General features: G+C 40.4%; 7 protein-coding genes across 12 annotated transcripts; 2 read left to right on the top strand and 5 right to left on the bottom strand.

Moving 5' to 3' along the window:
• Positions 1 to 246: 246 nt before the first annotated feature.
• Positions 247 to 817, bottom strand: LOC120236864 (histone H4). The gene is given in 2 exon segments (XM_039239906.1): positions 247 to 613; positions 616 to 817. Coding segments are annotated over 2 exon segments (300 nt in total). The 5' UTR covers positions 701 to 817; the 3' UTR covers positions 247 to 398.
• Positions 818 to 4,482: 3,665 nt separating this feature from the next.
• Positions 4,483 to 5,118, top strand: LOC120236866 (histone H2A.J). The gene has a single exon (XM_039239908.1). The coding sequence runs from the start codon at positions 4,559 to 4,561 to the stop codon at positions 4,946 to 4,948; it is 390 nt and encodes a 129-aa protein (XP_039095839.1). The 5' UTR covers positions 4,483 to 4,558; the 3' UTR covers positions 4,949 to 5,118.
• Positions 5,119 to 20,613: 15,495 nt separating this feature from the next.
• WBP11 (WW domain binding protein 11) lies at positions 20,614 to 37,001 on the bottom strand. 2 transcript variants are annotated; one of them, XM_039239941.1, is made up of 12 exons: positions 36,872 to 36,945; positions 35,219 to 35,331; positions 34,238 to 34,269; positions 33,291 to 33,384; positions 29,957 to 30,153; positions 28,554 to 28,687; positions 28,148 to 28,347; positions 27,295 to 27,486; positions 24,632 to 24,733; positions 23,927 to 24,217; positions 22,789 to 22,971; positions 20,614 to 21,634 (listed from the first exon to the last, which is right to left on the bottom strand). In XM_039239941.1, the coding sequence occupies exons 2-12, from the start codon at positions 35,280 to 35,282 to the stop codon at positions 21,201 to 21,203; spliced, it is 1,923 nt and encodes a 640-aa protein (XP_039095872.1). In that variant the 5' UTR covers positions 35,283 to 35,331; positions 36,872 to 36,945; the 3' UTR covers positions 20,614 to 21,200. The 2 variants fall into 2 exon arrangements, with proteins under 2 accessions (XP_039095872.1, XP_039095873.1); XM_039239942.1 differs by having other exon boundaries at positions 21,201 to 21,634; positions 36,934 to 37,001.
• A 77-nt stretch (positions 37,002 to 37,078) lies between these two features.
• On the top strand, positions 37,079 to 56,928 carry CUNH12orf60 (chromosome unknown C12orf60 homolog). Of its 4 annotated transcripts, none has more exons than XM_039239943.1 (4): positions 37,079 to 37,143; positions 50,228 to 50,320; positions 51,723 to 52,705; positions 56,673 to 56,928. In XM_039239943.1, the coding sequence occupies exon 3, from the start codon at positions 51,747 to 51,749 to the stop codon at positions 52,479 to 52,481; it is 735 nt and encodes a 244-aa protein (XP_039095874.1). In that variant the 5' UTR covers positions 37,079 to 37,143; positions 50,228 to 50,320; positions 51,723 to 51,746; the 3' UTR covers positions 52,482 to 52,705; positions 56,673 to 56,928. The 4 variants fall into 4 exon arrangements, with proteins under 4 accessions (XP_039095874.1, XP_039095876.1, XP_039095875.1 ...); XM_039239945.1 differs by lacking the exon at positions 37,079 to 37,143 and adding an exon at positions 37,180 to 37,347; XM_039239944.1 differs by lacking the exon at positions 37,079 to 37,143 and adding an exon at positions 37,379 to 37,831.
• SMCO3 (single-pass membrane protein with coiled-coil domains 3) lies at positions 38,252 to 49,038 on the bottom strand. Of its 2 annotated transcripts, XM_039239949.1 has the most exons (3): positions 48,700 to 48,729; positions 43,840 to 43,936; positions 38,252 to 40,040 (listed from the first exon to the last, which is right to left on the bottom strand). In XM_039239949.1, exon 3 carries the CDS (start codon positions 40,022 to 40,024, stop codon positions 39,347 to 39,349), a length of 678 nt encoding a protein of 225 aa, XP_039095880.1. In that variant the 5' UTR covers positions 40,025 to 40,040; positions 43,840 to 43,936; positions 48,700 to 48,729; the 3' UTR covers positions 38,252 to 39,346. The 2 variants fall into 2 exon arrangements, with proteins under 2 accessions (XP_039095880.1, XP_039095878.1); XM_039239947.1 differs by lacking the exon at positions 43,840 to 43,936 and having other exon boundaries at positions 48,700 to 49,038.
• An 843-nt stretch (positions 56,929 to 57,771) lies between the features above and the next one.
• Positions 57,772 to 69,951, bottom strand: ART4 (ADP-ribosyltransferase 4 (inactive) (Dombrock blood group)). Its single transcript, XM_039239922.1, has 3 exons — positions 69,523 to 69,951; positions 66,876 to 67,584; positions 57,772 to 58,511 (listed from the first exon to the last, which is right to left on the bottom strand). The coding sequence occupies exons 1-3, from the start codon at positions 69,700 to 69,702 to the stop codon at positions 58,420 to 58,422; spliced, it is 981 nt and encodes a 326-aa protein (XP_039095853.1). The 5' UTR covers positions 69,703 to 69,951; the 3' UTR covers positions 57,772 to 58,419.
• A 40,502-nt stretch (positions 69,952 to 110,453) lies between these two features.
• LOC120236870 (matrix Gla protein) lies at positions 110,454 to 113,769 on the bottom strand. The gene is made up of 4 exons (XM_039239919.1): positions 113,627 to 113,769; positions 112,184 to 112,216; positions 111,269 to 111,344; positions 110,454 to 110,833 (listed from the first exon to the last, which is right to left on the bottom strand). Exons 1-4 carry the CDS (start codon positions 113,685 to 113,687, stop codon positions 110,692 to 110,694), a joined length of 312 nt encoding a protein of 103 aa, XP_039095850.1. The 5' UTR covers positions 113,688 to 113,769; the 3' UTR covers positions 110,454 to 110,691.
• Between the last annotated feature and the right edge of the window lie 30,116 nt (positions 113,770 to 143,885).

The raw sequence follows: 143,885 nt of genomic DNA on the forward strand, positions 1-143,885 counted from the left end.
TGGCCCTCCGGCCCAATCGGAGACAGCGGCAACTAGCCCTAATTTGCATAGGAGCCTGTATATAGGCTCAGGGACAGAGAGCGCCCCCCCCCCCGGCTGCTTAGAAGCCAACCACCGCGTCTAAAACGTGCTTCTTCTGCGGTGAAGACGCCTCCTTCCCCCACGCGCTGTGCAGACCGTCCGCGGCGAGCGGAGCGGGCCCCCCGCCCAAGCGCTGCCGCGCACAGCCCTCCCCGGACGCCCGAAGCCCGCCGCTAGCCACCCGCCGGGACAGGCAGCTCCACGGCGCAGGGCTGGGCGTCGCTAACGCGCCGACCCGCGTCTACACGCCACATGCGCACAGTGAACGCCGAGCGTTCGCTCTTTCCTTGACGTCCTGGGGGCCCTTAGAAGGGCCGTTAGGGACCCGCAGACAAGCCGCCGAAGCCGTACAAGGTGCGGCCCTGGCGCTTCAGCGCGTACACCACGTCCATGGCCGTGACGGCCTTCCGCTTGGCGTGCTCCGTGTACGTCACGGCGTCGCGGATCACGTTCTCCAGGAACACCTCGAGCACCCCGCGCGTCTCCTCGTAGGTGAGCCCAGAAAGGCGCTTGACGCCCCCGCGGCGGGCCAGCCCTGGATGTTGTCCCGCAAGACCTCCCGGTGGCGCTTGGCGCCTCCCTTCCCCAGCCCTTTGCCGCCTTTCCCGCGACCGGACATCCTCCCGGCGTAGAAAGCACTCAACTCCGAAGAGCGAGAGGCTAGTGGCTACCGGAGCGTAGACCAATCCTTATGTTGCCTGGCGGCGGACCTGTTTGAAAACCTCGAGCAAGTGGGCGGAGCCACTTGCTGCGAAGGGACCCCCCCCCCCGCCCCCCACCTTCCCGTGATACGGGAGGGAGCTGTAAGCAGAACGAGACTGACTTTCTTTCTTGGGAAAACTTTTTGTTATTTGTACTATAAACTCGAGGAAAGACTCGGTGGTGTTTCGTTTTCTCAACGCTTGAATAAAAATAGGCCGGATCTCATGCGCGCTGGTTCCTCTCCCCTCCTCCTTCCCCACTACCCCCAGTCTCGCGCGCGGTTTCTATTTATTTTTCGAAAGGAATACTTCCTTTAATAATACAATTCCCAGACTAATACGAAAAATAAATAGTAGCTGGGAATGCATTATGTCTTGTTAGATTTCAAAGCAATTGGCTTTACACCTCTTCATCTGTGGATCTTTTTAAGTCACTAGTAGGAGGCAGAGGAGGTGTTTTAATACTTCTTTTTTTCTTTTATGACCCCTGCAAAGAAAGAATTAAAATTCTTTTTTAATTAAAATTAAAATTCTTTCCAAATCGGTTAAGCGTCCGACTTTCGCTCGGGTCATGATCTCGCGGTTCGTGGGTTCGAGCCCCGCGTCGGGCTCTGTGCTGACTGCCGGCTCAGAGCCTGGAGCCTGTTTCAGTCTGTGACTCCCTCTCTCTCTGACCCACCCCTGCTCACGCTGTCTCTCTCTCTCTCTCTCTCTCCTAGAAATAAATAAAACATTTAAAAAAATTAAAATTCTTTCAAAAAAATCTAATCTTACCCCCTCTAGCCCCTTCCCCGGACTTTTCCTTACCACTGCTTGTGTGCCCTTTGCAGATTATGCTGCCTCTCCTGCCCCCTTCCCGAACCCGGCGCACTTTTGCTTTTCAGCCAAATAACGATTCCTGGGAACATCGTACATTTCTTCTTATTTCATTCAAATTCGAGTTCTCACATCTTGTACTTAAAAATTCCAAGTTCTAAAAATAATAGAGGCCTGGATCTTAGCTTGAAAGAGTGATTTGTACTGCAAATCGCTCATCAGGAGGTTCTCAATCTTTTTCTTAAGAGAATCCCTGAACAAAATAAAACTTCCAGTAGTGTCACTGCTCTAAGATACAGGACTCTGTCCTCCCAAAAGGTTTCATTGCAATAAAAGGCAGCAGTATTCTGAGGATGATTCATAACTGTTTCCCAGGCACTTAACACCTGGAAAAGGAATGTTGTAGTAAATTATACTCCCTCTCCCAAGTCTTTCAAGATAAGCCTTTCTAGAAAAAGCTTTATAGTAAATATTTCTGTATGTCTAAATGCTTAAAGTTTATCCTTACCCATCTGCATAACACAGAAAAATACTTTTACTGTTAATGATAAATTTAAAAAGCTCTCAGAATACTGTTAGTAGGGTTGCAAAAAATCCTGAATAGTCATATTGTACCGCATGATTTTAATCCTTGACAGAGAGAAAGAAAAGTCTATCCATCTTGAAGAGATCGAGATTCTTATAATGGTAAATTAGTTGATTAACTTGTATTAAGACTAAAAAGTCAAGGTTAGAATATTTTCAAGTTAGAAATCCACCTGCTGACAAGAGGAAAAAACAATTGTTAAAAATTTCCCTTGATATAGGCAAAAATTTAAGTAAAATTTGTAAAACTCATATCAAAAACATGTTAATAATGCATCAGAGATTTCTATGTTGATTTATTCGGTTTATCTGTTACTGGATGCTTACTAACATATTTAACCTTCAAACACTTTGGGATAACTACAGGATTTGGACCAAGACAGTCTGGCTCCAGGATGACTGACTTACTTGTAACAGTATACTGCTTCTCAACTTCAAAGATATTTATTGAATGCCTGCTATGTATATAGAAGTTAATCATTGTTCTAGGCACTAAAGACACATACAGAAATAAATAAAAAGGTGATTTCACTGAAATCAAATCTTTAGGATGGTGGGAGGAAATTTGTTTTATTTTTAAATGGATACTATAATCCACATAAAATGTTGCTTATCTTAATGTATTTAAAACAAATAGCAGTATAATTGTATGATTGTTAAATTACATCAGTGAATTATTAAAAGATAGTTTCTTATTTTAAAAAAAAAGTTATTTTGTTCCAAATGCAATGGCTCTGCAATTTAGGTAAGGACAGTTGCTACCGTTCTTCCTTTAGTCTTTACAAGACTTGAGCACCGCATGGGCAGCAGAGGGCTGGGAAAAGGAACTACCAAGTGCCACCAGAATGTGTTATGCGACCAGAGTCTCCGTGGAGAGCGTGATCAGCAGTGCAGTGATGAATAAGGAGCAAGCCAGGGCCAAGATTTTGTGCTTAGGAAACTGAGCTGCTCCTGCGGCCTCTCCATGGAATCCAGAGACTCTTTTCAGGCTCATAACCAGAAAGGCAAGAGATGTTAGATTTTGGCTACGCGAGCTTGTTACCGAAGAAAGCATTCGCGTCTAGTCTAGCACTCTAGTTTCCCAGCCCCTAGAAGCGAAGGTTGGCAGCCTGTGAACAGCAGAATTGTGCAGGGAGTCCAGCGTCATCTGGTCTGATTAAGAAATTTCAGATGGCTGGGGAGCCCGGGTGGCTTCGTCGGTTGAGCGTCCGACTTTCGCTTGGGTCATGATCTCGCGGTTCGTGGGTTCGAGCCCCGCGTCGGGCTCTGTGCTGACTGCCAGCTCAGAGCCCGAAGCCTGTTTCAGTCTGTGACTCCCTCTCTCTCTGACCCTCCCCTGCTCACGCTGTCTCTCTCTCTCTCCTAGAAATAAATAAAACGTTAAAAAAAAAAAAAAAAAGAAAAGAAAAGAAATTTCAGATGGCCCCGGCGCCTGGGCGGCTCAGTTGGTTAAGCATCCAACTTCAGCTCAGGTCATGATCTCACGGGTTGTGGGTTCCAGCCCCCTCCTGGGGCCCTGTGCTGACACATAAGCCTAGAGCCTGCTTTAATTCTGTGACTCCCTCTCTCCGCCCCTCCTCTGCTCTCACACACACACTCTCTCTCCCTCTCAAAAATAAAATAAACATTAAAAATTAAAAAAAAACAAAACAAAACCCGAAACCTAATTTCTGATGGCCAGTTCAGTCCGAGGCATCTTTTGGAGCCAGCTCCCCACACTGCAGACACATCTGGATCTGCAGGAGACAAGGTGCTTGTTTTTAAAAAAAAAATGGCAGGCAGGGGGGCACTGTTGCCCACAGCCGCGGGTTTTGGAGTCAGACAACTAGCTGGCTGGGATGCTGTAAAGGGAGAGAAAATCCACCTACGGGGCACAGCAAAGTTGGGTTCACCACGCGTCCTCGCTGGCTTTAAGCATTTCTTGCTGCAGCGCTTCGTACTTGTAGACAGAGTAGCTCTTCCCAGATTTTTCAGTTCCTAATCACGGTTCCTTAATTCTTAAGACGTTCTTGGCCCTGGAGCGAACTTGGACGTTGAAACCTCAGGACCCAATGAATTCAACGGAGGCCCCAAACGCAGAGCCGTCGGGTCCTGCGCGCTCGGAAGAGGGGTTATGTAAATGAGGACTAGGAGCTTGCGCTTTGGATTGGAGAGAGCCGATGAAGGCGGCGTCCCTGCTGGGAGCTCTGGTTGGAAGCGGAGCCTGCCTGTCATTGGTCAACAGAGCCGAGGATGTCGCCGCGCCCAATGAGAAGCCGTCGCCGAGGGCCGGGACGAAGCCTTAGCGGCACTTCCGGTGTGGCGCTTCGCGTTTACTTACCGGGAGCCGGGTGGCTGCGTGCGCCGCTCGCAGGAGTTTTCAGCGAGAGGGAAACATGTCTGGTCGCGGAAAGCAGGGCGGCAAAGTGCGGGCAAAGGCCAAATCTCGGTCCTCCCGCGCGGGCCTCCAGTTCCCGGTCGGCCGAGTGCACCGCCTGCTGCGCAAAGGGAACTACGCGGAGCGAGTAGGCGCCGGCGCGCCCGTCTACCTGGCGGCGGTGTTGGAGTACCTGACGGCCGAGATCCTGGAGCTGGCGGGCAACGCCGCCCGCGACAACAAGAAGACGCGCATCATCCCGCGCCACCTGCAGCTCGCCATCCGCAACGACGAGGAGCTCAACAAGCTGCTGGGGAAGGTCACCATTGCTCAGGGCGGCGTCCTGCCCAACATCCAGGCCGTGCTGCTGCCCAAGAAGACGGAGAGTCAGAAGGCGAAGAGCAAGTGATCCTGAGGCCGCCCCGGGGGAGCTGGCTTCCCCGGCAGAGGCTCTTTTCATAGCCGCCCGCATTATTTTTCAATACACTCGGTGTCCCGGAAGGCTGGCGCGATTTAGTGGGGAGGTGGGTGGCAAGGGGCCCGCCAAGTCCAGGGCCAATAAAGTCGATGGAAATCGTGTGGTGGAGAGAGATATGTCGTCTGGGGGAACCTTCCAGATGACCCGGGGGGGCAACCGGGAGGCCTCTGGAGCAGGTACTGGTGGGTTGGCTTCTGCCGCTTCGTGGGCTGCTTTGGTCCGCACCCTCAAGGCGTTTTGTGGGCGGAGAAAGGAGTCCAGGAGGGACCCACTGGCTTGGAAAGGGCGCAGAGTTGGGCTCTGTCCCTACTCGCCTTTAATGCAAAAGAGGCAGAGTAGGGTGCGTTTGGATTATTTTAAATCTTTCCCAGGGCCTTCGCTCTTCTGTCTTGTCTGGGCTGTTCAGGCGGACACAATTCTGTAGACGCGGTCGGGGCTAGCTGGTGTGTCTAGCAGGAAGTTGGCTCCCTGGCTATACTTTTCGAAAGAGGGAGTAACTTTCAGTCTTGGAAGAGTGGTTCTGATGACACCGTGTCAACAAGATTTTTCTTGGCCTAATAGCTGTTGTGTTTTCACGTTTTGGATATCAGGTATTTTTATATACGCACTTATGTTCACATTTCTTCAAAATGAAGGAAACATCCAGTAAGATGTGTAATACAGAAGCATGAGTCATGAGTAAATTTGTTCCCCTGACACTCCTCTTGCATAACTGTGCAGTGTCTTTAGTCATGAGTTACTTATGCTTAAAATGATTTTCTCATGACGGCCTTGTCTCCGCCAATTTACACTCCTTTGGAAATGTAATCCGTTTGCTTTTGCTTCCTAACACCAAATAACCTGCTTGAAGTCTTTTAGGTTCCCCCACTGGCCTGGAGTCATGCCCGTATTCCCACAGTCTTCTAGGGGTTGCATTGCTTAATTGTACAGCAGTGCTTTAAATAAACATGAGATGTGTGAGAATGTAAGGGTAAATGACTTCCGTGCAGGAAGAAGCACATTTCAGATCAGGAATCCACGTTTAAAAGTTTAAACCCTAGCCCTCCCCTTCCGCCCTCACCTGACCTTTCCATCCCACCCTTTTCTGCAAGCTTCTAACTGGCCCACAGGGCCCGCAAGTAGGATCCCAGTTCAGATTTTACGTCTTTGGAGTTCTCTTTGCTATGAGCCAGAGTTGCCGTCTTCCTTTAAAAAAAAAAAAAAAAAAGTACTTCATTCTTGATAGTGGGTGGCCCATTATCCCAGTGGACTTTATTTTTTTCCCAACACTTATTGAGCTTTTCAGTAGGTCATGCTCAATACCAGGTGTTGGGAGTACAGCTATGAATGAGGACACCTAGATTTCCACTCTCTCTGGGAGCTTCCTTCGTGTTCTTCGTAACTGAACACAGAACAGTGAACAGATAAGTTAATACCGGAAAAAGCGTTCCCCTTCAGCTTCCATTAATATTCGTGTCTCTCTGCTGCTTGTGGAGTGAAAGTTGGGATTACTTCTCCGACATGGTCATCTCTGAGGTGCACAAAGATCAGGCTACACACGCCTCTGTCAGGAGGCAGATTATTGCCCTCTGATTCTCCAGAATAGACCCCAAAGTTACCATGGGCAGGTGCTAACATGTCCACAGCTATTTACTCCACTCCCACCTTCCATCCAGAAGGCTTCTTCATGTGTAAAACAGTCATAATACCAATTTTAAGGACTGGGATAGTTCATTTACAATACGTATGAGGCACTTATTAGGTGCTGAATAAATTAAAAGACGTACGCTTTCCTACAAGATCTGGGCTTACCCTTAGAGGTTAGGGTATAACCATAACAGGATTGGTTTGGTTTGGTTTGAATTGGTTTTTTAGCACACAATTGTTAGGATAGCTCTCAGTGTTACCACTTTGGGGACATGGTAAGCAGTGGAGGACTATATAAAGTGTGTATATACCCCATGCCGGTTTTGGCATTTAAGTCTAAATTTCATAGAAGATTTGAGGCATCTGAAAGGTTATTACCAAAATGGTGACAGAACAAGAACATGGGCCACCAGGACATTTATTAGAAAAAAGTTGTTTTTCCTGTCTCCCTGAAGATTCATAGGAATCTGTCTAACCCTGTTACATGAAGAGCAAAATGGGCAAGCTAGAAAGTACAATGACTACCCCCCTTCCCCGCACCCCTCCACTGCCCCACGGATTCTGTTTCCCTCAAATACTTCCCTTGCTGCAAGGTTCAATCGGTCTCTCACCAATTGTCATTCATCTGAGTATCTATCTATCTATCTATCTATCTATCATCTATCTATCCATCGATCGATCCATCCATCGATCTATCTGTCTATCTATGAGAGAGAGCACACATACCTGCGCTTCAGCAGGGAAGGGGCAGAAGGAGAGGGAGAGAGAAACTTGAGTAGGCTCCACACCCAGTGTGAGATATGACCTGAGCCGAAATCAAGGGTCCGATGCTTAACAGTCTGAGCCACCCAGGTGCCCCTCACCATTTCTGTTTTCGGGGTTTTTAAAAATCTGAATAATTTATTGGCTGTTAAAAATACATAGTTCCTGCAAAACCAATTCAGCCTGTGATCTTCAATGAACAAATAGTTCTTGCCAATATAAAATTGTTAGTTGCAAAGGCCAATATTTCTTCAATCACTAGACTGCATAGACGATGACTTAGGACAGAACAGGTGGGACCAGAATTCTGATTTTTTAGTACATTTATAATCCATAGTTGTATTTATAGACACACACACTCTTTCCTGCCTAGATAAGTCATTCATGTGGCAGGCTGTGACTTAGGTAGGATTTGTGCTTTGTTTTTCCTGTGGGACTAGTCTTGTTTTTGTTTCTCTCAGAACTGGTCTGTTTAGTTTTGTCTGCCTGGAATTAAAAGGTTTAGTCTGTCCTTGTAATTGGTAGTGACTGGCCTACTGTATGTACTCTCCACAAATGCCCTTGAAAGGTCATATACCAAGGTGCTCAAGGACTCCAGCTGTGTGAAACAAGACTTAAGTTCAAATCTACTCTGCTCCGTACTAGTTAGGTGATTTTGGAAATGTTACCCAATTTCTTTAAACCTCAGTTTTATTTATTAAGTGGGCATAATAGTTGAGTTTATATTAGTGGATTTTGCAGAGGAGTCATTGAGTTAATGTGAATGAGAGCGCAGAATTTTCCCATGTAGAAACAAGCTCAGCGAATAGTAATTATTCCGTCTATGTGCAACTGGATTTAGAGTGATTGCAATAATTGTGGGAGCTACGGAAATAGAAAAACCGCATTTTAGCAATCCTGTGACTTTCCTGATAACAAGCCATAAAAACAAGTTTAGTGGCTGTTTTACTAATTACAAGACATCCACAACTCAACCTGTAACAGGAAAGAGAGTAAGAAATGGTTAAAGCTTGTTAGCCATTCAGATTAAAATCTTAATTTGCATTCTCCCCCCCCTCCCAAAGACAACTTATTTAGGAATTAATGGCTTAAGTACACCCACGCAGATTAAAAATGGAACCTGTTTGTTCAACAACTTATTGCATATATATTATGTCTTAAACCCATGATTGATAACCAGCTGTTCAGAAAAATGACTATAAGGTAATAAAGATGATTACAGTATAACAGGCTACATGCAAAAAAAGGGAGATGCCCAGGGTATTTCAGTAACAGGGAACAGAGGTACCTGTATCACTCAGCCTGGGTGTCTAGGTGTGTGAGTTAACCTGACATGATTGGGTGTTCCAGGCAGAGAGGAAGCACACACCAAGACAGGGGAGTCAAAAGACAATTGGATGTGAGTCTAGGGAAGAAGATCTGGCCTGGAGATGAGAATTTAGAAATCATACCTAAAAATGGTCAGTGGCTACAATCATCCAGAGGGAATATACATGCACAGAATATATGTGTAGATGCATAAGTGGCTGTACAGAAAACAGCCACAGCTGAACGGCATGTGGGGATCTATGAGATCTAATCGCCTGGCAGAAGGAGAGGAGATACCGAGAAGGAAGGACATGGCCCAATGAGACAGGCTGTCGAAGGATGGAGATTTCACACAGCTTGCATCCCTGAACTCCGGGACACCTCTAATTTGCTTAGACCTTGCCATATAATTAGAAAATGTTCTTTAAAAGTTATTACGTTCTCCCACACAGGACATGTGGACAGGCTGACTCAGCTTACTAATGGCGTTGGAATGGATATGCATTTTTACCCTATGCATTCTCACTTTGCACAGACAGAAATTCAGGGTGTATCTGGTGACAGCAAGAGCATTTGTTTAAAAACATTTTTTAATGGTTATTTGTTTCCGAGAGAGAGAGACAGATCATGAGCAAGAGAGGGGCAGAGAGAGACAGAGACACAGAATCTGAAGCAGGCTCCAGGCTCTGTGCGGACAGCACAGGCTTGTCGATGCGGGGCTCGAACCCACAAGCTGTGAGATCGTGACCTGAGCTGAAGTTGGACAGAGAGCATTTGTTTAAAAATCTGGGAAGAATGTTGGGAAAGAACCCTTTAATAATATGTCCTTTATTATCATTCCATTTAGTTGAATTGGTTTTTTTTTTATATGTTTTCATTTTAACTGAAGTTTTAAGTTTTAATCTTAAAGAAGGTACAGAAACTGTGGTAACTTATCAATTCATCAAACTACTTATTTAATTTATTTACTTTCTTAAGGAAATATATAATGCTTATAAATATCAGTTGTAGAAAGTTATAGTTATTCTTATAATTGCCATATAATTTTCAGGTGTATAATGATTCAATATTTATATCTAGTTAACAACTGTCACCACACAAGGTTACAATTTTTTTCTTGTGATAAGAACCTTTGAGATTTACTCTTAGCAACTTTCAACATATGCAATACAGTATTCTGAACTCTAATCATCATGCTATATATTACATCTTGATGACTTAATTATGTTATAACTGGAAGTTTTTACCTTTTGACTCTCTTTCTGCATTTGGCCCAACCCCCACAACCCCCACGCTGCCTCTGCCAACCAGCAATCTATGGTCTGTATTTATGAGCTGGGTGGTTTTATTTTTATTCTCTATATATGTGAGATCGTACGGTATTTGACTTTCTGTCTGATATAGTTCACTTAGATGATACCCTCTAGGTTCATTCATGTTGTTGCAAATGACAAATTTTCATTCTTTTTTATAGCCGAATAATATTCCTGTGCGTGTGTGTGTGCGTGCGCGCGCGCGCGTGTGTGTGTGTGTGTGTGTGTGTACCACGTTTTCTTTATCCCTTTATCTGTCCAGGGGCAGTTGAGTTTTTTCCATATCTCAGCTATTGTAAAAATACTGCACTGACCGTAGGAGGGCATATATCTTTTTGAGTTAGTGTAACACAGGTATTTGCAAGTGTTTGAAATGAGAAATTTGACCTGGACAAATTAAATTTTCTTTAATCAGCTAATGTTTTGTTCCCCAAGGGAGGGAAATGGAGATAAGAGGAACAAAAACAAAAACAAAAAAGAGAAAAGAAAGGAAGCCAACTGGCTTCAGGCAGATAAGAAATTACTATTGTAAAGCTTTATTTTGTTTTCTGGACAAGGAGACAGGAGAGAAAGTTTAGGTACTGAAAAACAGATTTTAAGGTATACATACATAAAAGAGAATGACCTCACGTTTAGATAGAAACTCAGGTCCTTGATAATTTTATCAAGCCATGCAGTTAAAAAGCCAGTACTGCTTAACTCCAATTGACAAGGAAGGAGGGATAAGTCCTATATGAAGTTACCTTCTTTTTTTAAAAGACAAATCAGACCAACCAATTTCCTCATGTGGGTTTATTTGTTTTCTGTTTTAAAGTACTTCTCAAATGAACTCTCTCGTTCATTTCCAAAGCCCAAGTGGCAACTGCAACTCTAAAATATCCCTGGTGAAATTGTGTTTATTAGAGACAGAGGCGTACAAATTCCTGTTAAAATGAGAAAACCTGAAGGAAGCAAGTGGTTGGCTTGGAAGAGGTGCAGTTTTAGATTGTGACAACTAGGAAAAATAACATGGTTCATAAAAATGGGGTAACTTCTGGGGTGCCTGGGTGGCTCACTTGGCTAAGGGTTCAATTTCAGCTCAGGTCAGGATCTCACGGTTTACAAGTTCGAACCCCGACTTGGGCTCTCTGCTCTCAGTGCAGAGCCAACTTCGGATCCTGTCCCCAACACCCCCTCCTCCCGCACACACACACCTCTGCCCCTCTCCCCCTCGATCTCTCTCCTCTAAAATAAGTAAACATTTGAAAAAAGGGGTGGGCGTAACTTCTGATTCCCACAACTTGGCCACTGGCCAGGCATCACTGATCACAGATCCAGACAGACAAAACTAAATGGACCAGTCCTCGGGGACACAAAGACAGAGCTCTTTATCTGATTTAGGAATGGTGACTGAAAGCAAAGCCTGTCCTAGGGTCGCTGGTCTGAAGAGACCTGAACACCTCAGCCCTTGGGGGAAGAGCTCAGAAACAGACTCGTCAGGCCAAAGTCCACTCTTGCTCTGTGGGCTTTGCCTCTTAGCACAACTCAAAATATCAAAGCAAACCCACAGACAATGAAATAAAAGCAAGGAACAAAGGACCAAAAATAATTTTATCAAACGATACTAACGTGATAGGGAAATCCAAAAAAATTCCAAGAGCTCTTCTTCCAAGGGACACAAAATTAACTCGACACGGAAGCTTCAACAAAATATGAGAGCTCACTTCTGCATGCACGTGCTTCCCAGCCCTGAGCAAGTGCCACTCATCCAGAGAGTCTCACAAGGGGTCTTGGAGGTCTGTGGTGTTACCGAGTCAAGAGTCTTGTCCAAGCAATGGGAGCGTTAGCTGAATCTGTGTTTTGGTCTCTGCCCTCAAGCCAAACACCGCTAGGAGCACGCCTGTCGTTGAACCAGTTGGGTTTTTGTGCTCTGCGCGGCTTGAGGGACACACGCTATGGGGAAATGTGGGGTGTCTCGCCAAAGAGGATGTCACAAAGGATTTATTACAAGTTTTCGGTGTGCGTTCACTGATGCAGGGGCTCTCCCCCGGATGGCATGCTGTTGCGGGTAGAGTTAAGTCTATGATCTGGTAGCTTCGTCTATGTATCTAATAAGGTGCGAGGAATAAAGTGAGGCTACGGCTGTAATTGGTGAATCTGACAAATGCACATCAGCCTGTTTGGTCATTTTTGTGGTTTGGCCGACACGTGTGGTTTTGTGGTCAGACACAATTAACAGAAGAGTCTTGTTTTTGTTTTGATTTTTCGCGGGCTCGGAATGGCCTGGTCTGCCGTTAGTGTTCCATGCTGTGGTTTAGGGCCCACAGAACGCTATGGTGTGGCTCTCAGGCCAACCCCTCGGCCAGCATCAAGGCCTGGCTGACAGTCCAGACCCATGATGAAGCTGTCATGCACTGCCTTTCCCTTTCTCAGCGGCTAAGGAAAAAACGTGACCCCCAGAAGAGGGCTTGCTGAGCCGTGGAAGTGGTCAAGGGCATTTCCAGACAAATGTTGGCAGTGTCCAAGCACCATGCAAAAGAAGCAGCTACTGTCTATGGGTATTTCTGTCCCACATCTGTATACTTCAAACATCCAGATCCGCTAACAATAGCCTCTTGTCATGTTCATCAAGGCGCTGTTTATCTTGAATATTTGTGTGTGTGTCTTCGGATAGGGCGAGAATGTTCTGGTTTCTTTAATGTGATAACCCAAGTAATGCTTATAATGATATTTTAAATTTATATTGTCTTTATATATACTTATATAACTTTTATATGTTTAAATGTAAATATTAAGTATATGCCATGATCTCACTTTCCTCCTGTCTTCCAACATCCTGCTCCTGTGCAGCCCAAATAGAAATCACTGTTATTCTTTTTTTAAATTTTTTTCATGTTTCTTTAATTTTGAGAGACAGAGAGAGACACAGTGTGAGCGGGGGAGGGGCAGAGAGAGAAGGAGACACAGAATTGGAAGCAGGCTCCAGGCTCTGAGCTGTCAGCACAGAGCCCGAAGCAGGGCTCGAATTCAGGAACTGCGAGATCGTGACGGGAGCCGAAATTGGGTCACTTAACCGACTGAGTCACCCAGGCGCCCCATAACTATGTTATTCTTATTTGAACTCATGTCAGAAAAAAAACCACAACCCAATGAAAATATAGGCATTTATTTATAAGCTTGCTCAGCCTCCATTTCTCATGCATAAGAATAAGGTAGTCATATCTATCCCTTGTCATACATAACACAGTGAATAGTGTGTGTGGTAAGGGCTCAGTAAATTACTGCTATTGTTATGATCATTACCTTATATTTTCCTTATCTTTTTTTTTTTTTTTTTAAAGCGTTTTGTTTTTGGGTGCATCTGAGTGGCTCAGCCGGTTGATCATTTGACTTTGGCTCAGGTCGTAATCTCACGGTCCGTGGGTTCGAGCCCCACATCGGGCTCTGTGCTGACAGCTCAGAACCTGGAGTCTGTTTCCAATTCTGTGTTTCCCTCTCTCTCTTCCAGTCCCCCCGCCCCCACCTTGTGCTCTCTCTTGCTCCCAAAAATAAATAAAACATAAATTTTTTTTAAAAAAAAAGCACTTTTATTTTACTTTTGGAGAGAGAGAGAGAGGAGGAGACAAAGAGGAGACTGTCAGTGCAGAGCTGGATGCGGGGCTCAAACTCACAAACCATGAGATCGTTACCTGAAGCGAAGGTGGATGCTTCACTGACTGAGCCACCCCGGTGCCCCCATGTTCTGTTTTCTATGTGGCTTTTCTCTTTCCCTTTTGTACTGCCCTGTCTCTCCGTCAGTGGTTATAATCTCTATCCCCCACCTGCCCCCTAAACTTCATACTTCCTCCACGCATTTCAGGTGTCCATGGGGCTTTCTCTCAGAGGTCTCAACCGGAGCCTGTTCCAAACTAGACCAGTCGCCTTCATTCTACTACCCCTTCCCTGGGTCTGAATTTTGATTCCCTTCACTGTGTATCCTGGGCAGGTTATCTAGCCATTCTGGGCATCCTCAGTGGACACGTCTGTAAAATGAAAGCAATGACAGCAGCTCCATCACTGGGGTGTAGTAAGGACTGAATACACTGCTGCACACAAGGCAGAGGGACTGCTGCTGCTGCGAATGTTCTGCAAGTGTCAGCCGCTCGCTCTGCTCGTATCGTCCGTTTCCTCCTCTTCAGCGTCCATTACGCCTAATAAAGCAGCGCCACCCCCTTTGCAAGTCCTCGGAATAATGTCACTGCCGTTCAACCAAAGCTCTCAGCTAGAGACGGTGCTCTCGTTTCTCCTTCTGTCTCGTCCCCTGGGTCACCTGGACTATCGAGTCCTGTGCTTTCTGCCTCTGAACTAGACCTTCAGCCCCTCTCCTCCGCACTTCTGTGATAGTCTGGGTGCTCTTCACCTTCTGCCCGCGGTGGTCTCCGCCTGTGTCTCCCAGCTCCGGTGTTCCGCCCTGCAGCCGGCCTGTCCCCTGGGTCACAGCCATGGCCTGTCCTGAAATGCAAATGCACACTGTAGCTACCAGGTGCCCAACGCTACTCTGAGAGTTTTATGTTATTAACTCATTGGTTATCTGTGTTCCAAGACTTCTCCCTCTTTCATATATTATTTATTCAATACGTCTTATATTTATTCAATAAATCAGGAGCTAAATCAACCCGGATCCTGCCAGGAAAGGGATGGCATGGCCCAAATACGGTGATTTGAGAAAATTATAATAACGGGATTATTTACAGTGTTGTGAACAGCGCGCAGGGAAGCCACAGGGAAGGGGGTTAGTGAAGGTGGGGCTCCACTGCCACCCGTAGGGTTGATGGAGTGCAAGGAAGGTGTGCTCCCCAGACCTGGTGGAAGGTTGTGTGGAGGGGCCTGCATGACAGGAAGAGCCAAGAGAATGGAATCCAAGACAGCCATGCAGGGAGGCGCCCAGGGAATCGTTCCCATGACCTCCCTTTCCTCCCTTCCTCCAATATCTTGCTTCTCATTGGCCAGCCCAAATGAAGGCCGAAAGACCAAAAAGCCCATTGATGCAGTCTCCACAGTTCGGTCTCCTGGGGCCATAGAACAGAGTGGAGACATGGAAAGAGGGGCTCCGGAGGGCCAGCCCTCTTAGTAATCCAAGTGCGAAGTGAGCAGGCACCCACTGCCAAAGGGGAAGAATGTAACTGGGCTTCCCTTGGCATGACAGAGGTCACCCCCTCACAAAACCCTCGTTACACAGAGTGTGCTAGCAAGAGCAAACGGAATAGATGAAATCCCTGTGTTCCTGAAGCTCCCCCAAGAGTAGACCTTAAATGAAGTCTATAAAACTTACAGATTCTAGCCTGTTCTGCCATTTGTAAAAAATATATATACCACTACTTCCGGTCTCTTCCAGTAGTAGAGGTAGAAGCATGGGGGATCTCACACCTATTCTCTGCTTCAGTCCCTTGAGCAGAACTAGCCCCATGTTTATTTTTAAAAAAAATTTTTAGCGTTTATTTATTATTGAAAGACAGAGAGAGACAGAGTGTGAGAGGAGGAGAGGCAGAGAGAGAGGGAGACACAGAATCTGAAGGCTCCAGGCTCCGAGCTGTCAGCGCAGAGCCTGATGTGGGGCTCGGACTCATGAACGGCAAGATCATGACCGGAGCTGAAGGTGGACGCTTAACCGACTGAGCCACCCGGGCGCCCCGAACTAGCCCCATGTTTAATCTTCCTGTAAAGGTTGGAATTTGTAGAATAGCCGTTGGAAGATTTTAGTGAACGCCACTCTCTCTGCCTGAGTTTCTCAGAGCATTTTTTGCTTACCGTAACCCTAGTTCGTAGCTTTGTTTGATAAATATCAAACCTCTAACATGGACTCTGCCAGTCAACCAGGGTTCTCTTGAGATTTTTTTTTTTTTAATATTTTTATTTATTTCTAGGAGAGAGAGAGAGAGAGAGACAGCGTGAGCAGGGGAGGGTCAGAGAGAGAGAGGGAGGTACAGACTCCGAAACAGGCTCCAGGCTCCGAGCTGGCAGTCAGCACAGAGCCCGACGCGGGGCTCGAACCCACGAACCGCGAGCTCATGCTCTAAGCGAAAGTCGGACGCTTAACCGACTAAGCCACCCAGGCGCCCCTCTCTTGAGATTTTTCGAAGAGCAAAAATGACGAAACGAGACTTTTATCATGAGCAAGCACACACAAGCTAACGGTCCCTGATGACCTGCCAGGAGGAGCTTGAGAAAGACTCCCTGTTTTTGTCAAAGGAATTGGTGCCGATAATTCTGTAACTGGGCCGTGACAGTGGACACAGAGAAGACCGGGGTTTCTTCACACTCACAGGTGCCAGTTGTGAATTGATTGCCTCTGGGCTTCACATCCGGACTTCAGCACCAGCTCTGAGAAAAGATAATTCAGTGATGTTTCCCTTTCGGCAAGCATGTGAGTCTCTCTCAGTAGAGGGCACGGGGATGGCTCTGCAAGAGGAAGGGACAGATCTTGCTGGCTCCGTGCTGGTGGTTGTGTGAGGTCGGGAGTGTGACAGGCCAGCCACCTGCCTGCGGTGCGGGGTTCACACTACTATTAAGTCGTTGTGACAGAGACTGCACGGCTCTTACAAAGCCCAAAACACCTACCATCTGGCCCTTTACAGAAAGTTTGCCGATCCCTGTTCTAGTCTAACAGTGAAAACGAATAAAAATACAAAATAAAAAAAAAAAAGCAAAGTGTCAATTTGAATAACTGAGTTGTTCTAGTTTTTTTTCTCCATAAATGTGGTATGTTATGTTATTCTTTACTTTTTTTTATGTTAACCATAAGCTTTTTCAGGAACGTGTAGTCTATGAATAAACTCAGTACAAATTACGGATTTTGAAACAGCTCCTCCTATGATCTGGGCTACGCAGCAATAAGAATGCTCGTAGATGTTGGGTTCGTACTCTGCCTGTATTTTGATTCTCTTATCACTCAAAAAAGCCAACAAATATTATTTGAAGGTATGGAGCTTTTTGTTCGTTTTGGTTTCTGTTTTGCAGTTAAGTCCCTAGCTACGGCAACCTTTATCAGCTCCCAGAAAAATGTCTGGCTTTCGTAGAGATAGAATGGCCTTTTCATTCGTGGGTAGTGTATTTTTTAAAATCAGACAAGATTTCAGAGCTATATTAATATCTGTTTTTTCCCTCTCCCTGCCTGAACTTTGGCTGTTATCTTCTTTCTTACCTTCATTCCCCATTTTAGTGGAGTCGAGGTTGTTGGGTGAAATGATAATAATGGAGTTGTTTTTCCTTGGATTCTAATTTTTCTTGAGATTCTATGGATATAAACTCTTTTGCATTCTAAGTTTTCTCCCAAAACATTGCTATACAAATCTTTAAAACACTTTCTTTTTTGCATCTCACAGCATTCTTAAAGTGTTAATTCTCCTAGTTATCAGTCATTTATCTCCTGTAAATGTGATACAATTCTTACTAAGTAGGGATTCATTATGGTAAATTGTAATACAAGACAACCTACTTTTGGCCTACAGAAGCCTAACAGGGGAAATAATGTTTGAATACAATAACAGATCAAGGAAAGACATGTATATGGGAATCCATGGTCTTTTCTTTGCATTTACTTTTTTTTAAAAAAACAAAATGTTTTTTCTATTTGGTCGCAGCACTATTAAGGTAATCAGTTGATATGTGTAGTATTTTTAAACTGTCAGAGAACACATTTCCACTTTTAAAAAACACCTTTTAAAAGGGTAACATAAAAAGATTATAAAAATATGATGAATAGGTCTTTCACTGCTACGTGGCATGTCACAGCTGTCGGGTAATTTTCTTTCAAAAGAAAGATTGTGTTGATTAGCACAGGTTAAATAAAATAAATTCTCTTAAAAATTAGCATTGGTTAATACTGTATTCAAGGTATGGGACACAAGTGATACAGACACTGACGTTTAGCTCTTGAAATTTCCCTAAGGACCGAGAAGGTAGGAGCCTCATCTGATTTTGCTCTTCTCCCTGCATCTAGCTCATAGGGCGCGCTCTGTAACCAGCCACAGAATAAATAGTCTAGGATTCTCGCACCTCCCCAAGCCTTCCGATACCTCATTCCATCAATTACCCTTTCATTCTCCAACCTCTCCCAATGCTGTCTGTTGACCCTCAGCAAAACGAAGCATGCTGATTAACCAAAAGCCCTCTGCTCAGCCCATCCTCACCCGCCTGCACTCGGTCCTCCCTACTTTCCTTCACAGCCAAACAAGAAGGCATTCTTAGAACTAAGAGAACTGTGGTAGGGAGAGTTATTCTGGTCTCACGCAAGTCCCAGCTCCGGCCTTTGCTAAAGTCCTTCATCCCAGGGATGGAAAGAACAGAAAAATTTCCCCACAGCTCATTTATCCCTTCTTGAACCCAGGACTGGGTGTGTAGACATGATCTACAGCTCTGCTCAGTGACAGCTTTGAACTTCACACGTGCTGCTGTAAAGGCCTGTCCTCCAAATGGATTCTGACGGATGAACATTTTCATAGATTAGACCTGCTGCAGTCGGAATGGAGGCCAAAACCTGAGCGTGCAGTTCTGTAGGAGGTGGTGATTGTGGCATCTTCTGTGGCCCGAAGAATTACTTGATGAAGTAAAAGAAAGCTGAGGAAATATTTGAGAGATGCCTCCCAACTGTATGTCCAGTGGAATTTTATAAAGAGCACAAATTGGAACATACAAAATGAGAATTGAAACTAAACAGTACCTTGGGTGTCGTCTAGGGCTTTACGTTGATCCTAGGCCACAGCTGAGTATTGTGATCCTTCACATTTTAAAGCCCAGGAAAAAGAGCAAAGGGAATTTCAAAATGACTTTAAAGGGCAATTCATGTGTGAAGTGACACTTTGAGAAGGAAACAGTTATATTTATCCATATTATCTGCTTAAAGCTTTGTATCAAGCTTAGCAGTGATCGAACCAGTGTTTTGGAAACATGATATAAATTAGGAACCTGACGGTAAATGCCTACTCAGAACATACCCCAATTTTGAACTGCTAATTCCGTTTTCCTGCAGATACGGCTAACTTACAAAATGTGTCACTGTGCAACCGACTTTTCAGAAAATTAAACTAGCGCGATATTAGGAAATGACTTTAAGATCCGCTGTTGACAGCTCCCTTAGTAAATGTGAAAGAGAAACCGTTCAGACAAAAAAGCATAAAAAGAACATTAAAAATATTGCAGACCAAATATTGAAGAATTGTTTACACTTAGATAATAATGTTGACTTGATGATGGTGTGATGATGATGTAACTGTGTTCTAATCTTGTACCTCAGTGATAAAAGATTCCATTCACTTACTGGTCTGCACTGATTACACCAAAAACAAAATCCTCCCAATGATCCATACACTGCCTTGACAGGATTTGCTTTAATCTGAAAGAGTAACTTCCAAGAAAAGTCACATACACAAAAGATCTCAGAATAGAAACCTAAAAATCCATCAAAGAAATCACCCTCAAGAGAATGACAGCCTTATTGTGTTATTGTACTATCTTTTAAGGACACCACCAACTTTTGGTGACTCACATGAAAGGTATTTAAGATCTAATGGAAAGAACAGGGATGCTCAGCCTAAACTCAACCCATGTGTTGTCTCACTGCACTTGTACATGTGTCTTTGTTCATAGAATATTCACACTTCGGGCCACTGGTTAAGTCACACAAACCCTTTAGCTTCAATATTCTCATTTGTAAAATGGGGAAAATATCTGTGAACACCATTTCCCAGGATACTGGCTAGATGAATTAATTAGAAAATGGTCTTGATGTAAATTAATTAAATTAAGCATTCTTATTCATTTTATGTATTTTTTAAAAAATGTTTATTAAATTTTAAGAGTGAGCACACACACGAACAGGGGAGGGGCAGAGAGGGGGACAGAGGATCTGAAGTGGGCTCTGCACGGACAATAGAGAGCCTGATGCAGGGCTGGAACTTATGAACCACAAGATCACGCATGACCTGAGCTTAACGACTGACCACCTGGGCGCCCCTCACTTTATGTGCCTTTTTCAAATATTATTTTTGAGCGAGAGACAGTGCAAGCAGGGGAGGGGCAGAGAGAGAGGGACACAATCTGAAGTAGACTCTAGGCTACAAGCTGTCAGCACGGAGACGGATGCCCATGGGCTTGAAATCCCGAACCGCGAGATCATGACCCGAGCTGAAGTTGGATGCTTAACTGACGGAGTCACCCAAGCGCCCCTTATGTGCTTTTAATGAGAAAAGCTTATACAACTGACAAATTCAATAAAGTAGAAGAAGCAACCTTACCTGGCTATCTAATGGTTTAGAAATGGTTTAAAAGAAACTTTTACCATCAATTACCGTCAGCGCACAAAGCTCTGGAAAAGTAAATAATCTTTGAGAAGATTCATCTTCCACCCAATTAATTACCTTTCAATTTCTCCAAAGCCAATATGATAATTCTGAAAGTCAGTCTCTTTTCTTTATCCCTTAAAATTGAAAACTTAGTTTTAACCGTATTTTCAATAAGATTTTCATTGTGTACCAGCTACGGGAGTTCCTTAAAACCCAAGCTTTAACTACTTGTTTCTTTTCTGTGCGTAACACAGGTATCATCTTTACATATTATCAGTAACACAGAGGATGTCTTGGTGTAGAACATTTATTTATTTATTCCATGAAACACTCAAAGTTTAGGTCAGTGGGAAATAATTTTAATCAAAGAATTGTACAATTTCTTCCCACATATCTTGCTTTGTATTAGGAAATGACACTGCGATCCATTTCACTAAAATATTACAAAATATTTACAAGAAAATATTAAAATAACTCAAACACAAAAGGCAAGACGGGGTAAAATAAACTTTTTTTCCCCCCAGAAATCTCTACTCCAGTGCCCACAGCACACAAGAAGAGAATCAAAACAAATGAGTAACAAGGATCCTGCGATCACGTTTCCAAAGAACGGAGAAGGGCACAGACGGGATGACAACGGTGGCATGAAGGGAATGGATGTTAGCAGCACGGCTTCAATAACGAATCTATTCTGAATGAAATAATTCTCTCTTATATGCAATAAATTCTGAACAAGGCTAAATTTTAGGATATTCCTTGAACTGAAATTTAAAAATACCCTGACAGTGAAAGCAGCTCTTTCACTAAGTTTAATAAGAGCCTCTTTCCCCACGAACCACTCAAGTGAACAGAAACCTGTTCTGGCATTAAAAGCTGTCACAGGAGCCCTTCCATCTCTTTCATGAAAGCTTCATAAACATCATCCTTAGTCTGCACGGAGACGGGGACAGATGGACCAGACTTGGGGGCTGCTTTGGCAAGAGGCACAGCAGACTCATCCTCTGACTTTCTTTGGGGAGCAGCAGTGGCCCCTTTATTCTCCCGACGTACTCTCAACGCCGTGGGCACGAATCGAGTAATCTCTGCCTTGGGATTGGTGATCTGTGGCTTGGCACTGATGGTTGCTGTGGCTTTCTTCTCGATGGTGGCTGCGCTGGTATCATCCGCCTTGGGCCGCTGAATCAAGTTGGGGGGAGCACTTAAAACGCCCGGGTTCGGCAAGGGAGCTGGTGGGAAAAGCCCAGGTGGGGCAGGTCCAAGTGGAGGCACCAGAGGGGGGCGCATCATGCCAGGACGGGGTGGAGGGATACCTAGACGAAGGAGGAAGCGGGCACGTGAATACTATGTGAAGACATTTTAACCACTAAGGATGTTAAAAACACAGGTTGACAATTTTTTACAAAATGGACAATTTAGAGAAAATAAGCTAAAATGATGCTGCTCGCTATTTGAAAGTAAGGAATATGTTCTGACAGGGAGAAATATTTTATCATGAAACACTATTTACTTACAGTCTGTATCCCTGTACTTGTTCTCTTCCTCTCAGAGTGACGTACTGTTTTAACATATAAAGTTGACAACACCAACTGGTTTCAAGTAGGATTTCAAATTTGTCAAATTTCAAATCTGACAGCCCAAGACATTTTACTAGCTGTATAAGGCAGATGCTAGCGGAGGTTTGATTCTCATGCATTATTTATTGATTTCCACACCATCCCTCCCCTGAGAAAGGTAACCTAATGGGCAGGAAAATATAATTTTAACCTTGGAATAAGAGAACGTAACTAATCACACACAGTGTGTCACCACCACTGAAAAAGAATTCATTCCTTTTGATGTTTCTGACACACCAATGTCATTCACCCAGAACCTCCAGATTTAGTTTTCTTCAAGCACCACTTTTAAGATTGAATATAAGGGACACAATTTCATAGAACCTAAGATGCTACTGCTTTTACAGACTCATAATTATACCAGATATCAATGAGAGTCTGGGGAGCTTAAGAGGAGGCTTTCACATTAAACTGGGAGTAATGTAATAAACAAGAAATACACATACCACATAAACTAACAGTGCAAAGAAATTTGCATATTTAACAATGATATTGGGTAGAAGGGAGGCAGGAATCTGCCTTATAGTTTTAAACTTTTAAGTTCACACTCATGTAAATAAATGGAATGACTTCATAATTAGAAGCCTGCTCCCGTCTCTGCAAAATACCCTACTCAAATGGGAGAGCTTAATCCAAAGTGGTCTTTGGCTGGGAAAAGTCCCTCACATGACAGACAGAATCCAATGCAAATACCCTTTGGAAAAATTCAACTTCAACCTAGGCCAAAAGTAATTTGAAAACATCATTTTAGGATAGCCCTTGATTTCAGAATACTGAAATGTGAAAATAGGTCTTAGAGCAGATGAAATATGTGGAAGTCAAATTTTTATAGTATAAACCAAAAGCTTCACCTGGAGGTGCAGGGGGAGGTAGCCTTGGTGGGGGTCCCCGAGGAGGAGGGCCAGGAGGCAGACCTGGAGGTGGACCTGGGGGAGGGCCAGGGGGCCGGCCTGGTGGTGGGCCTGGAGGTAAAAGTCGGGGTAAAGGCCCTCGGAGTCCTGGCATTCCAGGTGGTCTCAGGAATGGAGGAGCTCCTGTAAAGAGAAGAGTGACAAATTAATTTCAGACAAATACATATGAAATAGTAAATGTGGTATAAAGATGTGGTCTGGCTTATCATTTTAATTTGAAGTCACCGAACTTCAAAAACTGATCAAAACATATGTGGAAACTGAATTCATTCAACAAATATCTGAGCACCAGATAGGATAGTAATTTTGTTATGGATCATTTCTCTTTATATGCCAGCACTGACAAAAAAACATAACCACAGCTCTGCTGGGCTAGAAGTTGTACAAAGATGAGAAGAATGCTAAAATTCCAAAATAAAGCTGAAAATGGAATACAGAGTAGGTGCTTTAAGAATTCCCCTGAAACACAGTAAGATCGTGACAAGGACCTCTGAAAATGACATAAGTTGGTCATTTGCTTTTGCACCACCAATCAGAAAAGGATAAACTCCAGTGAAAAAAACTTAACTGGCCAACTGCAGGATGAAGGACTATAAAATCATAAATAGCCAACAAGTTAAAATTTTAAATAAACTTCTTATACTTGTATGTCAAACTATATTAACAGTGGTCACTTCTGTCTCTAAAGACTGACACCCAACAATTCCCAACCAAAGGATACCTGATAGTATTTACTGAGCCCTAGTCCCACTGGCTACCAATTTACAATGGGGCCAACTTATCATATTAAAACGCAGTACTAAAGAAACCCCCATATTCCATAGTCCAGTTTCTGTTTGCTACCATCAGAAGTACAGAACCCCAAGAAAAGAAGAGCTCTGGAGAGAAAGGCGGCTGCCGCAGGTACCATGAATTGCAAGCAGTGCTGTAGGACAAACTGCACTTATCTGTTCTGTCTCAGGGTATTAGGAGGGAGAAAATAAAACATCAACAGCCACGGTGCATACTTTTAGAATGACGTCCTCAGGCCACCACAGGGAGATGTGGTCACTCCTCGCGACACGGAAGCGCAGCTTACCGGGAGGTGGCCCGGGAGGGAGGCCAGTAGGTGGCCCAGGTGGCCGCAAAGGTGGAGCAGGCGGTGGTCCCAGAGGCGGTGGCCCTGGCATGGGAGGTGCCTGTATCTGAGAAGGAGCAACAGACTGCGGCGGCGCCTGCTGCTGTGAAGAGGCAGACGTGCCATCAGAAAGAGATTCCTCCTTATGCTGTTTTTGTGATTGCTTTTCCGCTTCAGAATCATCAGAATCGTCCTCATCATCATCCTCTGAAAATTCTTCTACTTCTCGTCCCTCCTCTGGGATTTCCTGACCTACAAGAAACGTTAAACCAGGTAAATGGAGCGGATTCATTTTTGACAGCCCGTAAAAAAGTGATGCCTGAAGACACAGGCTCAGAAAGTTAAGCGCTTTCTTAAAATTAACTCAATAGTCTTCTTCAATAAAAGCCTTAGATGTGGAAGACTCAAACAGTACTCCACTCATCTAGGCTAGTGGAGCAGAGTGAAATAAGTCCGGGCTTTTGAACAAGACAGATCTGGATCTAAAAGCCAGTGTAACAACTTACTAGATGGGCAACTTTGGGCAGCTAACCTTAATGTCTCCAAACCTTAACTTGTAAAACAAAACTTTAGGGTTGCTGAGACACTAACTGGGAAACTATATGTAAAGGACCGAGCAGGAGGAAACACCCACAAGGTGATTTCCCGACTCTTTCCCAGTTTTACCTGCCATTCGAAGCATCATGGCTTGAAGAGGAGTCAGCTCCTTCATGTTCTTCTTTTTCTTCCTTGATTTTCCAGGCATATCTGCAAATCTTACACTCAGACCTAAGGGGCCAGGGGAAGGAGAGAATGGGGTGGGTTAGGAACAAAAAAATTCAGTAAATGCTTACTATCTAATACTATAAAGCACCAGATAGGACTGCTGCCCACAATATTTGGCAAAAGTTAAGTGCTGAAAGAGATAGCCGTATAAAAGGTAGTAAAAGAAGTGCCAACTGGTAGTAAACATATGCAATTGTGATTTCAACCTATAAATTTTAGAAACTTAAAGAATATTACCGATATCTTTATGCCAGTAAAACTGAACACCCTGATAAGAGACAGTTCTCTATAAAAATATAAAATACAAAAATTGGCCACAGCAATGGTAAGACCAGAACTTTTAAAATTGAAATGGTACTTAAAAATCTTTTTTTAACCTGGCCCAAATAATTTTACAAGGAAATTCAGCCAAACATGCAATTAAAGAAATTTCTTGTAAAAGAGCACAGGAAAAGATGGAATGCAATCCAGAACTCATGAAGCCAGCACAACCCTGATACCAAAACTACCGTACTATTAAATACAGTTGACCCTCGAATAACATGGGTTTGAACTGAGTGGGTTCACTTACATATGGATTTTTTGTGATATATACGGTACAGTACTGAAACTGCACTTTCCTTATGAATTGTTAACACTATTTTCTTTTCTCTAACATACTTTATTGCAAGACTGTAGTATATAGTACATGCAAGAGACAAAACGTATGTTCATCAATGGTTTATGTTATAGGTAAAACTTCTGGTCAACAACAGACTATTCAGTTTTGGGGGAACCAAAAGGTATGCACGGATGTTCTGATTGCACACAGGGTCGGTGTTCCTAACCACCACGTTGTTCAAGGGCCAACTATATAGCCAAATTGAGTCCAACAGTGTTTTAAAAAAAAAATACATCATAAACATGCAGGGTTGTCCCAGAAATGCAAGGTGAGGTTTAACATTAGAAAGGCCATGAATATAATTCATTACGTTAAACAACACAAAGAAAAACCATAACAATATCCCATTAGATGCTTAAAAATATAATAAAAACTCTTAACCAAAGTAGGATTAGAAGAGACCTTTTCAACCTTATAAACTGAGCTATCCACTAGACGCTATTAAACCTCTCGCTAAAAGGGTACAATATTAGAAGCAGTCTTTGTTGGTAAACATTTACAAAGTTCCATGTGGGCAGGGCTTTAGTTTTGTTCACTTTGTATCCTTTGTCTAGGAAAATTCCTTGCATACAGTACAAAATGAACAAATATTAGATGAATGTCATCATAGGATAGCCACTTGCAGCACATGTACACTGATGGGTATGTATTAAGTAAAAAAAGGTGGCAGAAAAAGAGGAAAATGAGGCAAAGGATCACACAATGCCAGACAAAAGTGGAGCTGCTGTGGCTCTAAGGACATTTTATTTTCCAGTGCTACCCCCTCTGTCCGCTGCCACCCCCTCTGTCCACTGCCACCCCCTGTCTACCGCCACCCTCTGTCCACTGCTAGCTCCTCTATAATTTTTCATGATCAGTTCTATCCACCCCTGTAAACAACCTTCTTGGTTTGCAACCATGATTCTTAAGAAATTATCAGAGGAGGGGCGCCTGGGTGGCTTAGTCGGTTAAGCGTCCGACTTTCGCTTAGGTCATGATCTCGCGGTTCGTGGGTTCGAGCCCCGCGTCGGGCTCTGTGCTGACTGCCGGCTCGGAGCCTGGAGCCTGTTTCAGTCTGTGACTCCCTCTCTCTCTGACCCTCCCCTGCTCACACTGTCTTTCTCTCTCTCTCCTAGAAATAAATAAAACATTAAAAAAAAAAAATTAAAAAAAAAAAAAGAAATTATCAGAGGAAAGATTTGTTACTGTTATAAATGCATCAGTAGTATTACTAATACATAAATATGGTATTGTCGGTTAGCAAAACAATTTTAAAATACACTCCAAGACTACAAAGGTATGAGAGATTATTATACACTTTGCACTACTCAGTTTCTATCATGATGCTTAACATTTTCTTGATGAATGTCAGAACTACTTTTTAAAAGTACACATAATGCAGACTGATTTTATAATAATCAAATGGACATGTAACCTACATTTTGGATGTTGCCACTATATGACCCCACTTGCAAGTGTACCTGAATTATAATTATGGTCTGGTTCGTGTTAAGATACAACACAGAAAACGTAAAATATTTAAACGGGCTTATTAAAAAACAACAATGCGAATACGGCTTTCTCAGTATGGTTATGTGCTTATCCTCCTTTCTCCCTCCACACGCCCACAAGAGTACATCCTCACGCTGTTGAAACAGTTCTTACCTTTTTCTCCCAAAGTGGACTTTATTACATAGATTTCACTATTACACACGCTGCTTAATTTATTTTTCTGTCACAAACACCCACGGAGTAGGTAGCGTGTGTCGAGAACTTTTGAGACGGACAAATGGCGACGAAGAGAGGGCTACGATCCCTTCTTTCAAGACGCTCACAATCACGTTTACAGGTGTGTTAATAAATCAGGACCTTTGTCTCGTGTGCTAGTTTTGATCAATACCATGGACCTCTCATCAGCACATACCTGACTTTTTCTCCTCATTGTTCTCTCTTTCATTATCATCACGGTGCACAAACTCATCCCCTTCACTTTCTCCATCTGATCTGTCAGTGTCGCTGTCATCAGTGCTGTCATCATGCTTATCTTGATCCATGTCCTCAGGATACCCGTCATCTTCACTGGTGCTGGAAACATCATCATCATGGCCCCGTTGAGCTGACCAAGTAGGAGGGAGCAGGAAACAAGCATTATGATTGGACCCTCCACGACACAGGGTGTGCTGAAGCACAGAAAACTGCTATTTAACGCAGAATAACTTAACTGTTTAAAAGATTCTGTATATGATATGAGCTCTTTATACAGTCCAACAACATTCCCATATGGTAACAGTTTTAAAATTTTTTTGATAACAGAAGGTATTTCTTATAAGGTTTAAATCTGAAATCAAATTCTATGTGGAAACTTGTGTACACACACACATATACCATCACTGGCTGTATAAAACTATGCTCTAGTCTGATGACAATAAAACTGAAAAGGAAACAAGTATCTGAGTCTTAAGAAATTGTAAATTGCTTTTTAAATTTTATTTAAATAAAAATTTAAATTTAAAATTTTTTTTTAAAATAGGCTCTGCACAGAGCCTATTTTAAGACGCAAAAACATTTCTATACTTCTTTACGTATAATGCTTTTACTTAGTAAATTCTGGGAGTTATCCATCTGCTAGTAGCACAGCATATTAATTTACATTAATAAGTGTAAACCTCATTTATTTCCCGAGTTCTGAAAATAGCAAACAAGATGTTAAACAGAGCCAACTTAAAATGAGGACAGTGGAAAGGCTGTTAAAAGCAAAAGGAACAGTCACTCCTTACCAAGTTCAGGACTATATAACATGTCTTCATCCCGCCTACGAGGCGGAAGATCTAGGGCGAAGCCCACTTTACGGCCATACATTTGTAAGACTTGAGGAGGTGGTGGACCAGGGGGGGGACCAGGAGGTTTTCTGCCAGGGGGCAAACGTGGAACACCGTGTCCGAGAAGAGGAATTATAGAAACTGCCCGCGTTGGAGGTCTGTGAAGAAAAATTTAGTTATCACATTAATAATGAGGAGATACGTATTTCCTCTTTTCAAATATTTTTAAGGGATTTCTTCACATTTAATCAAGTGAGGCGCCACTTACATTCACGTTACCTTTTATTTCCCATTACAATAATTTTGGCACTGGTCAAAAGGTCCTTTCAATAAATGCTATCTGATTATGCCACCACTTCCTTACCCATAGGCTGAGGTCTTTTTAAGGATGGAGGGGGGCTGGGCACCAGGAAGTGGAATGTCCTGGATCAGAATGTTGGAAGGAGCATGCGGCATATCTGGCAAGGGAATACTCTCCACTTCCACATGCTGAGCATTCTGAAACAGAAAATTTTTCAATAGTATGATAAGAGCAATCCACAAACTAAACACTAAAAATTCACTATCTGCTGTTTCATAAAGTGGATTTGCTTTCCACGTATCAGGAAAAAAAAAAAAAATCAATATTTGTCAGTATTTCCAAAATCTGTCAACGAATGGAAAAAAAACCCTTAGCACCTCTAAAAGACAAAACTGTTGTTTTCTTCTCCCCTATTATCAATGTATCCTTTCGGGTTATGGTTTGAAATAGCTGCTATTTATAGAAATCCAACTGTTAAAAGTATCTAGCAACAAAGCCACCCTTTTAAATATTCTGGATGATCAACAGCACTTACCAATTAACTTAGAAATAGCATATAATCCATGGAAGAGCTCGGGTTTCTAAAATTAGTCTGTCTGCCTTTGTTGAATTTCTGCCACATACTAGCTGTGTGACTAAGTTGTCTTAGTTTCCTTATCTATAAAATGGGACCTATACTACCTACTTTATAATAACTATACCATCTTTTCCCACATTTTTGAAACAAAATTCACAGTGAAATGTATACATTCTGTGTTCTGACAAATGCATACAGTTCATACTTCTCTGTCAATCCCTAACAATATCCCAAAGCAACCACGGTTATGTTTCCACCCACAGATTAGTTTTGCCTGTTCTAGGATGTCATACAAACGTGATAATTATGAAAGAAGTTCAACATATCCTTTAAAAAACTTTTTTTATCTCATGCAGTTTTGATGATCAGTAGATCATTCTTCTTTATTGTTGAGTACATTCAATTTTATAAATATAGTAGTTTGTTTATCCATTATCCTATTAACGGACATCTGGGCTATTCTCAGTTTTTAGCTATTAATATGTTGGCAGATGGATTAATTTCTCTTGCGTACATATGTAGCATTAGATTTGCTGGCTCATGGGGCAGGTGTATGTTTAGTTTGATAAGTAACTGTCAAGAAGGGGCACCTGGGTGGCTCAGTCGGTTAAGTATCCGACTTCAGCTCAGGTCATGATCTTACGGTTCATGAGTTTGAGTCCCACGTTGGGCTCTGTGCTGACAGCTCAGAACCTGGAGCCTGCTTTGGATTCTGTGCCTCCCTCCCTCTCTCTCTCTCTGCCCCTCCCTGGCTTGTGCTCTCTCAAGAATAAATAAACATTCAAAAAAAATTGTCAAGAGGAAGTTTAATATGACCAATTCTTACACTGACAACTTTAAGAGCAAATCTAAACACATTTTAGTTTTTCTCTCTAAAGAAACTGATTACCTTGACAGCATCAAAATATTGGCTAAGTTGAGCCCTCTTCTGTTCATATTCTACTTCTAGCTTTCTCAATTCTTTGTAAATATCTGGATTCTCTTTTTCATAGAGTCGTAGAATACGTTCAAAGGTTTCACGCAGCTTTTTACGCTTGTCTTTCAGCACCTTCTCATTTAGCTGTGGTTGCTGCACTGGGTTAAACTCTAAGAGAAAAGAGTAGATACTCAAATTAAACACAGTAAGTCATTTCATTTAGGTATCAACTAGCTATATCATTTAATACAATCTCCCTATATGCTAAAACTTTTAAAAGGGGTCTAGACCAGGTATACACTTCTAAATTAAAAGTGCAATAAACATTTGTTGAAATTCAACATTTCTAAGACAGCCATTAATTTTACTTTCTTTTGTAAAAACATCACCTAATTAATTGATTTTCATCATCACTGTAATAAAAATCAAGTTTCATTCCCATATGCTAACAACTTGCTATAGTAAGGCTTCAGTCAGACCTGAACTCTGTCATTTAATTCTGAGACCCTGGGCACTTTACTTGAATTCTATGATCTTTAGCTTCTTCGTCGGGAAAATGGGGACATCAACTACTTTACAACAAAGCTCTGATGACTAAACGGGGTCACAGATAAAATATCCAGTGGTGTCTAGCTCACCGCTTAATTATTTTTATAGTGGACTGGTGTCTACCTATCATACAATCCTTTCTCTTTCCATGTGTTCAACACAGGGCTTCATTTCAGGTCGTCTGCCCCAAGAGGGATTATCAGCACAAGACTCTTGGGCTTGCCTGGTCAATTATACCTGACTCTCTCCACTACCCTGTCGGTGATAAGACTCAGAAAGCAAATGCACATGATCCAAACTGAAACCAGATCTTCCTCTGAGATTTTAAATGTGGATGTGAGAGAGTGAAGCTTTTTACAGGAGGGATAAAATATACCTAAAGCTATAACCTTGTGTCCCACGAATTCCACACACATATTTCACCTTCCATCCCAAGAAGTTCAATGGCAATTTACTCAATGAGGCTAACGAGAGAGTAGACCAGACAGACGGTCTCAATATTTGTGTTTTCTAGGAGAGCTTCCCTCTGGGATTTACCAGAGGGAATCCTAAACTAGGCTGTACTATGTTTTATAAACTGAGTAAGTTTTATAAATTGTAATTAGAACCCTGATCAACAGTGTTCTTTTTTACAGACAGGAAGTTTAATTATCTCCTTCCCTAAATCCTATTAACCTTGGTGATTTATTCAGGAGACAGAGTCTTACATCACACACTATTCTTAGTGTGATTAATACAAGTGTTGAATGCCTGTGCTTTAATCCGAGCTTGCCACATCCTAACAGCAGGACCTCGAGGAAAGTATGTGCCTGAGTTTCCTCACCCATAAAATACGTGTAAAATCCTACCCAAAAGCTGTTGTAAGGATTAAATAACATCTGGCAAAAAACTGATACATAGCAAGAGCTCAATAAACCTCAATTATGGGGCGCCTGGGTGGCTCAGTCGGTTAAGCATCCGGCTTCAGCTCAGGTCATGATCTCATGGTTCGCGGGTTAGAGCCCTGTGTCGGGCTCTGTGCTGACAGCTAGTTCAGAGCCTGGAGCCTGTCTTCGGATTCTGTGTCTCCCTCTCTCTCTGATTCTCCCCTGCTCATGCTGTCTCTATCTTTCTCTCAAAAATAAATAAAACATTAAAAAAAAAAAAAAAACCTCAATTATGACTATTATCTTCTTTTAAAACCACATAAATTATTGAAGTCATTTTAATAGGTAACGTCTTGACATCTTACGGACAGCAATTGTCCACAGAAATATTTAAAGCAGAGGCAACAAACGGATCAGTTACAGCTGAACTGGGGAAGATGTGAGATCACGCAATCTGACCCAGAACTCTTGCCCAGGCTAAACGTACAAGCTTTGCCACATTATTTAACAAAGCTTCTAATACCATAACCCCACATCACTGGGTTTTTTAAGCCCATTTAATGTATTGTTGAGATCCACTGTACGTCTTTCACTCACTATCTGATTTTTGGCAAACCACTTAAATTGGGAACTTTTGCTAAAAAAACGTAGAAAAATAATTTTATTATGCAATTAAAAAAGGTAGAAATTACGCAATTAATAAAAGGTCCATCAATAGATAAATGGATAAAGATGTGGTATATACATACAATGGAGTACTACTCAGCAATCCAAAAGAACGAATCTTGCCATATGCAACAACGTGGATGGAACTAGAGTGTATTATGCAAGTGAAATTAGAGAAAGACAAACATCCTAGGACTTCACTCATATGTGGAATTTAAGATACAAAACAGATGAACCTAAGGGAAAGGAAGCAAAAATAATACAAAAATAGGGAGGAAGACAAAACATAAGAGACAAATACAGAGAACAAACTGAGGGTTGCTGAGAGGGTGGTCTGAGGTAGGGGGATGGGCTAAATGGGCAAGAGGCAGTAAAGGAAGACACTTGCTGGGGTGAGCAGTGGGTGTTATATGTGCGGGATGAATCCCTGGAATCTCCTCCTGAAATCATTAATGCACTCTATGCTAACTAACTTGGATATAAATTTAAAAACTAAAAATTAAATTCAATGAAAAAACGGTAGAGGAGCCAGAAAAATAAATCCCATGTTCTGATATTTAAAAAATGGGTCTTTGTGGGCTGGGATAAAATTTCCAACAGCAGCATCACACAGACAATTCTCATGCAACTTTGACACAAGGAAAGATAAGTTATTTGTGTGATTCCAGTTACAAAGAAAAAGAAACTGAGTGAAATTACTCAAAAAAATGTGAAAATAGGGAGAAATCTTAATACGATATTCTATAAAATTAGATTTTAAGCATTCGATGACTTCTGCCACCTTGCTAAGTGGGTCAAGTGTCTCTGATCTCATTGGGAAAAATGGGAAACTGATAAATTCATGGTGATGTAATATTTAGATTTACATGGTAGTTGCCAACATTAAAAACCAAAACACACAAAAACCTCCAGATTTCAAAAACCAGAATTCAGTCTTCTCTAGAAAAATGCACTGGTCAAAATAGGCTTTCATTACTTTGGTAACAATTAGTTCAAGCTAAATAATGGCATTCATCTTACTCTAGATAAGATCTTCAGTGTGCATATCGCTCCCCACCCCTCCATTTTGTCTTCCTGACACTAAAACTAAGCCTGTCAAATGCAATTATGCTTTTGTTTTTCTCTTGGCTGTGCTGCTTTACTCATTACCATCTGCTTATCTGCCTCTATGTAGAAGACTGTTTGTTATCCCTGCTATGAAATCTAGCCTTTTTATAAATTCTTACCCATTTCATCCAATTTCTCCATGTCCCGGATAATCTGTTTGGGATCCTTCATCTTTAAAACTGCAGCTCGTACCATCATGCGCTGTTTTTTGTTCTTAGAGACACAAATGAGCACTATGTCAAGAAACTGGACACTCATAGGAGTTTTTATTTCAATTTGCATCAAGAATCTATTCATTTCATATTTAAAATGAAGCTGAACTTCTCCTTCGTTTCTGATCTCATTTCAACCACCATAACCAAAGCTATGTAATTTTTTGCTCTCAAAAATGTTTCAACTTCAGACAAAGAGAGATAAACATTATTTACTATGTGTGCTTTCTTAGGCAAGTATTTCCTTGAATTTTGTGAGGTTTTTAGCAATTACTTAAAAATTCTTAGTTTTTTAAGCTTAATTCTAGAATTATATATTAGAGAAAAAACTTGCAGATTTGATACTAAACAATGAAATAAGAAAACCTAATTAAAAACGGTTAAAAATCTGCATTCTCTCAATGTGTTAAGGCATGATACTAAAAAGTAAGTACTTTCTTATTCTGGGAAAACACTTTACCACAAAGCCAACAGCTACCAAATGACAAAAAGGAACCCACAAAACAATTTAGAATCATATTTATTTCCATTCACTAATTCAGTAGCTTTTCACAGAGCAGTATGCTTTAAGAGCAAAAAGAAATTCCTTTCAAAGATATTTACTTAACTCAGTGGGAAAGATAATCACACAGACAATGTTACGATAACTCATCGTGAGCTTATCTGCAAAGTTTTTTCAGTTCAGTTTCCAAATACGGTATTTTGGCTTAGTAAATTTTATGGTTTGTTATAAGCAACGTAAAGTATCTTTTCTGACAAATAATTGTGAATGTTGTTTTGAAATCCACTAAACCCAAACAGTAAGATGTGCCAAACACCACTTATTGGCTCATAGGATGCTTCTGAAATCATACCTTCTTTAATTCTCTCTTCCGGGCTTCTTTTCCTTTAGAGAGAGAGAAAATATAAAACTTTCAAATCTTGAACACTAACATTCTCTCCGACTTAATACCGATTCCTATTGTGGGAGGCTGTCCTGTGCATGCAGAATATTTAGCAGCATCTGTGACCTCCACCCACTAGATGCCAACAGCACTCTTCAATTATGTCAACCAAAAACGTCCCAAGAAGTTTTTGTTTTAAGCTTCTTAAAAAATAACTATGAATCTTGGGGCGCCTGGGTGGCTTAGTCGGTTAAACGTCCGACTTTCGCTTAGGTCACGATCTCGCGGTTCGTGGGTTCGAGCCCCGCATCGGGCTCTGTGCTGACTGCCAGCTCAGCGCCTGGAGCCTGTTTCAGAGTCTGTGTCTCCCTCTCTCTCTGACCCTCCCCTGCTCACGCTGTCTCTCTCTCTCTCCTAGAAATAAATAAAACATTAAAAAAAAAAACTATGAATCCAAAAGAAAAAGATGTCATAAAATATTAAACAAATTTACAAAACTAATTTGTTCAAAATTTCGCATACCTGAAGAAAATTTTAAGCCAATTTCGCTTTGCAAGTCAATCAAGTTAAAAATGTGGGTACTGGGTGGCTCTGTAGGTTAAGCCTCTGACTCTTGGTTTCGGTTCAGACCGTGGTCTCGTGGTTCCTGGGTTTAAGCCCCATGTCAGGCTCTGCGCTGACAGTGCAGAGCCTGTCTGGGATTCTCTCTCTCTCTGCCCCTCCCCCTGATCACGCACACACTCTCTCAAAATAAATAAATAAACTTAAAAAAATATAGGCACTAATTTTTTTGCATGTTTAATTTTCATCATGTGCCCACAAGAACACTGGATAACTTTATACAACTGACTCCTAGCACAGCTGATTTTATAATTGAGGCATAATAGACTCTCTAATGTCTGCAATTTTATTACTCCTCTTCTTTATCATTCCATACTAAAGGACACTTACGGGCTTGGTCTGTAGGGTTCATAAATTTTCCACTCTTGGTGGATGATGTAGATCTCCGTCCCATGTTGACAACTTGTGTGATTTACTTATTCATAAAAAACTAAAAAACAAAACTGCAAAGACAAAGAAATAGCTTATTTTTCCTCTATTTACAAAATGTCTACCAACCTCTTGAAAAGAAACATTCCTTTGATTATTAACCTTTTAAAATGGATCACAGACCGACCCTGTCAAGTGAAGAAAATCAGAATATGCCTCAAAAATATGGGACAAATCATGCATATGAAAAACCTTTAGTCCTTTCCCCACACCCTCCCTTTGTTTATATTTAGGGTGAAAGAGAATGGAGGTAATGATGTGGGTTGGAAACAACAAAGCTCCGCCTTGCCTCTCTCCGTGGTTTTTCTTGGCCATTTATTCCCAACATCTTTAAGACAGTAAAAACTCATTAATTTAGGGCTATTTAATTCAGCTTTCCTTCTATAATTCAGATAGAATTCTTGACTCTCAAGAGCTTAAGACATAAAGGTGCAAATATTAAAAACGAAAGGATTATATAAAGGAGTGTCCAAAAATGTCAAGACACACATTTTCCTACTGTACCCACTTGACTCTTGATTTGTGCGTTTAAAGGTAAACTGAAAGGGATGGTCGTGTTTGAGGGAAAATATTTTGCAAGTCAAGACTTTTACTAATCTGAGACACATTACTTCGTTTTCTTGTTCCAATCAAGGTTTAACTTTTTAATGTTTACCTTTCCCAATGATAAAGTTGCCAAATTTACTTCCTTTTGAAAGGAGATTTTTAAGGGTGGGAAAGGAAGATCATGAAGCAGAATTTTTAGTAGCCTGTACAATCAACTGTACCTCCCCTTCTTCCTCGTAGGAAGATTTTGTCAGAAAAGTTCGTTAGTGCCCTTTCAGCAAGGGTTCAAATGCCATAATTTCGGCTAAATGGTTCAGAGCTGTTCGAATGGCAACTAATTTACCCTGCGCAGGATTTCCTTCACAGGAAACACTGGGAGTTGGGGAGAAGGGAGGTGGAAACAAGCAAAATTAGTAGAAACATAGGCTCTCCTATCTTTGATGCTTTGTATCTCTTTTGCTGTTCTCTCTCAATTACCCTCAAGCTCATGTTCTGACCCTCCTCTCTCACAACTGTAACAAAGAACAGATACAAATTACACAGAATTTCTACGGAAGACAATGGAGCCTTAGTGTGCACAAACGACTTTTCGTTTAAACGCAGAAACGACCGGCAAACTGGGCCACAAAACGGCGGGGAAACGAAATTTAACCGCAGAGGCTGCAGGGGGACGGAGCCCAGTTCACCAAGAGAAGCAACAGCAGCAGCAACTGCCGAAACCATAGCGACGGTTGACCCTGACTCGAGGGACAAGACGTCAAAGCTAAAGCAGCCGGTCAACGCGCACAGGCGGGAGGCGGCGCCAACGGACTCGGGTGAACGGCTGCTTAGACGCTGGAAGCCACACCGCCCTTGGCTCCAAGATCCCCCGGCCCCCGACCCGGGGGACCCCGACCGCGGAGAGGAAGAGCGGGGCCGAGGGGCCTGGTGTCCCCGAGGCAACCGCGCGGGTGCGGAGAAGGGTCGGGAAAGAGGGAGGAACGGAGTGGAACAATCCTGCACACTCACACTTCTGCTGGGCTCCTGGGGCTGCAGGAGGCGGGGATGGGACGATTCTCGGCCTCTTTTACCTCGTAGGGGCCTTCACCTCTGCCTCCCGGTCAGCAACCCAGCCACCGCCATCTTGAAACCTCGCGCCCCTCCGCCATCCTTACGTCACTTCCTATCCTTAAGGCCGAAGGTCTTAGCGGTTCTCGGCCCTGGTACCATAGAGAGGAACCAAGAACTTCGGGACCAGAGTCTCTTCCGCTCCAAGTTAATGCCGATTGGTTGACTTTCTGGTAAGAGCCCACCCCCATCGCGCAGAACCACGTTAACTGACACCTCTTTAAACCAACAGAAATAAGAAAAACGAAGCAAGTGGGATAGGTGATTGGCTGATGAGAAGACTACTTTCCCTCTCGGACCGAGACATTCTGACTTCATTTCCTGGATCCCGGTTACGCTGCGTGAGCCTGGCTGGTTCCAGTTAGAGGGCTGTTCTGGTCTGTTTCTGTTGGCAGGAATTGTATTCGTTTTTGGGTTTTGGATTTTTTTCGTGATGTAAGCGCGTGTGATCGCTTTTGATTGTGTCTGTTTGAAAACAGATCCCCAAGTAACACTTGGTACTGTGTTTATTGCTCTTTGCTAGCGTCCGTCTGGAAATGGATAGGCACACACAACATTGTGTAGACCTGAACACGTTAGTGCCCGTGTTAGAGTTCCAGGTTGTTCATCGACGATAAATTAATCTACAGTAATCTACAATAAGTATTTTGAGGAGGAAATGTGGAGATACATGTGAAGTCAGTTTTAAATCTACAAGTGACGAGGTTGATTTACATTGGCTCCTTTCCCTTTTGGTCTCACCAACTAGAAGTCCTTTTATGATGTCACTATACCTATATACGGATTATCACAGGTCTAGGCTTTCGTCCTTCACGGTCTATCTGCTGTTTGTCTAAGACTCCTCCCCCTTTCCCTTTAAAGGTAACCTTAAAAACTTAAATATTCTAAAATTTTACTTTTAAAAGACCCTCTTGGTTATTTCTGATCTTAGTATTTCTTACAGGAAAATGTTAGCTATAGTTAGCTCTTACTATCAATTAGTGTAAATACACCAAAATATTGAAGGAGATATATAACTAATTTTAGCAGCAGAATATTTAAATGTGCACTTAAACCATTTAAGATCGGTTCCTTACCTTTGTCTCAGAAAATTTCCCGGTTTGGTTTTCCATCCAATTTTGAATCCCAGAAAGAGCATTAACAAGGTCTTGTAGTTTAAAACTTGTAAGTTAGGTAATAAAAAAAATAAGATTTAATTTTGAATATGAAGAAATTTAGTTTGCAACTAAGCTTAGGAAGCAGTGACAGAAGAGAAAGAAAATGAAGAGTACATTTGAAAAATTAAAGTGTTTGATCTAGCTTTTTAATTTTGGGGATATGTTGAGCTTTTAAAATCTCAAGATCTTAAAAAATAAACGATAGCAAACACATTCTTGCATCAATAACTTAATGATTTTGTAAGTAGAGCCTAAGAGTCTCAGTGGGTAGTTATTAGTTGGCAAAAGACACTTGTGTCTGCAGAAATGAACTGAACCATAGTCCTCCTTAGCTTCTGGATTTTTCTGAAATCAGGTAATTAGTGAAATTAGCCACCTAAAGTTTTATGTAGCAGAGAGAGCTTCCATTCTGATGGTATTGAAAATGAAATTTCATCTTTCTGAAAACTCATTAGGGTAATAAAAATTATAACTCTCCTTTAAATAACAAAGTGACAAATTCTTGAAAGAGTAACAGCTTCCTCCCCTGCATCCTAAATGCATGTTTCTTTTTAAATGTTCCGGAGTGTTCATTCACATGAGGGATATTTAATCATCACACCACAGTTGCTTAGGGTTGGTTTTAATTATAGAAACAGAGCCTTTATCTTTTTAGTTTTAACTTTTATCTTTTAAAAAAGCCATCCAGGTTATAGTGTGTAATTAGTAGAAGTTACAGAACCATTGTGTTCTTTCATGATTGAATTGTTGCGAGCTGTATTTCTGTCTCTTCCAGTTTATGGATGTAAACTGATGGTCAAAACTATTTCATTCAGAGGTCACAGTTTGAGTCTAGGCAGCAGTTACTAAGTACATCGCCTTAGAACTAAATGATGTTTGAAGCTAGTATTAGAAATAAAAGTCAGCCCGTTCCGTGTAAATTTTAAGGATTCAGGGAATTGGAAAAGGTAACCCTTACACCTGCTCTTCCACAATAGCCTTAAACCTAATGTTGTAAGAAAGTATCCTAGGATATAATTTTACTTCACAGGGTCTAGCACCGGCTGATTAGGCTTTCATTGTTGACTCAAAACTCTAGAGTCCTCTCGTTTCAGCATCTCTAAACCATCTTTCCAAGTTGTTAACTGTATTTATGTCCATGTTGGAAACTTACAGAAAATAAACCTAATCAAAGAAGCAAAACACTGATATTGAGAAGCAGAAGTGGCACAGGGGCTGTTTATTTCATTTGGTGTTTCACTGTGTTGGTGACTTCAATAATGGCATGATGGTATTTTTCTGAAGCTGACTTGAATTCCACCAGATGCTTCTCATAACTTTTAATGGCTGCTTGAAGCTGTGTTTTCTCCACTGCTCCCAGGATAGCACGGAAGATCATATCTATGCCAAGGCCAAGAACAGCAACTCCTATACTACCAAGGAGAGAAGCTCCAATTTGAGCTAATACGGTGACCAACTTGTTAATTATGCCGGTTGTGACGTTTGAGCCCACAAGTTTAACAGCCACTGCACTGGCTGCAGAAGTAGCTTCTCCCAGGATGACTGAAATAACCTTTTGTACTATTGCAATTTTCTCGGTTTCCCTTTCTTTAATATCCTGGAGTTTTCTGTAAAGGGTTGGCTCTAGTTTGTCTTTTAGCGCTTCATCAACTTTTTGCAATTCTTCTTGGATTTTCATCATGGCTTGGATGATGATATCACAGTTTTCCTTGATGGTCCCACCTCGTTGCATCTCAATAGAGGCCAGGCTGCACCCCAAGTGCATGTTTAAAACCCCGATCAGCTTATTGGTGGCATGGAAGCTGTCAGATAAGCAGTCGAGAAGCTGCTGGTGAAGACGGTTGACTTCTTGCCTTCTCCTTGGGTTATCGGGGTAGAGGAAGTCAGTCTGAGCCATATTTCAAATATAATCTCTGAAAAATAAAGTAGTAAATCTTCACTAAAACTTTTGAAAAGTATCTGTTGTCTGCATACATTTGCCCAGGAAATCTTTTACTTTATGAATAGAAAAAAAGCTAAGGAATTCCTCTGAAAATGCAACAGGTTCTTTGAAACAGTTACACTTATGAAACTTTGAGTCACTGTACGGAAATGTGGGTAACAGAATGCAACCTATTGATGCATTAATTGAGGCGCTAGCTCTTTGTGGTGGAGAGAAATCCTAGATGGGGAACATTTGTGTTTTTCAAGATCTGATTATTAACAAATAACTGTGACTATTTCTAAGTAATATTTAATAATGTTTGACATAGGCTGTAGTTAGCTCTTGATTCCCAGGGCTCCTTAATTTTCCCAAACCCTCGTCACCACATTGACTAGACCTACCAGACTGATTTCCTTAATATTTGGAGTTAAGTTAGTAAGGCCAGAAGAATATTAAGATCTCTGAGTTTACAGGGCTAATAATATCCAATTTTGTTTGTATACTGTTACCTTAATTTATACTATTCAAGTCACTCTGTATGTCCTTACAGGCAATTATTTGTTCTCTAAACCTAGGGGACATCCAAAGGCAACATAGATATAACATTAGAATCTTTACACAAAATTTTCATGATAAGAGCATATATTCAAAAATCTTTAAAACTGTTTTTTAATCTTTATTTTTGAGAAGGAGGAGAGAGACAGAGTGCAAGTAGGGGAGGAACGGACAAAGAGGGAGACACAGAATCTAAAGCAGGCTCCACGCTCTGAGCTGTCAGAGCAGAGCCCAACACGGGCCTTGAACTTACGTACTGCGAGTTCGTGACCTGAGCTGAAGTCGGAGGCTTAACCGACTGAGCCACCCAGGCGCCCCTATTCAAAATTCTTTAGATTAAAATCTCCCTTGGAGAGAAAGTGGGCATGGTGCAGGGGACAGTGCAGTTGTGACTACCTCTGTAGTGTCCATTTGCAAAGCTTCTAAGTTAAATTATTTAGACTTGTCCATAATGCACTTGGGCACTATTCGGATTAGCTAGAGGGGCGCGTGGGTGGCTCCGTCAGTTAAGCGTCTTATTCTCCATTTCGGCTGAGGTCATGATCTTACAATTTGTGATATTGAGCCCCTTGTAGGGCTCCACGCTGACAGCATGGGGCTTGCTTGGGATTCTCTCTCTCGCTCTCTCTGCCCCTTTCCTGCTCTCTTTCTCTCTCTCTCTCTCTCTCAAAAAAAAAAAAAAAAAAAAGCTAGAGTTAGCCTCAGAAAGAAGATAATGCCATTTCATGAAAGTGGTAAGGAATAAGTAGCAAGAGCCCACCATCAAATGAATAAAATATGTCTGGTAGGAGCCTCCTTGTGTTTGTACTTCTGGCTCATAGTACTATGTAGAGAAAAATGGAACAAGCATGTTCTGAGTTTATTTGGGCGAAAAAGTTTGAGCCCTGTAAGAACAATGTTACTCCATAGGCATACCTTGAATAGGCTTATGAGGTGCTTGGCAGTTCTATTTTTAGTTTAAAATTCTCTTGGGAGAAAAGAGAAAATGAAATCTGTGTGGGGTCTGGCACATTCTGTCTTGAGTAAACAACATCCTGAGGAATTCAGGCCCTGTCTATTCTGGGACCATGGCTCTTGGCCAAGATATGAGGAACCTCACAAGCATGGAATGAAGGAACGGAGATACTTTTTTCTCAAGAAAATTAACATGAAAACAACCTACTCTCCAAGTCGTAAAGATATAATTTGGAAATGCAAAGCGGTACACTTTTTACAAATGGACTGGGAACATAATCATTTATGCTGTTAAGTTTAGAAAAAATGCTTTGGTACCCCTGATAGCATAAACTTGATGATGGTAGGAAATTCATTTTTTTAAAAAGTCTTGATTTGAGAGAGGAAGAGTGCAAGCAGGGAGGAGCAGAGAGAAAGGAAGACAGAGGATCCCAAGCAGACTCCATGCTGTCAGCACAGAGCTGGACGCAGGGCTCGAACCCACGAACTCTGAGATCATGACCTGAGCCTAAATCAAGAGCTGGACGTTCCACCAATGGAGTCATCCGGGTGCCCCTGTCAGAAATTCATTTTTATATTTGATGCAGATCCAGCGCGCACGCGCGCACACACACACACGCACACACACAAACACATTACACAAGTTGCCACAAAACTGTACTTAGAAAATAACTCAAGTTCATTTAAAGAAATTGCTGAGGGTTTATTAAATATTCCCAAACTCACCATAGGGTTGCAAACTGCACTTCAATAACCATGAATCTGGACTTTAATTTCTCTTTTCTAGAAATTTTCCATTAAATTTGGTTTTGGGTTTTTTTTTTTTTTTGGCTCCTAGTTTTCAGATATTATCATGAAGTGAAAACTCCAGTTTCTGACTTTGAATTTAGAAGATCATCAACTATATTCCTATTCAGATATTTAGGTGAGAGGAGTCTTTCTTACCCTGAAGAAGCATAAAAAATATCTTCGGGCGTGGGTGGCTCAGTCAGTTAAGCATCCGAATTTGGCTCAGGTCATGATCTCATGGTTCGTGGGTTCGAGCCCTGCGTCGGGCTCTGTGCTGACAGCTCAGAGCATGGAGCCTGTTTCAGATTCTGCATCTCCCCCTCTCTCTGCCCCTCCCCTGCTCATGCTTTCTCTCTCATTCTCTCAGAAATAAAGAAAACATTTAAAAATTTAAAAAAAAAGAGAAGCATAGGATATCTCTAGCAGTTATCATACACCATTATCTGAAAGCATAGCTTCCAGAAAAGGTGGAAGGTGGAGAGATGAGCCTTCCTTCTGAGCGGGAGGGTGAATGCTTCCAAATGGTCAGTTTCTTCCCAGCCAATTCCCAGTGTTAACACAACTTGATGAATTAATCATAAAATAACAATCAGGATATTGTTTACCTAAAGAGAATATGTACCAGATCCCACACAGATATACAGGACACCATTTTCTCTTTCTTTTCTCCCAAGAGTTTAAATAAAATTAAACAAAACTAAATAGGTGGGGTTTCCTATTTTTTTCAGGAAAAGTAATGATGGGAATTTTTCCTCCCCCAGTATTAAAACATTACAAAAACAATCAGTATTGTGCAGGTATAAGAATAAATGGACTCATGGAACAGAATAGTTCTGAAAACAGACCCTTCTTTACATTTAATATATAATAAACGTAGAATCTCAAATTGAGAGTAATTGAAATTATTATTCTATAAATGTTCCTGGCATAATGGACTAGTTTGGGGGGATTAAAAATTAATTTAAGAAAGTTAATGTAATATATGTAAAAAATGATAAAATACCTAGAAGAAAATGGATAATTTTCAGATGTCTATGTGGAGGAGGTCACACAAAGGAAAAAGGTCACAAAACATTTTGACTAACAAGGATGACCATGTAAAAACAAAACTAAAAGCAAACTGGGAAAAATGCAAGAAAAATGAAGTATGAATTTCCAAAGAGTGTTGTCATCAATAAGGAAAACAGTGGTAATCTAATAGCTAAATGAGCAAACAACTTTGAACAGGACAGTAAAAGAATAGTAGCTAATTAATTGATGAAAAAACTTAAGTCTTACCTGAAAGACATCGTACTTTTTCAATTATATTTTCTTTCTTTTATATACCCAAGCCCTTACACATGCATGTTTATAGCCGCCTTCCTGTTTTCTAGATATCAGGGTATAATTTTGTGCCAGTTACAAGTTTGAATAAGAGACATCATGACGTGCTCAGAATTGTTTTTCAAGTCTAATGAAAAAGGACTTTTATTTTTCTGAGTTGGGCTTACCTTTCTAGCTCCTTTTCTCTTGGGAAGGGCGTTGAAAAGTTTCCTCCAGTACTGAATACAGTTCAAGATTATTTTCATCCCAAGAGTGAGATAAACACTAGAGAATTAGGTGGAGAAGAGGTAGGGTTTTAAGGTGCAACTAATGAATTATTTTTGGACAGGTGAAATTTGAAGAGGCTGGTGAAGGAAGCAGTTTAATAATTCAGTAACAATTTATCTGATGGACTAGTACTTTACTACGTATAAGGAAGCATGCTAGGCTTTAGAAAGCACACAAAAATGAAAACTACGTGGTCCTTACTTTTATGGCATTTCTAATCTAGTTAAGTAGTTAAGATGTTTAAAGTACATGTTGACCTGAAAGTAATGTGTCATTTGAAATCATAGGGTTGGTGCTTGACTTGTGCACATTCTAATTTAATTTCTTAATTTTATTATTTTCTTTTAATCTTTTACTAATCTCTACAAATTATTTAATTTTTTTTTTTTACCTTTTTTTGTTCTAAATATAATTCATTGTCAAGTTGGCCAACATACAGTGTATACAGTGTGCTCTTGTTTCGGGAGTAGATTCCCATGATTCATGGCTTACATGCAACACCCAGTGCTCGTCCGCACACGTGCCCTCCTCCATGCCCATCACCTATTTTCCCCCCTGCCCCCCATCAACCCTCAGTTTGTTCTCTTTATTTAAGCGTCTCTTAGTTTGCCTCCCTCTCTGTTTGAAACTATTTTTTCCCCTTCCCTCCCCCCATGGTCTTCTGTTAAGTTTCTCAAATTCCACATATGAGTGAAAACATATGGGATCTGTCTTTCTCTGCCTGACTTATTTCACTTAGCATAACGCCCTCAAGGTCCATCCATGTTGCTACAAATGGCAGGATTTCATTCTTTCGCATTGCCAAGTGGTATTCTATTGTATACATAAGCCACATCTTCTTTATCACATTCAAATTTTTAAAATATAATTTATTGTCCGATTGGTTTCCACACAACACTCAATGTGCATCCCAACAAGTGCTGTCCTCAATGCCCATTGCCCACTTTCCCCCTCCCCCGCCTCCATCAACCCTCAGTTTGTTCTGTGCATTTGAGTCTCTTATGGTTTGCTTCCATCACATTCAAATTTAAACAACCCACTGGTTAATATGTATTAACAGTAGGGCCACATGGAAACATTCAGTCATCTAGGGAAGGTTAACAAGCTGTACACTTTCGAACTGTTACTCTTAAATAAGTGCTTGATACTTAGAGGAGAAGTTATACACCACATGGAAAAATAGGTGGCAACGTGCGGCATTTCTACTATTGCCCGTGACAATTTAACCTCAGCCCTCAAATTGCTTGCTTCACTCAGCAAAACAAGAGCCTTGCAATTAGTTGGAGCCAATGTTCTTGAAGATCGTACGTGTTACTTACGCATGCCTCACGTGATGTCTTACCAACAGTATACTGTACTTACCTAAGAAGAGTCTGGGCCATATATTTCCCCCATCTTTATTGCAATTTCAGGGATAACCTTTTATTTATTTATGTATTTATTTATTATTTTTTAGTGTTTATTTTTGAGACAGAGAGAGAGCACACAAGCAGGCTAGAGGCCAAGAGAGAGGGAGACAGGATTTGAAGTGGCTCTGCACTGACAGCACAGAGCCCAATGTGGGGCTTGAACTCACGAATCATGAAATCATGACCTAAGCCGAAGTGGGACACTCAACCGACTGAGCCACCCGGGCACCCCGGGGATGACCTTTTAAACACTGACTTCAAAATTCAATCTTTTAAAAATCATTTCAAAGTCATTTATAAAAGATGTTTAAAGATTAGCACCTACAGGTAGCTAAGTGGTATACCTCATCCAGGTCATACTACCTGCACCTTTTGTGTGGTAAATGTGATTTTTACATGATTTGTTATCACATGATAGTCCTTCGCTGGCAGTGAAAAAAAGTTCCCCTTATGTGATTACCATCTACTGCTGAACAGCAGGGTTTGTACTGTTATTTGAGTTATTTTATTGCTCTAGTTTGTGAAATAGGTTCTCAAGATTCCTGGGGCAGCCTGATGGAGAATTGCTGGCCAGCAGGCGGAGCTCTCGAGCTCTGGCATGCCTATTTTTCCAGAGCCTTTGCCGAAGCAGCTGTGATTTCTTGCCGTATTTGGACTGTGGGTGCATTAAATTTTATTTGATGACAGAGTTCTGTTGCTAAAAGGAAGTTAGGAAATCACAGGTGTTTTTGTCTTGGGAAACTGGAATGTAAACAAAGATTAGTTTCGATGGATTCTTACTGAAATTGACCTTGTCAATTTTGTTGAAATGAGAAGTCAACAGTCGAAACTGAAGAGCATACAAATGGTAGAAATATACTGATGGTTGTATCTAAAAGTTAAGATTTATTTAGTGATGCCATACAATTGCTTTAGGTTTTTTCAGGGAAGGAACCACCTCACAAAGTGAAAATGTGTTGATTATCACATGTTCGAATAAAAAATTCTCAGGATACTTTTGTGAAATAACAGTAGTTAAATGTCAAGTGTCACAAAAATTTAAAGAGGAAAATTATATTGCAGTGATTAGAGGAAGCTTCATGGAGAAATACATGTGATAATGTGTTTTGAAAGATGCTAGAATTATAACATGAAGAAATTAAAAGTAAAAGATTGGATAAAGAAGTATTTCAAAATATAAAGTCAATAGCACTGATATATGAACGCTTTAAGATAGTGGAAGAAAAACATCCATAAACCTATCATCTTAATTTTTTTTTTTGGTTATTCCTTTCTAAAGTTTGTTTAAAGCTGCAAGTAGTTTTACAAAGTTGCAGTAACAGTATAAGTAAAAATTTAATCTTATATTAATTTACTTAAACACTTTACTTCTAGTTTTATAATAATTATATAAAATATTCCATATCTATCATAATTTAACAAATATCCAATTATTTCCCTATCATAATATTCTAATGGACATTTTAATGCATAGGTTTTTTTTTTTTTCCCTATTCAATTATCTGGATTAGTTCCTCAGGATAAATTTCCAGAAGAAGTCTGTAATCCATGGGGAATAAAGTTTTTATTGCTTTTGGTAAGTATTGCCAATTGCATTACAAAAACTTTTATACTACCATCAAAAAATAAATTTTTACAACAGGACTCTGTGTATGTTTCAAAGTCAAAGATGGTTCTGTTAAATATTGTTAATTTGGGGAGCACACAATTAAATTTCAAAAAGTTTTTGCTTTTGTAGAAATACATAGTGAATATGTTATTGATAAAATGATATGCTTGACCTCTGAGATTTGCTTCCAGATAATCTGGAAGGGAGAGTGGAGTAGGGTTACAGAAGATATAAAATCAACCTTGTTTTGATTATTTTTGAAGCTGAGTGATGAGTAAATCGGATTTTTTTTTTACTATCTCCTCTTCTGTGTATGTTTGAACTTTCCCATAATAACAATTAAAGAAAGAAAGAAAAAGATCACTTCTCAGCCTCTAGTGTTTAGTCATTAGTGCTCTTGAGGTTTTACAGCTCTCCAGTTGTTACTTTTCTTCATTATCTATATTGGGTCACACAAGGTTCACCTCTTTGGGAACGTGGGAAGAGGGTATGGGTGACGCCCGAAGCTTTTCAGGAGAAAATAACAGCTACTAACTAGTTCTGACCTTCCTTCTATAAATCAAAACTTTGGCCTTTAATTAAAAAAACAAAATCAGGAGTGCCTGGGTGGTTCTGTCGGTTAAGCGCTGTCCAATTTTGGCTCGGGTCATGATCTTGCAGTTAGTGAGTTTGAGCCCCTCATCAGGCTCTATGCTGACAGCTCAGAGCCTAGAGCCTGCTTCAGATTCTGTCTCTCTCTCTTTCTCTCTGCCTCTCCGTAGCTCATGCTCTGTCTCTCTCTCAAAAATAAATAAACATTAAAAAAAAATAAAAAAAAAAAAACAAATAAGAAGCTGATCATGGTGTGATGACACTCTTTTGGATGTGAGTTCTTCCAAAAAAATATTTCTTTTTTTTTTCAAGTATCAATTGTACGGTGTCTGAGTATTATCTCTTTTTTTTTTTCTTTTATAGTTTATTGTCAAGTTGGTTTCCATATAACACCCAGTGCTCATCCCAACAAGTGCCCTCCTCCATGCGCATCACCCATTTTCCCCTTTCCCCCACCCCCATCAGCCCTCAGTTTGTTCTCAGTATTTAAGAGTCTCTTATGGTTTGCCTCCTCCCTCTCCTTAACTATTTCTACCCCCCCCCCAAAAAAAATTTCTGACTAGGGAGCAGAATATCAAGGATGTATCAAATACTCAAGTGAGAATCCTCTACCTGTATGCTTTAAGGAATTTAAAAAAATTAGTAGGCAATGTTTCTTGCCCTCAAGAGGATAACAGTCAATTTGGAGACACACAGCAAATGCCAATGATATTTGAATGTGATATAACTTATGAAGGAACAGAAGCAATATAAATTAATTAGTAGGAGATTGTACATTTCTTCTTTCACAGATACTGAGTGCTTATATTGATGTTAAAGACATAAAAGAAAATGTTACAGTCCAAGAAGCAGTGCACATTCACATAGGTATCATTTCTTCTTTAATCCTTTCTAATAGTGATGTCTTTACTGCTTTATCTCCCCCTCTGGTTTAATCAGTCATATGAGCTGTTCTCATTATTTTTTTAATCTGGTGTCTTCAGAGAAATAAATAATCACAAGGAAGCTGCCATCAGATCCTCTTAAAACAAAGTTGTTTTGTGACTATATTTATGGCTAAGATTCAAGACTGACATGTTATTTCAGGCACGCTTTAATCTGGAGAAACAGAATATCATATCAATACTAGTAGAAATATGTATATTGCTTACCTTACTGTGTGTCTGAGTTTAGTAGCCCCAGCAGTTGTTTAGGAGTATTGCTGAAGGGCTTTTTCATCTGGTTTCATCTGGATGTTTCCATGGAATGTGATGACTTATAGCCTTTGCTGGTCTCTGCTGGGTCCCTCTGCCTGTCTGGTTTATAGACTATTTCTGCATTCTTAGTCCTCCGAATTCTATTTCCTATATTAATATAAAATTAGTGTATGTTAAGTAGTATAATTAGAAAGACTAATAAAGCAGTGAAACATTTAATTTTCTGTTCTTGAATGGACTTCGTTGTTGAAGTGCTGTACAACTGAGCTAATTCCATTCAGCAGAGAAGTTGGCTCTTTGATTGCAGCTCTCAGATTCTGGGATCCTGTCTTGTGAGCTGTTCCAGACATTAAGTTTCCTTTAGCTTCTGTTGCATTTATACCTCCATCTGTTGCTGGTGGCTTTGGGTTCTCAAGAGGTGTAAATCCAGATACCTGCAGCCAAATGTGATTTGTGTGTGTGCTCTTCTTCCCTGGGTAGAAGTTCTGCTCTTTCGCACTGTCTCCCGTTGTGTTGGTGAATGTCTTGACAATAGAAAAGCCTGAAAGAGCAACTTGACTCCTTTTGTTAAAGCTTAAATCATGGGGTGCCTGGGTGGCTCCATCTGTTAAGCACCTGACTCTTTAAAAAAATTTATTACTGTTTATTTATATTTAAGAGAGAGAGAGAGCACGTGAGCAGGGGAGGGGCAAAGAGAGACAGAGACAGACTCTGAAGCAGGCTCTAGGCTCTGAGCTGTCAGCACAAAGCCTGATGCAGGCGCGAACTCACAAGCCGCGGTGAAATCACGATCTGAGCTGAAACCGGACGCCTAACCAATTGACATGGTCATGATCTCACTGTGAGGAGAGCTTGAGCTCTGCATAGGGCTCTTAGCTAACCTCAGAGTCTGCTTAAGATTCTCTCTCTCCCTCTCCCTGTGCCCCTCCCCCACGTGTGTGTGTGTGTGTGTGTGTGTGTGCGCGCGCGCGCACGTGCCTGTCTTCTCTCATTAAAAAATAAATAAAAGCTTAGAGTCTTTTATGCTTCTTCCTCTAGATTCTGCCCTACTACCCATTGGTTCCTCTACAGCAGTCAGGGACACCTCAGAAGCAGGAAAATCACTCAATCCCCATACAACTTAATGGAAAAATTACAGGCTTAGAGTTGGACAGTCCTGATTTGGTGTACCCAAAGTATCACTTACTAGCTGTGTAGCCCTGGGAAAGCGACTGAATCTAATTTTTTTCATTAGTGTGATCTGAATATTAGTTTGTAATTTATGGATTGTCGTATATATTAAGTGAGAAAATGCATGTATAATATGGCAAAAACTCACTAAATGGTAGCTATTCTTCTTATATTAACAACACTAATTTCTGTTATTATTGAGTGGGTAGAGAATATAGAATCAAGTCCAACTAGAAGATGTGTAAAATGTAGAGGTGCTACTTTATAGTTTTAAAAAAGGATTAAGTGAGCTGTAATTTTACTTTTGTTCCAGTGGGTCATTTTGCACTTGACATACCCTAGGACTTACCATGTACAGGCATATGGGAAAAAAAGAGAAGAAAGCTGTGTAGACCGTGTATCGGAAGTAAGTATGGATGGATAAGTACAATTTCAATAGGTGTGGAGGGGGAAGGTGTGGGAGGAGATAATGCAGGTGGAGGGAGCTAACAAAATATTGTAGAGCATTTTTAGAGCATTTTCAGAGCATTGCATAGAGCATAATCCACTAGGCTGGTGGCACAGGATCTATATGAGAGCAGTGGAGGGAAGGCAAGTAGTGGAAAATTGAAAACAGTTTGTAGATGACCTTAAATGCTGTGCCAGGAAACTGTATTTTATTCTCTAGGCAATACTGAATTGTTGAAGATTTTTTATTATGAGATAATATAAGGATGTTTGGATTTTAAGAAGGTTACTTTATACAAAGTACATTAGTGGGTATAGCCAATAACGCGACTCCAATGCCTACAGTAAATGTACAAAACGTATGTAGCTGAAATACTGTGTAAGACAGTAGGGTGTAGGCAGTAGATGTCTAGTTTCAGAAGGACAGCCATAGCTCGAGACAATTTTTCTAACTCATAACCTGGGCTTAGTGCTGCCAGTTAACCTCATGTTTTTCAATCAATAGAAATCCTGATTTCTCTCTTTCAGTTTCTAAATTTAGCAGTCGATACGTGTTTTGAAAATACGTTATGGTGGATCAAAGAAACCACACCTGCTGGTTGGAGTTTGCCTGTGGATGGCTAGTTTGTGACTCCTGGGCCAGTGTTCACAATCCTGTCTTTTTATAGGACAGGATTTTAATCCTGCTCTGGAATTCTACTTGTGAACGTTAGTTAGAGACACCAACACTCCTCTCTGTAGCAGAAGAGGAGGAATTGTAATGAAGCTACAGAAACATTCTGAGGCAAGACAGACTCTGATGGAGTTTGCATCAGATGGCCTTGATCTTCTTTGGAGTGAGGCACTCTGCCTCCTTGGTCTGCTGTTCTCCACCTCTCAGAGCTGTCGGCTAGTTACTTTATGTATTCTGTCCAGGAGTTTTAGCTGTGATCAATAAGAAAGATTGGATGGAGTGTGCTTGCTCTATCTTAAATGGGACCAGAGGCCCTCTATGTAATTTGTAAGCTTTATACCATCTTCTCCACTAGATTGAATAGTTATTGAGGGTAATATCTGAGGATAATGTTACTCCATATACCAGCACATCCAGTTGTGGATCCAGCACCTTCTATCCAATGTGCGATTTAAGTTCATTAAAACACCCCTACCTTATAAATTTATATATAAAATAAATACATATATATTTTAAATTATCTTTGCTGTTATTTTTATTAAAACACAGGATCATTTCTGCTTTATAGCTTGGGTAGCTTTTCTACCGTTGACAGGAGTTACCTTCACATTTATATTATACTTTCAGTCTCTCCATGGTTGACAAATATAATTTTAGTTTTCATTCAGATTACTGCTTTGTTTTGCAGTGCTGAAACATCTTTGTTGGAGAAATGTCTTCAGAATCAGAAAAGGATAGAGAGAGGCTGGTTCAAGCTGCCCAAATGTTGTTCTTTCATATGCAAGATCTTGCCTCCTTCACTAACATACTTGTTGAATTGTTTAACTGCAGTATGAATACTCAGATCAACCACATGACTGTGAAAGAGGATGGTGATATTAAGGATGTCTTTGAACAAATGTTCAAAATTTTTAAGGAGATGCAATCTGTACTGGAGGCAAAGTATGACCAAATGCAAAAGGAACCTTTGTGTGCCCAGATTGCAACAGCTGTTTGTTCCATGGTTGAGAAGAGCACCAATGTAAAGGAGTTGCATCAGTCAGCTAAAGAAGTGTTCAAAAATGTCCACACTCCGATCCTTATCTCTGTGCTGAATAGTAGTAACATCCTGGGTGGTTTAGAATCTTCTGCCTTGCTCTTGACAAAATATCCCATCATAAATCTTCGGGTAAGTGACCTCTATAGAAAAGACACCAAAGAGCAAGCAGGTGCCATCACATCTGAGAAAAACACAAGTCCAGGGCCACCCCAAATCAGTACAGTAGACACCTTGAAGAAGTTGCAGGATGTGCTAAAAACTGAGCCAGCCAAGAATACCATCAAGTCTGCTGCAGATCAGCTGGAGCAAGTTGTCAAAACGTTGCTACCAATCTTAGAGGTCCTCCAAAAAGTCGTGAGCACCATGAAAACCAAGACGTCTGCGCCTAAGAAGGCCAATGGCCAGTAGGCGTGCTCATTTCAGTCAGCGAATCGGTTCAAATCCTGTGAAATTTTCGAGTATGTTCTAAGACCTTCGGTGCCAGAAATGTGTTACATTCGGACATAAGTGCAAAGAGTAGTCGCCCAGCAGACCATTTACCTGAAATTTTGCTTTAGTCAAATAAAAATAATCAGAGAAGGCCTGCTTGAAGTGGCAGTTACTAAAAAGAACATTTTGTTCAGAAAATCAAGGTAATGTATTCTGTTTGAGGATGTTTCTAAATGTTACATGTCATCTTAAAACATAGTTAAAATAACTACAAACTAATTTATACCCTTAGTAATTCTATTTCTAGATTCTGCAGTGTGAAATCCGGGTAAATGTCAACATTACCATTAGATAATCTGGCAGAAACTACTGTTCAGGCATGAGACACATATAAAATCAACTTCTGCATTTCTGTCTGTTTTATATCAGTCTGAAACATCAGTGCCTTAACTCTTCTTAGCCATCACTAAATACTTTTGGTATGATTTACCTAGAAGTGAATTATTTATTTATTTTTAATGTTTATTTTTTACTTTTGAGGAAGATAGAGAGAGAGCATGAGCGGGGCAGGGACAGAAAGAAAGGAAGACACAGAATCCAAAGCAGGCTTCAGGCTCTGAGCTGTCAGCACAGACCCCGATGCAGGGTTTGAACCCATGAAACTATGAGATCATGACCTCAGCCGAAGATCATGGCCTGATTATGATTCCTAACCTACTGACCCACGCAGGCGTCCCCAGAATTAAATAAGAACAATGAAGGATGAGTAGTAGTTTTCTTGCTTACTTGTATAAGACCAGAGCAAATGATTTATTCTTGTCTTGTTTCCTACTGAGGTTTTGTGATTAGGAGCTACTCGAGGTTGAAAAGTAGAGGTGCTCTAACCTTTCACAGAGACTTAAACACTTGTAGAAGTGGGATTTCTGAGATGTGCTTGTATGAGGAAAGAAAGTTTAGACAAGTCCCTTTGCCTACCAGAAAGTCTTCGGCGTTCATTCGATGAGAATGAGTGTATGCCTTCAACATTGCCCTATTCTTTTTTTTTTTTTTTTTTAAGTTTTTACTATTGAGAGGCAGAGAAACAGAGCATGAGCATGGGAGAGGCAGAGAGAGGGGGAGACAGAATCTGAAGGGGGCTCCTGGCTCTGAGCTGTTAGCACAGAGCCCGATGTGGGCCTCGAACTCACAGACCGCAAGATCATGACCTGAGCTGAAGTTGCAGGCTTAACCAACTGAACCACCCAGGCTCTCCAGTAACTTTAGTTCTTTACTGGAATTTTTCTTCTGAGAATACCTAAGTTTTTCCTCCTGTAAACATTTTCTCATGTAAAGCTTTAAGTCCCATCTTCTTTAAAGAGAAAACATATTTCCCTACACTTAAAAATAAGTCTGCAGGGTAAGAAACTAAACTGGAAAGAAATGGTGAGCGTTTGATGGAGAGGGGGAAGATGGCACTCTAGGTACATTTTAGTGTGTGACGCAATCACTTCCACCAAGGTTCCCAGGTCACCTCCTCGGTCGTGGCTACTTTGAAGTTGCACTTCTGATCGCCCGAGTCAGGAACTCAGCTCCAAAGCCAAGGCTGTCACTGGAATCACCACTATAATTTTAAATTAGGAATCTCTTCCTTGTTCCCTAATGTCCTTGCACCTTCAGAAGGTCCTGTGGCAAGGGCCACGGGGATTTCGACCATTTCCAGGGTTTAGAGGGCTTGAAAAAAGGAGGAGTTTCAATACACTGGAGTCTGCATTTTCTCTCAGCTCTAAAGCTGAAACCTTGTTTGTTTGCGATAGGCATCTCTTAATAGCTGTCTTGTTTTGAGGACATTCTTGAGCTGATCCACTTGCTACCCTGTGTTCAGAAATACACACATATAGGGGCGCCTGGGTGGCTTAGTCGGTTAAGCGTCCGACTTTCGCTTAGGTCATGATCTCGCGGTTCGTGGGTTCGAGCCCCGCGTCGGGCTCTGTGCTGACTGCCGGCTCGGAGCCTGGAGCCTGTTTCAGTCTGTGACTCCCTCTCTCTCTGACCCTCCCCTGCTCACACTGTCTCTCTCTCTCTCTCTCCTAGAAATAAATAAAACATTAAAAAAAAAATTAAAAAAAAAAAAGAAATACACACATATATATATGGGAGGAGGGAGGCATGGCTCTCACTTTGTTACTTTTTCTGAAACTGCGTGTATTCTGGTTTTCACCTGCTTTCTCTTGGGCTTAAGGCTATATTCCAGGATATTACAAGGTGGGGGGGCGGCGGGGGTCCCACCAGGAAGAGTGGTTTTCAGAAGCTGGTGGCCCCTGTGAGGCTGGCCATCACTGGCAGTGCCTCTCACAGACATTTCCCCACCACCCAGGACCACTAATCTACCCACTCTGATGACTTCTTCTCAGCGGCCGCTTCCCGGCCTGTGGGGATATTGGGGGAGGGGGCCAAAGCCTCACTCTTCTCAAACCTACTACTCTTGTTTAATGTTTCTCTCAAAGTCTTTGTTTTGGGTTCCTCTCATTTTCTATCAATACCTCCAAGTTTTGAAAAGCAACATGGGGAAGACTCACTAGTTTCTACCTCGTATCTAGTTTCAGCCTTCCTCAGAGGCCATGAGCACAGTGTGACCTAACTGAATGAAGCCCAAGTGGGGAAGAAAAAGTGAACTGCCATCAAGCAAAACAAAATAAAACACATAGACATTTTAAATTATTTTTTGTTAATATTTATTTCTGAAAGAATCAGAGACAGAGACAGAGACAGAGAGACAGAGTGTGAGCCAGGTGGGGCAGAGAGACAGGGAGACACAGAATCTGAAGCAGGCTCCAGGCTCTGATCTGTCAGCAGAGCCTGATGTGGGGCTCGAACACACAAACTGTGAGACCACGACCTGAGCTGAAGTGAGACGCTTAACCAACTGAGCCACCCAGGTGGCATATTAAAACACTAAATTATAAAGATAAAAATCATAAATGAGGCCAGAGTATTTTTTATGTACACAAAAGGAGAGAAGCATGTTTTATTTTAATAAAAATTACTATAGGAGTTAAATACTATGCAACTTTATAACACGCGCTCTTTTAACAATCCACGTGAATTTGTGCACAATCGAGCGTCCATGTTATCGTCAAAGATATCCCAGAATAAAAAAGGAGCAGAAATTACAGTGACATTTTTGAAAGTAGTCTCCTAAAATTTCATGAACTTAGACTTCGAATTGACTTAAATCAACGGTCCACTGCACAGTTTTCTTGCACAAAAACTGTGGACCATAGGGAGAGATGGAGGGAGGGCAAACTAGGGGCATTCATCCATACCCCACAAATCTACATAATTCAAGGGAATAACTTCTGTCTCTAGAGATTTGTTCTATAAAACAGCAGCAGGAGGCTATTCCCTTATGGCTCATAATCCCATAAGTCACAAGCCTGGAGGGCTTCTTAAACAGGCTCCCGGTTTCTGATTCCGTGGATTGGGATCAGGCCTTAGAGCTCATTTCCAACAAATCCGTAAGAGGCACTTAGTGTATTTCCGGACCCTTACATACACTGCTCATTCCTATATCCTCCGTCTCTTTTCTTTTTCTTTCTTTTTTTTTTTTTTAAATGTTTTATTTATTTCTAGGAGAGAGAGAGACAGCGTGAGCAGGGGAGGGTCAGAGAGAGAGGGAGTCACAGACTGAAACAGGCTCCAGGCTCTGAGCTGGCAGTCAGCACAGAGCCCGACGCGGGGCTCGAACCCATGAACCACGAGATCATGACCTAAGCGAAAGTCGGACGCTCAACCAACTAAGCCACCCAGGCGCCCCTCCTCCGTCTCTTTTCTACTCAGGTCTCTCCACCCATCTGAACCCCTCTCTCAAGCCTCACCTCTGATAGAAAGCTGTATCCAACCATAGGCCAGAGGGACTCACTTTTCTCTAAACACCAAGCACTTATGTGTATGTGTGATGACACTAAGCACTCGACACATACCTACACTACTATCTTCTTCCTCTAACCCCTTGCTCCAATCCCAGTGTCCCAAGACCTTGCTCAAATGCTGGCCCCTCCCTGCAGCCTTCCTGGCTTCTCCTCTTGACTTAGAAGGAGTTTCTCTTTTGAACTGTCATGAGCAGAAGGTTTGATTTCTCCCTTTCTTTTGGTATTTCCTCTGACTTGTGTTCTTTTCTCAATTTCTCCCTAGGGACTGTGAACTCATGGAGGATCTGGCCTACGATATTCAACTTTTAATCCCCAAAAGGCTTTGTACATAGTATGGCAATAAGTGCAGTTATGTGGCACAGAAAAAAAAATATGCAAGATGTTGGAAGGCTTTTCTACTGCTTCGCTAAGGCTCACAGCAAAGCTTGTTCCCAGTTAGGCCTGCGGAACTCTACTCAGTAGCCACTAACATGCCAAGGTCCCTGGGCAATAAATCAGGAGAATTGTGTTTATGGAAATTGTATTGCTTTATTAGGCATAGGGGCCAATGTAGGCTAGGTGACAGAGATGCACTTGGCCCTTTTCTCAAAATTCCATGTAACGAATGATAGTATGAGATGCCTGAATTCTCTACCACGTGGTTTTATGCAACGAATTCCCCAACGAGTCTCGTCTCTCATGGCACAGTCCTCCTGGAGTCAACTGAGCTGACCTCACTTTTGTTGTTTCTTACCCAAATCTCAGAGGGGCTAAGTAGCATGGACTTGCAGAATCCAAAGGTATAGAGCTAACCCTCCCCTTCACTCCATGTAGCCCAATGCAAGGTCTTCGGAAATCAGCTAAAACAAGCCCATTGTCCCATTCATATTGTATACTACTGAGGTAGGTTGGAGAACATTCCCATCTGTGAAGTTCAATGATTAATACTGGCTTTTACTTAATTATTGTCACATAGTGGGGACTCAATATATCTTTGATATGTACTCGGTTATCATCCGACTTTTTTCTCCTACATCTTTATCTCCACACACATCTACACACATTCTTAATAAATGTACTTAAATTTTTGATGCTGGCTTAACATTCAATTTGCCATAAAGTCCTCTGGAAATTAATATATGAATTTAAATTCTACCTTCTGTCATATTTTAGAAACACGTGTAGCACCCCATTACTGGCAGTGAATGAGATTTCACTAGCATCTTTTATTAACTTTCCCTTTTATTTCTCAAGTTCTCATATTTCCTCCTATCTGAGACTACACTGGTTTGGTCCTGAATGCTGATAAAAATCTCACACTTTAGTTCTGTCTCTGGGCTTCAAAGCTTTTCCATCTAATGAAGAATTTGTTCCCTGCTCTCGAACTCAAGCTTCTCTGGTTTGTTTCTATTTAGGATTGCTAAATAAAAATCACGGAGAATCCTTGTATTCATAGCTCCTTTAATTGCTTAAGGTAGGTTATTCAATCCAAATTATTTATGCAAACATACTATTTATTGATTTATGTAATAAAAAAAGCCCAGGAGTCAGTCCAGTTTCAGGCACAGTTGGATCTAGGGCCTCATCAAAACGGTGTCTTTTCGTTTCTCAATTCTTCCTTCATTGTGTTCGCTTCATACTCAAGGAGATAGAGTCTCCCCTACTGGTAGGTAGAAAGATTGCTGCTTAGTAGCTCCAGGCTCATACTCACTCTGCTTTCTTTGATCTCCACTAAAAAAAGAAAAAAAGGAAAAAAAAAAAAAAAGCCCCCACACCACTCCCGATCCCAATGTCAAAAAAGTACCATGATTGTATCTCACTCGCTCTGATTGGGCCCTTTTCTATTTCAGTATGAATCTCTGTGTCCATGGAGAAGAAATATATGGAGTTACAGGTCCTCTCACAGGCAGTGGGCTGTGTCAGCTCTGTGTCAGTAGAGGGCTGGACGGAGTGATTCCCCAAGGGTATTCAGGGTGCCCTGGCCGGCATCGAGCAAAAGGGCACAGAGAAAGCAAAATCACAAGGTTCCTTTATACTCTACTTTTGGAAGAGATGACGACACTGGTCAAGAAGGAGAGAGAAGCAATAACCATGGGAGCCGGGTTGTACTTTTTGCTGGAAGCTGTAAAAACAAACACAAAATAAGAGATGTTTTAGGTGGCAGAGATTTTTTTTTTTAACTACCCCACTTCTCCTTTGATTCCCCCCTTTTTTAAACTTAGAAGATTCCTAATAAAAATATTTGAAGTTGGCTACTTACAAAAATATTCTCTTAGATATTTTCTAACAGAGGTCAGCTTGTTTGCATCAGGCTCTGTGCTGACAGCTCAGAGCCTGGAGCCTGCTTCAGATTCTCTGTCCCCCTCTCTCTCCCACTTCTCTGTCTCTCTGTCTATCTCTCAAATAAATAAACAAATAAATAAATACATAAATAAATGAAATGTCTCTCTTTCTGTCTCTATCTCTCAAATAAATAAATAAATAAATAAATAAATAAATAAATAAGGCACCAAGAAGTTCAAGAGATTTACTCCGGGTTCCCCAGCTCTCGGCGTCTGAGATCTCCTGATTTGCCATCGTTATTACCATCAGCACCTCTCTCACCATCACCGTTACCCCCACCTAATTACCATCGGCTTCATCATTATGAAAGCTCACGTTGATTAAGCAACTCATTCTGTGCTATGATCTATTTTAAGCACTTTGCTATAGACGAACTCATTTAATCCTCACAGGGAATCTATGAAGCATTTATTCTCATTATCCCCATTTTTCTGTTGATAAAATGGAGACACAAAACGTGGAGAACTCTACCAAGCATCACACATCTAGTGTGCGGTGTAGGCAAGCATTCAAATTCGGGGAGTCTGGCTCAAATTTTTTTTTAACCACTTATATTGTTTCTCCATATGATGCATGTCCATGTTTTAATGACAAAGTGGGCCAAAAGTATTCACACAGTCTTGCTTGGTGGTGGTGGTGGTGGTGGTGGGTGTGTGTGTGTGTGTGTGTGTGTGTGTGTACTGCCGACAACTGCATGCTTTCCACAGGAAGTATGGGGAAGGTTAGCCAGTTAGGTGTGGCTCCTGGTAGCAAGACTGGAATACAAGAAACAATGTCAGGTATCACTACAAATTGGGAATTTAATGGGGTGAGGATATAGAATGAGATGGAAGATGGAAACCTTTAAAAATGCTCTAAATAAAGAGTGGCGTCTCCTTTTTAATCAGCCTTCACTGATTATTTAGGGTAGAAAAGATGTTTGGGGTAGGAAGACATTTGGCTCTGTGATTGTCTTTTTTTAAAATGATTTATCTATTTCTGAGAGAGAGAGAGAGAGAGAGAGAGAGAGCAGGGGAGGGTCAGAGAGAGAGGGAGATACAGAAACTGAAATAAGCTCCAGGCTCTGAGCTAGCCCCCTTCCCGATGCGGGGCTCGAACCCACAAACCGTGAGATCATGACCTGAGCCAAAGTCAGACGCTTAACCGAATGAGCCACCCAGGTGCCCCTCTGTGATTGTCTTAATATTTGAACATCTCATTTGATCGGATGACCCGATGATGGAGACATATTTTTCCACTACTTTCACATAATAATGCATAAAATTCTTTGAGTTTCCTGGAATTTCTTGGAATTCTATGTATGCAATGTTTAAAACCCCAGTTTTCACCGATAAGAGTAGATAAGGAAAGTTAGTAGTGTGTGCAGAGTTCTCAGCTTTTGCCAAACTTTGTGTTAAAATTGTATTATCTGAATTCTCACAGGGACCTTGGAAGTATTAATACCACTGTAGCAGGTTATTCATTATAGTAGTACTTTTTATTTTGTTTTCTCCTCACTGAGGCTGAGATTACAAGCACCTCTGACCCTGCCCTTTCTCACTTTTTAATGGGGTAAGATTCTACTGCAGAGTTATCAGAAAATATTGATGGACAGTGAACCAATAGAGCAGGTAGAAATTACAGTTATTGGAAGGGATTAGCTTTTGTGTTGAAGCTTTGCCCTTAGCTGACCTTTACCATGGTGGTCGCTTTCATTGGGCCTCAATTTTCTCATCTGTAAAATGAGAGCATCTTGAGGTTTTTTGGAAATACTCAGATCACTACCACTCCACTTTGCTTCATGGCTATTATAATGATGCTCCAAGAAGAAACAGACATGCAGATATCACTATTTTGTAAGCATACTCATCCTTCAAGCCCCCTTTTCCTGTTAAGCCCCCTTCATAATAGCCAGGATATTTAAAAAAACTTGCTTTAATTTTATTTTGTCAGCTTAAAGTAACTTTTCTTTCCTCTCTTGTTCTTTTTTCTCTGCCTTTCTTACAGTCATTAAATTTCTACCTCACACTTTATTATTCTTTTACACAGACAATATATTTATTTAGGAGAATAAATGAAAAACATATGTGAATTAAATTCTCTGCAATCTACAAACTCTTTCATTTAAGGATAATTCACATTAAATTGACATTTGTATTTGTTTTTACTTTTCTTCTAGAGTATCTACTCATGCTTTGTATTCCCTCTGTACCCTAGTGGGGTATTTTTCAAACTGGAGTTTGCGATCCATTAATGCCCTGTCGTGACCATCACTCTTTAATAATGTGATAAAATGGGTTGTGATAAAAGACACTCGAGTTAAACAGCATGCACAGTGGTGAGTGATTGTCTTTTTATATGTGTGTGTGTATATATTTGTAATTTATGTGTATGCAAAGTGAGTTATATAATCCAGTCACAGTCAGAGAGGATTGAGACTAATGGTAGGTTCTTAGTAATATTAAAAAAAAAAAAAACATTTTTAATGTTTATTTATTATTGAGTGGCAGAGAGAGACAGAGTGCGAGCATGGGAGAATCAGAGGGAGGGTGAGACACAGAATCCAAAGCGGGCTCCAGGTTCTGAGCTGTCAGCGCAGAGCCAGACGTGGGGCTTGAACCCAGGAGCTGCGAGATCATGACCTGAGCCAATGATGGACACTTAACTGAATAAACCACCCAGGCGCCCCAATTCTCAGTAATATTTTTGAACGGACAAATAAATCTCCTGAGAACACTCTATAGAGAACACTGTCATGGGCTTTTTGTCATTAAACATGGGAAAGGGTCCTACTTTTGTCATTTATAAGCCGATTGATCTCACGCAAGCCATTGAACCTCTGTAACCCTCAGTATTCACATCAGTACAGTGCGGTCAGTAACCCAATGTACAGGGTAGTTGTAAGAATTCAACAGATAATGTGTGTGAAAACCTTTTGTCAACGAAATTGCTACATAAATATCATTTTACCAGTGTCTTATAACCTAAATTTGGTCATCTCTACCTTAAGGTGTACAGCCTGTGGAGAAACAAATGATTTTTATACCTTTTATTTCATGAACTCTGAATCTGTGAGTTATATCAGATTGTTCAGAAGGAAAGCGTCAATCCCTTGAAAAAACCCAGAAAGAGCCAAAACTGACATGCAGTGTGTCTAGGTGATCTGGTATTTGGAATCGATGCTATCTATAGCTCGTCTCTGTCAAAATGCAGAGATTAATGAGTGTCACCATTTTAGAGAGTTCTCTAGGAAAAAGTTGGCACTCAAACAATGGTAAGCATTGTTTCTTCCGCCTCTGCCTTCGTTTTAGTTTTCACTGTCAGTGTCACTGAAGCACACATTTGCGCCATGAAACTATTATTCCACTTTCATGTGCAAAGTACTTTGCAGAGCTTTTCAATTGTGTTTGAGAGTGTGGATACCAACTACTACCACACATCCCCTTTCGCCCCCATTTTATGAGTAAAGAAACAGGCTTATAGGGTGTCATGGACAAAAGGCCACGAAGCTACGAACACATGTCCAGCCCTTCCTGGCTCCAAAGTCGCTTCTCTTTCCACCATGCTGTGGTCTCTTAGAGTCATTCGGTCACTCATTGTTTCATGCATTCGGGTGAGATAGACACTCTCCTTCAAGCTGTGATACCACAAATAGGGAAAACTAGTTTGAGATAAAGCCCAGAGTAAAAGAACACAGGAAACAGGAAGTTAATAAGATAAATAATATCTAACAGTAACAGTAGCTGAAAGTTTGGAGTACTTACACGTGTCCCGTATTGTTCTAAGAGCTTTTACAGGCATAAGTCATTTTATACTCACTAGAATCGTGTAAGGTAGGCTTTTATTAAAATTTCCCCCTGAAATTAAAATTTCTTTATATTTCTACATGTAAATGTATGGAAGCACAGAGGAACTAAGCCATTTGCCTATGTCCTCACTGCTAGTAACTGGCAAAGCTACCATGTAAAAATGAGGCTTACTACAAACAATTGACTGTATTTTTTTTTTCTAGAAACGTGCTTAAGAATTTTGATTATGTGAAACATTTTAACAAATAAATCCTTCCTTGTGAATCCAACCATATAAACAGAGCATGCATTTGTGTGTGTACAGATTTTTGGCAAGGATTATTCTCTTAAACAAAGCAACATTTAAGGACAAATAACTAACACAACATATTTCGAGTGTTTCAGTGAGCATGAAAACATCTGTTTCTATGGTAACCAGTATAGGTCATGTGAGGGGTGAGAGAGGTATCAGAATGGAGAGCTGTTAGTTTAGAATGCCTTAAACAATTTTTCCTTTTCAAATGGACTCGCTTAAATATATTATGTTACCAATTTGACCTTTTGATGCCCCAAAGGCGACAGATTCCTGGGTACTCTTTGAACTTGGGAACTATAGTTACAAGTCAACAGAGCCAATTTTGAAATAAATTGAAGGACTGAAGAAGCTATGCTCTCTGATCTACTGCCTTTCATTGGGAGAATTACAGTGTCCTGGCTGACCAATTTTAAAGGTCTTCGTGTTGTCTTTCAGATATGGTGTCTGTCAGGTTAAGGGGGAACAGGAGATGAAACAAGTCACTAGGTGAGAGGGACTTGTTGAGACATAGAATATCTTGTGGCTTCTGCTTAGGAAAAAAATGGAAGGAATAAGAAACAGTCACCTGAGAGGATTCCAGTTTCATGAGGAATCTGATATCAGTAGAGTACCATCTGTGAATCCCTAGACGGCAGAGATTGATGGTGAACAATAGCAGTTATCTAGAAAAACAGGTCTGGAGCGAGTCCACAGATCTGACTCCCTTCCAGCGAAGGACTCCCGGAAAAGAAAAACACACCACCGCCTTCCCCCTCCTGTTGGTCATGTATGGATCAATCCAATACTGCTCCAAGAAGTCGGGATAAGTAGAGTGTTACTTGATAGTTAACAGAAATGACTTAAGGAAGGTTTCAGAAATAGATCGCTCATTGAGAAAACAAATCCCACTGCAGCGAATGGCTGCAAGCATTGTGAAATTCATCAAACTTTTTTGTAGTCAGTAGAGATAGGTGGATATCGGTTGTGTTTGTCTCAAGATTATGTAGTCTTTTTGTACTCAACTAAAATGTCTGTGCTAACAACCAGCCAAGGGCAGCCTTGAGGCTTCCCTCAGTTGGCTTCCCTAAGGGATTCAGGGAAGGCAGGACCGGAGGCAGAGAAGAGGCAGCCTTCTCTGCAACTTTCAGTCAGAGCCAAAGAAGTCAAAGGAAGAGCGGCATCACAGCAGCTTGGGCTTGTTCCTTGCCCTCTTTCAATCTCCTAAGCATTTTTGTAGTCGTGCTGGCTGGGAAGAGGCTCCAACTCCTCTTGGCCTACCAAGCAAAACATCACCCTCTATGACCAGTGGTCATCTCATTCCGCCATTTACAAACTCTTCCCAAGACTGCCAGTTGGCAACTTTCTAGGAAAAATTTGGATATAATAACTCACATTGCAAGCGACCACATTCCAGATCACTTATATTGTGGCTACAGCTCCTTATTTTTTGACTAGGGATTGAGACTAAGGGTTCTAGAATATTCTCTTGTCCTAGTAAGTATTGAAACTGTTTTTAGTCGATTGAGTTATCTGGTCATCTGACCCAAAAAGCCCAGGTCACGTAGAAGCACTGAAAGAGAATGCTTCATTTATTCACTTACTTATTCAACAAATACAGATTGAGCACCTCTATGTGCCAGGAGACTAAAATTAACATTGGCTAATGCTTATTTACCATTTACTATACACTAGGGAGTGTAGAAACACTTTAGTATTTTATTTTATTTTCACACGAGCCCTGTGGGAGTCGGTTATGATGCTCCTTCCATCGCTGAAGAAACAAAGGGAGTTTAAGCAACTGGATTGAGAACACAGCTAAAACATGGTACCAGTCGGATGGGAATTTAGACAGAGTGGATCTGGGGTCAAAGTGCCTGGATTCCATGCCAAGCTCTTAAATACTATGTAGTCACATCCCTGCCCACAAACAGCTTACAGAGCAATACAAGACTATTGATTCCCTTAAGTATGATTTGTGATCTCAGATATCCAGCAAGACCAACCAAGCTTCCAGAATCTAGTGATATGCATGGCTACCCCAGCTCAACCTTAACCCAAAGTTGTGCTTGAGTAGCTTCCTGGCAGGAAAGCAGAGATCATTAATTTGATGTGGAGGGTCTCGAAATACCTTTTCTTTGAGACTCACAGAGAAAGGAATATGGGTAATACTTTCTATTATATACTCCTATATCTGTTTCCTGAGAGCTACAAACGTCATGAAATTAATATAATTTTTTGGTAATAAGTAGAGATAGGTGGATATGGGTTGTGTCAATGCCCTACAATGTTTTACTTAATATATTGCATTGTGCTCATCGACCTACTAGAAAAATTTTTCTCTCTCAACTTCATCATGATGAGGATGAAACAATAGTGTTATGGTCAAGTGTAGTTCCAAAGAATCCTGGAAACTGGCTGTGAATGTTCTCATTTATTACCAAAATCTCACTGTCTTCTTCATACTCTATTGTTTCATACTCTCCTCTGCAAAACAGGGGTTCTGTGGAACGGATACTCATTTCACACGTATTGCTGCCTGCCACACTTCCAAGGAGAAGAAGGAGGAGATAAAAGTACTGATAGGTCACCTCTCCCCTGGTCTGTGTTTGCAGACTGCCCACAGTGAGCAGGCCCCAGACCTCAGCGTGGATGATGGTTTCAGGCTTTTTGTGACACTGCAGCCCCAAAATGTTGAGAAATGCTGACAGCCGGAATTACTAACAATAGCAATAATGATGGAGTAGAGAAAGACTCAGGAGTATTTCAAAGGTAGACACGGCAGTTGTGTGAGTGGCAAGGAGTGCACATGTGGGTAAGGGCGGTCCTCCTTCTGGATCAGACAGGGCACAGCACTTGCCACAGCACCACCCTTTTGTGCACTGACCGTGGCCGGCAACATACAGGGATGGAAAGGAGTCAACCACATATTTTTCTAAAAAGGGTCTTAACAATATATGTACAATATATCTATATTTTGTTAACAATATATCTATGTATTTGTTTTGTGATGTCTCCAATTGCTTCTGCCTCAGTGCATTTTTTTCATGGTATCATCAGAGCTCTAGCTAAAATACTGTTCTAATCGATATTCCACTCCTTAGAAAATTCCAATGACTCCGCATTACCTGTTGCGTGAGGTTTGAAAAGTCCTTAGCATAGAATACAAGAGTTTTAATGGCCTGGCTCATTTGAATCTTCGCAGCCCAATCAATCCCATGTTCCCTTTCTACTGTTCCTATGTCCTACCTCTCCTCCATTCCAACCATCCCGAATCGTGAAGACTCCCTAAAGACACTGGCTATGTGAAATCTCTGTGATTCAACATATGCTGCTTTCTGCTTGAAATGACTTTTCCTCTCTTCTTTCACCGACAAACCCCCCCCCCCCCATTCCTACTTCAAGTCCCGTGTGGTCCTCTATGGCAAAGCCTTTCTCACTTTCTCCAGAGATAATGAGTAGCTTCCTACACTGGGACGCCACAGCAATTGCTTAAACATCTGGTGGGTTGCTTAGGGTTTCCGAGTGTGGGCAGTTGTTCATATTTCCCTTTCTCATTCGACTACAAATCTCCCTAGCATAGCGATCTTGCTTTATTCATTTCGTATCGCCTGGGGACTCCCATCCCTGTTCCTGGAACATAGAAGATGGTTAATAGTTAAGAGTGAATGAATAAATCAGGCTTCCTGCTTTACTTTTAGCACTGCTTATTCCTGTGATGACCACGACAAAAAAAAAAAAAACAAAAAAAAACAAAAAAAAAACCGAGTTTGAGGGAGAAGGTAAAAATGCTGTGTTTTATGTGCTAGGTTTTTCAGTAGAGCTTTACTCTCTGCGGCTAGAATGCCCCATTGCAGAAACACATTTCCCCCCCTAGAGGTAGCTGAGGAAAAAGGAGAGGAGGGAAACCAAGAAAGAAGGCAGGTTATCTCTAATTTGTCAGTTCCACCGTTCCTGAAGGCCAGTTTCCATGGTTCTGGTCTTTCCCTCAACAAGCCTACCCAGAAAAAATACCTTTTTATAAAAGAACAGTGGTCTGTGATCCCGATTAGAGTGGAGTCAGTGTAGATCAATAATATAATACCTTTCAGCAGCTGACAGTTAAATGTGCTCCGGTTCCCAGCTGACTGCAATTGCAACCAATTTCCTCCTGGGTGGTAGCTCATATTTACAACTTTGAACAACTCATAGGGAGGGACCAAGACCTTCTTCTTGAAGGAGACTTTTTCTATAGGTGCACCCAGACAGGTGGATATGGTAAATAGAGTTTGTTTTTCAGACTTCTGTGCCTCTTTTTTTAGGAGGGAGGTGGAGAGGAATTGGCCAAATCGGATGGTGGCACCTCTGTAGGCTTCCAAATTGATAGCCTCCATCTCATGATGTACCTCATAACACAATGAGTTATTCTTCCCGACTCTCTCTTTCCTTAGCAGCTGGATTGCTGAGGTCAGGTAATAGTGTAGGTATTTGAAATGGAATGAATGTTGGTACTGCTGTGGAGTCCTGGCAGTGCTGGTCATGGCTCTGATGAAGTCTGTGCGAATGCTGTTGTTGGATGTATAAACCAAGATGGCCACAGCATGTATCATATTAATGTTCTTGGGGAGATCTTTTGCTTGGTTCAACCATGTTAGGTGGGCATTATTCCAGACCCTGGAGTAATTTCTATGTGAGTCTAGTTCTTTTCTGAAATAATCCCCTTGTCTTAGCTTCTCCATGACCTGCTGGCTGCAGCCTTGGTACTGGTCATCAAAGGAATTTGGTGCCAAGTCAAAGCTGATGTTAATGGCAACCTATAAGAAAAGAAAAATCTTGATTTTAACTGTTCATTTCAGATGGCAGATGTGATGGCTGACTTGCTATACTCCAAAAAAGCAAGTCTTTGCCTCAAAACTTATTTGCTGAAGTAAGTTTCACTCATGATCATTACACACTACCCCAGCACTTCCTGTATCAGTGACCTGTGCTAGAGATTGAATTTGGTTTGATGAATATTACTAAAAGCTCCAAAAGACCTCCTCTCCTTAGGGAGGAAGTGACCCTTCTTGTATAACCGGAAACAGTACTTTTGCGTAGGGAGTACTTTGAAAAAAACCTGTAATCTTAAAGTTTATGTATACCTTCTTATTGACTCCTTCACATTCTCTCATGGGTGTTAAGAAACATCTCTCTCTGTGAATACCTAAAACCTATAGTGAGTCTTTGAATTTTATTTAAGAAAAACCTTCAGTGATGAGTAATGTTGGGTTCTCCCAAGGGGGCCACAGTATATAACGGCCCTCTCTTCGGACCAGTTGAAAAACTTGAGGGGGGAAAAAAAGCATATGTGAAGGTTAAAGTAGATTTGTTAAGAGTAAACCTCAGAATGAGGCAGACTTGCCCACTTTGGTGCAGACTATGGCCCTGCCCAAACTAAGATTCTGGTCATGGAGGAACACAGAGCTCATGCCTGTTGCCGTCAGACTAACTGCCAGGAAGAAGAGGAGAGTCAGGCTCAGAATACTCCGTTATTAATCCTGATGTTACCAGTCAACTAAATTTGCCCAGCTCTCGGGGGTTAGGACAGTGGTCAGGAGTGTGCCTCGCACAATTCCTCCTCTTAGAAGACAGGGGTATGAAAAAGACATTTTCTCATGGGTAGTCCATTGAATGTTACTTATTAATATCTAGTCTGTATTAAAGTGTTAGAGATTTGAATACAAATTCTTTAAGCATCATCAGTCCATTTTTTTAGAGCCTCGTTTTCAATTATCCACATTCTAAGATGTTTTCTTCTTGGCAAAGAAACTATGCTTTTCTAATAGCCAGAACTCATTATATTAGGAGATAAGATTTCATCCAGTCAATGTCAAGGATGTTGCAGCTAACACTCAAAAACATACCATTTGGTGTTTTAACTGTTATTTATGATGCGAAGTTGTCTAGTGGTGTGTAAAATGGAAGAGTCTTAAGGCTGTTTAATGATTTTAACCAATAATTCTTTATGGAAGGTTTACAGATAGTTCTACAGAATCTCTTTAAGCCAAACGAATCCAAAATCAATAATACCATGCTCTGTTCAATCTTGTAAGCTCTAAAAACCTTAATATAGTACTCTATCTCAAATATGTACTCTGTTATCTCTTAACATTAGGTGATTTTTCCTTATGCAGAACTCTAACATTTTTTTAATGTTTTATTTATTTCTGAGAGAGAGAGAGACTGTGAGCAGGGGAGGGTCAGAGAGAGAGGGAGATACAGAATCCGAAACAGGCTCCAGGCTCTGAGCTAGCTGTCAGCACAGAGCCCGACGCGGGGCTCGAACCCATGAACCGTGAGGTCATGACCTGAGTCAAAGTCGGACACTTAACTGCCTGAGTCACTCAGACTCCCCACTTATGCAGAACTTTAAATCATAATACTTCTTTTGACTTGATCCATATGACACAGTCTAAAGTCAAATAGGCTATTTTGCATCACTTATCCTACAGAAGCAGTGTTTTACTTACATTTTATGGAGAATCATGCGAGTAACTCTACTCCCCCAGCTTCCCTAATGCCAAATTTATAAACTCTAACGAATTCCGCCAATTTTGATCACTGTTTTCAACCCCCTTCACTAGCATTATTTGTTAAAATGTCTGAGAGAAACTAGATCCCAAGCAACCAAAGGCCATTTAAAGGCTGTCACCAGGGAAGTATCCCGTTGGGGCACTGACCATAAAGAAGTCTCCTCTTTGGGTGTGCCCTACCTCTGAACTCCGGGTGGGTGTCTGCAGGGCAGAGAACAGCATCAGGAGAGGAAGCCGCCTGGGAAGGAGCCAGATTCGCATCACAGGGGCCGTCGTCGTAGTTGGGCAAAGAACCCTCTTGCATCTGTTAGTCAGTGGATGGCACTGGTTTGGTACCATCCTTTGCTCTTGCAGCTTCATCCTGAAATGAGTGCTCTGTGTTTTCCCTCAGGATTCTCTCTGCATGAGTCTCCGCAAGAACCTTCCCTGATCGCGTCTTGTTGATGACTACCAACCAGCAGCTTTTCCGAGGGGGGAGATCAACTCCAACTTATTTGCAGAGCCGGTATTTCTGTGAAATAGCCAGATCTGTGCACCAAATAAGGGATTCTAAAGTGAACTTGTTAAGTTTCCAGTGGGGGAAAAAAAATCTCTTATCTAGTCTGTGTGGGGGGAATTCCTAAGGCCTGTTAAAGGTCAGGCTCAGCAGTTCAACCTTAGCTTTTTCAGGAAGACAGGAAAAGGCACCAGCTGCACAGTGTCTGGGGCCCGGCGACATTATCTTGAGCTGCAGGGTTTCACTGTGCGAGACATGATTGGCTCACACAAGTCGCTGGAAAGGTACCGCCTCAAGGTGGGCCTGTGTCAGGCACATTTGGTGCTACTGATAGGCTGGCCCTGCCCAGAAGGGGCTGACGAGGAGCAGCTCACCTTTTAGGGTTACTGTCAAAAAGAAGGCTCTCATTGCCGCTTTTGCATGGTACCCTTGAAACTCTCCAGTCCAGAAATTATACCTGTTGGGGTCACAGCTCTTCTCTGTTTTCTCTTCTGAGGGCATCAGATCCCCTATCCACACTCTTTCAGGCTATAGTGAATCCTTATGACCAAGGTCAGAAGACAGCCTCTGAACAGCTGCCCTCAATCAAAAGGAGGGTCCAGTGTGCTAAGTTCATGCAGCTCAGGTGTTCTGTTAGACACTCTTTCTCGGGTACTTCCCTTTCTAGTTTGAACATGTTTCCTCTATTCCCAATCATTGGGGTAATTGTTTTTCTTGCAGATCTTTCCCATTAATGCTTCCTATTTTATTATTTAACTGTGAAGAGAGACTAAGTCTTGTTCTTAGAAATTCTGGTATTTTTGGGGGGTGGCCTGTGTGGCTCAGTCGGTTAAGTGTCTGACTTTGGGTCAGGTTATGATCTCACAGTTCATGAGTTCGAGCCCCAAGTCAGACTCGGGCTCTGTGCTGATAGCTCAGAGCCTGGAGCCTGCTTCAGATTCGGTGACTCCCCCTCTCTCTGCCCTTCTCCTACTCACACTCTGTCTCTCTCTCTCTCTCTCTCTCAAAAATAAATAAACATTTAAAAAACATGAAATTATGGTATTTTTTTCAGCACCCTAAAATAGTTTGTAATCTAAATTTTCTGATGATCACAGCAATTCTGTCTCATGAGGAAAATTCAAAGTATTCAGACAAATATAAAAGAGGATAGAAAATTACCTATAACCTATTACCTGGACAAGGGTACTATTGAGATTTAGATTTTGTGTCACACACAGACTCAGACACACACACTTAGGACTGAATTTTTCATCCTGTTTATTTCCCTTAACATTTTTAATGTAAGCACATCTCCATATAGTTTAATAATTATTGAAAATATGACTTTTTTTCCATAGCTGCACAGTCTTCCACCATAGGTGCTACCATGTGATGAAATATGGAGTGGACCCAGGGATCTGTCTCAGAAACAGACAGATCAGTGAAGGGAACATAATGGTACCTACCTCATTGAACGCTTTAATCTGTTTTTAATTCTTAAAACAGCTTCTGGCCCTGAGAAATCAATCAAATGAATGAATGAATGAATGAATGAATGAACGAACGAACGAACGAATGAATAATTAAATAAATAAATAAAATTATCATTATTTGTACCAAGGCTCATTGAATAAATATCTTATATTTAGCTTGCTTTCAACTTTGTGCTATTGCAAGTAATGATTTGTGAGCCTGTTTCAGACACACATCTTTGTGTGCTTCTCTTCTTGTAACTTTAAGTGCAATTCTGGAGATGTGCCCGCAGATCACTGAAATGCATATTTTATGGACTTAGTGGAAAACACGGTAAAATAGATATCCCTTTAAGACTCTTAAAATCTTTGTTTCCTCATTGTCAACTATTAATTTGGGAGATGGAAGTGTGATGAACAACCCTAGAGTCTGAAAACTTGGACTATGGGCTTAATTCTACAGCTTGCTGGCTGGCTCAAGAATAAGGAAGCTGGCTTTAGTGGGTTAAGCGTCGGACTCTTGATTTCGGCTCAGGTTATGATCTCCAGGTTCATGAGATCAAGCCCCGCATAGGGTTCTGCGCTGACAGAGTCTGTACTGACAGCATAGAGCCTGCTTGGGATTCTCTTTCTCCATCTCTCTCTGTCCCTGCTCCACCCCCCACCCAATAAATAAACAATTGAAAAAAGACGAAGAGCAAGTTGTGCTGAGCTTCAGTTTCCTACCTTATAGAGCCGTCAAAACTAAATAATTGTTACCTTTTATTGGGAGTGTACTGTGTTTCAAGACCCTTTTTTTAGTATATTATCTCAACCCACAAGACAACTGTGAGGAGACAGTTTAATTTCCACATCACACGTGCATTTCCGGAGGCTGTGTGAGGTTAAATAGAGTGTCCGTGATCGCAGGTTCTTTCCGCTCATCCAATTGGCTCCCTGTCTCCACACACTTTAAGGGAGTCTAAGTGTCCTTTTATTTCTATTTTCTGTAAAGATTAGCTGTTTTTCCCAATGCGACTTCCACTTCCAGAATAATACCACTAGGGGGAAGCAGGAAACTTTGTAACCTTTTTATACAACTCCTTTGTCCAGAATTTAAAGGAGGAAGAAGAGAGAAAGAAAGGGAAAGAAGGGAGGGAAGGAGAGACAGAGACAGAGCACAGAGACAGAGCCGGACAGAGAGAGGGAGGGAGGGATGGAGGAAAGGAAGAGAGAATTCTGATTATAAAATGGAATAGGGAAAGACAAGTCTGATGTGCGCGTGTACATTTTGGATTAAAATAAAAACAATATTTTCTGATAATTTTTAAAAATATTTATTTTGAGAGAAAAAGAGAGAGAATGAGTGAGCGAGGGAAGGACAGAGAAAGAGGGCAAGCAGGCTTTGTGATGTTAATTCGGAGTCCAATGAGGGGCTTGATCTGAGGGACCAGTTTTGCAGGATTCTTTACCTCAATCCCCAGGGTTTGTTGTCTCCCCGGTTTGAAGAACAAAAAAGTGGGATGTGAAAATGTGAGAAGTGAAAATGTGCAGCTGGCAATTTTTATTAGAGTATAAGATTAGAAAGTTAAGAATAGTATGGCAGCTCTCTTTGCAGAGAGGAGACATTTGAAAGTGAATGCCCTTGACCATAGGCAAGGGTCTTTGATTTAGAAGGTTCCAGTTGGTCCCCCACATCATTTCCCCCTTCTTTCTCCTCAGGTTCCATCCCTATTGGCTTGCTAACTCTAGGTGCTGGGCTGTCCATTCCTGATTGGCTTGATTCCATTGTGTGAGGAGTCAGACTGTGGTCATACTGTCCCTCGTATAACATAAGTTTTATGGTTTACTTCTGTTAGTTAGGTATTTTGACTGTCAATTCCTGAGGGGAACCTGAGGAGGAGGAGGTCGTTGTCTGTTACATTCTTTTTTTTTTTTTTTAATGTTTTTATTTATTTCTAGGAGAGAGAGAGAGACAGCGTGAGCAGGGGAGGGTCAGAGAGAGAGGGTGTCACAGACTGAAACAGGCTCCAGGCTCTGAGCTGGCAGTCAGCCCAGAGCCCGACGCGGGGCTCGAACCCACGAACCGCGAGATCATGACCCAAGCGAAAGTCGGACGCTCAACCGACTAAGCCACCCAGGCGCCCCTGTCTGTTACATTCTTAACAGAAGCCTTAGACCTGAGGGAGTTTGCTGGGGTCAGACGCTCCCAGCACTGTTCCAAAATATGTGGTTTTTTCCACCCAGGAACCTCAGGTCCTAACCTTTCCCTCCCTGCCTATTTTATCCTATATTTTCCCTATCATGCCATGAGATCATGACCCGAGCTGAAACCATGAGTCAGATGCTTAGCCAACTGAGCCACCTAGGCACCCCTTTCTGACAATGTGTAGAGTCATTAAAAATCCCCTGTAGCCTCGGGGGCTAGTTTATGAAAGTTCGCATGTGATCATTTAATATGTTCATTTAGAGCTGGGGTTCACTCAGTTACCATTTCCTTGATACCTTGTTCTTCTAAATACAACCTATTTCTGCTCTCTTGGTGGGATATGGGCTTTGAGATTGCACCGAACTGTTGATCTTTCTCCTTTATGTCTTCCTGGTTTTTGTGAATTTGAACAAGCTATGTTAGTTCACAGTCTCATTTTCTTCACATGTAAAAACGGAGATGATATTGTTACAGAATCTGGTCCGCATCACCTGGCAGAGGAACCAAGAGGCACTCGGAGATCTTGGGAGGCAGGAGGTTTATGTTTTTTACACCGGGGGGCTCAGAGGAGACCACTCTCCAGAGGGGCGGGCGCTGAGGATCAGCACAGGCCACAGGGGACAATTTATAGTCTGTCCCCCCCCCCCCCCAAGCGGGGCGGGAAGGAAAACCCGGAATGGAAGTCCTTGGGCAGGGACTAGAATCCCCCCATCAGTCCTGTTAGCCGTCTGATAACAGGTTTTTCCCTGTCAATATGGCTCGTATAGGGCTGTGATGACAGTGAAATTGGGATACTCTATAAAATATCACGGAATAGAAACGTGAATCATATTGGCTTGGAAGCAGATTGATTAGTGAAGAGAGAGGCACTTTGGTTCAATTCCTAGTTCTATTATGTCCTTCATGGTTGACCTCGGGCAAAGTATTTTATGTCTCTGTTCCTCAGTTTCCTGTTTCCTGGTGCCACTGGCAGCAGCTGCTCAAGGCCTGTTGGCTCTGCTTAGGCCCGACTCAGATTTTCGAAGGCCGACAACAACTCCTAGGGTATCCAACAAAGTGAAAGTTAATTTTTACTAATTTTTTCCAAATAAACAGCTGTTCTAAAAAAAGGTTTTGCCGATTTTCTAGAATAAATTCTAAACATTCTAGACTAGTTTTCTAAAGCTACTAAAGCTACCTTTGGGGCATAGGTTCAAGTAGTCCCTGCAAGGTCTTGTCCAGGGGGAACTATATTGGTTGTCACCAACCTAAAGGTTTTGAAATGACCCTTAGTACTTCCTGTTTGGATCTTATTAAACTCCTGTGGACCTGTGTCAATTTAATGGGGGTATTTTACTGCCAGAAATCCTTGTTATCCAAAGGAAGGTAGTTTTGCTTTTTAATGTTTATTTATTTTTGAGAGAGAGAGACAGAGGGTGAGTGGGGGCAGAGAGAGGGGGAAGACACAGAATCCGAAGCAGGCTCTGAGCTGTCAGCACAGAGCCCGATGCGGGGCTCCAACCCATGAACCATGAGACCCTGAACTGAGCTGAAGTCGGAGCTTAACAACTGAGCCACCCAGGTGCCCCAAAGGAAGGTAGTTTAATAGAGACCCCAAAATTTGGTAACTCGGGATGGTTTTAACATCTTGTTAGTTCTCTTTTACCCTCAATACCCTTACAGAACTGAGTAAAACTTCCTTAATTGTTTCATATTTTTAATAACTGTCATTTAGTTGAAAAGTTTAACTTACAGAAACATTTCAAGCCTGTACAAGGAACACGCATATGTCAAGTCTGTACAAGGAACATGCACGTGTCCAAGGAATTCCCACATACCCTATCACATTAGATAGCACACGTGCTGGGGCGCCTGGGTGGCTTAGTCGGTTGAGCGTCCGACTTTCGCTTAGGTCATGGTCTCGCGGTTCGTGGGTTCGAGCCCCGCGTCGGGCTCTGTGCTGACTGCCGGCTCAGAGCCTGGAGCCTGTTTCAGAGTCTGTGACTCCCTCTCTCTCTGACCCTCCCCTGCTCATGCTGTCTCTCTCTCCCTCTCTCCTAGAAATAAATAAAAATATTTTTTAAAAAAAGCACACATGCTTAGATTTCTAGATTTTCCTCGGCTTGACCCATCATTCTCTTACTTTTTTCTAAACCACCTGAGAATTAGTTGTACATATCGTCCCCTTGTGGAAAGATAAACTGAGGCATATTAAAAAATTTTAAGAACGTATATGAGCAAAACCAGATTCAAATGGGGCAGCACCAGGCCGGAAGTGATCAGGAGAGCTCCACCAATAGGATCCAGGGGCAAGATTGTTACGGAGAAAGGTGGAAGCGAAGCAAGGACGTTATTTGATTGGCTGTCGTGTGAGCATTTGCCTCATTTGGGAAAGACTCCTTGGCTGTTTGTGATTGGTTGTCTTTAGGTTCTGATTTCTTAACCTTGAGGCCTTTACGTGCTTAGGTTTTGGTTTGCTTACATAGGCTATTAAGGTATTAGAACCTACGTCTCCTCTCAGTCAAATGACCTCGTTGTTTAATTAATGTAACACACGTTACGCTTAAATACCTCAGCATTTATTTCCTAAAGACAAGGACTTTTTTTTTTTTTTTTTTTACATAACCACAATACAATTACCAACGATGAGGTTTTCTAGGGTGATAGTGGGGTTCTTTGGGTCCACAGCCAATGACCATTAAAGATGTCTTTGGTGCAAAAAGCTGATTTTATTGAAGCTCCAGGATGGGGCCTGTGGGCAGGAAGAGCTGTCCTGGATATACACTATGGGGTTGAGAGAGGTAAAGTCCAGGGGAAGTTTCCAGTGAGATTTTCATAGGCTAAAGAAGACTCACAGGATACTGGAGGCCTAGCTGTTGTCTGGCTAAGGTTGTTTTTCCCTCTAGCAAAGCATTAGCATTAAGACAGCAGGGAGTTCCTGGAGAAACCTTTTACTCTGCTGCCTCAAGTATTTGTCAATGGGCTGCAAGTCATAAGGAAATTTAGTTCTATCTGCCGGTTCCTTCTGCCTTTGTTTCCCCAATCACTATGGGGAGCTGATGGAAACTTAGGTCTTGCAGGACTATGAGCTCTATCAGTTAACCCTTTGTTTTTCTCCTTTCCTTTGTTCTTGGGCAGCCTGAATAAAACACACATCCCACCTGGTTGGGTGTGGGGTGGGGGTGTTTGCGGTCTGTCAGCTTGCCTTATGTTCCCTCATCAACCAATATCAAGAAATTTAACGTTTATATAATACTATTATCTAACACATAGTCCAGAAACAATTAACCACCTCTTCCTATAATTTCCATTCTGGCCATTCTCTGGGATCACCCTTTACATCTAGTTGCCGAGTTTCTTTAGTCTCTTTAAACTGAAACATTTTCCCCAGTGTTGACATTGCTTTTTGACCTTGACGTTTTTGAACATTAGAGGCCAGTTATTCTGTAGATGTCTCTCCATGGGGGCTTCTCTCTTATTTCCTGATGATTAGCTTCAGGTCATGCAGTTTTGGCAGGGAAATCGCAGAAGAGATGTGATATCTCAGGAGGCATTGGCATCCATTATTTCAATATGTTTGTAACAATAGTTGTGAGATCAATTGCTTCATTATGAAACATGTTATCTAACCTTTCTCATTTCCACTTTTTTTTTTCAAGTATAGGACCTTAGTGTTAGGAAGCTTAGTTTTCATCAACTTCTACCCACTCTGAATTTCCCCCTCAACATTCTTACAGAACAACTTCGTTGTGTGTGTTCTTGTAATGATGAGATTTATAGTAAATATATATTTGCTCTTGTCCATGGTTTGTGGTACACGCCACCTGGAGTTGTGGTAATTTCTTAAGCGCTAAGAGCTCTAGGGGCATCTTTTTATTATTTTTTGTTTTTTTATGTTTCATTTATTTCTGAGAGAGAGAGAGACGTGAACAGGAGGAGGGTCAGAGAGAGATGGGGACACAGAATCCAAAACAGGCTCCAGGCTCTGAGCTAGCTGTCAGCACACAGCCTGATGCGGGGCTCGAACCCAACCGTGAGATCATGAGCTTAACCGACTGAGCCACCCAGGCGCCCCAAGGGGCATCTTTTCTAGTTCCTGAAATAGCTCCACAGCCAAAACCATGAAATGGGTATCTTTTGTTATTCCAAACAAGCCCTTTTACCACACCCGAGGTAATGTAATGAAGTGGTGTTTTTAAGGCCCTTAAGGAGGTTCTGGTTCAGGATGGCCACCAGGAAGACTCTGAACTCACCTCTTTCAGGGAACACACCAAATTACACTTATTAATAGAACAATTCCTCCTGAAGACCTGCGAGCTGACTAAACAGCTCCTGAGCAACCCAAGAGAAAGAGAATGGCAATGGAACTGCAAGAGAGACAGACACAGTAACAAAGGGAACACCCGCCCTTGAGGCTGCAAACACGTGGGGAGGGACAGTGCTGAAGGTCTGGGAATGGATTCCTCTGTCCTTGGGCACAGGGGAAACGCATGGTTTAAAAAAAGGGCAACTAGCATATAAGAGAGACAACGTTAGAGCCCCGCCAAGTGGCGGAGGAGCTTTGGGAAAACTTTCCGGGTCAGAGGGACACAGTTTACCTTCTCATGCACCTAGACCAGGCAGGGTTTGGAAACTGATATAGACAGGGGCAGTTGTCTCAGTGAGACTGGGACTTAAGTGAGCCCAAGACTCACACGCCCCCATCAGCACTAGTCATGCTGAGGCACAGAAAAAGTGTAAGGCCACAAGTCTAAACGTCTAAACCAAACTGACTCCATGACAGGCTTTAAGTTTCCCCTCTGAACTAGAAGGCCTGGGTTTCAGCTTTCCTGGAACTATCAGGCAGTTACACATTGCCCAAGGCAGGAGAAACCACCCTTGCAACACCCCATCAGGAAAGGCCAGCGACCACCCTCCCCATTGTTAAGGGAGAGGCCTGGAGATAGAAACTAGAGATAGGACCCTGTTACCTAATGTTAAAGTTAACCCGTTAGTCGCTGAATAAGATCCTAGGCTCCCTCTGTGATTGGTTAAATTTAAAGGTACTCTAAGCGTTGTAATTGGATCCCGCCAAAAGTAACGAATACTCTAGACAATGTGTATGGTCAAACCCGCTGTCAATGATGTTGTATGATTATGATTGGATCACTGTTCCCCCGTCACAAACCCCATAAAAACCCTACTCTGCCCTTGTTTGGGGCTCTCAGCATGGATCCGTTGCGTTGGTGAGGTCTGGGAGTCAGAGCTTAAGCCCGTAATAAGGCCCTTGGCCTTTGCATACGTGACTCGGACTCCTTGGTGGTCTTGGGATTTTGGGGAGATCGCGATCTGGGCATAACAAAAGGAGCTGAGTTGCGAAAGGGCCCTGGAGAGGGCACCTAGGTGCCTCAGTCAGTAGACATCCGACTCTTGATCCCAGCTCAGGTCTTGATCTCAGGTCATAAATACACACCTCACATAAGGCTCCATGCTGGGTGTGAAGTCTATTTAAAAAAAAAAAGAGGGGAGGGGCCCCTGGGAGACCCCGTAGGTTGGGCAACTGACTTCACTCGGGTCGTGATCTGACTGATCGTGAGTTTGAGCCCCATGTCTGGCTCTGTGCTGACAGCTCAGAGCCTGGAGCCTGCTTTGGATTCTGTGTCTCCCTCTCTCTCTGCCCCTCCCCCACTCACCCCACTCACATTCTGTCTCTCTCCTTCAAAAATAAGTAAACATTAAAAAAAAAAGGGGGCAAGGAGATGTGGGAATGCTCTCCCCGTGACTGGAGCAGGGTCTGGACATCATAAGGCATGGGTTAGGATGCCGTAACTGGTGGGTTGGATTGGCACAGAAAGCTTACGGCCTCTGCAAGCCCAGGGTCCGCAAGGCCACACCAGCCCTCGCTATGCTGGGACACAGAACTGTGGGAACATTCTCTCCCCCTCCACTTTAAAAGCACAGACTGTAGGAAGGTCTGAATACCATAAGGTGAAGGTTTGGTTGCCATAAAGCGTAGGTTCAGAATCCATAGTTGGAGGGTCCTGATGCCCTAATGAGCAGGTCCAGACACCATAACTGGTGGGTCCCGTCATCACAAGGAGCATGTAACCTCAGCACGCCCAGGGTCCTAAAACCCACACTACCTCCGGTCACAATGAGGAACAGAAAACAAACAAACAAAAAAAAAGCGGAGGTTTAAAAAGCTGAGAAACTATGGGAAAATTCCCTCCCCATCCACCTAAAAAGCCCAGATTAGAGAAGGGCCCAGCTCACAGGGGGTGCTTGTGACTTCAGTGAGACCAGGGTCCATAAGCCCATACCGGTCACCCTGTGGTGCTGGGACACAGAAAACAAGTCATGGTTTTGTGGGCTTTTAAATTTTTTTTTAAAGTTTTATTTTTTAACTTAACACATACATATTTTACTTTAAAAATTTGTCTTGTTGTGTTTTTACTTTTGTTTTTTTGATTTTGTTATTTTCTTTCTTTTTTTCTATAATTTTTTTCTTTTCTTCTTTTTTCTTTTATTATTAATTATTATTTTTATTATTTGCTTTATTCTCTCTGTAAAAAGTCATGGTTTAAAGGAGTCTGCACACTGAAAACCATAAAATATTGATGAAAGAAATTAAAGATGATATAAGCAAATGGAAAGATATTCCATGCTTATGAATTTGTCAAAACATCCATATTATTTAAAGCAATCTACAGATTCAATGCAATTCCCATCAGAATATCAACAGCATCTTCCACAAAACTAGAACAAATAATACTTAAATTTGTATAAATCACAGAAGACCCCAAATAGCCAAAGCAATCCTGAGAAAGAAGAACAAAGCTGGAGATATCACAATTAGATTTCAAGATATACTACAAAGCTGTAGTAGTCAACATACAACCATAGGTACCAGCAAAAAACAAAAACAAAAACAAAACAAAAACAAAAAAAAAAAAACCAGACACATAGGTCAATGGAACAGAATAGACACCCCAGAAAGAAACCCACATTCATATGGTCGATTAGCCTATGACAAGTGGTACAACAATATACAGTGGGGAAAAGACAATCTTTTCAAAAATGGTGCTGGGAAAACCTGGTAGCTACATGTGAAAGAATAAAACTAAACTACTTTCTAACTTCATACACAAAAATCAGCTCAAAATGGATTAAAGACCTAACTATGATACCTTGAAAACATAAAATTCCTAGAAGAAAACACAGACAACAATTTCTCTGACATCAGCCATCACAATATTTTTCTAGCTACATCTCCTAAGGGAAACAAAAGCAAAAATAAACTATTGAGACTACATTAAAAAAAAAAAATGCTTTTGCCCAGTAAAGGAAACAAAAGTACAGACTACTAAATAAGGGAAGATATTTAAAAATGATGTATCTGATAAGGGGCAAGAGGCTGATATCCAAAATATATAGAGAATTATATAGCTCAATATCAAAACAAAACAAAACAAAATAAATAATTCAAATAAAAACGGCCAGAGAACCTAAATAGACACTTTTCCACAGGAGACATCCAGATGTCCAATAGATACATGAAAAGATGCTCAACATCACTGATCATCAGGGAAGTACAAATCAAAACGACAATGAGATATCACCTCACGCCTGTCAGAATAGCTAAAATCAAGAAGACAAGAAACAAGTGTTGGCAAGGATGTGGAGAACAAAGAACTCTTATGCACTATGGGTCAGAATATAAATTTTTACAGACACTGTGGAAAATAGTATGAATTTTCCTCAAAAAATTAAAACTAGAAATTCCATATGACCCAATAATTCCACCACTGGGCATTTCCCCAGGAAAAATGAAAACACTAACTTGAAAAGATATATGCACCCCTATGTTTGTTGCAGTATTGTTTACAATAGCCAAGACATGGAAGCAACCCAAGTGTTCATCAATAGATGAATGGATAAGGAAAATGTTTTTTATATATAAGGGAATATTATACAGCCATAAATGGATGAGCTTGTGCCAATTGAAGCAACATGGATGAACCTAGAAAGTATTACGCTAAGTGAAATAAACCAGACTGAGAAGGACATATATTATATGATCCCACTCATAAATGGGATCTTAAAAAAATAAGTAAACAAAAACAGAATAATCAGAACTATAAATACAGAGAATAAGCTGATGGTTGCCAGAAGGGAGGAGCTAGGGAGGTGGGCAAAATGGATGAAGGACAGAGAGAGATACATGCCTCTAGTTATGGAATGAGTAAGTCGCAGGAATAAAAAACTATAAGGAATATAGTTAATGATATTGTAATAGTGTAATAGGACAGATGATAGCTATATTTGGGATGAACATAATATAATGTATAGACTTGTCAAATCATTAAGTTGTACATTTGAAACTAATGTGACATTGTGTGTCTATACTCAAATAAAAAAATAAATACAAGGAGCGCCTGGGTGGCTCAATCGGTTAAACATGCGACTTCGGCTCAGGTCACGAACTCATGATTCATAAGTTCGAGTCCTGCGTCAGGCTCTGTGCTGGGAGCCTGGAGCCTGCTTTGGATTCTGTGTTTCCTTCTCAATCTGCCCCTCCTCTGTTCACGCTCTGTCTCTCTCTCTCTCTCAAAAATAAATAAACATTTTTAAAAATACAATAAATAAATACAGTAAAGTTGAAAAAAAACCCTTTTAGATCCAAATTATCTCTTTTATGTAACTGGCATTTGGGGAAATTAATATCTCAAGGAGTCATAAGCATAGACTTACTGCAACTGTATAAAATAATGTATGAACTTACAGTTTTCAGAAAAGATGGTCCATAACTTACATTAGAATCTCAAGTTATTTGTAACCATAAAAATTAAAGATAATAATTTTTAAATATGTCATTTTAAAATAAAATTATTTATATGCCATTTTTCAAAAGCCCCTAAGGATGGTTGCCAGGGGAACCAACCAATGTTAGAGGGTTACAACTTTCAGTGCTGCTACCTCTAGGGAGCGGAGGTGGCTGAAAGTTGAATAAATCTCCAATAGCCAATGACGTATTGATCATGCCTATGTAAAGAAGCCTTCACAAAATCTATCAGGCTGGAACGTGGAGAGCTTCTGGGTTGGTGCACACACCCACATTCCAGGATGGTGGCACACCCCACTTCCGTGGGGGCAGAAGCTCCCGCACTTAGCACACTTCTAGATTTTTTTTTTTTTTTAATTTATATCTAGGAGAGAGAGAGAGAGACAGCACGAGCAGGGGAGGGTCAGAGAGAGAGGGAGTCACAGACTGAAACAGGCTCCAGGCTCTGAGCTGGCAGTCAGCACAGAGCCCGACGCGGGGCTCGAACCCACGAACCGCGAGATCATGACCTAAGCGAAAGTCGGACGCTTAACCGACTAAGCCACCCAGGCGCCCCTAGCACACTTCTAGATCTTGATTTATATACCTCTTCATCTCGCTTATCTTTATCCTTTATAATAAACTGGCGAACGTAAGAAAGTGTTTTCTGAGTTCTGTGAGCTGCTCCAGCACATTAGTTGAACCCAAAGAGGGGATCATAGGAACCTCTGATTTATAGCAATGTAGTTAGAAACACAGGTGATAAACTGGACTTGGGATTGGCATCTAAAGTGAGGAAACTAAAGGAACTTAGATTTATGCAGCTTTGAAGGTCAGCTCATAAGTAACAGGGCTTAACACTGAGGAGAAAATTCAGGCAAAACCCTGCATCTTTCAAAGGGTTCCTATCTATCTATCTATCTATCTATCTATCTATCTATCTATCATCTGTCATTCTTTTTATCATATTATACATACATATGGAATATATATTATACTAGTCAGATGAATTAATTAATTAATCCTATGCCTCAGGGGATTAGAACTGAAGCATAGCCCCCAAATGAGCAGTTTTTAGTAGAGAAAATTTTGAAGACATAGTCAGGATTGAGGGTAGTAGAAGTTAATTACATTTCTAGGGAGAGGTCTGTAATCCCACATAAATCCTGAGAGCAAGTTCTTGGATGGAGGAATGGCAAAGAAGAGGACCTGCATCCAACACGAAGACCCAGGGCCTGGGTCTCTCTGAGATGCCCTATGAGCCTGGGTATATGACAGACTGGAAATGAACACGACTGAGTTTTCAGAGATGGAATGGGTGGGACCCTCTGTGGGAAACTGAAGCTGGCAGGAATGGAAGGGAGCAAGGTAGGAGCAGTGCCCGGCAGTGTCACTCTAGAGTGATTGCTGACATCTCTATTTGAGGGGTTTGAAAAGTGTACGTGAGGGGCGCCTGGGTAGCTCAGTTGGTTAAGCGGTTAAGCGTCCGACTTCGGCTCAGGTCATGATCTGCGGTTTGTGGGTTCAAGCCCCGCGTCGGGCTCTGTGCTGTCAGCTCAGAGCCTGGAGACTGTTTCAGACTCTGTATCTCCCCCTCTCTCTCTGACCCTCCCCTGCTCACGCTGTCTCTCTCTCTCTCCCTCCCGGAAATAATGAAAAAGAAAAAAAAGAAAAGTGTATGTGGGCATGTGTGTGTGTATACGTATATATGCGATACTATAATAATATATGTGATAAAGAGTTTTCTACTGAACTATGTTCCTTCACTTTCTGCCCTTTCCTCACTTTGGCACATGTTTTGATTGATGCCCTGGTTCTTTCTCATGTCCAAGGAGGATCTTGCTAGGTATTGACCAAAGTTTCCAACCCACAGCTGCAGATCTGTGCTCCATGGATTAGTAGTTGTAAATTCGGTTCTACATTTTTGTTGACTCCTAGATGCTGGTGAAATTAAGGTACTTCTGTTTTGGTATAGTAGTAGTTTTATGTTCCATAATACTCTCTTTGCACATTTTCATCTTGCTCATTAAGGAACAAGGGACTGGAAGGCTTTTTACCAGGTTTGCATTTGCATCCTGTGTGTGGTCAGTCCCTTCCCTGTATTTCCTGTATGTGTCTCTACCACTGAGATCAGAAAAGTATCATTCAGGGAGGATGAACCTTACGTTTCTCCTGATGCTCACGGTCAATAAATACTTCTTGTGGCTCAGAAGTTTGCCTCTGGAAGCATGCTTTTAACCCATTACTCCACCAAAGGTATGGCTTTTGTCCTGGGTTCATAAACCACTCGCAAAAATATAATTAACTTTTAGTACCTTCAGTCCTGACTGTATCTTGAAACGTTTCTAGTAAAAATTGATGGCCTTTCTTCTCCACCCAGGTATTGCCTGTCTGAGAAGAGAGGCGAATTCTGATTCACTGTTCATTGATGCTTTTTGAGAGTTGGGCAAAGTGAACTATCTTTCAATGGATGGTGGTGAAGACAGAGAATAATCCATGCTACGGCCGTTTTTTTTTCTCCTAGGATCTATGAATACCTGAAATCAAAACGATTTATCAATTTAAAGATTAATTTTCTTTGAAAAACTATTATCTTCTACTTGAAAAATTAATGTTTGAATCATAAATATTAGTCTTATTCTATAACATTCATTACCCTGGCCTTATGCTAACAGAACTTTTGCTTTCCCCTTGCTCTGAGACGTGTTACAAATCTTACATTAATTAGTAATGACTGGTACAAACAAATCACTTTTCTCTAATCATTAGCTTTCTGCCCCCCCCCCCCCACTAACTAGAGGAGAAAACATTTCAGTCTACCTTATTCCAAATGTAATAATGTATCAGATAGCACATATTACATCAGTTTCATCTAGTCTCAGTTTATTCACTGTTGTTTTGAATAACCTCTGACAGTGGTGGCCAAATCCCTCCTTCCCCATTCTTTTCTAAACCTGAAGATCCTATTTTGTTCTTTCAAGTTTTCTTTTTCCAGACTCAACATTCTGACTGAACTCTTCCTTAGACTCTATCATCCTGGCCATCTTCCGGGTTCAATTCCAGTAACTCAATGACCCTTGTGAAACGTGGCAACAGGCCACCACACATGTGTCTAATTAATGGCACTGAAGCTTCTTTTGTTCTGAACACTCTCTGCTGTTGCAACCTAAGGGAAAGCAGCTCTTGGGGGATTATATCATTTTTGTAATCACTGAATTTACATCTATTAAAAATTATAAGTTATTTGCACATGAACTTCCGTTAAGTCAGATATCACCAATACTATGCATTTGTAAATGTGAAGTAGGTTTAGCAAGCTGACTTTTAGAACCTTACATTCATGCATACTTAACCTCTTTATTTTAGACTGCCACTGACTTCATGAATCCTCATTCCGATATGAAGTGTTATTGCAATAACTCGTTGAACTTCATGCAAAAATTAGAATACTATTATTTTTTATATCTTCATCAAAACATTAATTAAAATATTAACAATAGCACAGGACTAAGTAGAGATTCCTGGGTATGAAATCAAAGATATTTTATTTTAGGAAACATAATATTTAAAAACTTTTTTAAAAATGCTGTTAGACACATGAAAAGATGCTCAACATCCCTCATCAGAAGGGAAATACAAATCAAAACCACATTGAGATAATACCTCACACCAGTCAGAGTGGCTAAAGTTTACAATTTAGGAAACAAAAGGTGTTGGTGAGGATGTGGAGAAAGGGGAACTCTCTTGAACTGTTTGTGGGAATGCAAACTGGTGCAGCTACTCTGGAAAACAGTGTGGAGTTTCCTCAAAAAATTAAAACTGAAACCACTCTACAACTCAGCAATAGCACTACTAGGAATTTATCCGAAGGATGGAAGTGTATTGATTCATAGGAGCACATGTACCCCAATGTTTATAGCAGCACTTTCAACAATAGCCAAATTATGGAAAGAGCCCAATGTCCTTCAACTGATGAATGAATAAAATAAGACGTGGTATATATGTCCAATGAAAAACTACTTGGCAATGAAAAAGAATGGAATCTTGCCATTTACAGCAATGTGGATGGAAATAAGTCAGTCAGAGAAAGACAGATATTATAGGTTCTCATATGTGGAACCCATATTCCCACGTGGGAAGGGAAGGGAAAAAAGTTACAAACTGAAAGTGAGTCAAACCAGAAGAGACTCTTAAATACAGAGAACAAACTGAGGGTTGATGGAGGTGAGGGATTATGAGGGCAGGCAAAATGGGTGATGGGCATTGGGGAGGGCACTTGTGGGGATGAACACTGGGTGTCGTATGTAAGCGATGAATCATGGGAATCTACTCTCAAAGCCAAGAGCACACTGTAGGCTCCGTATGTTAGCTAACTTGACAATAAATTATATTACCAAAAAAAGGCTGTTAGATGGGTTTGTATTCTCCATTTAGCCATAATTTACACCTTTTACTCTTAGACCAGTTTAATAGCATATGTTGTCTACCTACCTGGACTCTTCTTATCTGAGTCATTCCACTTAGGATGCAGAAACCTTAAGAGACTATCACTCTCACCCTGAAAATGAGGGGGAAAAGCCAGATAATCTACAAAATTACAAATTCCCTAGAATCCATGAAAGAACCAAGGTCACATGACAAGCAGGTCAACTGAATTTCAAAGGGTAACAGACCCTCTGAGGAGATATAAGACACGTAAATTGCTTTGTCTTTGTTGAAACAGAAGAGAAAGAGGCAACTGCCATGAAAGTAGGGAAAAAGTAAGCAGTCAAAATTTTAACAATTTCTTAAAGGTCACGGGTGGGCTAGCAAAACCATTTAGAATTTTCTGGAGCCCCAGACTGAAAGAGAATAGACACTAATCCTCAAGATCAGAGAGATTCCTCCTTGATGAAAACAGGTTCACAGCTTCTCTCATTTAAAGCAAAGGCCATTCGCCCTTGAGGGAGAGGAAGGGAAACTCATCTGGCTTAGGAGCCTGACATGGTAGGAAGCCAAGGTCTACTTCCCTTGGGAAGGGGCAGGAAACCACGCACCCAAGATCCCTCATGGATACAAGGCAGAGTTTGGCTGTCACGATAAGGGGTAGAGGGGGAAGTTACGGGAAATAAAGGGAGTGCTGAGAGAGAGTTGCATCCCAGAGGCCAGGCCAAGCCAAGAGTCCTTCCTAACTTTGAGACCATAGCAGGAGGCAGAGAACCCTTCCCCTGCTCCACAAGGAGCCTAGCAGCAAGCAGTAAGAAACAACCAACTGCTTCAGGGGGAGGAGTAGACCACACAGACAGATGGTCTCCTACCCCTGGTAGTGCAAGGGCACAGGGCCTGCTGAAAACTGACAGTAGAACAGAAACACTGAGAAAAATCCATTAGGACCTCAGACTCCACACCAGGCACAAGTTACCAGCAGCCCACCACGGGGGGAGTTTGAAGTCTGTGATGCACGGAAAGCAGCTAGAGCAAAACAAAATGCAGCACAGCTCAACTCCTGACTGGGTTGACTTAGGTCCCAACACCAATAGCCTGATAAGGTGAGTGTCTATTCAGGGCCAAATACCACTGACCTTGATTTTATTGTTTTTTACACACAGCATCGAGCCTTCAACCACAAATTAAGACATGCAAACAAAACCAAGGAAAACAATGTCCGGAGATAAATCCATGGAGCCAAACACAGATGGTCTGGGATCCAGATGTTAGAGCTCTTAGGGACTTTAACTATGATCAATAGGTTAGAAACATAATGAAAGTTGATCAAATGCTTTCCTAAAATCTAGATATAATATGTTCCAACCTTTAAAATTTTTTTTTAATGTTTATTTATTTTTGAGAGAGACAGAGACAGAGTGTGAGCTGGGGAGGGGCAAAGAGAGAGGGAGACACAGAATCCAAAGCAATCTCCAGACTCTGAGGTGTCAGCATAAGGCCTGACGTGGGACTTGAACTCACGAACTGCGAGGTCGTGACCTGAGCCGGAGTCAGCCACAAACTGAGCCATGCAGGCACCCCTCCATGTTCCAACTCTCTTAATTCAGTTTTCATTTTAAGAGTTTCTGCCTTTAATTGTGTTCATTTTCTCTTTGAACTTCTGGAAACCTACTTCATAAGAACCTGGTGTATCATCTTAACTAACTTAAATTTCTTCAGCTAATCATCTTGTTTGTTTTACTTAATTTTCTAGTTTTCCTCAGCATTTGGTAGAGGTGCTCCTCAAATATTCAATACCTATCTTTAAAAAAATATGTTGCTTTGATTGGGTTATCACCTCTTCTGTCTTTTCTTCCCTGTACCTTCCAAATCACTTACCATATAAGTATCTCATAGTTTCCATGTTCTTTGGCTTCCTATGCCACATGTTTGCTTAATCCACTCTCAAGTCTTCCTGAAGCTATTCTAGGTTCTTAATCTTTGCTATATTTATTCTCTGGCTGCTATTAATTTATGCATTTTGGAGCTATCACTATGGGTCACATCAATATAACAGTTATAGTTTTATCATTTTATATATTTAAATTGTTCCAGAATTTTATATCATTTTATTGCTAAAATTTAGGGTTCATGACGTTGAGTAGAGAGGGAACTCTTGCTTTAGGTAAGCTTTTTGAACTTCCCAAAGTAAGCCCAAGTGTTCTCTAGGTTCCCCAATATATTTAGCAGCTATTTGTGTTAGGAGCTAACTATATTTTTGAAGGAAATGGGTAGTGTTTAAAGAGTTTACTGTCTTTGGGTCAGTTGGGTGGCTCAATCGGTTAAGTGTCTGACTTTGGCTTAGGTCACGGCCTCGTGGTCTGTGAGTTCGAGCCCTGCAGTGGACTCTGTGCTGACAGCTTAGAGACTGAAACATGCTTCAGATTCTTCCTTTCTCTCTCTCTCTCTCCCTTCCCCACTTGCACTCTGTGTCTGTCTCTCTCTCAAAAAATAAATATTAAAAAAGAGTTTACTGTCTTTATCTTCTCATCTCAGTGGATTTCTATTCAATATGTTGTTATTGTTGCTCTTAAAGTTTTTTTTTTTTTTTTTGCATTTACAAATATGATTCTGCTGCTCTACAACCTATCGGTAAGTTGTATACTTTGTGTTTCTAATGGCCAGAATGACTATGTCGACACCTCTCTATCCAGAACAGTGATGAATAATTCTTGTTTCTTCATCCTCTTCCATTTTTATTTTAGTATGGTCTACCCACTTGTTTCTACTAATAAGTCAAGGCTTGAGGGGCTATCATCTTTAGACAATCGTATTATCAGCCTGACTCAACATGCAGTTCAGATCAGACAAATACTTAAGTAGCATTTTCAGAGTGTAAAAGCTCATGGGGGCAGAAATCAAATCTTTTGTTCACTATTCTGTCACCTATACTTATACAGTGCCTGTGACCTGGATATGCCTTCAGTAAATTTTGGTGAATGCATTTTTTTCTTTTTTGGTATGTGCGAATGAATCTGTGCTCGCCAATTACTACACTGAGCATTTTCTAATATAATCTTCATTATGTCAACAATTTTTTGAGGAAGTATTTTTTTTAAATGTTTTATTTATTTCTAGGAGAGAGAGACAGCGCGAGCAGGGGAGGGTCAGAGAGAGAGGGAGTCACAGACTGAAACAGGCTCCCGGCTCTGAGCTGGCAGTCAGCACAGAGCCCGACGCGGGGCTCGAACCCACGAACCGCGAGATCATGACCTAAGCGAAAGTCGGATGCTTAACCGACTAAGCCACCCAGGCGCCTCTTGAGGAAGTATTATAGTCCCTTTTTTACAGATGATTATACTGAGAGTCAGGCAATGTGCCTTGCCTAACTTTGCTTACATAGTACAAAGCAAACATAAGATTTAAACCAGGTCTCCTGACCTTAGTCAATGAGCATTTGCCCTAAACTGCACTATTTTAGAAAGCTGAAGGTAACTCTTTAAAACAATAAGACCACCACCAATATTTATTGAATATTTTATATATTTCCAAATGTGTTTAATCTCACTTAATTAAATGTCCTTTTTGGTAATAATATTATCATTACTCCAAGTTTACTAATTGAGGTTTAAGGTAAGTAAAGTTCAGCCTTCTTTCCTAGTTTCTGTTACTTCTTCTCTAGATTCATTGTTGAGGTGGGGAAGGTGGGGGGAGTGGGAAGGTGTTTGGTTCTTTTCTCCTTACTCTTCTGACTTTGCTGTTGACCCCTTGTACTCTGAATCTTGCTTTCCTGGAGTGGTGGTACAAGACTGTCTTCCTTCCTTCCTTCCTTCCTTCCTTCTTTCCTTCCTTCCTTCCTTCCTTCCTTCCTTCCTTCCTTCCTTCCTTCCTTCCTTTGAAGAGCATGCATAGGGTAGGGGCAGAGAGAGAGGGAAAGAGAGAATACCAAATGAGCTCCACCTTATCAGCCTAGAATCCTACTTGGGGCTCGAATCCACAAACCATGAGATCATGACCTGAGCTGAAACCAAGAGTCCAGAGCTTAACCAACTGAGCCACCCAGGTGCCTGTTTTTTCTATGTTCAATTCTTATCTTTATGAAACTATAGTACTTAGTGTCTTCTTTCTGACTCAGCTTACTTCTCTGAACTTGACAGAGTTTGTCCAGTTCAAAAACCTTGATGCACATGGTTTGTGATTCTCTAATCCAGTCTTGAATTATAGACGGTTTTAATGCTTCTTGGCCAGACTTAGAGTCTTGATGTCTGAGTTCTCGCTGGACTTATCTTTCAAGTCCCCGCAGGATCAAAGGACACAGTGCTTAAGATATGTGCGGATGTGGGCTTCACTCTGGACTCTGTTTTTTCTAGTGTGATGACACTGAGCAAATTTCTTACCCTCTCTGAGTATCAGCTTATACTTTCAGCAAATGGAGATAATCCAGCTCATATGGTCATTATTAGGACTGGATGAACAAAGTTCATGAAGTCTTTAGGACAGTTATTATATAGGCTGTGCTCAAGTAATGGTGATCACTACTATAGTTTTAATTACTATAATTATTATTATTTAGAAGGAGGTTGACTAGGCCCAAATTGATATCTTTATTGTTCTTACCACTATATGTTAATCATCAGATCAAACTAGTCAAAATCATTTATTTGCACAATAGTTTTATGACAAGTGAACCTCACTTTTCATGTATCCATGTTTTCATTTGCATCCAATTGGTTGACTTAATCCAATTGGCTTAGCATTGACGGTTTAGCAAAGACCTTTGGGAAAGAGGTGGAGGGAAAAGGGATTTAAGTATCAGATGAGGAACCTTTAGGGTTCTTTTTAATTTTGAATTATATAATTCCTCTAAGTTGCCATGGTTCAACATTTTATTATGTTTATTTTTATTATTCCTTTTCTTTCTCTTTCTTTCTTTCTTTCTTTCTTTCTTTCTTTCTTTCTTTCTTTCTTGTAGGCTCAACTTGGGGCTTGAACTCATGATCCTAAAATCAAGAGCCACATGCTCTAATGACTGAGCCAGCCAGGTGCCCCTCTCACTTTTACTTTTTTTAACCAGTTACGAAGGCTATAAAGATTTTTTTATAGAAGAAAATAAATGTATATTTTGCAAATAGATGCCTTGTAATATCAATGTATATTTAATTGTAAAAATGTCCATTGATAGATATCATGTTTCTATTCAAATGTAGAGAATAGTAAGAATATTTTAACTGAGATATAACGTAGGTTTTCTGGGCCTGGCATCCAGTTTCATTGCTTAATTAACAGTATTATTTTTTCCCCTTAATTTTAAAAATATGCTTTAACTGTTGTTTCAGGATGGAAGACCTTTGGGTAAAACCCTAATTGCTGTCAAGGAAAACATAATTTTCCAGCCAACTTAATATAACCACACAGTTCTACATTCATGTAAGTGTGTACAGAGGCAGAGCTGTCCTGTAATATTGAGAAGGAAAGTTTTGGTCAAGCTAATGCCTCTGAAATTTGACTGTAGGTGCATAAACATTGACATTTTATGACTAATAACCAGGAAAACAGCGACTCACACCAAAAGTTCAAGATTAGTGCTGTTCACTTATTGGCCCAGAAGAACAGCTGACTATAATTCTCTCAATGATTCGAAATTGTGACTTTCCAGAGCCAGCTGGGACAGAAGGGATAGAAAACCAAGCACATGAACTCTACATGCTCATATGTGTCTGATCTTCCTTACATTAAAGAGGACTAGGCTTGCAGGCAATAGCTAGGGATAAATATGAAAACGTAATTATCTACAACAAGAATGACACGTTGATTTTCATGTATCACGGTACACATGACTGACTGCAGATTATTTCCCAAGGGGGAGACTTTGGATTGGAGTGTGGGTTAAAGGGTCTGGCACAAGGTTATCCTTACCGAGCAGTAAGAGGCGGTAATGGGAAGAAGGCAAACAAACAAAAGGGAACTGAGAGACAGTGAAGTAAAACAAACCTATTTTTAAGGATTCTACCTTGAGTTGGTCCTTTGTATGATGAAGAGTCTTCCAATATCAGATTTCAGTTAGAAGTATTGAATTATCCAAAAACACAGAGATACATAAATTAGTATATTTTCACATTTTTCTGTTTATGGCATATAGGAAACTTCTATTTTAAAGATTGGTGTTAGAATTCTTTTAAAAAATAAAGTGATTTATGATCTGCTAGAAGGTGGTTGACTAGTGTATATTTTTACCAAGTCTATATCTAGAAGTACATAATAATGTAGATAAAAATATCTAACCTGGGTTGACAATTGTTTTTTAATGCATGCCCCCCACCATGTACCAAATATACACTTAGCAGTTTAAAAATTCTCATTATCCAATTTAATTGTAATAGTAAGTGATAAGGTAGATAGAACAGACATTATTAGCCTTATTTTCCACAATGAGGAAACTGTGGGTCACATAGGACAGATGCTTCTGTTAAGTCATATATAAGTAGCAAGTGTTAGGATTAGGCATAAGACCCCCATACATTATCTACTGCTCTTAAGTGCAGATTCATTTCTATATCGTGTGGACAATAGCAAAACAAAATGTGTAATACCTACCTATATGAGTTTAATTACATCTAAGATTATGAGAAACAAGATGCTTAGAGAGTAATAGAAATTCTTTCCTTCCTTTTCAAACTCTTAAATGTTACCCACATTTGACTGCATTTATTTCATAACTCAGAGTTGTGGTTACAATGAGATCTAAAGAATGAAATCAGCTATCCAAAAAATAAAGTCCAGAGCCCCAAATATACTCACTTCAAATATATGTTATCTGTGCATATTAATGAAGAGTCAAGTTGTGGGCCTAAATGCCAAATAGTTATTTTATTTTATTCTGTGACCATTCACGGAGCTAATAGCTCAGTTATGCTCATCTCCTTTTTACGTTCATTCCTTCTGTCCTGGAGTACTTCACTTTCTTCAGCCTGTTTTTTACATCATATACTGTATAATCCCCTCCCTATTGTGAACAGAGTGGGGGCTAACAGCCAGTTTTATGGATATAAATATTGACTTCATATATCTCTCCTTTTTTAAGCATGGATAAAAATCACAGAGTATTAAGGTTAGAAGGTTCATTTGGTCTGCCAATCCATTCCAAGAATGCGCCTTTCATTACCCCTATCAAGTGGCATTGTTCCCATGTTTAAACAGTCCATGATGAGAAGCTTACTGCAGCCACGCTTTTCAAATTTGAATTTGTCTCTTAAATTTTGCATTCATTGAAACAATTTTTTTTCTCCCTGTCCTTTTTACCCTTTGTTCATAGTCCCACCCTTAGGATAACAGGTCAATCTTTTTCTTTTTTCACATGTTCTGTCTTTGCATGTTTATACCTAGATGTCATATACACCTTTCTGCTTCAAACTACACAGCACTCATGATGTTACCCACTGGTCGTATAGCCTAGTTTTAAGTCCCTTTCCTTTTCATATTCATTGTCTTCTAGACATAATGGCCTGATATCAAGAGTTCATTTCTAGGCTGTAAAATAGAGCCATAAAATGAGTCGTGATAGAGACAACCATTCTGATTTAAGGGACATGCACATCTGAGCTTTATGAGGAGGAGACGTAGGTTACGTGAGATTATGACATGAAGAGAAGTCAAACAGAGGAAGAGACCTGCCCTTCTAGTTTTGACCCTCTTCGGTTCTAGTGATTGGGGCACAAGAAAACACAGAGATACTGAAAACAAGTTCCAGTTAAGCTTAGAGAAATACATGCCCTATCATGAAGGAATAAGCTTTCCAATCCACCCTTCCCCAAAAGCTACATGCCCAGCAAAACATCAGCCAGTGATGAACTGTGGAAGCAGAGTGTCACCACCAAATGAGGAATAGCCACAGGCTTCATTTTGGTGCATCCAAAATTAATTACTTTGGATTTCTTTTGGTAGTTGAAGACAGAAAGAAGGAATTTCCTTGATTCTCTTTGAAAGCCCAGATTTATGTGTACCAGGGTTAGCACAGTTATCTGTTAGATAAACGAAATATCCTGTGGGTTGGTCTCTGATGCAAGATCTTGGAAACCTGGAGTCTTAAAAATATGGATACTGAAAAAACTTTGAAGTATACGTAGGGCTAATTCTACCGAACATCTGAATTCCTAGTTGATCCCATCAAGAGTTTTTTAGCCTCTGGAATAATATCTCTGTTTTTAATATGAAGATAATAAATCACGTCATTGTTTAAAATTGTAGGTATGTGCACACCAGGCAGGCACAGAGCTGAATTATGACTTGGAAGCTTTTTAACTGCAACATTTAGAAACCCATATTTTGGTTTGGCTCAGGGCCCTCTTTTCATCTTTCAGGTCACTGAGTGCAAAGGGCAAAAAAAAAAACCCCTGAACTGTAAATATTTTTGAAGTGCAGGTTTATTTTTCCTTCTTGCAAAACTAAAATTGAGTTATTTGATTTTGTCCAAAGATTCTAGTTTGTTCCAAGACAAGAGATGAATCTTTATCATTGAAAAGTGCTTTTTAGACTGATTTCAAACATGTAACTTTGTGATTCTCAAGGAAGTTTTAACAGAAACTGAAAGGTGATTGCACAGGAGCTTTCCATTCTCAACATTTCTTCCAGCATTAGGGTTTGGTCTTCTTTTTTCTATGCTGTTGAAAGTCTGGTCAGTTTGCAAACATTGTCCATCCTTTTGTTTTGTTTTGTTTTGTTTTGTTTGCTTTTGCAAAAGGATTTCCAAAGCCTCTCACCTGTGGTGAATAAGGGGCCATTCAGATATCAAAAACTGAGTTGCAGTGCTGGTTTTGCTTTTAGTTTACTTATAACTTTAACTTACTGTTCTAGTTTTCACATCTCTTGATTATGGGTAATGATACCTGCTCTGCCTCAAGTCCATAGATGTTGTTAGTACTGGTGGAAATGATGTATATATGTGAAATCATTTAAAATAAATTCATTTATAAAAGTAGAAAATTAATACCATACATCCATGGCTCCATGGGCAGAAGTAAGGGCAGACCTTGTCTGGCGAAGATCTTGAGTTGCATTTGCACTAAGCTGGGAGAGAGGAGGGTTATCTGCACTGAGATTGCTTCTCTTTCTCATTACATACATGCACACGTATGCACGCACCGCAAATACCATTTCGATTTAGGTCTGCGTCCATAGCTGCCATGCTACGTATTAGGCCTAGAGTGTTTCTCTTTCAAACCAATCCTGACTTCTTATATATCCTGCATCAGTGCAGGGGCTCAAGAAATGAATAATTCCCAAGGGTACAGATAAGCTTCAGGTTCCCTCTCATCTAGAGAATTCCTCAGAAACCAGGTGTATCTGGGCCTCTTTTTTCCTTACTCTTGGTTCACAATCTGAGAAACCTGCTGTTCAGATGGCAAAGAAGAGCCTCTTTACTTGTCAGTAGACAAGATGGCTACTTTATAATATGATTTGAGATGCACTCTGGGAGCAATGAGGCAAAACATCTTGTTCAGGAGCTTGTCTTGCTGCTGTTAAGGTTACCATTTGAGACTAGTTTGTGTGTGTGTGTGTGTGTGTGTGTGTGTGTGTGTGTGTGTGTGTATGAACATAGTCGTCTCCAAATTCTATTTTTAAAACACAGACACCTCCTTAGAAAGACAAAGGCAAACTTGTTTGAGCCAGTAGTGGGGAGGGAGTAGATAGAAAAAGAGACCCTGGAAAGGAAAAGTGTGGATCCTTAAGATAATATTTTCCTTCTTTGTCATAGTTCTAGCTCAGATGACCTGGTCTCAGGTCTTTCTATGCTAAAGCACATGTTAGCACCTAACATGGACTCAAACCACTGGGATAGAGAGGAGTGAGGAAGGCTTGGCCTCGGAAATCCTCTAAATAGCACTTCATTTGGGAGACTTCATCTGACGCATTGCAAACTTTTAATGAACTTTCTTTGTCTTTTGTCCCCTTGGCCCAGTTACCTGGGTTTACATTGGATTATATGTTAGTAAATCATTATGCAGCACCTGATAACTCTGTTAGGCATTTTGAATGATACGGGAATAAAGCAAACAAGGGTCAAGTGACTGACCTCAGACAGCATATTAATGAACTTATTGACTCCCTAAATCTGGATTGGGACTGCCCATATTACATTAGCAGCCTACATTAATGAAGATGTAGTGGCAAGATGATACAATTAGCTTTGAAGTGAATTTTGATGCCAACCCTTCCTTTCTACTGCTGCCTTCCCTCACTCTTTTTGGCTCTTTCCTCCTGATGAATCTGTTGCTAATCTTCATTGGTAAAGATATTTTATTCAAAGGCATAAATGACTTTCTCATCAAATTTTCAGGTGAGTCATATCTCCAAAAAGAGCTACTAAAATGAATGACAAAATTATCTTAACTATTGAATGCAACAGGATGTCATTTAAGAAGCAATAAAATATACTTTGCATTTGGATTATCAAATGTACTCAGAAAGGCATGATAGGGGAAGATATGATTTGCTGACAATTTATGTCAGAACATCTGAAGGATTTAACGGCCCATGAGAAGCAACCATGAAAGAAATAAATGCAGGGGCACCTGGGTGGCTCAGTCGGTTAAGCATCCGGTTTCAGCTCAGATCATGATCTCGCGGTTTGTGGGTTCGAGCCCCACGTCGGACTCTGTGCTGACAGCTAGCTCGGAGCCTGGAGCCTGTCTTTGGATTCTATGTCTTCCTCTCTTTCTGTCCCTCTCCTGCTCATACTCTCTCTCTCCCTTTCTCTCTCTCTCTCTCAAAAATAAATAAAGCATTAAAAAAAGAGAAATAAATGCAGGCTTGGACTCCTCTAAGATGCAACAGGTTTGGGTCATGACAAGTCACAATTAGTTGCACTCTGAAACCATCAGACAATATTTTGTACTTTGGGCCCTATGGGACAGATACTGATAAACCAGAAAATATTCAGAAAAAGATGCATAGAGGGGGTGTGACATAAGCAAGATGGTGAAGTGGGAAGGCTTGGACTTGTCTTTTCCCTATAAACACCAATTCAGCAACAATTTACAAATACTCGTTGTGAGTAATTCAGAAACTAGTTGAAAGGCTCCTGTGCCCAGAGCAAACATAAGCCAGACTCACTGAAGTGGGTAGAAAAACTTGAGGCCCCTTTCCACTGGAGTCCCTGTCCCCAGCACAACTATATGGTCTGGAAGAAACCCTTTAGCTCCCAACTTCTCCAAGGGGAAGGAAGGTGTTGGTTTGTACCTCCCGCATCCTAACTTTTCTGAAGGGTCTACCCAGAAGACTGGCTTCTGTCTCACTGGTCTTGCAACATTGACAGGTTTGGCATAGCCTCACCACCTGGGGAAAATGGAGATGGCAGCTTGGGTTGGTAGATGCAATAGATCCTTCTCTCTGCTCAGCACAGAGTTAATTGGATGAAAAGTGCCAGCTCTCAGCTAGACCTTGGGGAAGGAAAAATTTGATCCATGCGTCTAGTGCCCCAACTTTTCTAGGGCTGACCAAAGAATTAACATCTGTCAGTCTTGCCAATCTTGGAGGTCTGATGGGTCTGGCACAGTCTAGCTGCTGGGGGAGAATAGGTTAAGTGTGTAGATGCCATAGATCCTCTCCCCAGCTTAGCACAGGATAAGCAGATGAAAACACCCCCAGGGGAGGAAAACACCCCATGGCTAGATCCATGCATCTAGCATCCCAGCCTCTCTGAGAGTGTCCCCCAAAACTGGCATCTATTTTGCCAGTCTTGGGGCTTTGATTTTTCCAACACAGTCTTGCGAATGAGGAGGAATAGAGCTCAGCACAGAGCAAGAGGACAAAAACCACAGCTGCTTGCTTCCTTGAGGGGAAAAAGAGTTAATAGAGGCCCCCAGAATCTCTGACTGGCTGATAGATGAAGCTGTTATTCTGTATGAGGCAGTCCATGAAGACTGGGACAGGTGCTTGTTTTGTCCAATGTGCAGACACCAATAGAGAGTCAAGAAAAATGAAGAATCAGGCAAAGATCTTCTAAACAAATAAATACGATAAATCTTCAGAAACCAACCTTGATGAAATGGAGTTATATGATTTACCTGAGAGAAAATTCAGAATAACTGTCATAAAGATGTTCATTAAGGTCAAGAGAAAAATACATGAGCAAAGTAAGAATTTCAACAAAGGGGAAGAAAGTATGAGAAAGTACCATGAACAGAAATCATGAAGCTGAAGAATACAATTGAACTGAAATAGTCACTAGAGGGGTTCAACAATATACTAGATCAAGGAGAAGAAAGGATCAGCAAACTTGAAGACAGGGCATTGGAAATAATTCAGCCAAAGGAGCAAAAAAGAATGAAATTAGGGAACATCATCAAGAGAACCAAGAGTGCACATTATTGGAATCCCAAAAGAATAAGAGAAAAAGAAAGGACCAGAAAGTTTATTCAAGGAAATAATGGCTGAAAACTTTCCAAATTTGGGGAAGGAAATGTACATCCAGAGTCAAGAAGCCTGAAAAAAGCCTATATAGGGCTGCTCAAAATCTATAAATCTTCCCCAACTTGTGATGCTGTTATGCCTTAATAAATCCATCATAACTTGAAAGTATATTAAATTGACAATGCATTTAATGCACTTAACCTGAACATCGTAGCTCAGCATGGACTACCTTAAATATGTTCAGAACACTTACATTAGCTTATAGTTGGGCAAAACCATCTAATACAAAGCAGAATTAGTGTTGAATATGTCCCTTTAACTTATGGAAATTTATTGTCTTTGAGTATGTACCGAAAATGAAAAAAAGACTGGTTGTAAATATAACCTCCTGGTTGTATGGCTGACTGGGAATTGTGATTTTTCTACTCTTCCCAGCATCATGAGAGAGAGCCATACTATATACTGCTTGTCTGGGAAAAGATTAAAATTCAAAATTCAAAGTGCAGTTTCTACTGAATGCATATTGCCTTTGTACTATTGTAAAGTCAAAAAATTGTAAGTAAAACCATCATAAGTTGAGGACTGCCTGTACCCTGGGACACATTATAATCAAACTATGAAAAAGCAAAGACAAGGAGGATTTGAAAAAAGCAAAAGAAAAGTATCTTGTCATATATAAACCCTGCCCCCCCCCCCATAAGGGGACTTTTTTCCACAGAAACCTTGCAAGTCAGAAGGGAGTGGGCAGATATATTCAAAGTGCTAAAATGAAAAGCCTACCAACTAAGAATAATATATCTGGCATAATTACCCTCTGAAAATGAGGGAAAGAAAAAAGTTTTCTGAGGTCAAAAACAAAAATTCGCACAACACACACACACACACACACACACAGACAAACACACACAAGTGATGGAGTTCATCACCACTAGACTTGGTGTAATGTAATGCTAGAGAGTTTGTCAAGTTGAAATAAAAGGATGCTAAATACCAACATACTGGCATAAGAAAGTATCAAATTCATTGGTAAAAGTAAATATATTAAAAAACACAGAATACTAATATTACTATAATTCTTGTTGGTAAATCACTTAATTCTAGTTTTAAGGAATCTACTTAAAATAAGTAAATAAAACCATGCTAAAAGATATACAGTATGAACGATGCAAATCATGACAATGATAAAATGTATGAAAGGAGAGATGTTATAGTATGGGGTTTTGTAGGTGATTAAATTTAAGTTACCAGCTTAAAATAGACTGTTAAGAAGATATTTTCTGCAAACTCCAAGGTAACCATATATATACATATGTATGTATATATATGTGTATACACACACACACACACACACACACACACGAAAAATAGAAAGGAATCAAAGCACACCAAGACAAAAAATATATATATATCACATAAATATTAACAAAATACAAAAGAAGACAGCAAGAAAGGAAAAGATAGACAAAAGAATGATAAAATTAACAGAAAAAAGCTTAAAAATGACAATAGTAAATTCTTCTCTATCAATAATTACTTTAAATGTAAAGGGATTAAACACCCCATCTTAGTCTGTTTGGACTGCTATAACAAAATACCTGAGAAACAGGTATCTCATAAACAACAAAAATTTATTCCTCACAGTTCTGAAGGCTCGAAAGTCTAAGATCAAGTGTTAGCATGGTCACATTCTTGTGAAGTTCTTCTTTCTGAGTCATAGCCAACATTTTCTTGCTACGTCCTCACACAACAAGGGGCTAAAGAGCTCTTTGACACCTCTTTTAGAAGGCACTAATCTTATTCATGAAGGCTGCATACTTGTGATTTATGCACTTCTCAATATCCACTTACTAATATCATCTTTGGGAATTAGGATTTTAACATATGAATCTGGGGTAGGGGATACTTTCAGATTATAATACTCCCAAATCAAAAGACATAGAATGACTGAGAGGATTAAAAAATCCCAACTATATCCTGACTGTAAGAAACTCACTATAGATTTAAGGACGTGTTTAGGCTGATAGTGAAGGGAGAGTCATGCAAATAGTAACCAAGAGAGGAAGAGTGCCTATATTTATATAAGACAAAATGGACTTCAGATCAAAAACCATCAAAAGATGTAATGAAAGTCATCACATAATGACAAAAGGGCCAATTCAACAGGGAAGATATAAATATATATGCAGTTATAAATATATATGCACCCAACATCACAGCACCTAAATTTATAAAGCAAACATTGACAGAACCAAAAGAAGAAATAGATAGCAATACAATTATAGTAGGAGACTTGAACACTCCACTTTAATAATGGATACAACACCCAGACCGAAGATTAAAACAAACAAACAAACAAACAAACAAACAAAAACAAAAAAAATACAAAAACAACAGAGGACTTGAATAACACTATAGACCAATTGGACCTAATACACATATACAGGACATTCTACCCAATAGTGGCAGAATATACAGTCTTCTCAAGCATACATGGATCTTTCTTCAAGATAGATAACATAGTAGGTCATAAAAGAAGTCTTAACAAATTTAATTTACTTCTTTTCTGGTTTGTATGCCTTGTATTTCTTTGTCTAGGCTAACTGCTTTGCTCAGGACTTCCAGTATTACACTGAATGAAAGTGGGAAATGTAAAATTGTCCTAGTTTGCAGACAACAAGATTTCATATATAAGAAACCTTAAAAACTCCATTAAAAAGGCCTATTAGAATTAATAAACAATTTTGGTAAAGTTGCAGGATATCAATCAAAATAAAAATCTGTTGCATTTCTCTACACTAACAATAAACTATTTGAAAAGGAAATTAGGAAAATAATTCCATTTATAATAGCACCAGGAAGGATAATATACTTAGGACTAAACTTAATTGAGATTGAAAGACTTCTATACTAAAAGCTGTGAAACGTTGATAACTGAAATTAAAGAAGACACAAATGGAAAGACATCTCATATTCATGGATTGGAAGACTTACTAAAATGCCCATACCACTCAAAGGAATCTACAGCTTCAATGCTGTCTTTATAACAATCCCAATGGTATTTTGGATAGAAATAGAAAAAAACCAATTCTAAACTTCACATGGAACCACAAATGACCACAAATAACCCTGAGAAAGAAGAACAAAACTGGAAGCATCAAACTTCCTGATCAAAATATACTACAAAGTTACAGTAACCCAAATAGCATGGTACTGGCAGAAAGACAGATATATAGACCAATGGAACAGAATAGAGAGCACTGAAATAAATAAATGAATATACAGTCAACTGATTTTCAACAAGGGTGTCAAGAATACGCAATGGGGAAAGAATAGTCTCTTTGACAAATGGTGTTTGGGAGACTAGATATCCACCTTCAAAAGAATAAAATGAGACACTTACATTACACAATACACAAAATTAACTCAAAGTGGGTTGATGACTTAACCCAAGGGAAATTTGGTTTGCTCCATTTTTTTTCTTCTAACTCTTAATTCCATTTATGTTTTCAAAGAGATGGGTGCTATTATTTGTCCTTGTGCTTCTACTAAATTTTATAGTTCCAGCCATCTTTTCCTGTATGGTGTGTCTGTGTGTAGTAAAGCATTTATCAGTTTAGTAAAATATTTATCTGCTATTTCTCAGGTCTATGATTTTTTGGTATACTCTCATGTTTGAGGTCTAATTCACTCCAACAGGTAAGTCACAGCACTTATAACTTTTTTGAGTAGTTTTATAATACAAAATCATTATTCCTTAGTAACCTTTTCAAGACTCCTTGTAAGGGGAAAATTCTCTCTTGGAATGTTTAAAAACTGTATCTAAATGTATGCAGATTTTTTCTATTTTATAGGTTTTTTCTATTTTATAGGTTTGTGGTCAAAAGAAAAGGTCATTATCCTTAGATGAAATGGGTAGAGACAAGTTTTGTATATTGCTTTCTCCAAAGGAAAGGAGTCAAGGTGTTTCTAGGTAACCACCATAAAAATCTCCTGTATTAACTGAAAAAAAGAGCACATTTCTTGAACAGTACTTTTCAAAGCTTAACCTCATGTTTTAACAACCCTAGATGACTTATGTTCCTGGCTTTCTTGTTTGTTGGTCAGCCTTCAATGTCTGAATTCGGAGAAATGAGAGATGGAAAAACCCCCAACAGGTCACCCAGTTCATTTCTCTAAAGAAATCAATAGATAAGTCTCATAATGTAGTCCCTACCATTAACTTACTTAAGGGTAATTTGGAGGTGGTTTACACTTTTAAATCAGAAAAAATTGGGGCCAATTTCAGTCTCAGGATGAATTTAGAGTCCACCAAAAGATTTCCATATTCTACCTCTGGTGTGTGTATGTACATTATTCATAAACATAACAATTAATCCAAAGATTTCTGGGTTTTTAAAACTGAGCTGGCAGGGGAAGGGAAGATAGGAAAGAAGCAATCATAAGACTAAAAGAATCCAGTGTCAGGGGAAAGGCTTAGGTTTTTATGCCCTCGCATTGACTAGTTTTAAGATGTGGGCTCTTTCATAACTTGGAGCACGTTGCTGTCTTCAGCTAAGGGTAGTTTTGGGGAGAAGGCCTCAGCCCACTGAAAGCCGTCAGCTGCTGGCATATGAGGAAATCAGTGCCTTAGTGCTGGGGAGGGGAAAGCACCACAAAAATCAGAGTCCACACGTTCACTATTATATCCACATAAACACTGTTTATGTTCCAGAAACAGCTTCTCCAGGATTCTGGTTGGCCTCTTTTCCAGGAAAAAATTATAATCTAGTCACATTTTCTTGGATGCTGGCTGTTTTACATAAATGTATTTCCCAACTTTCGTATGACAATGATCTCTTCTCTCTTGGCTCTACTTCTCCTTTGGTATATTCTCATGTTTGAAATCTAATTCACTCCTAGAGCAAGTTAGAATACTTTTTAAAAGTTAGCAGGACAAACCACAGCCCCTGCTGCTATAGCTCATTGTAACGCTAATTACTACTAATACTCATTATTTCCCTCTTCAACTACCCATTTTAGATCAAGTTACTCTTAGTCAACACATCTGGTGGTCTAAGTGTCTAATTTACTAAGTGAAATAGGTCTCCATTCCCGAGAGTTATGAGTTGGTCACCATGACCTTCTCAGATCATGGCTGATATATCTGCCCAGTGACTATCACAATTGGGCAGAGAAGCATCAAGAGGTATTCCAATGGGTTACCTAGGTATCAAGTGCATTTTTCCCTTCTTAGATTCAGAAGTCCTACCTTCTCCTGGTAAAAATGTTCAATTATTTCCTTTAGAAAAGATGCCTCTGTTATTTGCTAATTGTCCTCTTAACGAGAAGAGACTGATGTGACTGGCAGCATCTAGAGCTTAAATGGGACTTGTGCAAATGTCCTGTGGTAAAATTGTTCTTTCTGTGTGAATCAGGATTTTCAACCCACAGATATTAGAATTGTACGGAGGGAAAGTATAAATTCTTCATGTGGGTTACAAAATATGATAAACAGAGCCACTCCTGCTTCCTTATCTTAGTTCCCAGACCCATGTAGTCTTCCCACTGGGGACATACTGCAGTGTTACGCTTGATAGTTTAGGATGTATAACACATCATGGATAAAGATGCTCCTTCTTGGAGAGAAAATGGAATGGATTAATATGTTCTTTTCTGAATTAACATCAATTGCCAGGGATTCTTACTCATGGAGGGGGCATGGCAGAAGATATATCTAGCAATCATCAGAGACGTAGCGATGTCTGGGCTCCAGAAGAGGGCCATCTAAGATGAAATAGAACCCTAGTTCATGAATAAAAAAAACAAAGCCAACCTAGACTGTTTCAGGGTTCCAAATCCAAATAAGTTCAGAATAAAAATTTTCTCTCATTAGAATTATGTATTACGGCAAAGAACTGAGCCAGACCATTAGAATTGAGGAAATGAAGGAAAGGTTACTAATGATGGGTAATCAAGGTACTCAAGAACTCAGAGGTAGGACAACACACTTCTTACATATTTTCTTTATTGGAAAGGTAGAGACAGGGGTTTAAGTAGTGCTTAAATACACTACTACTATTACTACTACTACTTAAGTATATAACTTTAACTCCATTCTAATATGGATACTTTTATGACTGCATAAAAATACAGCCGCATGAATTCTAAACCCACTTGAGCATAAAAGCTAAGAAAATAAATCTTTCTTAAACAAAAATGAATTGCTCTGGTCTACTGTTCTGAAACTACACGTTTCATCGGCATAGGTAGATATGGCATGGGGGCAAACCGAGGAAGAGTGGAGTACAAGCTGGCCAGTGCTCTCAGTAGCTTTTGGCTGTAAGTTCTGCTGGCTGCTTTCAAAGTATTAGTGGGAAACCCCAGAGGGGAATTGTCTTGCTATTTCTTAATATCCAGAGTGTATATACAGTACATTACGACAGTAGTAATAGTCAAATAGAAAATAACAGTAGACATAGCTAACACTTATTAAGCACTTACTCTATGCCAGACAGTGTTTTGTGTACTTAACATATTTTTCAGTTGTTTAATATTTACAACAACTTTAAGGTGGGTACTAGAATAATCTTACTTTGCAGAACTCAGGGAAATTGAGGCCCACTGAGATTAATTGACTTGCCCACAGATTTCACAGTTCTAAGTGGTGAAGCTGGGAGTTCCAAAGTCTTTACTCTTGAAATCTATACTAAAATGTAAGATTGTTTTATAGGGTGGGAGAAGAGCATTCTGCCTATGTCTAAGCGCTCTTTGGTTCCCAGGTTGTACTACCCTATGAAAGGCCTCACCAAAATCATGAAAGGGAAAAAAAATAAGGCGTGTGCCCTCTCACTTCATGTGTCTTAGCTCTGAAAAAACAAGCATATCAAAAAAGAATTAATAAGGCGGATAGATAAAATGTTGACTGACTTGAAACTACATTAAAGCTTCATCAGATGGGTAAGTGTGACTGTATACAACGAAAGTTTGGTACCAATATATGGATCATTTGTACATAACCCTTTCTAAAAACTGGCTTATGGGATTAAATTTTATGAGGTCAGTACAAGTGAATTTCTCAAGAGAATAAAATTACCTGCCCCTGGAATAGTCATTCAGTCTCTAAACTCTCAAATTACTCAACATAAAATCAGGGGGTTGAATTAGGTCATTGGTGAACTCCTTGTCATCTCAGAAGCTAAGATTCTAGTGTTCTGTAATTGATAAGAGGTCTGGAGATTGAAAACCCTGGTCCCACTATTTACCATCTGAATGACTGCTACAGATTTGGTCCCTGGGAAACAAACTCTAAGACTCAGAGATTTGTGTGCAGGTGGTTTATAAGGGAGTACTTTTGGGTACAGCATGAGAGGAGTGAGAAACATAGGCCTCGGTAGAGTGAACATTTGAGCTGTTGTACGATTCCAGTAAGTGGCTCAGTGAAATCTATGAGGAAACTCCGAGGCTGAGATGACCACTTAGAGTAGTCCTGTCTCATAATGGACTTTTAGGAAATATGGAGTCTCAAATGGAGTTTACCCTCCCTTTATAAATAACTAAATAAAACAGACAGTACATATGAAACAATGATTTTCAAGACACTGGGCATCAGTTAATGAAGGATGATGGCGATCCCTAAGAGATGAGAAACAAAGTGAGTCCTGTCATTACCTCAGCTTGTTGCCCTAGAAGAATTTCCAGGCTATGATTTAGGGAGGGGGAATCAAGGTGAAACATGACGGACATGTTGAGTTGAAATGTGTTGAGAATCTTGGGAGAATGTGGTGGTTATAGTTTACATGGCAAAATACTGGAAAGGAGAGAGTTTCAGAGAGAGGGATCTCTGGGTATCTTGAGAGCACCTCTCATATATGTAGCAGGGAACTGGTTAGCACATAAATATAAGAAAATAATCATCCAAGAGGAATGGATCCAAGAGGAATGGAACCATCCAAGAGGGAACAGTGGCTGGCACTAACTAAGGGCTGGGTTTATTGCCTATTCTTATCACCCAGTCATGGGACATGGGGTGTAGTACTCAGAAGACCTTTTCTCAGTTGGGGGGGAAGTAATTGGCCTAGACTAAATACTGAGTTGGTTTCATTTTAAAAGCAAGATTTAAAACAATGAAGCTTTTTTCCAGGTGATTTAACTGATTCCCAGAACAAAGTTCAAGAATACTTATAAAAATAAAGGAATATCCAGCACACAAAAAAATAAAATTTGCAATGTCTAGTATCAAACGAAAATTACCAGGAAATCAAAGAAGTGGAAATTATGATCCGTAACAAGTAGAATAATCAATCAATCAAAACCAGTGTGGAAGTTGACACAGACATTGAAATTAGTAAATAAGGACATTAAAACAGTTATCCAGGAGTATGTGGGTGACTTAGTTGGTTGAATGTCTGACTCTTGATTTCGGCTCAAGTTATGATCCCAGGGCTTTGGGATTAAACCCTCCATCGGGCTTTATACTGAGCATGGAGCCTACTTGAGATTCTCTCTCTCTCTCTCTCTCTCTCTGTCTCTCTCTCTCTCTGTGTCTCTCTCTCTCTCTCTCTCTCCCCTCTCCCCTGCTCACACTTTCTCTCTCTCTCTTAAAAAAATTATCCTAATTGTATCTAAGACATTTAAAAAGTTGAGATATGGAAAATACAAGAACACTCAAGTCAAACTTCCCTGGATGAAAACTGTAATGTCTAAAATGAGAAATGCACTGGATAGGATTAACAGTAAATTAGATATTACTGAATATAACTTAGTAAACTCTAGACACATTAAAAGAAACTGTCAAAATGAAATAAACAGAGGGGGAAAAAAACCAGTGTATAAAAATGAAAGTAATATCAGGGAGGCCTGGACAACTTCAAGTGCATGTCATTGCAGTATCTAGTGAAGGAAGGAAAATATTTGAAGAGACAATGACTGATATTTAATTAATATAATTTAATGTAATCCAAGAAGCTCAATAAACCTGAAGAACAAGAAAAATAGGGAAAACCACACCAAGGTACATCATAATCAATTTGGTCAAAACCAATGATAGAAGGACCTTCGAGGCTGGAAGGCATAAAAGACGCAGTACCTAGAGCAGAATACAGATAAGAGTGTCAACAGATGGGGCGCCTGGGTGGCTTAGTCGGTTAAGCGTCCGACTTTTGCTTAGGTCACGATCTCGCGGTTCGTGGGTTGGAGCGCCGCGTCGGGCTCTGTGCTGACTGCCAGCTCAGAGCCTGGAGCCTATTTCCGAGTCCGTATCTCCCTCTCTCTCTGACCCTCCCCTGCTCACGCTGTCTCTCTCTCTCTCTCTCTCCTAGAAATAAATAAAAATATTTTTAAAAAAAAAAGGGTGTCAACAGATTTATAGCAGAAACAATGCAAGCTATATGACAGTGGGACATCTTAAAAGAATTTTAAAAACTGGCAATGTAGAATTTGATATGCAGTGAAAACATATTTCAAATGTGAAGACAAAATTTTAAAACTTAAAGTATCCAGAACACCTTCGCTACAAGTAATGGTAAAGAAAGTCCATCAGAGAGAAGGAAAATGAGACCAGATGGAAATCTAGATGTATACAAAGAATGAGGAGCAGTGGCACTGAAAACTACATGGGTAAATGTGTAAGATATTTTTCGTATTCTCTAAGCTTTTAAAAAAGTAATTGACTCTTTAAAGCAAAAATAACAAAAATTATCCTATAGGATCTGCAATGTATGTGAAAGCAAAAAAATAACTGGACCCTTCAGACTGTTTACCTATAACAAGATTATTGTGATAGGTTTAAGTCTATCATATTGCCATTTGTTTTCAATTTGTCCCTTTTAGTTTTTAGTTCACCATTTCCCCCATTTTTTGCTTTCTTTGGACTCCTTGACACTGATGAAATGAGGAGGAGTCCTATAATTGCCCCAACTTTTTGGAGAGTTTTTTGGACATACAACAGAAAATAGAACCCAGCAAAGCCTTACGGCCTTCCTAAATTGAGGAGACAGAGGTCTGGAGAGAATGGCACTCAAATCCTTAGCTGGGAACCATCAGCTGACGATATATCTGGTGACAAGAGGAATATCTCAGCTTGAGTAATGCACCACTGCATTTACTACAATGTCTTCAGAAAGTTACCTTTCTGAGTCTCAATTTTACCATCTAATAAATACTACCCATCTTCTGGGTTGTTGTAAGACCCAATGAGTTATCACATGCAAGATAGCTTAGAAAATTATAATACACTCATCATTATATTTACATGGTGATGGTTTGAATTACATAACACACATTATTATGATGAATATAACCATTTTAAAATTGGGCCTTCCCTCCCAGGGAACTGTTTCATTCAGTTTTCACTGAAAACCCTTTGTGAACAGAACTTAGTACCAAGTCTGTAGAGAGAAAAGAAATGAGAGTTTCTTACCATAATGTTAGCCAAGAAAATATACATAAAAAGAAACTTTGATCAAAATATGAAGTGAATAATCTTATTGTACTTGACTCTTTGCATATATTCTTGAAGGGCTAGACACTGGCTTGAGTCGTGTGATAGGAAGTGGGTGGATGTAATCATTACTGATTTCAGAAAGTGCTTGAGTTTTGTGCTGGATTTTGAAGGATTAGAAAGATCATCCGCTAAGGATATGAAGGCAATGGGCCTACCAAAGGAAATGGATGTGAAAGGTCGGCATGAACAAGTTTTCATGGCAGAGAAGAGCAAGGTCTGAAAAGGGATGGAGAAGTCCTGGGCTCCGTCTGTAACTACCAAGCAGGAGACTCTGGAGTCTAGTTTCCTCATTGGCAAACCAAGCATGTAGCATAATGTCTGGCCTCAAAATTCCATGACTGAATTATCTAAAAACCTCTGGTGATTGCGAAAGCAAACATTTTCTTGGCCTGAGTAAGAGGCAAAACTGTGACACCTTAAGAAATGATAACACTCAGGAAATTATGATGAGGGTGATGAGCCAGGATAGAACCTGGAATCCACACAGGCGAGATTCAGGATCATTTAAAGTTTGGGAGCAGAGGCGCCCTTGCTGGCTCAGTCCGACGAGCATGTGACTCTTGATCTTAGGGTTGGGAGTCTGCGCCCCACACTGGGTATAGAGATTACCTAAATAAATAAAACTTAAAAAAAAAAGTTTGGGAGCAGGAAAGTCATATGATTAATTATCCATAATTTTTGAAAACCGTGGAAATTAAGGGAAGCGATCATTCACCAGTCCCAAAGTAGAGTCTAGACAAATTATGGTTGGGTGACTTCTGACTCCTAAAGTTTCATTCTTTCTATGCAGTTATGTTTCTAATCAACACTAGAACAGGATTAACAGAATCTCATATTCTGGATTAGGTGGGCCATATTTTAAATATCTCAGCATTTTCCCAGAAGAAATCAGCCTCACAAAATGAAAGTTTCCAACCAACAGTTTATTTTGTAATAATTACACATCTTAAGTCCTTCTTGACCTTCACTACACGGCACTTTCATCGCTTATCAATCTGGGGCCAGGAGGGAGGGCTGCAGCCAGACAAGAACATTTAAGACATAAGCGGTTTGTATGTGTTTATATAGTTCAATGATGCTATTGCAAAGGAATACAAAACCAGGCACCAGGCTCTGGAAAGAAAGAGACTTTTTGCGATCTCATTTGCCCCCTCGGCGCTGCCGGAAATAGCGATTGTAGGCAGCATTGTATCCATAAAGCATGGCATAGCGTTCGCAAAGCTTGAAGTCATCACAGGCTTCCCGATTGATCTCATAGACGGGCTTGGTGCTTTCTCTGATCCTAGAAAGTGGGGGGAGAAAAAGAGGCCTCCAATGAGAAACATAGAGTAGAAACATAAAGAAAGAAAGAAAGAAAGAAAGAAAGAAAGAAAGAAAGAAAGAAAGAAAGAAAGAAAGACAGAAAGAAAGAAAAGGGGGAAAAAGAATAAAAAAATATAGGAAAGTCATCCCATTCATTCCCCAATATTAATGAATGAGTGAAAATAGAAATTTTCTTTCCGTCCTTTTCCTTCTCTCTCCCTCTGCTTTCTGGGTCTTTCATAAACTGGTCTTCTTGAAATTTGGTTGTTTTCTGTATACTATTTTTTAAATTCTTTGATTTGGGGACACAATGAGAAATAATATATATGATTTAAAAAAACATTTCTCTTTCCATTCCGATCCGTGATGCTATGTTGGGAAAAATTACCTCCCTCTGTCAAGTTTTGTTACCCACCTCTCATGGGCTTTAGCTCTCCATCTCTGTTGCGGGGATATAAAAGTATTCGCATTTCTCCTGTTAGTGAAGGGATCTTAAAAGAAAAAAAATAAATAATTGCAGTTTTAGGAAAACAGTAGTTGAAAATATTTCCATAAATATTCCCTGACACAAATATATTTGAAAACTCGTTAATTTGTGCATTGCATGTAACTACAGATCTACAAAAGCCAAAGGGAAAGATAAAGCTGATTTCATAAACTGCCTGATCAAAAGAAAGCAGAATATGTATTTTAGAGACTTGTTGCATAGGCCACCGTAATTTCTGTTTGTTTATTTCGCCTTTGGGCCATTGGTTTGCCTTTTTCATTTTTGGTATTCTTATTCGGTGTGTTTTTTCATTCCTGTGAGGAGAAATTCTCTGTCCTGAGGACTTGTAAAGCATGAGTTTAGCTTATTGGAAATGGACTGTGTCAATGTTATGAAAACAATGAATAAATTGAAAATGAGAATGATAATGTTATTTCTTCCCATACTATCTTTGCAAGTCCAGATATTCAATAACATTCTACGTAATGCTGATGACTGTGATTTCCCAGCTGCCTAGGCCTCTAATTCCATACTTTGCCATTTGTTGTTGCTCCTTGTTTTCCATCTGTGTGGTTGATGTGGTGCCAACTTAAAATTTCCCAAAGAGATTTTATGGCTCCAATTCTGTTGGATGCACTTTCAAGGTCATATTACACCATTCCAAGCTTAAAAAATTGCTCATCCGGCGATTTTTATGGTCACTAGATTTTTAAACGTAGTTTTCCAATGAGACCCTCTTTTCTTCCCTGTATTAGCTCCGCGTGTTATCATTTTGTCTATTTAAGAATAGGAAAAGATACTTTACCGCATGAGATTTAAATAAGGAAGTCAAAAATCACTTACAAATTTCATAGGATTCCATGCTTTCATGCGATTCTGGAACAAAAAAAATCATTTGATTGTTATTTATCTCACATGGCAATGACCTACATTTAGGGACGGAAGGAGAGAAAAGAGTCAAAAAGATGTGAAGAACATATTTCGCAGTGTGGTTATTACAAATTTCAGGCACTTTGGATTTACGAGTTGTTTCTCTAGCTCTGTCCTTGGGGGAGATATCTCTACACGTCAGACTCGCGGATGTCGAAGGAGCTAGTGGCCACGGCTTTGGCTAAAATTTCTCAAGGGCTGTGAGGTCCTGGTGAAATAAGAGAATTTAGGTGCTGCACACAAATCTCCAGAGAGGCGTCTTCTCTGATTAATTTGGGACCTGGCTGAGAGCAGGGTTGAGAAAGGACAGAAGGTTCCAGAAAATAGCCAAAGTCCTCCAGGCAGTCTGGGGCGATGGTCAGTAGGACTTTACGAAGACAGGTTTTTAAGAGGTTCCTAAAGCCTCTTAAGGACCTGTGTTAACTTGGCAGGCACAAAAACCACTGGCTCCAGCGGACAACTCACTGGGCGTGATGCCAGTTCAGAGAAAGAACTGAGACGACGCCAAAGCAAAAGTTCTCTTCTTTCTACTGCTTTCTGTGTGCTGCAGGTAAATTTGGCAATAAGAGGTTTATATTTGTAAGCAAGTGGTTTTATGTAAAAAATTAAAAAGGAGGTGAAGAAACCAAATCCTCTGATATGAAAACCATGTGAATATTGCAAGAGTAAGAAGCAAAATGCAGATGGTTGTTTGTATGATTTCGGTTTAAGAACATCTAAGATATCCAGATAATTGAAGCTTAAGACTGATGAAAATAATCTTGCTTTGGATTTTCTTTCATAAACTCTGATCAAACACAGATATGAAAACAACAGAAAGAAACCAGGTGAAATTTATCTTTGGACAATCGAAATGTTGCAGTCTATTTTTCTCTGAGACTCTTTAAATGCAAAACTTCACTTCGAAATCAATTCACTGAAAAAATGTAATACGTTCAGGATACTATCTTGTCCCGGCAGAAAGCTATACTTAACACTTCTTATGAGAACTGATTTTTCTTAAAGGTGAGTGATTTAACTCATACTTTAATCAACTGTTAGCAAAGTATAAATAAACATCCCTAAAAATGAGAACTCAGGGGCTGGGAGTTTGATACCTTCTTGCTGAAACAGTGAAGTTTCTAGGAGATAGGAGGTGCCTGTCAAGTTGCAAACGAAAGACTGGCTATTTGGTATGGAAAAAAGACTTGATGGAACCAATCAGTGTGTACAGGGCTTGGGAAATGTTAAGTTAATACTTTAAGATTATATCGGAGAAAGGGGGAAGAAGGGGAGGAGGGGGAGGAGAAATGGAAGCAAACTGAAATCAGAGGCAGAAAAGAAAAACTGGAAAAATGGCGAAGAAAGGCTTCTCACCATAGCACAGAGCTGCCACGGCCAAAGCAGCGAGAATGGAGAGAAGAAGCAGGCTCTTCATGGTCTCTCTGTGGTCCTGGGGGTTGGTCTCACTGGCTTGCGTAGCAGCAGAGGGGAGAGAGGCTTCTGCAGGCTGTCAGGGAAAGGCTGTGGAGTTTTTATAAGAACCAGAGCAGCTGAGAGGGGAGGGGCCAGTGGGAGGGGGCCAGAGAAGGTGGAGACTGGTTGGGCCTAAACTAGCACTGGGACTTTCCCCAAATATTCATTCCTTCCAGACATTATCTACTTTGGGTGGGCAGTTTCCCCTCACTCCTGGACCTGACCGTGCCGTAGCAGGATGCTGCCCTGGGACAGAAGTTGTGGCCGCCCTATATTTGGGGCCAGATGTGGGCAAGGTTCCCCAGAGAAGGGAGTTGCCACAAACACGTGTTTGCCTTTCTAATTCCTTCTCTGATCTCTCCTGGCCCCGAGTGCAGTCTGGTCCCAAGACAGAGCTGCAGTGTTCTGCTTGCTCTCCTGATGGTTGGACGAGAGGCTCTGAGGGCAAAGGGCTTCACTTCATAAACTGGTTCTAATATAGACTTATTTTCCCAGTGAGGTTGAGCTGTCAATTCTGGATCGCTCGGCATGTGCCTGGTGATACACAACTTTTGCATTTTTCCAAGCTCCCAGAGGGCAGAGATGCCCAGTGATGCCATGAGTTCTGTTTCCTCAACTGGCTCCATTGTAACTTGCCCGTCTCAGTCCAAACCTGTGCTCTAAGGCTCTCAGGCTGGATATCAATGATCTAAAGTGCAGCAAGGATAAAGGGGTACTCTCTTATTTTATTTTTTAAAAATATTTTTAAAAAATGTTTTATTTATTTCTGAGAGAGAGAGAGAGTCAGCTTGAGCAGGGGAGGTTCAGAGAGAGAAGGAGATACAGAATCTGAAGCAGGCTCCTGGCTCTGTGTTAGCTCTTGGCACAGAGCCCGAAGTGGGGCTGGAACCCACGAACTGCGAGATCATGACCTGAGCCAAAGTCGGACACTTAACCGACTGAGCCACCCAGGAGCCCCTTGTCTCTTATTTTCGGAAGGCAGTGTCCTGATAATGAACGAATCCAATATGCTCTTAGTGGGTGATAGGTGAAACGCAGGTTACCGTGCTGGGTGCTCTGGAGAATCTAGAGACAAACAAGACACGTCCCCAAGGAGGGAAGTAATAGTTACTACTATATTCTCATTGCTCTTTAGCTGGCATGTATTCTCAAACATAGATTCTCAGAAGCACACACTCCCACTATACCCTCAGTAGCAGAAGTGCTCTTTCTTTTCTTATAGGAGAAAGATTGTAATTCGGTGCCTCTGGTCATCTTGTAGGCAGAGCTTTTTTTCTTCTTCTTCTTGGATAATTGGAAAACTCTTCTATCAAGATGTGTCTTTGCTGCCTGGTACCCAAGAGTCTTCCTGGCAGACAGATAGGCTTGAGTCAGAGCTGCAGATTGTTCATGAGCTAAAGCTGCAGGACCTCAGACTTGGGCTGGAAAAGCATAAGGGTTGGGGTGAGAGTGGGTGGTAGAGTTTTCAATAATAATTTCTTTCAAGGGGCAGTGATGAACTAGTGATGGAGGCTCGTTCTTTTTGTCTTATTAGAATGGATTTCCCTCCCAACCTCCACCCTCTGGAGGGCTTTTAGGATTCCCTGTTAAAGGAAATAGTTCAGAACGCTTATAATCTGAAGGACTCATGAGCTGGGAGGGACCAATAATATTCAGGGTTTCCCTCCAGATTTATTCATATTAAGACATATATTCTTTGTGATAAAGTCTTAAAGAAGACTCCAAAAAGAAGATCATGTATGCTAATCCTTGATAAAGTCAAGCCATCATGATTTCTGGTCACAAGATTGGTGACTATTTCCCTCTTTAAATCACAAACTTGCAGGGAGCCTGGGTGGCTTAGTTGGTTAAGCATCTGGTTCTCAGTTTTGGCTCAGGTCATGATCTCATGGCTCGTGAGTTCAAGTCCCACATTGGGCTCTGTGCTGACTGTGGAGAGCCTGTTTGGGATTCTTCTCTCTCTCCCTCCCTTGTTCATGTGCTCTCTCTGTCTCTCTCAAATAAATATGTAAACTTAAAAAAAAGTTTAAATCACAAACTTGTACTCAGAGTTGGCTTCAGTGTCCTTTTTCCAAGATAAATCATCCAAATCATTATATTTGCAAAAGCCAGTTTACTACATGGCATTTACTTCATTTACTACACTGCTTGTTTGGGGAAAACAAACTAGCCATGGCCTATTCATGTAGCATTTTGTATGTACTCAGCTCAGTTACTAACCCCCAATTTACATGACGTGAAGCAAGTTTGGTTCCAACATTGCTTCTCTAAAATGAGCGGGACATTCCACCTCCCCTCCACCCTATCTCCAGATTTAAAGAGAATTTTCTCTTTTCCAGCTATAAACATGTGTTTTGTAATGTTCATAACTTGGTCTTTTCTGGCCAGATTCTACATGTCTCCCCTCTCCCAAGTTTAAATGGCAACTGTACTCTGTCAGCCTTCTGGCATCACAATTGTTTATTTTTGTACTCTCTGAATCCAAATGTGAAAATCTTACACTTCTCTTTCCAACTTAGGCTTCACCTCTTTTTCACAAGTTGTTTTCATCACTGCTTCCACTGGATTTCCTAAACTTTTAACCGTTTTTCCTTATCTTCTTGTTCTTTGCAAGGCTAACACTCTCTGTTGGAAACTCTCTCACCAGTCACTCATCTTCCCTTTCCAATGCTTTCCATTTATTTATGGGTTCTCCTATGATAAATACCATTTTCATATAAATTTCATATAAAATTTAATAGCAAGTGCGAGAGTTCAGAGCCCTTTTTTTCTCTTCTCTCATTCCGTTCCCCGTCTCAAAGATAATTTTGTATGTGCCAACTCCACTTATGCGTTTTTATGAAGAAGATTGGACTAACTCAAAGGGGGCTCTGTATTGGAAATGGTCAAGACTGATTCACTGGAAAGAAGAGAGGAAAAAAAATGGAGGTAGAAAAAAGTGGAAGGAGAGAAATGAGAGGAGCCTTACAGATTTGGTTTGTTGGATGGGAGAGGTTTAGGTAGAGATTGAGTTGTAGAGAGAAAAGCTTTGAGGTGGCTGTAAGAAGTGGGACATGAAAAGTGAGACGTGGAAAAAGACAAGCAAGAGCTGCTTTGGTTATTGATAGGGTTGTTTGAGATTGTAAAAGATTGAGAATTACCTTATAATATTAAAATTGTGGGTTTTAAAACTGTTTGTTTATTTACTTTGAGAGAGGGGCGCCCGGGTGGCTTAGTCGGTTGAGCGTCCGACTTTCGCTTAGGTCATGATCTCGCGGTTCGTGGGTTCGAGCCCCGCGTCGGGCTCTGTGCTGACTGCCCGCTCAGAGCCTGGAGCCTATTTCAGAGTCTGTCACTCCCTCTGTCTCTGACCCTCCCCTGCTCGCGCTGTCTCTCTCTCTCCTTGAAATAAAAAAAACCAAAACAAAACACTATTTATTTTGAGAGAAAGAGAACATGAGTGCAAGTGGGGGGAGGGGCAGAGACAGGGAGAGAAACAATCCCAAGCAGTCTCCACGCCGAGGGTCCTGATTTGGGGCTCGATCTCATGAGAACTGTGAGATCTGGACTTGAGCCAAGATCAAGAGCTGAAATCCTAACTGACTGAGCCACCCAAGCATCCCTTAAAATTGTTTCCAATTAATGTTGGTTGCTAGTTTGTATTTTCCTTTTTCTTTTTTTAAATGTTTATTTATTTTTGAGACAGAGAGAGACAGAGCATGAGCAGGGAGGTAGTCAGAGAGAGAGGGAGACACAGAATCCAAAACAGGCTCCTGTGGTCAGCACAGAGCCTGACGCGGGGCTTGAACTTGTCAACTGTGAGATCATGACCTGAGCAGGAGTTGGGCGCTCAACTGATTGAGCCACCCAAGTGCCCCAGTTCGTATTTTCTTAATTGAAATATCTCATAAAAACTAGACTATATAAAGCTCCAGCTTGTATTTGGATTTTAGATAATTGTGAAAGACGTTTTTCTGTTAGTGCGGAGCCTGCTTGGGGATTCTCTCTCTCTGCTCCTTCCCCGCCCCACCCTGTTCAAAATGAATAAAATAAACTAAAAATGTCTTTAAAAGTTGCCAACTATTTTTAAAATTAACAACTAATATTCTTGTTATTATGATTACTAAATTTCTATTAAATCATTTGCTATTGTTTAAAGCTATTGTTCTATCTTCCTTCAAACCATTTCTTACAACTTATAACAGCGTTCTCAAGTTCTTGTGTACTAGGATTTGATGAGCAAGGCTGTTATTGTCTCCCTTCACTTCAGGTCTTGACAGATGTTGACCACATACCTACTCTGCTTTCACCTCCGTCATAGAGACATCAGCTCATCCCTCTTACATCCCAGCTCTCCAGTCCTACCTGCAAGTCTCTTATTCCTGCGAGTCACCAAATCTTCTTCAACTACTACAAATGATTTGGGTCCATTGCTTGCTGTTATCAATTTCCTGAATATAGGAAGGAGCACTTGACGTTGGCGAGCTGGAATAATGAAAGTTGAATACAAGAATGCACCAGAATGTGGGATGCCCGTAGAAGAGATCTAAGTGGGCTCCTTCCCCTCCGGCCAAGGCCATGGTACCGAGGGAGAAACTCACCAGACTTTACCTGCACACTTCATTCAGAAGCAGCAACCAGAGTCTGATGAGTAAATGGCCAACCTTTCCTACCCTCATGCCCGGCCAAGACAGGAGACATAGAAGCTGCTCTCTATTTTGCTCTGAGTTGAAGGAGCAGGTGGTAAATTGAGCCTCGATTTCCAGTTTTGCTCGGGGTCAGAGTAACTGTAGAAATTGACTTCGCCGAAATTGCAGAACCTGTATTCTTCTACCAAACCAGAGTAAGTGTTAGATGACAGTCAGCAAACATGAGTGTTCATAGACTTGGTGATTTCTAAAGTAAGCTGATTTCTAAAGTAAGCTGAAAGGTTTTGGGAAGCAACGTATTTTTTTTTTAATTAAAAAAAAATTTTTTTAAATGTTTGTTTATCCTTGAGAGAGTGAGAGAGACAGAGAATGAGCAGGGAAGGAGCAGAGCGAGAGAGGGACACAGAATCTGAAGCAGGCTCCAGGCTCTGAGCTGGCAGCACAGAGCCCGACGCGGGGCTTGAACCCACGAACTGTGAGATCATGACCTGAGCCGGAGTGGGACGCTTAACCGACTGAGCCACACAGGGGCCCTAGGAAGCAACGTATTTGACTTGGAGCTTCTTTAGACAGACAGTTTAGTGTGCGGAATCCTGAACAGAGACATGGGGGATTTGGGTTCCAATACCAAGTCATCCCTTTCTCTGATTTTGCGAGCCATTTAACTATCCAGGCATAAATGGCAATATGCGAATCTTTAATTCTTATTATCATATTTCAAAAGACATTGAAGAAATCAGCATTTTATATACGTGTATCTTTTTATTTTATCTTTATTTCTGAGACTTTAGACTCAACCATCCATCCCTGTACATGCACAGAATTCTTTAAGCAGGTGTCAGAACCTGGGGGAATATTGCATGGTTGTATCAGTGATTAAAGTCATATTCTTTGAAATCAAAGTCTTGTGTTTCTGAGAAATCAAATAATCCTCTGCCATGAAGTTACTGTATGACATTGTATGACATTGTATAAAATATATAACGTCTTTGAGCCCTAATTTTCCTATAAATAACATGTGGCTGATTATATTCAGTTTATAAGATTATTATGAGAAGTAAATAACATAATGAATAAAAACTAATGATCATACCTATGTGGTTCATGATAATATTACTTGGATAGTCATATAATTATTACTTCACATCTGCTATCTTATTGAAAAATCGAAGTTTTAATGGAAAAGAAAGGGGTGGAGGAGATGATGTATATGGGAAGACACATGACATCTGTTCCCAGCCAGAAGCCCAGTTTATTTAATATCAAGGCTTCTCTGCCTTTCCCCAGACATTTCCGTACATGATTCCCTAGATGCCCCTCCCGCGTCTGAGTCTGACAAGCTTTTATTTTCACTTAGTTCAGCTAAGACAAATTAAGAAGAGACTGAGGGGTTCAGTGGTTAGGAAGCTATGGCAGTTTAGGAATCTGAGATGCAGAGTCCATTCGAGGAGCTTCCCTTAAAGGAACAGAACGAAGAGATGAGCACTGTCCTGTGAAGCTGGCTAGGTTTCCCTCTCTCATTTCATTGCCCTTTGTTGTCCTAGAAAGTGATTTCTGTTTGTATTTTCAGGGCTGGTACTGCCTGACTCTTCTCCCCTTTGCCTTTTCCCTTTACTGGCAAGACCAAGCATTTTAGTGGTGCCAGTAAAATAATACTATGAACTCATAAAACCAACTTTATGTAAATAAAGCTGAATCTCATGGAACAGAAAAAAAAAGTCTGACTGGAGCCAGGAAAATTCCTCAAAGAGACAAAATACTTTGTAGTCTGAAAAAGAGAGGGCAGATAAGCAAGGATGGACAGAGGAAGTAGAATTGGTGGGAAATACATTAACTTTATTACTATGCCATTATTTTAGTCACAGACATACTAAAGAAAAGGGTAACTCTTTTGTTATGTCCTCCAGCAAATACTTTTCTGAAAAGCTTCTGGCAGATCTGACATTCTTCCCTCTCCTCCATTCTCTCCCTGAATTCAGAATTCTCTGAGCTTCCCATCAGCGCTTTCTGCAATGTTCTGCAAATTAAGATGATCCCAAGGGCTCATCAAAGCTTAGTCCAATGAGAAACCGTATCACACAGGCTTCTCTAGGGCCAGTTGGCCACCCAAACACATTTTTAAAGAAAAGGAACCACTACTTAAATTTGTGATCCAAGGTCACCCTTGATTCATGAGGTAAGGTCCATCTCTGTATTCTTCTCCATCATATGTCCAGTTTAGAGTTGGCACACAGAAGATGCTCAGCACATTTGTTAAGTGGATGGATGGATGGATGGATGGGTGAAAGAGTGACTAAACCATGAGACTACTTCTGTCTTTGGAGGGCAGGCTCAAGCTTTTCTTATCCTCCTGAAGGCAGGTGGAATAGGGGACCTTGTGGCTTCTGTTGCCCAGGGTTATACCACGCTCCCGATCTCACATGTGGAGATTCCTGTACAGTCTGAAAGCACTGCCAGTCATATCACGGTCTTTCTAATCCCTTTGTTGTCCCTCCTGGGAAAATCTGCAAATAGTCCCTCCGCTAAAGAATACTCTTCTTTAGTTGTTAGGGGAAAATATCTATATAAAATATCTATATAAATTATGATGTGGGGCTGGAACTCGCAAACTGCAAGATCATGACCTGAGTCAAAATCAAGAATCAGATGCTTAACCACCTGAGCCATCCAGGCACCCCTCAAAATTAGTTGCCGGCTTTTTTGTTTTTTTTTTTATTTAACAGTGTATTGTCAAGTTGGTTTCCATAGAACATCCAGTGTTCATCCCCACAAGTGCCCTCCTCCATGCCCATCACCTCCCTTCCCCTTCCTCCCACCCCCATCAGCCCTCAGTTTGTTCTCAGCATTCAAGAGTCTCTCATGGATTGCCTCCCTCCCTCTCCCCCACTATTCCCCCCCTTCTTCTCCCTTTCAAGGTGACAAAAGAAATGAAAATATGCTCTTTGAAATCCTTCAATTAGAGATAGATATCTGGATGGGCCTTGTATAATCCAAAGGTATTTCATTTAAATGAGAATTTAAATCATTCTGAAAGTGATTTTAACTTCAGGTAACAGATTGGCTAGAAGAAAATCTGGTAGCTAGCTGCATGGAACAAATCTACCAAATGCTTTCACACTGCAGCACATTTTCACCTGCTCTTCCACTGCTCTCTCAAACAAAACAATAACAAGTTGGGGAAGTGAAGACTTCCCATCTTCATTCCATTTTGGTATTCCCTCCATACTTTTTGGTATACCCTCAGACAAACAACCATCACGTAAAATAGACTGGACTCTAAAGAAACCTCTGCAAGAAGTAAATAGCTCTTCTGGCTGAGAGATGTGCTTTTTGGAATAAGAATGCCTATGGAAACAACCCAAGTGTCTGTTGATGGATAAATGGAGAAAGTATGATATATATACGATGGAGCACTATTCAGCCATAAAACCATTTGTGACGACGGTAATGAACTTGGAGGATGCTATACTAAGTGAAATAAGCCGGACACAGAAAAACAAATACTGTATGATCTGTCTTATATATGGAACCTAAAAAAGTCAAAATTACAGAAACAGAGGATGGAATCAGTAGTTGCCAATGACCAGGGGTAGGAAATGGGGAGATGGGGGCGCCTGGGTGTCTCAGTCGGTTAAGCTTCTGACTTCGGCTCAGGTCATGATCTCGCGGTTCGTGGGTTCCAGCCCCCCGTCGGGTTCTGTGCTGACAGCCAGCTCAGAGCCTGGAGCCTGTTTCAGATTCTGTGTCTCCCTCTCTCTCGACTCTCCCCTGCCCACACTGTCTTTCTCTCTCTCTCAGAAATAAATAAAAGCATTAATAAAAAAAAGGAAATGGGGAGATGTTGGTCAAAGTGTACAAACTTTTGTTAGGAGATAAAAAAGTTTCACAGATTTAATGTACAACATGGTGAGTATAGTTAACAATACTGTCTTGTATACTTGAAATTTTGCCAAGAGAGTAGATCTTAAGTGTTCTCATTGCACTTAAAAAAAAAGATAACTATGGGAGGTGATGGATATGTTAATTAACTTGATTGGGGTAATCATTTCACAATTTGCATATCGAACGATCACATTAATCTCAAATATATACAGTTTTTATTTGTTAATTATACCTCAGTAAGACTAAAAGCAAAGCAAAACCAAACAAAAGCCTGGATTTAAATTCTGGCCACTTACTCCTTGTGCGACATTCAAGAAGTTTTTTAAACTCCTGAGCCTCGTGTTTCTCAGTGACACAATAAAGCATTATAAAACCTGACCCAAAGGACTGTTGGGTGGATTAAATAAGACAATAAATATTTTTAAAAACCCAATTAAATTTAGAGCTACTTGAATAATGGCTGGCACGTAATGTCATGGAATACATACATTCAATAAATATGATTTCAATAAGATCCATTCAACGGCATTGGTTTAGTGTTACATACGATTTTCCCCAGTAATGGAGGAACAGATGGCCAAAACAGAGGAGAGAATGGAAGAAGCGGGAATGACTGAATCAGCAAGGCATCCTCCAGTGGGAACCCAATTGGGAGCTGGCAGAGCTCAGTTTAATTCTGACACTGCCATGTAATGCCTACGTGACTTTTGATCCAATAACTCAACTCTCGTTTCAAGCACTGGTTGGAATAGACTTGTGCAAGTTTGTGCCACTAGATGATTTCATCCTTGAAGTAGCTCAACAAGATAGAAAATTATTCTCTGATCCAGCGTTTGAGGGAACACTCTGTTCTTGATGCTGTTTTAGTTGTGGTACTTCCAGGGCTGACTGGTGTTTTGATGTCAACCCTTAGTCCTGAAAACCTCTAGCAAGATGTCTTGCAAATGTTCCATTCAAATCGCTGTCTCCCCAGCCAGCTGTTGTTTCCCAGGGCAGTTAAATATCTTGATACGTTTGCATGAGGTGTGGATATGCTTTGAAATCTTTGGGACGAAAAAAATGATTTTTTTTTTCAGCCAGGGCTTGGTCAGTGAGGGAAAAATCTCATGCAGAAGAAGAGTGCAATTCTGCAATTTCTCTCCTTTGTTTCATCATCTGGTCATTGCCAATCCTGGAAACAGGATGAAATTCAGAAAAAGGATCTTTAGAGAGGACACAAAGGAAACATTTCCAGGTTAATGTTAGGGAGCGTATAGTGCAGAACATGTCTCTGCTGATCAAGCTACAAAGTGAACGGGTTGTGTAATAAGAGATTGTTTCCACGTCTGATTTCTCCCCGATAGAACCATTGTGGAAAATAATGCAGTGAAACGTGTGTCAGGATGACCCGTGGAGATCTAATTGAGCTCTGCCTGCTGGTGTTCACTTAAGCAGTCCTATAACCAGCGCTTATCTGAATGTTGGTGGCCTCACCCGACTCTGTTTCTTCCAGTTTATCATTCGCTGTGTTTCTTGTCTTTCTCGTAACTTAGATTATTTATTTCCTGTGCCTATGGAATTTGGAAAGTGACTTTTATTTTGCTGAGGGAATGAAAGGGAGCTCTTCCTCTGGTTTTTGGGTAGGAGATAAACGAGTGCGTGTAAGAATGGGATCCAAAGGAAAGGAAGATCAACTAAAGAAAACAGATGTAATGTAGTTTTGTGTTATGCTTTGGAAGAGTAATAGAAGGGCAGGTGAAATGGATATGGGCCGGGGTGTGGATTAGTAATGATGAGGGTTTGCCGTGAATACTCATTTGTCTTGCTCTTCCTCCAGACTTTGAGGTCTTTGAGGTTAGCCTCTGGACCTTACTCATCTTTAAAACATACAACAGTAGCTGCCCACTGCTTGAATTAAGCCAATAGCCCTTTCACATTCAGAGAGTGTTCCCAGCTCTCTGGTGACATCAAACAGTGGAAAAGAGCATGAGCTTTGGAGTCAATAGGACAGAATGTGAATTCTGCTCTGTCACTTTGCGATCTCTGCCACTTCCCTGATTCTCATTTTCTTTATCTAAAAACAAAACAAAACAAAACAAAATAAAACATGGCAGTGATATTGCAAAGTAGCCTGTACAGTTGTAATGAGGATTAAATGAAATAATGCGTGAGCACATCTAGCGGGCATGGTGCTGCCATATAGTCAATATTACTGTGAAAGTAACTATTGCTCTTATTATTTTGAACTAACTATGTGACCCTGGATAAGTCATTTCCTCACTGTAGCATTTGGGGGATAACGATTGTTACATAAACTGTTGTAAAGATTTAATTAGATAATCCTTATAAAATATACAGTGCCTGTGATATAGTGGCCGGTCGTTAAATGTAGAGGTCATTAACCCTCTATTCCTGGTTGTCTTTTCCATTCTTCTCTTTTACTATATTCCTGTGTGTAACCAATACTCTAGCCAAAATGAGCAACTTGTTCCTAAGATGTCCCTCAGTAGTTGCCCTCAACCTTTGCTCATTTTATTGTTTACTCTCTTTTTCTGTTTTTCTGCCTCTGTCTATAGCAACTGTGGGCATCTTTTGAAGCTTATCTCAAAAACCATGGACTCATGACATATTATTTAAGTTAGCCTCCAGGTGGGTGATTTTTGTTTCCTTTAAACACTCCCTTAATACTCTTTTACTTCTTCACTACTACATATCTTCTTCCTTTTTGAGTTTACAGGTATTTCTGTTCTCTGTCTTGCTACTTACCTTCTCCCGAGCTGTTCATGGTAAAATCGCTGCTCTCCAGACACATTTAGCTACCAGATTCTAGCTCATTACCTAGGAAATTATCATTTCCAGGAAGATTGAAATCTTTCTTTCTGAAACAAGAAATGATTCTCTTGCTGGATTCACATATTGAATTAAATATCTTTGGTATCTTGTCATACTCTCCTTAGGACACCCTTTCATAGACCTTATCTGATTTGATTACAGAATACTGAAGCTGTCTGTTTACATGACTATGTTCTATACTGAATTTGAAGCTTCTCAAGGGAATTCGGGGCTTGTGTCCTACTGATCTTTTTAGCCCTAGTCCAGTATATATCATCTTATCTGCAAACCCAGGACAGTGCTTGGAAACCATAAGAGCTCAATTCAATTGCCCTTAACTATCCACTCCAACAGTCTCATAACACATACTCAGAATATCCCTACCCTTTATTTAAAGTATACATTTAATTCCTGTGAAGACAAGAGATTGATATAATTTGAAACATGAAACAATTACACAGTATGCTACATAAAAGGAAAATGTGATTTCATTCAAAGATTTTCTACCTTTGCATTATGTAGGAATCTGACTCTTGAATTAGCTGATTATCCTCTTTATAAAATAGCACTATTCGTGAAAAGTTTCCAGATAACAATATTCTAAAATTAAACTACTGCATAAACATGAAAACCTATATTTCTTCTTCAAGGAAAGTCACTTGAAGAGCAAGAATTCCCCTGAAGGATAAAATAAACAATGTACTCTTGCTGTGTGTGAAATGGAAATTCTGCTCTTATGTGTTTTCCCTTCTAAATTTGTACACATTCATACATTGGAGCAGACTTGTGTTTCCAACATGAGATCAGATAAACCGACTCTGTGTTATAGCACCAAATGTTTGCCAATTATGAAGTAAGAAGTTCAATGGAAAGAAAACAAGAATATGTGAAGGAGTGCCGCAGGGTAGAATTAGTTAATTAGCTGATTAAATGATCATTTCCATTAAATTAAAAATGAACAATATTTATTAAATAGTATTTCATTTCTTCCCTTTCTCCATTTTTTCTGGTTCGCCCAAAACAAGCCTCTCATCTATGCCAAACAGCTGAAAACAAAACACCATTTTAAATTTGAAATGGAAAAGATGACTGACTTATCTATAATGAATATACAGAGAGTTAATTCTAAAAATAAAGAGAGTAGAGCTACCCAAAAGCTTCTCCTCTACCTCAGTTTGCAAAATTTTTATATTCACTCAACATTTACTGAATAGCTGTACCATTTTCCCTTTTCCCAGAAGCTGTGCTGTGTTTATTGGAATGAATCTCAGCACTTTCTTCCCATGTTCAGATGACTGTAACATATGAACTTTCGTACAAGGTCAGCAACCAGAGCTGAAGAATTCGTGTGGATTTGTGTTTTGAAGCCAAAGATCCTTGGAAACAAGAAGAAACTAGGATACAGATATTGGCCTTTCACTATACTGTGAACTTTCCAGAAAAGCAGTTTGTCAAATGCTTAATATTTCTGTGCCAGCAATAAATCAAATGGACAATGGCGTAAAAGTAAAAATGTTCCTGGAATAACTGGAAGCCTTTGACCTTATCTAGTCTGGCAACTTTAACTTGGATTCTCAGCCCCCACATTTGGTCTTCATATTGTGCTTTGTACCTGGGCCACGCACAGTTTATGTGGCTGCGTTTTTCCTGTGGAGGCTCAAAGATAAGCAAAAAGGCAAATTCTTCTTGCTGGCGTTATTCCTCTGTTGCCTTAAATGAAAGCAATAACATAGGCTGTCAAGATTTCGCAAGGCTTACTCGTAGGAATGATTTCCATATGGTGTAAGATTAATTATTCAAACACAGGGCAGTTGAAGAGCCCTAAGGCATTTTAAGTGTCCTGAAAGAAAAGAGCAAGAAAGGAAAAGACACTGAACCATTTCAGTGGCTCTTGAAATAAATTTATGCAGGTCACGGCATGTAGCCTATTAGTTAAACTATGTTTTAAGGCCTTAATTTATGTTTTGTGAAAACATAGGCCTTAAATTAATGTTTTAAGGGAAAAAATTCACTAACAGTGTGTACCAAAATTGAAAAGAAAAAGAATACATGCATAATAAAGAGACAGTTCTTATTATTCTTTAAAGAGGGCCAGGAATAAAAGGCATGTGAACAACTGAACAAATAATCTATGATAAAATTCACATATGCTTATAAAACACAACAGATAATGGGGCGCCTGGGTGGCTTAGTCGGTTAAGCGTCCGACTTTCGCTTAGGTCATGATCTCGCGGTTCGTGGGTTCGAGCCCCGCGTCGGGCTCTGTGCTGACTGCCAGCTCAGAGCCTGGAACCTGTTTCAGAGTCTGTATCTCCCTCTCTCTCTGACCCTCCCCTGCTCACGCTGTCTCTCTCTCTCTCTCTCCTAGAAATAAATAAATAAATAAAAATTTAAAAAACCTCACAACAGATAGCCTAAAATATTATCTTGATTTAAGGACTATAATTTTTAATTTTTTTTTTTTAATTTCTAGGAGAGAGAGAGAGAGACAGCGTGAGCAGGGGAGGGTCAGAGAGAGAGGGAGTCACAGACTGAAGCAGGCTCCAGGCTCTGAGCTGGCAGTCAGCACAGAGCCCGACGCGGGGCTCGAACCCACGAACCGCGAGATCATGACCTAAGCGAAAGTCGGACGCTTAACCGACTAAGCCACCCAGGCGCCCCTTAAATTATTTTTAAAAATTCTTATTTATTTAAGAGAAAGAGAGAGAGAGAGAGAGAGAGGAGAGGAGAGGAGCAGAGAGAGAGAAAGAAATTCAAGCAGGCTCAGCACTCAGCACGGAGCCTGACATGGAGCTTGATCCCACAATCCTGGGATTATGACCTGAGCTGAAATCAAGAGTTGGGTGCCCAACTCATTGAACCACCAGGTGCCCCTAATTTATTTTTATAAAGTTCTTATGGGGAAATGAAGACTTAGAACTCTCCACTGACTTGTCTAAAGGCTACTGATACCATGGGCTTGTATGCCTTGGGCTTTACCTGATTAGAACAATTCTATGCATGCATATTTTACGTTGGTGCACATACCACTTGCACTAAATTACATTATATTAGATTATGAATATTTAAAGAGTGGAGATTATGGTCAGCTCCTACCTGTATTGTAATGTAGCACATGGCATATGGCCAGGCAAGTAGTAAGCATGTAATAATTATAATACATAAAAAAAGTTAACATAGTGACAGAGCACTTCTTAAGCACAATAGTGATAATTCATTCACTTGCTCATTTATTCCACAAATGCTTATAAGCTGCCTATTCCACCCAGATACTGTATTAATTAAAATTCACATCTTTTCTCAAGCAATATCTTCTCTACTGTCTGCAGAGGGATAGGAAGGTATATAAACAAATAATTATAAATATTGAGAGAAATTCTTTAATCAGTTGTATAAAAAATTATACTGTAGGAATTAATCCTAATGTAATGGTTATTTTAGTTAATGTAAATTAGTCAAGCTCACCAATTAAAATACAGACTATTGAAATAGATATTTAAAAAGAAGTCTAATATTATATAGTCCTTAAGGGAGACATTTAAGACAAAAGGTACAGAAACTTTAAATAATTCTAAAACTGGATATTTCACAGCTCTTTGAAACTCAGAAACTGCTCACCAAAGAATACTTGTTTTCCTAGCCTACTTTTAAGAATATTATACTTCATGACACAAAGGAAGCTTCAATAATTCCAAAGTACCAATATTATATAGGCTACATTTTCTAATTATAATCCAGTAAAATTAGAGTTTAATATCAAAATGATAGCTAAAAAAGGTCAAATATTTGGAAATTAAAAATATATTGTCAAATAATCTTTAGGAAAAACTGAAATAAAGGATTAAAGGAAATAGAGAAATGCTTAGGTCTGAATAATAAGAACACTATATTTCAAAATTTGTGAGAGCCAATCAAATTAGAGCTGAGAGGGAAATGCATAGTTTTGCAGGCATTAATCAGAAAAAGAAAAAGGTTGAAAACAAGTGAGCTAAGCATGCAGCCCAAGTGGGAAAAAGAGAAAAAGATCAAGAGAACACCCCAAGAAAAGAAAAAACAAAATAATGATACAATAAGAAATCGACGAAATGTGGAACAAAATGTAATATGGTAGGTATTCATCCAAACTGATTATTTGAAACATAAATAAGAGAAATATCTCTGCAAACACAAAAGTAGAAAACTTGTGCCAAAACTGGCACAAGAAGAAATAGAAAATTTGAACCGATTATTCAACATCTAAGAAATGAAAATGGCAACCAAATATCTCACCTCCAAAATACCCCTGCCCAGATTTTTTTTGTTGTTGTTCAGACATACACACCTTTTGAGAAATAGTTACTATCTTATACAAGTTGTTCTGCAAAATGTTAAGAATGTTAAGGGTATGTAGCTCATTTTATGAGACTAGTGAGTTCTTCATTGTAAAACTAGATTAAAAACTATAGGAAAAAACAAAATAATAGGTCTATTTTATAAATGTGGATACTAGAATCTTAAATAAATATTAGTTAACATAGTATTAAAAACATTAAAAAGTCTACATACCGATCAAGTAGGTTTGTACCAGGAATGCAAGCATTTTTGACATTAGAACATAAATCAATGTTATTCACCATAGTAGCAGATCCAAAGGAAAAAAAATAGTGTGTAATTATCTCAATTGATGTAGAAAAAGCAGCTGGTGATGCGTCGCTTTTGATTTTATATATATTTGCATATTGATTTTGCATCTATGTATTTATAAATATAAACATGATATAAAATTTACACATAATTACATATATCTTACCAAATTAGGGATATAAGTAAAATTCTTTAAATCGGTAAAGTTATATGCCAAAAACTCACAGTAAAAATTCTTTTAAAAAAAATGGTTCATAGCTTTTTTTTCTTTAGTGTTTATTTATTCGAGAGAGAGAGAGAGAGAGACAGAGTGCCAGCAGTGGAGAGGCAAAGAGAGAGGGAGACACAGAATCCGAAGCAGGCTCCAGGATCAGCACAAAGCCCGATGCGGGGCTCGAACTCACAATCTGTGAGATCATGCCCTGAGCCGAAGTTGGACACTTAACTGACTGAACCACCCAGGTGCCCCTCCTCTTCTTGATTCTTATGTCTGTTAATGAGTTCCCTCATATATTTTTTCTCTTTGAATGAGTTTACCTTGTTTGGGCTACTATTTGTGGGAATCGTAATCAGCCAAGTCGTTGGATTATTTCTAGAATTGTTTTACATTTTATGGATGTGCTCAAGGGGGCAGAATTTTGTGCTAATTCACCAACTTAAGAGTTCTTAGACACAAAGGTAGGATATATTTAGAGTTCAAACCCATTTTCAGCGTAGGCCTAACCTTTTGATTTCTTGGGTATAAATTCAGATATCAACAAGTGTCCATGTAAACTATCTGTGCTACTGCATGAATTTCTTTCTGGTCATTTATTGACTCATTTATTCAACAATATTTATTGCATACTAACTGTGTCCTACACACAGTCCTAGATGTTGTCTACTTTCAATATAAAGATGTACCTGATACTGTTTACAAAAAAAAAAAAAATCAGAATGTAGGGGTGCCTGGGTGGCTCAATTGGTCAAGCATCTGACTTTGATCTCAGCTCAGTCCATGATGTCATGGTTTGTGAGATCGAGTCCCATGTAGGGCTCTTTGCTGATGGACTGGAGCCTGCTTGGGATTCTCACTCTCCCTCTATCTGCCCCTTCTCTGTTCACGCCTTCTCCCCACCCCCACCCCATCAAAATAAATAAGTTACAAAAAAACCCCAGAATGTAAAATGGTTCAGTTAGTCACTCAAATGTCACAGTAGCAGAAATGGAAGCACTCCTGCATTTCAGGGCTTCAAGTAAAGCCTCGTCAGGAGTTAGCCAGGTTCTGTCTGTGCCAGGGCATAGACACTGCACTTCCTCCTTCAGATTCTAGAGCCAGGAAGCTTTGTTGATTTGTTTTTAACACTTCTCAATGGAAAGAATGAGGTATTGGCATGAGTCACCTTGGTCAGTCTGTGCTGCTCATGTTTCTAGCCTCTGAAAAGTCTCAAAGCTCCGTCAAATCTAGAATAATGGCCTCAACACTCTCTCCTAGTTCATAGGTCTGCCATAGTGGGGTTTCAAAATTTAGGCTGCTTAGAATATATATACATATATATATATTAAAGAAGAACAGGTATTAGAGGCTCATTCTTCACTGAGGTGGTGAAATGGGATGAATATAACCAAAGATTAATTAATCACCTCCTTCCTTTGTCTACTGGTTGTTGGTTTTACCCCTTATTAAAATAGCAACAGCTAACAACAGAGATCTACAGGTATGCATTCAACATCTGTAAGAATGTAACAAACAGGCTCTTATGGTTTGCCTCCTTCTCTGCTTTTATCTTATTTTTCCTTCTCTTCCCCTGTTCATCTGTGTGTTTCTCAAATTCCACGTATGAGTGAAATCATCTGAGATCTTTCTCTGACTGACTTATTCACTTGGCATAATACTCTCCAGTTCCGTCCATGTGTTGCAAATCCCCATGGCCACTTCCTCTGCCCGGCGCATTCCCCAGAGCTACCTTTCGAGGTATTCATTTCCAGTCATACATGTTATTCTTAGACACTGACAACCCTTACACATTTATATTGATTTCTAATGATAGACGTAATTTCCTTCTTCTCTGGGGCACAAATATATTTTTTGTGGCATGAGTTACTTCTTTTGAATTGAGTCATTAAACTTTTTCATTTTAATGTGACATTCACTTTGATTCATTGTTCAAACCATCTATTTATCAAGCTGATACTATGTGTAGGCATTGGTAGCAGAGGAGACAAACAATAAGCTAATAAAAATAAGTAAATCATTTTATATCAAATCGCGGTAAATGCTAAGAAGAAATGGAAAGATTATAGGAATTGCTTGGAGGGTCTGTACCTATACTGCATGATCTGAAGCTCGTTTACTCATATATTGTTTTAATTCTGTTTAAACATTTTTAATGTTTATTTATTTATTTTGTGTGAGAGAGAGATAGAGCACAAGCAAGAGAGGGGCAGAGAGAGAGAAACAGATAATCCCAAGCAGAGCCAGACGCAGGGCTCAAACTGTAAAGATCATGACATGAACTGAAATCAAGAGTGGGACACTTAACCTGCTAAGCCACCCAGGTACCCTAACTTACTCATATTTGAATGTTCCCTTGGATTAGCTCACCCCCCTCTACTCCCAACATTTGGTTATCACAGTGTTGTGCTGTGCTAATGAGCAAGATGGATACATCTCTACCCTGTGGAACACACAGTCTTGTTGAATGAGACAGTCATGAAAAATGCATAATTATAAACTTCAATAAATATTATGGAGGAAAAATATTTCAAGTTAAGAAACTATGTGACAATGGATCCGGACTTGATTTAAGAGGTTAAGAAAAATTTCTTGAAGAAGAATGCTGGGTCTGCAATTTGAAGAATAAATAAGCGTTAAATGCATAAAGAGGGCAGTAAAAATAGGCAGAGAAAAACTGAAATACAGTAACTATGTACCTTGGAAGGTGGAGTGAGGCTTTCTTAGGTGTTAGATCTTACGTGTTCTCATTTCACACACACACACACACACACACACACACACACACACACACAAAGGTAGCTATGTGACAAGATGGATGAGTTAATTGCCAATAGTAATCATTTCACGATGCATATTTAAGCCATTATTTTGCACACCTTAAAAACCCATTATACAGCCTACATATATACAATTTTTATTTGTCTGTCATACCTCAATAAAAGTGGGGGAAAAAGACAAGTCTTGGGAATTAGGCAGGACCATGTGAAAATGCCAGAGGTCTAATATTTTTAAATCTTAAAGCTAATTGAAAACCACTGAAGAAGTTTAAGAAGGAGAAGGGAGGCATAATTAAATACTGTTTTAAATATGTGAGTCTGGCCGACGTGTAGAGAATAGATTGAAAAGGGGCAAGAATTAATGCAGAAAGACCTGTCTGGAGAACTATTGTAGGAACCCAGTACTGGGTGAAGGTAGCCTAATCTAAGATGGTGTTGAAAAGAGGAAAAGGAAGAGGGATATAGACGTTACTGAGAAGGTGACACAGAGGCAAAGGATTGTGTCAAAAACAGGAACTTTGTTTCTAGATTATACAATTGTTGCTGGCTTTAGACGGTTCACAGTTTTAGGGAGAAATGAGAATGAATTGAGATGTTTTTGTGATGTCTAGAGAGACATGTAGAGCATGTGTTTGGTGTCCAGTGTCTGATCTGAGCTGAAAATGCAAATTTGGGAGTCAAGAGCCCATACAAATAAAACATGTTTATTTTTCAAAAATAAGTGACAATATACCTTTCCCTAAATGGGTTCCCACCTGCCTTCCTTCATAAAATGAACTGCTTTGTACTCAGGGATGGAGGAAAGAGATGAGACTCTTTTTTCTTACTATTTCCTAACTCTTTCATGAGTTATAATAATAAAACCAAACAATAAATATATTGCACAATATCAACAAAATAGAGTTATACAGAGAGAGTTTAAACACACAAGTTCTTCATGAAGATTTGCTCAGAGTAGGCGATCAATACATATTTGTTATTTGACCAAGTCACACTAAAAATACTGCTAAATCACTTTTAAAATGATGGCTTATAATTGGGTTCGTTGTAAAAAAACAGGAATATGGCCATAAATACTCCCCTTTAAGAAGACAAGAGAAAGTCCTTTCCATTCTGGAGGTGCTGACTTTGGCTGCACAGTTCAGTGACCTGACATAACCTCGGACCCAAAGTTTCAGTCTGTCACTTAGCCTTTGGTGGACCATGGGGCCTTCTCAGCTAATATAATTTGGCAAACACAAAGTGTTTTATGAGAGAGGCAGTGTGGAAAGAACTCCACAATTTGAAAAAGATTTTGCCAACAGTTTTAACCACCACTCATCTTCCCAAATGCTCTGCCTCAGTCAAATTGATTTACAAATATCTTGTATTTTCCACGTCTTTTTCCATTCCCTCTCTCGGGACCAAGTACTCGGCATTAATCCTGGCTGTAATAGCCTCATGGGATCAGGCTGAGTAATCATCTAAGGGATCAGAAAAAGATACCTTGTAAGGGCCAAGTTCAAATTACTATCAAGGAAAGGGAAGAAAGGGATAGCACCAGAGGAACAATGTTAAACGTTGGGTCCTAAGGTAGAGTTCCAGGCAATATAAGAACAATGTACCAAGAAATCAAGAGAGCAGCTACAGGTCTCTGAGCCTAGGGTATGAGAATATTAAAAAAGGTCCTGAATACAGCTCTGAATAAAGTAAGGTTGTCAGAAGTTTCTTCCACTGGCTCTGGGAGGTGGGTGTTTAAAGGCTCAGCAGCATCTGACACGTGTGCCCCTTTGCCGCCCACCACTCCCCCTTTTAGAATGCTTTCTTTTCTGTCTCCATAAATCCCGCTTGTTTCTTTTGGACCAGCTCAGTTCCCATGTCATGTGTCACCACTGATAACAGTATTTAATTGGCCTGAGACTAAATGGGCAAAAACCCATTTCCCAATAAAAATGTCCAGTCGTTGTAGTATGTTTGTCGTAGGAGATAAATTTTGCAGTCTTTAACGTGTCTTTAAGCATTTTGCTTTCTTTTCTCCAATATTTTCAAGAAGGCTTTCTGAAAATTTTTTCTGGGTTTAGTGCTTTTAAACCCATCTGAGAGTAATAATCATGTTTTACTTATATTGCTTTATGTACTTTGTAATAATAATGATAATAGTGGCTACTGGTTGGCTCAATGGGTAGAGCATACGACTTTTGATCTCACAATCATGGTTTTGAGCCCCACGTTGGGTGTAGAGATTTCTTAAAATAATAGTGATGATAAGAAGAATAATATCTATTATTTATCAAAAACCAGTTATATTCTAGATATTTCACTGATGCTATTTCTAATTTTCATAAAAAACCCTTCCAGGTATGCATGTTACACCCATTTTGGGTTTGGAAAGGTTAACCTGCTCAGAGATAGAGCCAGTGAATGCTGGAGTTGAGACCAAAACTCAGATTTGAGTTTTCCATGACTCAGGCTCCCTTTGAATATCTGTTGAGTTGTTAATCTGAACTGTTGGTTACATAATTTACGTTACCTATCTCCTGGAGCTTCTGTGGACATCCTTAGAACCATTGTACATGGGAACTAGAGGGAGAGAGAAATGATAGATAGATAGATACATAGATAGATAGATACATAGATATATAGATGATAAACAGATGATAGATAGGTAGATCATATTTAGCTAGCTATGGGAAAGGAGGAGGCCCACATTTTATGTCTTCTCATTTCACACGGGAAAACCTCCAGGTTTTTTCTTCTTTTTTAGTTTTCATGGTGGTTTTTTTTTTTGTTTTTGCCCTTACTGTTTTTTTCTTTATTCACATTTTTTAAAAGTTTCTTTATTTAGAGAGAGGAAAGGTGTGCACACAAGCAGGGGAAAGGCAGAGAGAAAGAGGGAGAGAGAATCCCAAGCAGCCTCTGTGCTGATAGTGTGGAGCCTGACCCGGGGCTTGAACCCACAAACTATGAGATAATGACCTAAGATGAAATCAAGAGTCTGCTGCTTATCAGAATGAGTCACCCAGGTGCCACACACAAACATGTACTGAAAAAAAACAAACAAAACATGAGTTTTCTTGTATCATACCTCAACACTTTCTCCTACTTTCCTGATTTTATTTTCCATCAATAAAGTGTCTAATTTATATGTATAATTTTCCAAAAGCTTTTTAGGTAAACAGATAAATCCCAAAAAGTTTATATATATATATAGTTCATATATATGGTTTCATATATTATATTATATATATATATACGGTTTCTAAGTTTCTAAGAGGAGAAAATCAAGAGGTTCCAGCAAGTTTATTCTTGGAGGCAACCAGGCTAATTTTCTAACCTAACAAGTCAAGGTTCTAACCTAGAAAAGTCAAGTTTCTAACCTAAAAAGTCAAGTTCTGTGGATTCTCTTTCTGTCACCATTACATGCTCATAGTGTTTCAGATTACCATAGACATATCTGTTGAGGTGGTGGAAAGGAATGATAGAAAACAGGTTTTTGGATGTATCCCAGAGATCTCTAAACTACGTTTCAATTTTCTGTGTATGCTGTATGCTTTTAAAGGAGAGTTAGACACGTATGTAAATTAATTGTGGCAATAAGACATGATCAATGCTGTATTGGGCTGTATTGGTTGAGGCTCGTATCATGTGCTTGGGTTGCCCAGAGGCCCAAGGGGTCCTCTAGAGAGACCCATTTGAGTGGGGGCCTTGGTGACCAATGACAGGATGCCAACTAGGGAAAGTACCGCAGATATTCTGTGTAGAAGTAGCTAGTACCTTCGTACAAACTAGGAGGGAAAAGGAAAAACAAAGAAAGCTTGTGAACTGTGTGTCTGCCCACTCTGAGATACTCCTCAGGGATAGTAATTGATGCTCGCTCTGTTGCCAAATGATGTTCCAAGTCCTTGACTTGTGCCATTTCATTTGATCTTCACAATAAACCTACAAGGCTAGTGCTGTTATTATTCCCATTTTGCACTGTAGGAACAGATTCACAGAGGAATTAGGAAACGCAGAGAAGTTCACACAGTTAATAAGTTGTAGAATCAGACTGTCTGACTCCAAAGCCCATGTGCCCAACTGTCATGAAATATCGCTTTCCACCAGGCTCTTCCAAATATTTGTTCCAAATGAAGAACTAGAAATGATTATTAGTGTGGTTTCTTTGGCGTGTCCCTTGTGAACTTCACCAATGACAAACTCCTTACATTTTAATAGCTCTTCACAAAATCCCCTGAGGAGAAAGGGAAGAGGCAGATTCAGGAGGAAAGGAAAGCACTTAAAAAGTGGAAGGGAGAGAGCTGAAAGCAATCTCAATCTTGGCTCTCCTCATATGAACTTCCTGTTGGGACAGGAAGTGATGAAGATCACCATCGTTAATTAAAGCTAGAAGGTCAGTGAGTGCCAAAAACATAGACTGCAAGATGCAGATAAAAATGGGTCTCACTCACTGGGATTCGTGTGCTAACTTTTATAAAAGGAAGACCAAAGATCCTACCAGGCTTCAGGGAATTCATCTTTTGTCTTGTCCAAATTGTATTATCGTTAGCGTCTCTTGAGAATTTCTTCTATTCTTGGTGTTATTATTCTTGAAGGGGTGGAGTGTTCTTCAAGGATCTGGGGCAATAATCACATAGTGGAGCCCTGGATTCTAAAGGCTTTGGGGAGCAGATTTGTGAGAAAAGAGTGGAAAGGAAGCAAGAGAGAGGATGTTTATTTTTAATAAAGAGACCCTGCCCTAACTTCCTGTACTCAAACCAGTCTAGACTTGTTTTTTCCATTTTACACAATGTCCGAAACAACAGAATAAATTTATTAAAACCAAACAAACTGGGGGTTGAGCTTTGGCACTGAAAGCCAGACAGAAATAGAATCAGCCGCTTTTGAGTTGAGTCTAATGGCTGATTTACAAACCGGTGGGAGATGTAGGCTGCGCTGGCCTTAACTGAAACCAAAGTTATTTTCATTACGAGGAGACAATGGGGGGTGGGGGCGGGGGGTACTATGTCTGGCCTGGCGCCCAGGATATGAGCTACTCCGTTCTGCCCTCCTTTTCCTTCAATTTTCAAAACTCAAAGTGTTGGAGTTGAAAAGAACCTTTACAGTCATTTCCTTCATCACCTTAATTTGTGTGGAGGAAACTGAGGCTCGGAGAAGTCAGATGTCCTCCTGTGACAGAATCCCGTGATGGAATTACATTCAGACATTGTGTCCCTGCACTACCGGAGGTACCCACAGATGAGGAGATCCCATCTTGGCTCTTCTGGGTTGGGAAAATAAATGTGGAGACAATTCAGTTTGCACAATCTTGACCATAAATTCACAGAGCCAACTCTTCCAATTAGATCGACTGTGTGTTGAAGGGTTGCACAGCTCTCTCCCCTGCTTAGCCATTTAGGCTGAAGGGTTTCAGCCTCAGGACATGGGTGTGTGTGCATGTGTTTGTAGAATGCTTGTTCAGAGGAGTTTCTGGGTCCAGGCCAAAAATCAGTGTGTATTTTTACGTCTCAGAATGCTTTCTGTTCCTCACTTCATTTTATCTTTGCCATATATTTATGAGGAGATAGGAAGTTAAAATTAACTCCATTTCACATGTTAACGGAGTGGGAAAGTGATGGCAATGGGAAAATGCGATAGTCACATTCCCAGGGGACGTGCTAAATTTAATGGAGAAGTCAGAACTGTTTCAGCTTTTAGAATGGTAGAGCCACCCTCTCCCGACACTCCCTCCATTAATATGAATTAGACCAGTTGTACAATAAATGGACGCTGGAAAGTGCATGTGCTCCTACCTTCGTTAGTTAATTTGCTTCAACATGTTGGGCTAATTTTCAAGAGACATATGGCATTTGGAATCCAAAAAGTCACTTTTTTCTGGCTCCCATTATTTGAAAATCTAACTCTCTATGTCTAAAGAGAATGATCCTTTGACAGTCCTCTTTGTGATGAGCAGTACTCCATGCCTGACTCCGCTTATGGACAACCATTTTACTCTGACAGATTGTAAAAGACTAGATGTCTTAAATAAATGAAACCTCAAAATAGCCTCTTAAGTGCAGAGCAGAGAAATAACTGATGGAAAAGATAGTTGCTTGGAGAGGTGACCTTTCCCTTAGATTTCCCATTCACTTGAAATTTCTCCCCTTTCCTACAGCTATGGCCATGTCACTCCAATACTAGAGGCTTGATCTCTCTAGAGAAAAAAAAAAAATGAAATCTTTAATCTTGATGGATTTCTTAGTATCTGTTTATTGAAGGGATGTGTCCTTTACAGAAACGTGGTCGAGAATTCATAGAAGTGCATGAGAAATTAATATTAGCTCCACAGACAAGACAGCCTTTGATGTGGTTTGGGTTCTGTTATTTTTGGTGACTAATAACTATAACTGATATATGACCTCTTCCAAATGTATCCCTTTTAAGATCCTGCTTGATGGTTATCATAGCTTTCCTCATTCACTCATTAGTCATCCAGCGACAAAGTCCTTTTAAGCTTATTCTTAAAATTTCTCTTACTGGAAATTGAAAACATGGGGCTTAAAAACAGACATTTGAGAACTATGTGGAAATTGTGTTTCATGACTTGAGCTTTTCAGAAATTGTTATGCTAAGATACTAATATATACTTAAAATCACACAGATTGTAAAATGGTGAATTTCTCCTTCAGGAAACCTTGATGAACTTGAATATTCTATAATTTAGCAAATTGGAAAATAAGAAGGTGGAAGGAGGGCTAGAAGGTCATAAGCTGATGACAGTTCTAAAACTATAGCCCTAAGTAAATTGCCATTTTAACACTTGGTGTGGCTTCTATAATTATATCCTTAACCTCACTGGCTACCATTCTTTCCCAAACACCAGCTGACCCCAAGAGAGCAGTGGTTCTTTGACCTTTGACCCTCATCTTACAAGTCAACATCACATTATTGGCCATTACCATTCTTACATTTCACAGCCATGTAAATACATACCTTACCACAAACTACCTGCCTGCTGTGAACACTTAATATTTCCATTTGTTGACTGACTAGCTTCTTCCTGTCTCCAGCCCTGGAATATCATTTGTGGTGTTAAAGGAAAGGAGCGTGTGGAATGAACAGAATGAGTCAATCCAAGAAAGGCTGTAGGTCTAAGGAGTTAGGTCACAAGTAATTATTTCCTACCTTCATTCTGTGGCATATTTGCCAAAGTGTGGTGGAGTGAGCGTTACTCATTCTGTGGTATATTTGCCAAAATGTAGTGGAGTACGCTTTGGGACCAGTGAGATTCTTATGATCCTCATGTAGAGTGTAGACATTTCAGGACAGGGTCAGAACTTTCAATATACTGTTCAATGTATACCACTTCCTGCCAGATACTTCCTTCCCTGACCACATTTCTTTGTACTAAGCCTTGATACTATAACTCAACCTGGTTCAATCTCTGCTACATCTAGTGACCTGGAACAACATTCTAGGATGAAGTGAAGATAGAGGAAGGAGTAAAGACACAAGTCATGAGTTGGTAGAAAAGTAATAAAGGACCACAGGGTGGTAATTATTAGCAAGAAGGTTGACGTGCCAGAGGAAGTGAGGAGCAGGAAGTGGAGATAGCAAGATAAGGTACTATCACCTTTGATAAACAGGGAAAAGATATGTAGCAAGAAATATGGCTGAGTCCACAAAACTTAGTTGGTAAAAATAAGCATTACGGTTAGAATTTGGAGTTAAACCTAACATCAATATTTGCACACTTACTAATTACTGTTCATGTTTTCACTTTCTCTTTGTTGATGAGTGTTATGACCACCATCTTCAAAATACGTGAATATCTACTGAGTATATTAGAAATTCAGACCATTCCTCAGATTCCCAGTGAACTTCATGTTTGGCCTGCAATCCGTCTGGGGAACCAGATAGTTGAGGCGAAATTAACATTATGCTTTCGGTGTCTCATCTGTTTCCTGATACATCCTCATCTCATGGTAGAGGTACTCAACAATATTTGATGAAGGGATGAATGAGTGAGTGACCGTGTTGTACTGCCCCTGGAAGCCCACTCTAATCCTCTTAGTGAAGACAACGTATGTTCTGCCCCAACCTTGATGCAATGGAGGTACCACATATTTCATCTGATGAGTAAGTTCATTCTTTTGCATTGCATTGGTTCAGTGACTATGGTAATCTGAAAGAAGACACTATTCCACGTGGGTGTGGCAGGTGCTGTGGTGAGCCGCATAGATCACCCCCAACTTTTTAATCAGATACGCTCTTCACCCCATGTCTCAGTCTGTTTGGGATGCGATAATAAAATAAATAAAATACCACAGACCCAGTGACTTATAAACAACTGAAATTTGTTTCTCACAGTTCTGTTGACTGTAGATTCAAGATCAGGGTGCCAGAATGGTCACATGAGGCCCCTTTTCTGGGTTGCGGACCTCTAATTGTATTTTCGCATGGGAGAAAGGAAGGAATCTCTCTGGAGTGTCTTTTATAAAACACTCATCCCAATCATGAGGGCTTCACTGTCCTGACCTAATCGCTTCTCTCTGATTAACATCATATTGGGCGTTATGATTTAATAAACGGATTTTGGCGACACACATTCAGACCACGGCCCCCCAGATGTATTGATGTATTGATAGATGAGAGCTCATTGCTGAATCCCACTCTCCAACCTCCAACTCAGAGATTTCCCTCTGCTAAGGTGAGCTGCCTTGCCTGTGATCTCACACTTGTCTTGTGTGCAGCCTGCATCGAATAATCAGCGTGAGGGTATAAAGGTCTGGCCCCATTGTCCAGTTTTAGACAACTCTGCGAGGACATCCCAGCACTAAATATGCCCATGAGTTAATCTGAGTGCTTGTTGTGACTGTGTCATAGCCCAGCTTTTCTTTCTGACCAATCTCACATCCCTCATTGCCCCACAAGTCCCTAGGGAACTCTCCGATAAATTTCCTGCAAGGAAATTTAGTCTCAGAGTCTTCTTGGGAAACGTAATCTCTAACACAACATGTTTTTTAATTTCAAAGTTCTTACGTCACCACCGCTAGAATTATGTCAGGTCTTTTCTATTTTTTCCTCCTCAGGCCTAGGCTAACACCATATGTTCCCATATTAAGACCGGTGGGCCTAATGTAGAAATTGCATCCTGCTATTAGGACTTTGTGCAACCAAAATAACAAGTGTGGGTGAGGATGTGGAGAAAAGAGAACGCTCTTGCACTGTCAGTGGGAATGTAAATTGGTGTGGCCGCTAAGGAAAACATTATGGAGGTTCCTCAAAAAATTAAAAATAGAACTACCATACAATATAGCAATTCCACTTTTAGGTTTTAATCTGAAGAAGACCAAAACACTGATTTGAAAAGACAAACACCCCTGTATTCACTGCAGCATTATTTGGAATAGCCAGGATATAAAAGCAACCCAAGTGTCCATCGATAGATAAATGGATAAAGAAGATGTGATATATAAAAAAATGGAATATTACTCAGCCATGAGAACAGAAAGAAATATTGCCATTTACAACAGCATGGATGGACCTAATGACTATTAATTACGTAAGTGAAATAGATAGAAAAACAAATGCCATTCAATTTCACTTATCTACGTATGAAGGATGGAGTAGATTGGGAGGCAAGATAGGTGAAGGGGATTACGAGGTACAATCGTCCAGTTATAAAATAAATAAGACATGGGATGCAAGGCACAGAATAGGGAATACAGGTAATAACATTGTAATAACTCTGTATGGTGACAAACGATAACTAGACTTCTTGTGGTGACCATAACGTATATAAATATCAAATCATTATGCTATAAACCTGAAACAAATACACTATTTTATGTCAGTTGTTCAATTCAAAAAAAGACTAGTGCAACTAACTGGACAATGAAACATTAAAGTTTGGATTCCACACTTTTCGTAACCTATAGAAGTAGCTTAACTCCTTCGTCCTTCCTGTCCCCTCCTTACTTACCTTCACTCCTGGTGTAACTCAGACTTTTGATTGTCAAACCCATGGAAGCAATGACAGAATGGAAAGAAAAGAGGGAGACACTGGGCTATCCTGGAAATGAATTGAAGGGTGGGGACTCTCCTTCAGATTTACAGGGGTAAGATTCTAAAATTCATTTGTTTGATTTCTAGGGTAGCTTTTCTCCAAAAGTTCAAAACTCAGAAGAGGTTTTTAAATTCTTCCTTTTTTCTATTCTCTAGAAATGTACTAGTACTGTAATTAGGAGCATCGGTCAGATACATCCCACTCCCTGTTTTATTTGTCTTTGCTTCGAAAACCAGATACTTTCAGAAAGGTAAAATAAATAAATAGGGCTGGTTCCAAACTCATTGTGAAATAGTTTGTCCGTGATGAGTCTCTTCCCTTTTGCAGCAGACTATTTTTCTTTGTGGTCACTCTCCCCTAACACTGAGACTTCTTGGCTTATTGCCAGTCTCCGGTCCCTCTCTTTCTCCTCCCTCTCCTGTCCATGACCTAGAGTCAGTCTGATGGCCTCCCTGCTGCTTGTTGTTTCTATAACGGAAACGTCCCCGTTGTACAGCTAACCCTTCTCTCTTAGGAGGCAATTTTGCGTGGCACACTTAAACTTGGTTGGTAAGCATTTAAATAAGCGGATGAGAATACGAATCAATAAACTGCTCCCTCATAATACACCACTTAGCACCCACCCTGCCCGCATCCATTCAAGGTAAACGTGTCTAAACAGGAGGCTGCAGGAAAACAACATGGCTTCCTTTGTAGCAGGACCAAACTAGGTGAGTTGGGAGAGGAGTCCCATGACAGATGAATGTTAGAGTATTGTGTTAACCAAGTGCTTCTGCTGGGACACCTGAGGCCTTGCCGAGCCAGGAGAGATTGCTCCCCTTGAGGCTGGCCAATTCGCAGAGATGGTCAACAACTCACTCCGGCCTGAGTGTCTGTCAGATGCAAACCCACCAAGCCGGAGCCCATACCCTCCAAACCTGCTTTAACGGAGCTCTCGCTGGGCTCTCACACTCTGGGCCACTACGCACCTGCTCTTATCACCCCAGGAGCAGGTGCCAGACAGCTAGGGACAGCTGATATTATTCAAAGCGGCCAGTCTTAAGCCTGCTTACCTGCCCTTGACTGTTCCTTCCCACACAAAGCACAATAAAGGCTATTGCCTATATTTTCCCCTTGCTCATTCTGCCTCCTGACCAACCCTGGTCCTTCCCCATGGTATGGCATGTTCCCTCCTCTTGGAAACTGTAACAGATTATCT

Source organism: Hyaena hyaena, unplaced genomic scaffold (genome assembly GCF_003009895.1).
Source record: "Hyaena hyaena isolate Hyena2069 unplaced genomic scaffold, ASM300989v1 scaffold_164, whole genome shotgun sequence".
NCBI lineage: Eukaryota > Metazoa > Chordata > Mammalia > Carnivora > Hyaenidae > Hyaena > Hyaena hyaena.

Excerpts from the sequence above, each read along its gene's own strand:
- LOC120236866 (XM_039239908.1), top strand. The coding sequence starts at position 4,559 with ATGTCTGGTCGCGGAAAGCAGGGCGGCAAAGTGCGGGCAAAGGCCAAA.
- WBP11 (XM_039239941.1), bottom strand. The coding sequence starts at position 35,282 with ATGGGACGGAGATCTACATCATCCACCAAGAGTGGAAAATTTATGAAC. Across the intron at positions 33,385-34,237 it reads GGAAGAGAGAATTAAAGAAG|AACAAAAAACAGCGCATGAT; the intron begins GTATGATTTCAG and ends TGTGTCTCTAAG. Across the intron at positions 30,154-33,290 it reads GGAGAAATTGGATGAAATGG|AGTTTAACCCAGTGCAGCAA; the intron begins GTAAGAATTTAT and ends CTTTTCTCTTAG.
- SMCO3 (XM_039239947.1), bottom strand. The coding sequence starts at position 40,024 with ATGGCTCAGACTGACTTCCTCTACCCCGATAACCCAAGGAGAAGGCAA.
- CUNH12orf60 (XM_039239943.1), top strand. The coding sequence starts at position 51,747 with ATGTCTTCAGAATCAGAAAAGGATAGAGAGAGGCTGGTTCAAGCTGCC.
- ART4 (XM_039239922.1), bottom strand. The coding sequence starts at position 69,702 with ATGAAGCTGCAAGAGCAAAGGATGGTACCAAACCAGTGCCATCCACTG. Across the intron at positions 67,585-69,522 it reads CACCCACCCGGAGTTCAGAG|GTTGCCATTAACATCAGCTT; the intron begins GTAGGGCACACC and ends CTTTTCTTATAG. Across the intron at positions 58,512-66,875 it reads TAACTGTCAGCTGCTGAAAG|CTTCCAGCAAAAAGTACAAC; the intron begins GTATTATATTAT and ends TTGTTTTTACAG.
- LOC120236870 (XM_039239919.1), bottom strand. The coding sequence starts at position 113,687 with ATGAAGAGCCTGCTTCTTCTCTCCATTCTCGCTGCTTTGGCCGTGGCA. Across the intron at positions 111,345-112,183 it reads CATGGAATCCTATGAAATTT|ATCCCTTCACTAACAGGAGA; the intron begins GTAAGTGATTTT and ends TTTTCTTTTAAG. Across the intron at positions 110,834-111,268 it reads AGAGCTAAAGCCCATGAGAG|GATCAGAGAAAGCACCAAGC; the intron begins GTGGGTAACAAA and ends CCCACTTTCTAG.